This window comes from Condylostylus longicornis, unplaced genomic scaffold (genome assembly GCF_029603195.1).
Source record: "Condylostylus longicornis isolate FDR11 unplaced genomic scaffold, ASM2960319v2 ptg000016l, whole genome shotgun sequence".
Taxonomy (NCBI): Eukaryota; Metazoa; Arthropoda; class Insecta; order Diptera; family Dolichopodidae; genus Condylostylus; species Condylostylus longicornis.
In genome coordinates this window covers 2304850-2426745 of record NW_026577985.1, presented here as the reverse complement: position 1 = coordinate 2426745, position 121896 = coordinate 2304850, and the positions used below count along the sequence as shown (strand labels likewise).

The 121896-nt window shown below is 26.1% G+C and overlaps 1 protein-coding gene across 3 annotated transcripts; it reads right to left on the bottom strand.

Annotated features, from left to right (window-relative positions):
- Positions 1–361: 361 nt before the first annotated feature.
- Positions 362–96713, bottom strand: LOC129605925 (transcription factor AP-2-epsilon). 3 transcript variants are annotated; one of them, XM_055515953.1, is made up of 9 exons: positions 96682–96713; positions 18056–18286; positions 17454–17621; positions 10964–11017; positions 5944–6151; positions 3279–3468; positions 1780–2044; positions 1546–1713; positions 362–738 (listed from the first exon to the last, which is right to left on the bottom strand). In XM_055515953.1, exons 1-9 carry the CDS (start codon positions 96682–96684, stop codon positions 628–630), a joined length of 1398 nt encoding a protein of 465 aa, XP_055371928.1. In that variant the 5' UTR covers positions 96685–96713; the 3' UTR covers positions 362–627. The 3 variants fall into 3 exon arrangements, with proteins under 3 accessions (XP_055371928.1, XP_055371927.1, XP_055371926.1); XM_055515952.1 differs by lacking the exon at positions 96682–96713 and adding an exon at positions 72683–73093; XM_055515951.1 differs by lacking the exon at positions 96682–96713 and adding an exon at positions 20132–20249.
- Between the last annotated feature and the right edge of the window lie 25183 nt (positions 96714–121896).

Sequence of the window (121896 nt, the reverse complement as noted above, 5' to 3'; positions counted from 1 at the left end):
GTATTTTCATAATTTTATTACATTTTTATACATAAATATTAGTTTTACAATAAAAAATACTATCAAGATATATCACAAAGTATTCTTTAATTAAATGATGTGAAAAAATTCTATATCTTTTTTTTAATATTTTATCTTTGTTTTAATAATTATATTTTTTTTATTTTGTTTAATTTATTTTCATTTCTATTGAAATTCGACTTAATTTTGATTTGATATACATATAATTATGTACAGCAGCAATAAATTAATAAATTCTAAAAATTTGTGTAATAATTTCTAAATTTTTATTAAGGAAAATTATAAAATGCTGTGTTCTCTCTTTGAATTTTTATAAAATTTTATATTTGTTGAGTACGAGATATCTTTAATTTACACAAAACCTAAAAAATTAATTTTGAAAACTGAAAAAATAAAATTAATATAAATGTGAAGAAAAATAAAGATTAATTTTTTGTTTCATTGTAATTATGTGATTTGAAATAGTGGCTAGAGTTATTTAAAAAGAATATTTAGATTTTTTATTTAATGAGATAATATAATTGTTTTAATTTAAAAAATAGTTCTAATTATAAATTAATTTACTATGATTTATTAAAATTTTTAATTAAAATTTTTAAAAATTTATCATTTTTTGTCGTTGTCCATTTTTGATTTATCAAGTGATGATGAAACCATACCACCACCATTTGGCGGGTAGAGTTTGTCCAAATAATTCAGTGATTCATTTAAGTACGTCTAAAATGAAAAATAAAAATATATTTACTCTTACGTGTTTTGTAGCTTTTATTTAGTGAGTTTCCTAATTAGGAATAATAAACTCTGATTATTTTTACTTTTGACAAACGTAGAAGTTGATTGTTTTCTGAATTATCTTTTGATAAAAGAAGAAGTTTTGTATGTAAATTTTTGAATGGTTTCTGATTTTCAACTATATTATTTGGTTACTGTTATGGTTAATTTTCTTTCAAATCATCTGACATATTTTTAAAAAACGCTACTTAAACCGAAAATTTGGATTGGATTTCGAGAATTATTTAATTAGCATCTGATTAATTTTAAGTTTTAATTCTTTATTTAATTAAGTGTGTTTAAATAACTTGTGCCTAAAAGTTATTGACCCATATTAATCCGTTGCAAATCAGTAGGGTATTGGTATATTTTATTGCGGGTTTTTTAGTTCAAAACTTTTTTAGATTTTGTTTAATCATGAGACTTATCATGATTAAAAACGAATAAGTTAAATATTCTAGAATAATTGCTTAAACTACCGAAACACCGAAAAGAATGTGAATTGAAAATTGGAAAACTTTAACTTGCTCTAGTTATTTCTGCACTGAAATTCATGTTTCTTTCTAAATTCAAAATTTCACAAAGAAAAAAAAAATCCATTAAAGGAAATCTTTATTAAAATTTAAAAGACCGTTCAATTAAATTTGCATTAACTACTTACAATTTTTAACTTTTTTTTACAATTTATTAATTTAAATAACACTTAAATTATATATTGAATAATTAAATTATTATGAAAAGAAAGTATTTTACCTGAAACGCATGTAAAACAGCCATTATTGCTGGTGATCCAAAACCATGGGTTATTAAAGAAAAATGCGTTAAATGACGTTGTATTGACGGATCTAACAAATGTTGTTGTCTACTTGTATATTGCGCTGTCCTATCTTGACTTAAAACTTGCATTAATTCTTTTGTTACCTTTATAAAAGAAATAGTTTTGATTTAATAAAATACAAAAATAAACTTCATTTTTAAGTTCTTTACTTGTTGTGTATGCATTAATAATTCTTTACGTCTATAAGATTCTTGTGGCTCTGTTTGATGTCTAACAATATATTCGGCTAACTGTCGGGCAGGAAATTCTGTTTCACATACAAAATGAAAATCTTTAGCTAAATGTGTTGCTTCACCTTCTACTAAAGATGTTAATAATGTTACATTAGCGGCTTTTCTTCTACCAGCTGGTAAATTTAAACCAATTTTTTCCAGTTTTTCACGTAAAAGTCGGCCACCATTTTTACTTTTTGCTCTATAATATGTTACACAATATTAAACTTAAAAAGTGTTGTTGTACATATTAAATATTAAAAAATTTAAACATATTTTTAGCTTTAATTCTTTCAAAGAATAAAAATCCTTTAATTCAGATTGATTATTTTATGAGTGCCTAAATAAATATTTATATGATATTATCGTAATGTTATTGATAACATTTTGTCTTAAGATGGTCATTAGTGTATATGATAATTATTTTAAAAGAAAATAAAAAATGAGCATTTCCTATAAGCACCTTAATTCTTTTAAAAATTCCCAATTTGGTTTTTTAAACTTTTTTAGTTGTTCATTATCAGCATAATTTATGTGGTTCGGCAAAATCTGTTCGAAGTTTATTTTTTTTTTTAATTTTCTATAACAAAACGGATTACCATTTATTTTACTTTGTGAAACATATTTCATTTGGTCCACTATAATGGTGAAAATTGTAGTATTTCGATATTATAATTTCATTTATTACTTTACAAAAGTGTTTATGTACATGCACACAACTACATATTTCGATTTTTGGAAATATAAGATAGAATCAACTTAATTTTTTTTTCGTAAAAGTGCTCATTGGAAGGTGTAATGGATATTTTGATAAGCACAGCAGTTCAAAGAGTTTAAAATAACATTACTTGTGTTATTGTTAAACGAGTTCGTGATTTTAATATTTTCTGGGCAATTGATGATTTTATCAATACAATTTGATTTTTTTGTACACCTTTTTAAAAAGATTTTTGAAAAATATTAAGATATTATCAAGTATAAGTTTAAAATTTTTTTAAAGGTGGAAAGCTAGGAGGAAAAATGCTATTAAAAAAGAAATAGAAAATTACACTGTTTTTGTTTTACATATTTTTTCAAGACTTTTAATGAATTGAAAAAAAAAATTAAATACATTCATTATAATATTTGGAAGAAAGTTTTACAGAAAAATACTAGTATAATTATACATACATAGTTCAAAGTTCATAAAATTTAATTGGAGAAGAACGCATGGTTTGAAAAATTTTAAAATTTAAATATTTTTTTCCAAAAATTAATTAAATGGAAATTGAAAATTGATTTCAGAGTTTCCGAATAAAGTCTCTAATACCATTCATTAAGAAAAATGCACTTACTTTAATCGACAGCTAAACTTAGATTAAAATTTTAAACTAACACAACAGTTATTGAATCATAATTTTAATTGAATTAAATTTATGAAATTATCCCCAATATACCTTCTCAATACTCCACCCAATAAAGAAGCATTTAAACATTCTGGTGGTGATAGTCGCCTTTGTACTTCAGCTATTGTTACTTTGTATTTAGAAGTCGATGACAATAAACTAAGACGTCCAGGCACCGCACAAAATACTTCACTTGGTGCACCAGTTCCAATATTACTAACATCTTTACCACTTTTTATGCCTATAAATAAATAATAAAAATAAACAAAAACAATTAAGTGAAAGGCAAAGAAAATTTTAAAGAATTCATTAGCGTGTTAGTTTAACACTGAAAATATTATTCAATTTTTTTATTTTTTATTATTACAAGTTTTGGAAATATTCTGTTTTAGCAAACTGACAAGGGTCAGTTATTTTGGAATAATACCGTATCACACTTATTTTTTTTATTTTATACCAAAAATGGTTTTAGATTGAATTGTTAAATTCATTTTTTGTTAAATTCGATTTTCGGGAAACCAAAACTTTTATACAATAATTAACTGAATTTTTAATTTTTATACAAGTTCTGCAAATGTGATATGTTTCAAGAATTAATTATTTTCTAGTTTTTTCATTGACATTAATTGAAATTTTAAATATGAATACTATTGCCATCCAAACATTGTAAATAGAGTAAAAAACATAAAAGGATGTTAAATTAACCTCATTGATTCTGCAAATGTATCAGTTAGGTCAACAATTGTAATAAAGTAAGAAAAATAAAAATAAAATATCGAAATGAGAGAAAAAGAGAGGCTCAATCGTATTTTATTGTAGTGTGAGAATGCATCATAACTTAAAATATAGCCTTATGTACAAGTATATATAAGAATACTTTTTCTGCATTACTTCTTTTGTACCTATGCACATTTTTTGGTTTTTTTTTTATAATTTTTTTTATATTACGAAATTGGACTTATTGTAAGCAAACTTTTATACCATCAACACCACTAGGTATAATAAGCCAGCTTCAGTACGAATAAACAAGAAGGCATACAAACCAGGTGTGTTCTTTTTAACGCCTTGAAAAACTAAAAATCAACAAAGTAATAAGAAAAATTAAATAGAAAAAGAAGGATTTTGTACAAGAGATTCATCTTACAATTGTAAACTGTTGTTTGTTAAATGTTTGTATGAGATGCTACATGATTTTTTACTTTTAATTAAGTTGTGCTGTTATCGTTTTAGTTTTGTTTTTTTTTCTCCCGGTTTTAAAGAAAGAAGGTACTCAATTAAAAAAGACATCATATTACTAATGCTTATATAATGTGCACAGTAGTATTCTACAGAATTCTTTTCAGTTGATATTTGTTATGAATAAGAATTAATTTGACACCTCCTTTTTAAGAATAATAATATGTAAGGATCTTTTCAATATACTTATGAGTATACTCTCTAGTACCAAATAAGTAAAATAGTAAAATTTAACTGAGTTGAAAGCAAATATACTTTTACGATTTATCTACATAATATGTATAGTATGACTAAATATATATATAACTATAAAGAAAACTAATAATTGAAACGGAAGTTTTACTCTTATTTCCTTGGTAAAATAAAATATTTGTAAGACCGTGAAGTTGGTTATTCGCTTCCATAATCATAAAATTGTTGTTTATTTACAAATTATAATTTCCTGCAAAATTATGTTCTAAGTATTTTATTTTTGTATTAGACGATCGTTTACTAGAAGTATTTAGTGTAGCATCAATCAAATAAACGTCACTTAGCCAACAAATATGGGTTATTAGTTACTATAACTAAAATTGTCATCATTATAGATTGAAAGTAAAAGGGAAAGTAAGAGGAATTTTCATAAACACAATACTGCAAAACAATATTGTGATACATACGCAATATATTTTTAACAGTTGTATAAAAACTTTTGCTATTATGAATTTGCAGTATTGTGTTCATTAACAAAAAAAATTATTTATTTTGGGCCAAATAGAGGAAAATTCTTTTTCAGGGAAAATAAAAATTAAGAAAAACAAAAAAAGGAAACTGAAACAGAAAGAAATTTTGTTATTTTTAACTACAAAAATTAACAGGCGAATTTCTAAAAAATACTGTAAAAACTAGTAAGAAAAAGTACAGCTGATTTAACTGCGCTAGCCATATTTTAAATATTTTAAAATATCATGGCTATCACTAAATATTTAAAATATTTTACTAAATATTTTAAATATTGAGTGATAGTTTAACAATGTTTATGAACAAACTTGATTAGCAACATTTGTTTATGAACACAAATATAGCGCATTTATTGCTATATATCAAGATAAACTGCGTTTATGAAACGGCCTAATATCTTTATTAAAAATTAAACAACTCAAACCAAACATATACAACTATTGCGGGGCGAATTAATATAGTATAATGAAAAAAAGCGTAATAAACTGGTTGTATCCACCACAAGGTGATGAATAAAAACTATATCCGAAAACACCTTGCGGCAACGAAGAGACCTCAGGACCAAAAGTTGAAGCCTACTTTCATAAAGCAACCTACAATTTGCACCACGAAGCATCCAACCAATCTGCACCACGAAGAGCAGAGAATGAAGGAAATGACTTTATACAACCTCAATACGATTTACATTTGGAAATCTAATTCTAAAGATTTGGAAATCTAATTCTATTTTATTTAGGTTTATAAAGAATTTTAGTCTTACTTTTAATTAAGGGTAAATCTGACATGAAACCAACATTATCGTCCATTCCAGGATTTTGACCATCATCTACAGCATTTTGTAAAGCATGATGTAAAGCTAAAGGATCATGTTCTTGTCCTAATCGCCCACCATGTGATCCAGCACCACTTATTGCACTACTATAATCACCCCGTCTATCTGTGTAAGGAAAACCATGCGAAAGTTGTGTCTAGAAAAAGTAAAAATACAGATGAAAGCATTTTAAATTTATTAATTTGGATAAAGAAAACATTAAATAAATATTTTAATGGCAGTAGTTTACTTTGTATATATTTTAATTAGTAGTAAAATAATAAAATATAAGAGCATATTTTCAGTCAAAGGAAGACTTGAATATAGTTTACAATTATAATTAATATAACAAGAAGAGATGAAGTTGAGATCTTAATCGAATTAAAACTTTTTTACCACCAAGTTTAAATTTTATTTGAATTAACTTAAGAAAATTCGTAATCACACCTTCATATAGAGCCCCAACGTTCTTTTTTGAATGGTTACTTTTGAATATTGGAACATCCAAATTTATAGTTCTTTTTTCGAATAAACAGTCAAATATTCCAGAAATTTTGTGAAGTGAAATTCAAATTCTCTCAGAGTGCTTTTTTAAACAAGTACGATAATATGTACTCGTACGTACGTAATTTTTTTCTATTGTTTTTTTCGTGGTACAAATTCAATTTCAAAATTCTTGTATAGAAAAAAAATTGAAATTTATTAAAAAATTATTAAAAAGATAAATAAAAAAATGATAAAAATTCCAATATTTTTCAATAACCCAAAGGAATTTTTTCTCAAATTTTGTTTATTTTCTAATAAACCAATTATTCACTTGCATTGTAAAATTTGATAAGGATAATAATCTCTAGTTAAAAGGGAAAAATTTGAATAACTTTCTTTTAATATAAGATTGGGACTATCAGGAAAAAAATGTCAATACAGTCAGATATATTAAGTCAGTGTTTGTAAATATCGTTTATTTTTATTCCATACATCGTCAAAGAAACTATCGGGTTATCATTATTTTAGATATTCGTACTGCTTTATTAATGTAAATTGTTATAAGTAATTTAGTTTAATAAATTGCTGGAGTTCAAATTCTTTAATATTACGTGAAATTTGAATTTTATTAAATTATTAAATTAAGGTCATCATGGCGGGAAATTTTAAACGTTTTAAAAAAATAAGTTTTCAATAAGATTGCATTCGTATTGGTTTTCTTTATTTCATTAATTTGTGTTTAATTAGAAATTAGAAATGTGTTTATATAAAATAATTATGAAATAATTTTTAAATGTTAAAAATTTTTTACTAATACCCGAATATTATCTTTTGCGCATCAAAAATTCATTCCCGTTTCATTCATTGTTTCCGATGTATCGATGTTGACGATATGGCATTAGTCGGATGTGTTCAATTTTGCTATTGATCTTTTTTCTCAAATACATTTTTCTAGCATATTTACCAACAAATTTTTTGGAATTGTGAATTTTTAGTATTGAAATAAACAAAATATACGAATTCACTCTTGAAAGGATTTTCTTTTCAGAAATTTTTATTTTATCTTACGATTTTAAAAAATAAATGTTTTATGTTTTTAAATATTTACTTATTTTAGATTATGTTATGTAGTATTTATATGCATCACAATTTTAAATATCGAGTTTAAATCGTTGAAAATTCATCGATGTACTCGTAAATAATATATCGACATTCTAATATTATCATTCCAACCCTCTTTTCTTTTATAAACTAAAAATCTTAATAATGGTCAAATATTGGGTAAAAAGACGTTGAAAATCGAGAGAACAATAAATTTAGGGAATCATATTTGTTTAATTGTAAAATATTATAGAATTTTACATTGGTAATAAGGTTGTTACAAAATTGTTTAAGTATATAATCACAAATTGTTTAAGTATATTGTGTTTTAATTTGAAGTAAGAATCTTCTTTAAATATTTTAAATCTGTGCCTTTGTCATAATGCAGAGAAACAACTCATAGAGGTATATATATATTATATACATAAACATATTATATATTATTTTGCAATGCATCCTGCAAAATCCAGTACTTGTGAGCCCCACATAATTTAAAAATAATTGTTGTAATTGAAATTATAATTTTGAGAATATAAAGATCGTTTAATTAATATTTATTTTCTATTATTATTTTTTCTAAAAAAGACTTCAAATCTTTGATTACAAGAAACAACGGCCTAAGTCGAGTTTTGGTATTTTATTACAGGTTTTATTTTATTGCAGATTGATTCTTGGATTTTTTTTTATTTTTTTTAACATTGGAGTTTAATTGATATCCTGGCTAAGTATTTTTAAAATCATGGAAAAGTATACAGAAGAGGGGTCTGAAAAAAACTAATCCGTTCCTTCAAAATTCATTTCTCAAAACATTTTTTCGACTTAACTAGTAATTTTTTTTTAAACTATACATACTCGTGCTTATAAGCCCAATACAATAAATGTAAAATAAATGTAAAATTTGATTTTGTCAATTTATGAGCTGATTAAATTATATATCTGTGCGTTCGTCCATCCGCTTATACCCATCTCAATGACAGCTCAGGAATGTAATGAGCCACATTTACTTAATTTTCACAAAATGTTATAATAATGGCACGAAATAATTAGTTAAATGTGGATTTAGTCCAAATAGTGATTCGAGTAACTGCTATTTTACTTATGTCTTAGAACCTGAGGCTTACAATTTTAAAATTTTGAATGAACAATTCGGCAAAAAGACCAATGCGTAATAACAATAAAGTTGGGTCAAACCAATTTATATATATAATAATTGCATATATTTAGGATGAATGTTTTCAAAAGAGTAAAGAAAATTGGATTGAAAAAATTCTGTCTGGTAAAGTTTTTTTCGCATATTATTTTCTTAATTAATGGAACCATATAACAGTAATGCATTGGATTGACGTCATATTTACCGTTTCAAAAAAATAGTTGCCTAACCATGAAATTTTGAGAAATAAAAATTAAACAAAATTTTTCAAAAACCGTATCTCTAACGTGTTCGACATTTTTTGCTTTTTCGACGCGATACATTATCTTTTTTAACTTACTCATACATAATCTTCATATCACATCTGTACTGTTTGTCAGTTGCTTATATAAAAAACAACGACTATTTTAAAGAAAAATATAAGAAAGGCCTAGAACTTTGGAATGCAAATTTGAGTTTTGTAAAAGCAAGTTGAACAACAGTAAAAAAGTTTTAGAGGATGATGTAGCACATTGAAATAATTAATGAAAATATTGCAGAGCTCCAACACAAGTTGTGGACCACCATGTATAATGTTGACATACAAGAGTTATTAGTCGTTTACCGGCTTATCCATATACCAGAACATTTTTGTTTTTTGTTCGAACTTTAGGAATTCTTGTAAAAAATAAAAAAAAACTTTCAAATTATTTAACTGTGTCGATAAATAACGAAATTTTTTTAAATCTATTCATAAAAATACAATTAACATATACACACTTTTATCTACACATATACTTAATGTATTTAACATAAATCCTAAGACAAAAAATAAAAGAGCTTGGAGAAATTCCTAAGCAAAATCTTTTATAAATATTTTCATTCTTGTATAGCTCTTCCTTTTTGTTTTGTTGTCTAATTTTTATGATTTTGTACTTTCTTGATGTCTTTTAGCATAAGAAAATTATTATCCCTATAATTTCAATCTTTATTATTTTATAATACCGTCAGTATTGAATCAAAAATAATACTTTGGTTGAGTATATAAAAGAAAAAGGATTTATTAAAAAATAGTGGAGAAGTATTAAAAAACGAAAAAAAGGATAAGAGTATGTAGGTAAGTGAATTTAATGGTTTCGAAGAATTTTTGCGAGGAAAATAAGATGAAATAAAGAGCAAAAATTGTTTTGAAACTAAAAATTCTTTCTTAAATACTAAAAAAAAATTTTGATGTATTCAAGCATTCAAAAAAAAAAGTTAAACAAAATATTTAAGAAAAACAAAACAGACAGAATTTTCCTAGAATGAAAAAAAAAGAAGTAAAAAAGCTACTCATAACAAAAGGTTTTTTTCAACAAACAGAAATAGTTTCGAAAATTTTAAGTTTCTTTTAGGTTTTTCTTGCAAAAAATTAAAAAGTTATGAAAGCAATCAATAAACATGTTAAAAATATACATACAAATTTGTAACGAGTAAAAATATAAAGTACAAAAATAAATAATTAATTGTTAGCTGTACTTGTGTGATTGAATTAAAAATAATGTCAAATGAGGCAATTTGTCGAAACGAATTATTTAATTGTGTTAAAAAATTGAATCAGGACTATTCAAATGTTCATATTGTTTTATGAGCAACTTTGCAAAACTTTATTTTAATTTTAGTTATAATATGTTTTTAAGATTTATTGGAATTTGTCACATATTGTTTACTCTTCTCAAAGTTTTGTGTATTCGGATATCTGTCAGAAAGTAACACGTTATTAAGGAAATAATTTTCAAATGCAATTATTTTCTGTTATTAAAAATTTTTATTTTGTTTTCCGAAAAACTATTCTATAACTTATGTACATATACGTATACATAGCTTTCAAATATTATTATGACATGCTAGTTGAACTTGGCTAAGAAGAATTTAAATCAAGGAGCCAAAACATTAATTGAACTGAGGAATTTTACTTATCGAGTTGTAGTACCAAGAACTCCAAAAAAAATCTATTTTGGTTTAACTGTAATAAAATAATATCAAAAATCGGTTTCGAAATTGCTGAAACCTCATATAAATCATATGTTGTATAAAGCTATCAGGTATATAAAGGTAATTTTAAAAATTTTTGAATTAGCTTAATTGTTACTAAATTTTTATTAAGAAATTGTCGTTAAAAACTGAAATCTAAGGTTATTTTATTTTTTTTGTAATATTAATTAGTTAAAATTCAAAACAAAATATATTTTAAAAATATATATATATACTTACTTGGTGAAAACTTTCGGTTTGAGCTAAGGCTATGAAATTTTTACAATCCGCCAGCTACAATAAAAACAAGAAGAGATTCAATTAAATTTTGTAGACAATAGCAATATAAAAGTTTGAATTTATTTTTAAAATGTTTAAAAAGAAAGCTAGCGCTTAAGTTTTTAATTGAGATTAGTAATATATCAAGATATTTTTAATCACTTATTTGCAAATTCGATTGAAATTCATGTGTTTTACACATAAAGACATTTTTGTATATTTTGCATTTAAAATAATATAAATCTTACCCAGCTTCCTAAAGAAGATAAGTTGAAAATAGCAAGTTACGTGATCGAGTAATAATAAGTCACAGTTAATAATTCATCTTACTTAGTTGTATATTAGAAAAAATTATGTTTAATGTATTACTCTACGACTGAGTAAATTCATTACTGTCACAAGCAATTTTTATTCTCCTCTGGAGTTATTTCAGAATTTTCTTATTTTCACGATTTTTTTTTATATTTAATAGAAACTATATTAATGTTAATGCTATATGCAACTATATCAATGTTATCTTTTTTTTAATTATTACTGTTAGTTAACCTTCTAATTTATATTAAAATGCGAAATTTCAATTAAGGCGAGTAAATTTTATTCTGTTGTGGTGTAAATTCTGTGAGAAACATGTTTAAAATACTCCATTTGCTGTATTTATTCGGAGGTCATATAATTTAAAATTTTACATGGTATAACATAAAAAATATTCTTCTTTATTTTTCTTGTTACAAAACTTATTGTAGCTTTTATGCACAATACACCTTAGGAAAGGTATGTTAGCTTTGGCATTTTGCAGTATAAAGATGTACATACGTTACATATGTGCTAAGGTCGATTGAATCGTTTTTACTTGCTTTATATTTTGTTTTGAAAGTATCAAGAGAAAATATTAAAACCGGGATTTGAGGTTTTTTGAATCCATCGAAAATTCAAAAAAATATTTAGTAAGTCAAATTTTTAATTTGACTACGAAGTTCATCACAAAAGATCTGGTAGGGTAGGACGTTTAATTTAAAGTTTAGATCGCTTCTGTAAACTGATATTTATATCTTTTGCTAAAAAATAATATTAGGACCTTAAATAGGAATGAATAATTATAATGTACAATAAGTAATTTTAAACTATACGGGAATGGGTGGATGAAATGGATATTCTCGGTAATTTTATATATTATTTGGCATTCTATAAAATATCGTACTTAGTGGCAATGTTTTATATATTTTTTAATTATATACAAAGCTGCATATTTCATTAATTTTTTTGAATGTGTCGAAAATTTTGACATTCTTAAATATGTATTTCGAAATGACCAATTTATTTGTAAAGATACGTAACTATATATTAAAATAATAATTATTATTTGGAATTTAGAAAACCAGTTCTGTAAGTTCGTTAAAGTGGAAATGAAAAATGCGTATGTACCTTTAGGTGAATATTGATGTAAATGTATGTTTGTGTGTATGTATGTATATATGCACGTTAGTTAAAAAAGAAGCAATGCTAATTACAATCTAATTGCCTTAATATTATTATAATGAATCAAGTAGATTACAATAATTCAACATTGATTTTGAACAATGTAAAAATATTACTACGTAGTTGCTCCTAAGTATATGCAAATCCGGTTATTTAACATGGTAAATAGCAAAATGAGTTTGTACTACGCGCGTTAATTTTTGACTATTATTTAAAATTACATTTATTCTTTAGTGAAAGTGTGGTTATATTAATTTCTTATTTAAGATTTCGAATTTTTTTTTGTTCTGCTATATTTTTAAACTGACATTAAGTTGAATTTAATGCCACGTGCTCTATACAACTTGTTACAACAGGACAGGTACTAGTAAATTTGTGATTATCGGAATGATTAACAAAAAAAAGTATGAAAAAGAACTTACAAAGAAATGAAATTTTGGATTTTTCTTTTCTAAACAATCGTAATAAAAATCGACTTTTTTCTATTATTGATTTCAGCCTTTTCTCATTTCCATAGGTTAATATTGCCGCAATTGGATTTTGGAGTTTTTTTCTTCTCTTTCCTCAAATTTGTTTTTTTTTCTTTTTAGTGTTAATATATTGATCTGTAGACCACGAATGAATAATTACTTAACGTTTTATTGTGGCTACAATTGATAGCAGCAGCACTTAGTTTTTAAAAAGTCATTATAATTTACAAAAAAAAAGGCGAGGAGATATACAATAAAAAACTCATTAATATCTTAAAGGTTATTTTAATTCCCTACATATTTCAATTGTACATCCTAATTCTTATTTTTCACTTTACGAAAATATTGAAAATGTGTTATAAAATAAAAATTTGGATGAGAATTTTGTAAGCCTCAAAGTGTGTTATTAATATCGGTGTTATTATAGCGAAAATGGTCATTTGGTCGGTTTAAAATTTAACCTAAAAAATTATCCGTAAAAGCAGTTAGTAACAGTTTCATAACTAGAAAGGAAGGTTAAATAAAATTCATTGAAAATTAGGAACTTTCGAAAAAAAAACGTTCAGTTGGGTATGCGTAAACCATTAAAATTACGGTTCGGACTCTCAAATTTGGAGTTGAGATATAAAGAAATGTGAAACTGCATAATATAGTATCATAAAAACTAAGACTTTGCAGTTTACGAAATTGATTTGTAAGAGAGATAAAAAATAGAACGAGATTATATCATTTTTTCAATGATTTTGTTGATACAGTCTTTAGTGTTGTGTCAACCGTTAGGCAGATCTTTGACAGTAATTGCAATATATAACTACGTATAATAATAACGTGCTATAGTCAACCTGCTTAACTGATCTGCAGGGACTTTTTAATTAAACTGGTTTTTTCAATAGTTCATTGCAATACAAAAAAGGCATTAATAACCGATATAGTTGTGTAAAAAATAATAAAAAGTTAGTTCTTAAAGACATTTTAAATTTTAAAACCAACTAAACGTTTAGTAGAAGCTTAAAAAGCTGTAGTAAACTCTTAAAAAACCACAAGTCGCTTGATAACATACACACTTAGGTAGCGTAATGAGTATTTTAATAATAATTTATTTGAAGAATTAATATCCTCTGATTACGACATGCATAGTATAAGAACACGAAACCGTGTGTCATTCACCAACAATATAAGCATCAAATTTTAGAAAAAGTACATAAAAATGAATTAAATGAATACAAATGTGTGAAAACTACTAACAACAGATAAGTTACTATATCTCGTTAATCAATATATTTTCAAGCTATTTGCTGTATCTAATGTTGGCGCAACTGTGTTACATTTGAAGGACTTACTGTTGTCGCTGCTATAACCGAAATTATTTTATGTGTTAATTTATTATTAACTGCAGGTTAAAGCAGTCCGGTACATTGGATGTTGAAAAAATTTAGTTATTGTCATTAAAAAAGAATGTGAAAGAAGAAGCTGGTTAAAGCTCAAGCAATAAATTATATTTTATAAAATTCCTAAAATTTTTTTTGATCAATTTCACTTCATAATTTTATTGCATAAGTTCAAAATAAGTTTATGTTGCTATCCTAATATTAACAAGTAATTTACATGTAAATTTTTTGTTTTAAAATAATTTCTTTTCATATTGTGTTTTTGTAGAGCTTAAAAAAAAAAACAGATTATTAAGATCCGTTATCATATTGCATACCAGAAAATTTAGGAATTAGATAAATAGGCAGCACGTACCAAAAAAATAAAAAATATCATTGGATTAAGACGATATGGAGAACAAAAAGAATAAACTTAATAAAGCTAACTGAATCGGAATTCATTTTTTGAGAAGGAGGGAGAAAACTGCGCTGTGATCTAATTGTAATCGCGAATAGATAATTAAAAAATCAAATTCAAACTTTTTTCTCCATTGTTGAAATATTGTTTGGAATTTATTCTCTAAGATAATATTTTACTTTTTGTTTTTTTTTTATTAATGCTTTTTGAACAAAGTGTGTATAATGTTTAAAAATGTTAAAAAAATATTGAAACATTTTTAATCCATTGTCGAAAACCAACAAACAAAAAAATAAAATCGTACCGGTATGAACATTTCTTGAATTTTTATAAAAAGAGGTACAGTTTTGGGGAAGTACTTTGAAATTTTGAAAACATTTCTTTTATTTTAATTTTCAAAGCGATTACAGAGTGGAAGGGAGGGAAGGAATGAAAACTTTCAATACATGAATTTCGAATTAAGTTAAATAGATATCAATAATAATGGTCGTAAATAATAGTATGTAAAATGAAAAAATGTAGATTCCCAATTACTGCATTCAATTGATTAGATTTATGTTATTTTCTGCTATTTTTTTTTGATTGCCATTGTAATTTTTGATTTTTTTCTATTTTAGGTTTTCAGATCAATTTTTTTATCAAAAAAATAACACAAATGTTGTATGCCTTCTGTAGATACTGTAATTGTAAAGCAAATAAAATAATGGAGAAATGTAGCGCAATCACTGCTGCTATAAAAAAATTGACCGATAATAATGGGATTAAAGTAGTTATAACATTAAAAAAGAGATACTTTTTTTTATAAGTTGTACTTTATACTGTTATAAAGTGTAGAATTGCGTATCAGTGGGTTCCACAAAAGTTAAAAAAAGTGTTAAGGTGGAGTCTTTTTGTTCAAAGCACACGTATGTATGTTTTTGATATATCGATGTATGAAATAATAATTTTATTTAGAAAAAATTGATAAATCGAAAAAATAATAACGCTTTATGTTTGTTGTTGTGATTTTGTTTTTTGGTTCTTTTTTTTTGGATTACAAGATTCGGATAAAAATGAACATTTTTGCTGTAATCAAGCAAACAGCAAACATAAAATAAATAAAGTTGGGTCAAACCAATGGTTTGTATTGTAGCACTTTTCCCTTCAACAAGTGAAAATTCTGCTTTTAAATACAGTCTATGTGTACCTACCAAACTATTAAAATTATTTTCATTCATATATAAAACTATTTCTAGGATTGCATATATTTAGGATGACGCATATATGCAGTCTTTGAAATAAAGCAAAAATTAATATAAAAATGGGTTAACATAATGCTCAATTTTAAGGGTTAGTTGTGTGAGTTCAGAAAAATAATTATATTTTTTTAATTCATGGAATTTACCGTTAGCTTTTTGCGTTTATAAAAATTTGAAAAAACTTGCGGTTTCGGAAATATAAGGCATCAAAAATTCAAATTTTACGAATTTCAAGAGGCGATAGCTTGAGAGGGGGTGGAGATGGAAAAAAATTTTCTTCTAACGAAATAAACTATTTGTTAATGTCTAAAAGGCCCTAAAATTTCAAAGCTCTACATTATGGGGTCTAGAAGAAAAACGACATCAAAAATTTGGAAAAAAAGAACTTTAGATAACGGTAAATTTGAACGGCCATTTTGTTTTTTTAAAATTTAACTACAGTATACCGCGCTAGGGGAAGCAAGCCACTGCCTTTCTGCGTTTGAAAAATTTTAAAAATGCTTATAGTTTCATTGCAACAAATATTTAAAAAAGGCCATTTTTAGGGCTTTGGGGGGGTATAACTTCTAGAGGGGGGGAGATAGGTAAAAATTTTGTTCTACGGGAATAAGTTTTTAGTGAAGATCTATGTACGTATGAAATTTTAGCTTTCTATCTTCAAGGGTGTAGAAGTTTTGTAAACAAAAAAAGTGTCCACGGACGGACGGACGGACGGACAGAGTGAAACTAATAAGCACTTTTTTCAAAAAATTTTTTGGAAAAGTGCTAAAAACAAAACGAAAAATATATTACGAATAATAAAAGCCCTATAAAATCATAAAAAAAGAGGTCGTGTTCAAATTATTTAGAAGAGTTCCTTTCTAAGAAAATGATACGTAGATATTTACCATATGCATTTCCGCACATACTTTACAATATGCATTTGGAGCTTTAAACACTCATATGTTAAGTAAATCTGATTTCACTAAAAGTGGATTTAACTAAAATTGGTACTGCGATTTGAGAATCGATTTTAATTTTTTAAAAATGTTAGAATCGATTAATTTTTTTTCATATTTTTCAAAACATAAAAGAGCTACCATATTTGAAATATTTTAAAACAACGACCTTTGCTTTGCTTTGAGTTTGGGACAAAAAAAGGTGGTTTTTTTTGAAACAATAATATTTTACTTTTTTATTTGATATTGTTAAAATTTAAAATGGCTGTACTCGTACAAAGTTTTATTTATCAGAATAAATAAATAAATTTTTGTCAGGTCATCTAATTGAAGCAATATTTTTTAAAGAGTAAATACTTAAATCAAATAAATTTTTTGATAATTGCTCTTTTCGGGTCTAGAATACGCCTTCCACTCTTTTTTAGTTATAATGGAAAGTTGATTTAATGAGAAGTCCAAAACGAAGTTTTAATAATCGAAAGAATTACATTTTAACGTGTATGTCAACATGTCCTTAGAAAAATATGAAAATTTACGAACTTACCACATGTCCTTGAAGCTCAGCTTCTCTATGTGACCTATGAATACCCAATTGATCTTGTGTTGATCTTAATCCAGCTAATTGGTTATAATGATGTAAAGGTGCGTGATGTAATGATGATAATGGTTGACCATAAGGATCTGTACCTAAATATTCAAGGGCTCCGTGGTTCTGTAAATATCGAAGAAAATAGATATAATATATTAAATTGGTAAGAAAAAATTCTTAAAGTGCAGTAGACAATGTTAAATTTTTCACACAAATATGGGGACAAAGTGTGCAAAATTATTCTTGACAAATTTACCAAATATAATATTAACAATTATTTTGCAAATTTACAAAATATTTATACGTACTAAATAATTATGGAAAAAAATTAAAAGTTCATAGAATTTCATATTAATTCATACAACTTGTTTCGATAATCTAGATTATTTTAACAATTTATTCCAATATTAAATATGAATTTCGCTTAACTGATTATCAAAAATAAAAATTTTAAAATATGTCTAATGATTGTGTATTGAATTAAGCAAAAATTAATTCGCAAATTTCTGTAAATTATCAAAAAATTATTAACAACCATTGTTTGTAAGATAGCTAACCTGTTGTTGTGGCGGACTTTGTGTAGCATGGTGAAATGGTGGCGGAAAATATGGTGGTTGAAAATCGGATTGTAATGACTGATGGTGCATTGAAGCTGCCGAACTATGTGAACCACTATGTCCACCATGACCACCGGTTGGGCCACCACGACCACTGTGCCCACCTGAGTGTGTTGTATATGCCGGACTGCCACTTGACAGTCCTATACTACCATGACTAGTCAGGCGTTCCTGAAATCAAAAAAATAAACAAGTTAGTTGATTATAGCTCAAGTTTTGCTTTTTCAAAATTAATTTTTTAATATATTTTAATATAGGATTATTTATGTACATATGCATATAATTATAAACTATTATCATAAGTACTTATGATAACAAACTTCATAATTATATTTATTATGATTATATTTATTATTAATTATATTTCATAAGTTTGATCATAAAATATTTGTGAATTTGTATTTAAATTATAAATCATATTCATTTAAACATAATATTACAAAATCTAACCTATTAAATCAAGGGTTTTTGGTATCAGTAAAAAAAGGAAATAAAGACCATTATTTAGTTTCTCTAAGGAGATCTTTTTAGATTAAAATTTTTAAATATGATTGTATAATTATTCCATTTATAAGCGAAAATTAAGGTAAAATACAAAAATATTGGAAATATTGAAAATTTTAACGGAATTTATTTAAACGCTTCAGTTGTACGTAAAAATAAATAATCCTGTTCAACATAAGGTACTTAAAACTTAAAGTTTTGAAATATTTCCAGTTTTTTTTTGTAAAAATAAATCAGTTTAAAAAAATTCCCAAAAGAATGGCCGTCGGTTTTTCACATTTTTGAATATAGGTTTCGCAGGATGATTAAGTTTCATCATAAGCTTCAATCATAAGATCAACGGGAAAAGGAAGTGTTTGAAAAAATATGATTCTTCATTGCTTGTTATATGTTACATTATTAAATATTTGTTTGTTAATTTTCTTTTGATAGAATTATTGAAACGCTTTATAATTATTTTCATTCAAATGGTCAACCTTAAAATTAATACAAACTTGCTAAGTCATAAAAACTTTAGAGAAAATAAAATTATTTTTGAAATGCAATTTTCAATTTAATTTTAATTGTTGTAATTTGCGGAAAATAAAGCGCGAATGGGGTGCATGAGTCTATGGTTATATAGTTTAATAAATTTGAAAAGTACTATATATTTATAGTTTTAAATTGGCCAAATAGTTTGATTTTTTAAGATATAGGTACAAGTTTCTTCAGTTACAAGTTTTTAACTTCAGTTTACAAATTTTTAAATACTAATTTTTGATACTTGAACTTCTGGTTTTGAATCATGTTCATGAAATCAATTAAAATTAATTAAGTCTGAAATAACTTCTAGCAAAAACACGTTAAATTGAATATTTATACTGTGAAATCATACAATTTTTCAAAGGTAACAACTAAATAATAATGTGATCCTCTCAAATATTAGGAATTACAAGGAAGTTCCAAGTTATAAGGAATTTCAACTTAAAATATAGCTTTTTTATGATTTCTAATAAAATAATAATAAAGTAGATTGCAGATTATTTTGATTTAGGTAAATGCTTTCGCATCTTAAACATTGTCATATTTTAAAATTACAGAGAGATGTAATGAAAAAATTCAATTGCAATGGAAAAATTCCAACTTTGTGATTCCGTGACATGAAAACATAGCGATCCCTGTAATATTAAGATATTGTTCATCAATAAAGGTAGATCTTACGTCAAAATGACTTATTGAGTATAATTAAAAGTGAATTACTGGATAAGTCTAGCTGGCCGTATAAATGTCCTATTTTATTGATTTTTGCGAATATTGTTTTAAAACTATGTAAGTTTAAAGTTATACCAAGAATTTTTAATAAGACATAAATCATATATTTTAACAAAAATAAGAGAGATTATCTACCAAAAAGCAGGTTCCCCGACAAATTAATTGACTTTTTCAGCAAAAGTTTTGATTATTACTAAAGATAAATTAACCATGAATTTAGGCATTTCTCTAAAATTTTAAACATCTTTTCAACAACGTTACCTGAGTATCAATGACTGTCGGCATATCCACATAGGCCAGAGTCATAATAAATTAAATCCTAGATAATCTCTTGAGCGATTAAAGTATTCCTCAAATTTGAATAGGTGTTCAATAATTAACTTTTCTTTGTTTTGAAATTTTCACAGCATTATTGATAATTATTATATAAATAAAAAATTTTTTTTTTTTCAAAAATTATTTTAATTGTAAAATTATATATTTTAGATATTTTCAAAAATTCAAAAATACTTTTATTTATTAATTTCATATTTATTTATTCAATTCTTTTATGAAAAAAAAAACATTATTTTCCCGTCGGGAATTCACAATTAATTTTACATTATTTAATTGATCTTGCAATTTTTTCCATTTTGAATTTTAACTATCGAAAAATTCATGTTATGTTAACAATATTGTAAATATATTTAAAAAATATTGTATACATATATCCTTTCTTTTACTGTACGTTTTCCGAAAACCGTTATATGTATTTAAATATGTATAAACAATCTTGTAATTTTTCCAGTTCAACTTATAAAGATAAAAGAATAATCATTATTTTACATTACGAAAAAGCGAAACACACCACATTCAATTTTGAAATTAAATAAAAAAATCGCAAATGGTTTTCTACCAATGGTTGTTCGTTAACTACTAACTGAACCGTCGATCAAAAATATACGGTTGCCATCTTAGACTTTTAACTATTAAAAAATAAAAAAAAAAAACAATAAAAGAAGAAAGAAGAAAAAATAACAATAACATAATGTGTACACACCACGTTTTTATCTAACAGAGTACAATCATTTCATGCTGAATAGATTGGATAGGAGTGAGCAAGACAAAGATATTATTTTTTCTCAGTTTCTAAGATACTTATAATATAACTGAGTTGAGTTGGTACAAGATATACATAGGTAGGTAATAGGAGTGTGTATAAATGAAAAAAAAAGTGCGCACTTATATATGAAAGTGAGTAATATGCCTTTTTTCTAAATTATCCAGTATGTAAAAAATACTAGAGTAGTGAAAACGCGTTGTCACTAAATTCATACATACATAAGTGAAAATTTATCAGAAAAAAGAAAAAATACCAGGACCTTCACTATTTTGCTAATATTTTTTATAAAAATAACGACCAAATTTTTATAATAAAATTTCAATAAAATCTCATTTACATAAATTTCAGTAAAATGTATGTACTCGTATCTATGTAACTATACAATAAAAATTGATTCTTATAATAATTATGCAGACTATTGAAATATGTACATATATGTGAACACACATTCATACAAGCTATAGGGATCTGTGAGTAAAATGCTAACAATTATTATATATACATATATGTATTTCTTTGTGCTGTCTGTTTGGCAGTTTGTAACTTTTTTACGCGAATTCTTATCACTCACTCTCAGCAATGTCGTAATTAATTCAAGTGTTTTTTTCTTCGAAAATGGACGTTGTAATCATGTAAATTGTATAGTACATTGAACATGAATGTGCACACATATATGTACGTATGTACTTTAAAACTTCAGTTGTTTCATTCACGTTTTTTGCTTTGTTCAAAATTTACACAACAGATCCATAGGTAATACGCTGCATAAAATATATCTACGTTGTTTCTCTCTTTTAAAGGGTGAACACACACACATTGTATATGTTTTCAAAGTAAATGTTTAGAAAGATTTGTTGATAATTTTGATACATGTATGAATCAACAAAACAAAAATAAAAAAAACATAATATGTATATACATACCTAGATGGTTATTGGCAATGAATTGCGCGGATCATAAATGAATCAACAAAAAAGCTAAATACATACGCACAGATTCATTGTGTATAATTATATGTTTGTAATCTTGTTTTATATGAAAAATTAAAAAATCTGTTGTTTTGTACTAATAAAAATAGATAACTTGTTAGTACAGACATACGAAATTTTCGCTGTGTGTAAGCTTTACATTAATATTTTTTTTATAAAAACATAACTTATATATGTATCCACCTTTTAATTACATACATATACATTACATGTGCTTGTTGGGTTTCTTAGAATTTGTATGGATCAAAACTAAAAGAGAGAGTAGTAATATATAGCTATTATGAATACACATGCATATTATGTACATATGTATATAGATTTATGTTTATATTATGTATATTAAATAATAGAATTAAAATATAAATTTTTCTGGTCTGTTCAATTTCAAATTTTTATATAGAGAAATTTTGTTTAGTTAAAAGTTAACTTTTCCAAAGTGGTGTACATATTTACATTTTAAATTTAAAGATATACCTACTTTGGTATTAACAAATACGCACAAACGTAGATACAATATGTGTTTATATTCATCCATATGTACATACATATGTACGTATTTAAGTATGAACATGTATAATGAGGCAAAAAAATAATATGTACCAAATTATATGGAAGTTTTCAATATATACAGTTTTACCTTATTACTATGCATTTGCATCCATATATGTATTTATATGTACATTTTACATACTATATTATGTATGTATTGCAAATTAATAAAATATTGATGGACAGATGAATGAAAAGCTTGGTTAAAGATTTACATAACACATACTTATATGCTTGTGTGTAATGTGTTGTTAGAATAAAAAAATTATTAATAAAGGTTTTAATAAATTAATAACTTAGCCGTAAAAAAAGCTAATTCAGGTACTTTGTTACTAGACTAGTATTCGTGAACTTGTAAAATTTTATAAGTTTCTTCCTTTTTTAATCACTGCTTTGGTTAATTTTCCTTAAATTTAACCAATATTTTTACCGATCATCTTGCATGCAATAAGGGAGTTTATGTGATGGCACCAAATTTTGGATGTCGAGTTTTTGGTTGGAAGGCACTTGATAGTAGAAGTGTGTTCAAGCGTGTATGGAGTAGACTAAACTTGACGGCTAGAGCGATTTTAATAAAATTTAACTAAATTAAAATCAACTTTTGGGATATGACAGGCCTCGGGAACTGTACTTTTTCCGGGACGATGTAACATTTTTCCGAATACAAAAAAATAATGAACCAATTACTTTAAATTTTATATTTAAATTTTGATGAACTTATAAATTTTTTGAAAAAGATTCATGCTTGCAAACCGATTAATCATTATATATAAGGTTCTTGCTGAAATTCTTTGAATTTAATATTTGAGTTTTGATTGTTAACAGAACTAACTGGACCTTTTTGCGAAATTCGAATGTCACAAAGCGAAACTCTATTTAGATTTTTCGAGGAATGCTAACTGAAAGCTTACTATTGTCCTTAAATTTGGAAATAAGTTTTGAAAACGCATAGTTGCATAATCTTCTGTAACACCTTCACTAAATTAAACAATACGCTGGGTGATAGCATATAGGGAAAGCTCATTATCATAAAAACTATTTCCACGACTTACAGCGTTCTGCCTTTTTTTTTTCTAAAATTATTTAATATTTTGTCACTATTTATTTCAACAAGATTTTTAAATCTACAATTTTTAAGTTTTTTTTTTGTAGAAAATCTATTTTTCGAATTTTCATATATAAGACAAATAGAGAACAATGATAACTTCAATTTAGTACTACAACGGTGTTTTCAAAAAAACCTTAGCTAAATATTTTTGAGTACTCATATTTTTAATAGAACTACAAAACAAAAGATAACTCTATCAAGTTGTCAATCAATGCAAAACAGCTTTTTTAATTTTAAGTTGAAAATGCGTACACATATTGTGATATCAGAACCTGAACTGAAATAATATTTTGCGATCGCACACGTCCGTTTAAACTATGAAGAGATTGAAACGGTTTTGCTCTTTCCAAAAATGCCAGAATTGTCACTGAACTTTGAACGCCTTCTTCCTGATGAAACCTCTTTTTTCTCAAAAACGCTTGGAACAAATCCTCCTTTTGAAAATACATCAACTCATATATGCGTTAAGATATTAACAAGTATGCTTCAAGAAATTCAAAAATCAAATTCATAAGACGTGTTATCTCCCATTCCGCCATAACAATTTTCAAAATATCCGACTATCACAAATACTCGTATTTTTCCCAGTTATTTGGGCGCCAAATAGAAAATGATTTCGTATTCGCAATAATAAAAATTACTGCGATATGTTTAAACATCTGCCACGTAACTTTTTCGAAATAGTGGTAAATTTTAGAGCAAACTATCGGCGGTCAATATATGTTAAAATTTTGTTACATTTTAAACAAAAAAAAAAAATTGTTGAAGGAAACCAAAATTATAAGAAATGATAGCATTTGTTTTTTAAAAATGGGAAAAATTTCACATGTACAACGGATTGGGATACATCTATTGAATTTAGTAAAACTTATCTCACATGCTTTTGTTTACCCCAATTACAAATAGGCGTTCAAGTTATAATTACTTAACAATAGTTAATATGAACGAAAGTAATTTTTTTATTTGATTTGGCTTTAATTTTTGTATGAATTTTATTTAATACAAATATGTGTCAATCGCGAAATATTTTACATATTCATACAATTTTTTACCACTTTTTAATAATATATTTGTTGACAAATTGATTATTTTTTTTGTCAAACTTACTTAACAAAACCCAAAATTCTCTTTTAAATTCATTAAATTCAAAAATATAAAAAAAAACATTTCTTTTATTCTTTTTTGGAAGCCTTTAATTTTTGTCATCTTTCCAAAACAAAAAACAAAAATCTGTATCTTCAACCACTGTGATTTTAATTTAGAATTTCATTTTATAATAATTATAACCTAAATTTTGAATTATGAAATTATACAATTATATGTACGTGCATATATACACACATGTATTGTAATATAGATATATAATAATATTATGTACATTCCATTTATGAAAAGATACGAAAGAAGAACGCGGCATGAAACGCGAAATATTTAAAAGTTTTTAAGGGAAAAAATAACATAAGAATACAGAAAAACGAGTGGAATTTCAAAAGGTGCATTCCTTTCTTTTAGTAGTCCTTTTACCTTTTTTTGGTTTGCAGTAATATTTATATGTATATATTCTTGCCTTATTCATACATTATATGATTATTGCCGGCATATTTGAGTCATGAGATTTTGACATAATAAAATTTTTGTGTTGTTTTCTACTTATAAGTTCATGTACGTTTTTTTTTGTGCATTATTTTCCTGCTCCTCATGCATTTACTTTCTGTTTATATTATTTTGTTCCCCAAATATAAAGATATTTTGTTATCAATAATTATATTAAAGAAAATTTTAATCGTTTATGATAATTTTTAAAGTAAATTTTTAATAATTGGAAAATATAACACGTCAATTCAAATTCAGAAATGCAAAAAAATGTATTTATTTTTATTTAGTGTTATTCTTTTTTTCTGAGAACACGATTAATGTGACCATAATATGTATATGTAAATATTATGTTAAATACTTTTTAACTTAACATAGAGAACAGGTATTTTAGGTAATTAATTTAAAAATAACTAGAATATAAGATTAGTAATTAAATATTTTTAATATTTCAAAATAGGTTAATGTTTAGATGAATAGTTTATAATTTCAGAAATATGTGAAATAAGGTACTAAACTTGTATATTTGAAACTGGATGTTCCTGTTTTATATTTAAAATAAAAATAAAATATTTTGGTGTTATGGTTTTATTGAAAAGTGAATTAGTTATCAAAAAATAAAAAAAACATTTTGAAATTTTAATAAATCTTGCAAAAAATATTGAAAACCTTGTAAATATTTAGAGGCCTGAGAGAAAAATTATGTAGAATTTGTAAAGATAACACGGTGTAATTTAGATAACATTATGTTCAGAAATTACACCTTTTAAGATAGAAATGCGGAAAATTTACATAATCATAACATATCTTCGCGATAAAATTTTTTTTTCCGTCTAACATGATATATGTATACCTAAAAGTTTTAAAAGTGTCAAAGTGTTCTCAGTTCAACTCCGCAATTGAGTTGTGGTAACCTACAATTTAACTATTTGAAGAAGTTGACAAATGATTTATTCTACCGGAATAAAATGGCTTTCTATTTCCTTCTTGTTTTATTTTTTGATTCTGTTTTGATTAATTGTTTGATTCTTTTTTTTCTATATATATATGTATATATCGTATATATATTCTTATGTATATACATATATGTACATATATACATATAACATATATAAATTTCTATAAAAACATGAGTTAAAAAATATAATTCTTATTTAATAATTAATAAATAAATATGTCATTATTATGTAAGTATATATGACTTTTGTTGTCATTCTAACAGTATGCGATAATTATTGCAAAGTATAATTTTGTTATATTCATGGGAATAATAATTTTTTTTATATAAGGTTATGTTTTATATTTCTAATAAACAAACATATGTATGTATATTAAGATTAGTTATTGGCTCTTATTATAAAAAAAATATATCGTTTCTTATTGCAATACTATTAGAAATATCGTGTATCGTACGACATATTTTTTTCATAATAAAGGCCATTGATATTTATTTTACTTATTATAAATTTGTTGGTTTTTAGAGAAAAATTATTTCCAATTGGAATTATCCATAGTAGAATAAGAAATAAGATTTATTATGTAATTATAAAAAGGATATTTAAGGATTGTTTTAATATTGTTTTAACGTTTTTTTTTTAAACAAGATTTTTTTTCAAGGGCAATATGGTCTTGTTCAATTTGAATTTATTTATTATTAATAATACAATACTTTATATTTAATCATAATATTTTATTATTTATACATCTTAATAAATGAGTGAAAATTAAACAAGGAATAATTTTTTCAATATAGATTTTCAAATAAGTTTTTTTCATAAAATTTCTACAAACAAATTTAAAATCAATTTTATGTGTATAATAAACATGTAAAAATTATATCTGAAAAGCAAAACAATTTTTTTTCTTTAAAAGTCACTTTCATTTTTAACTTTGTTTCGGCTCATTGATTCAATTTAACATTATACGTATACATACATGCACAATAAATATTAAAATAAAATATTTTCAATATCAAAAATTAACTTTTAATTTTGGATTTTTCATTTAATTCGACTAAAATTTTATCGAGAATTGAAATGGAAAAAATCACTTCTGAAACATATTTTTAATATTTGCTTTCATAATAGTAAACAGAAATCCTTTCTATTTCAACTATACACATTTAAACATACATATACGAGTATATAGTATATTATTGTAGTAGCAAAATTGAGCACATGGTAATAGTATAATTTGAACGCAGAGAACAACCCCTAAAGGTAATTACCCCTTAAGGAACTGCTTACGGCAGTATAACACAGTTATTTTTTTTCTTTTTTTTCTTTTTTGTATGTTACTTTTTTATATGGTTACCTACATATGCAAGCCCAAGTCTCTTTATTTACATTTATATAACTTTGTTTTTTTTCTCTATTTGTGTACGAAATATATATTATATGTGTAAGTATGCCGTTGTAAAACACAAGAATATAGCAAAATATATTTAACATATTATCCTTGAAAATTTATTTAAGTTGTATAAAGATGAATGGAGAATTGAACATTCAATTTAATACAATTTAGTTTTTATTAAATTGTTGTTGTTTTTCAGCGATGATTTTTTAGTTTATATATATGTGTGCATGTAGAAATGAAAAAAATCCAGCAGAGTTATTTTTTTTGAATATAAAAAGGTGTAACATCGGAAATCCTATATTTGTGCAATAAATGTTATATTTTGATCCCTATAACATTGAGAATATTTTTTTTGCTTTGGTTGTATTTAAATTATTTGTAAGGATATTAATAATGTATCCCTTCTATAATATTCTAGTTAGTATGTCATAAAATGGTCAGCCCTTTGATATAAACAAATGATTTTTGTCTGAAAAGGTTTAAAAAATTTGAAAAAAATAAAAGGAAAAGAAATTTTGAATTATTTTTTTTGTAATCTTTTTTTTAAAGGTTCAACAAATTAACTCATAAATGACTTTCAATCGCTTCTGGGTTTTAATGTTTTTTCCTCTGTTATTAGGTAATATTGACATGTAGCATATTTTTGGGGTTCGATATTTCTTCATTTATGGATGTGCTATGATTGTATTAGATTATTACTGTACTAAGAATTTTTAGAAAAAACTGGGCTTACTAGTACGCTAAAGAATTTTCAAAATTTTTAGAAATTAATATAGAATAAAGATATGAAAAGTGTTTAGAAGGAAGATGTTAGAAATTTTAAATAGATCTTAATAATAGATCTTAATAAAACGAATACAGAGGTGAAAACTGTAATTGAAAGAAATGAGAAGCTGTATGAAATCTTGTATTAAATGAATGAGAAGTTGAAGAAGGAAATCACTCAAATTTTATCATGAAGAAATTCATTGAGAAGGTTGTCTACACAAATATTTGAAGTATTCATTCGATATCCGGCTCTATTCATATAGTTAGTTATTCTAGAAATTTATTAAAAAAAATTTGTAGACAATAATAGTAATAGGAAAATTATATGTTTTGCTGTCATAAATTTAAATATTAAGCGCTAATTTAATATGCACAGAGTTTTTCAAATTTTTTAGTGTGATAAAGTTTCAATTTTGAGAAATAAAAAATAAATTCAAATCCAAAATCACAAAAAATTTTTCTCCATCAAAAAAATCAAAAAATTTCATAAAATTTTTCGAAAGTTTAACAGACTTAAATGATTTCACGATAAATAAATATAGTATATTAAGGTACACATTTTTAACCTTATATTTTCCACGTATACTACACATATCATGTAGTTAAGTTTGTTTTACTTGAGAGTAGACTTTTTTAAACTTTAGTTCCTTCAAGTTATAACAAGAGTACGATGAATGTGTTTGTGTGCAACAACAAAATAAAAAAAAAATATTTTTACCAACAACAAAAGAGGGGAAAAAGTTGCTACACTTTAAATGTTATCTAAACTACCTTTATGCATCCTGTTGAAACGTCCTCAATGTTGTTTAGAATTTCCTTAAAATGTTTATAATGTATGCTGTTCATTTTTTGTCGTGTAAGTTTTTTTTCTTGAATAACGTTTTCTAAGTTCTTCGTTATCCTTCGCAGTGTCCCTTTGTTATCCTGTTTTTGTAGTAGAATTTTGCTTGTTTTGTTTTTGTGTTCTATAGAAAAATTTTGTTTTATAATAAGTACCTGTATTTCACTTGTAATTTATTTTTATTTTTTATTTTTGTATTGAAAGAGGGTTTCGTTTTCGCGAAATAATTTTCAATCTTAAAGGACATTAAGTTAATCTGCAATATAATGGGTTAAAAATGAATAATATTCAACCCGTTAGTATTAAGAAATGGTTTCCTTAATGTCCTCACATATGTTATAATCATGCTTTTAAAATATTATAAAAAGATATTAAAGCCTTAAAGATTCGATATCGTATCAATATGATATGTTATGATTTTAAAATAATTCCTCTTGATTATTTGAAAATGAGAGAAAAGTAAAGGAGAAAAACGCTTCTAAAAAATTTCCTGTTTTTGATGTGAGATGATTAAAGGGACATAAAATATTACAAAAGATGTCTTGCAGCTTTTTTATTGTAGTTATAAATTCAACTTGGTTGTCATCAAATGAGGTTTGTTTTTAAAGTGTTTTATTTTTAAATTTTACTGAAAATTTTATAGAAAAGCTTAAAGTTTCAAAAATTCTAAAAATTGAAAAACTATTCGATTCGGTTTTACAGGAATTTATTGACATTTCTACAGCAATTTAAATGAGGCTCACGTTGTTTTAACTTGCTATGTATTAAACGATGTATTAACTACTAACATATAACATTAACTAACAACAGTAAACTAACTTACTACTTATTAAATTAATAACAATTTTTGTTCGCTATACTTATATTATTTGAATTTTTTAGAACTCGGGCAGTTATGTAATAATTAGTTTTGCAATTGTTGCTTTATTGAAAAGTCGTTGCGCACACATCTAAGCAATAAAATTATTGCGTCAATTGAAATCGATTGGGCTAACTAAAGATTGCAATCAGTTTGTATAATCATTGCTTAATTGCATTGGATCATATTGTTGCATACGTGCGCGCTTGAGTATAAATTTATAGAATCTAAATGAGCAATCAAACAGTTGCAAAACAGCTCTTAATGTTTTAGGTATATTTTTTTTTGATTTTTAATAAAAAAAGAAAATGAACTGCTTTATGACATGACCAAAAAATTTTAAATAAAATTTAAAAAAAAATAAAATTTGCGAAACTATAGTCATTCTTATTTTATTTAAAAAATCAAGTTTGAGGAATCAAATATGCTTTCATTTTATATATCTATGTATGTATGTGAACTGAATAGGACTGAATATGCTAAACTGTTGAATTTAATCAAACATGCGTGTATATTATACGCTTTCAAATCTCCACAAATTTTACTGCGAAGTTCTGTTTTAATCGTATTCCGAAAGGGTTTTTGTATTATCAAAAATTGGTAATTATTATTAAATTGGGGTTTCATAAGATTTGCGGTAAAGTACATGAAAATATACATATGTACATATGTACTTATACATATTTGTGTAAAATATGGAATTTAAACAGGCACATCTTTTAAAATATTTAAAAATATTTATTATATTATTCGAGTAACTTTCAGAACTTGACTCCAGTTTAAAAATTCGACTTGTCTTAACTTTGCTAATGAATAAAATCAATTGACTATTGAAAAATATTATATGTGGCTAGATTGCCAGTAAAAAAAAACTGTTACAAAGGTGGAATAATTTTGATAGTTTGATGTTGCCAAACTCCTTGAATCGTTTCAATACCGCAACCTCGCCTCCAGATTTTCCACATTTGGCACCGCTAACCGAGCCATCAAGGGCCTGGTGAACAATCGTCCTCGCCACTCCAAAGCAAAACTCAGGTCCAAAAACTTGCATCGCTGCCCTTCTAAGAGTCAGCTTTCTGGGCACCCATATCTGAGCTAAAACACTGTACATAGCTAGAGATCCGAGGATATGGATGTAATCCCTAAATAGTTTGGATGTTAATACGTCCGAAAAAATGTCACCCGAGATCTTCTGAGAGTTCTTCTATTACAGTTTAAGCTCAATGGCGCGCCTCGAAAATCAATGCGAGACGTTTAAGGGACTTTAATATGGTGACAAACTTCAGCCCTAACCCATTGATGGATTTCGAGCTATCGGTATGACAAATGACAGTGCTTGCACCCAGCCATCGAAAAATGCCAATATTCGAAAATGATCCATAAGGTTTCGTAAGAAGATCCGATTCTTAAGAATTTTATAATTCACTTGCACATTCTTCTACCTAAAAAATTTTTGTATAGGTTAAATTATAACAAATAAAAATACAATTATGTTAATAGGTTTGTTTAACAAATAAAAATATTAAAAACTTTTACAATGTGTTCTATATAAAAACGAGAAAAAATAGAGATGACCTTGTCAACTCTGTGATACCCGTACGAATTTAAATCCCATGTTTTTCAAAATACTGTGTGTGCCAAACTACTATTGAAGTGGAATGGCAACTACCAGAAAGAGTTAAGAAATTTTAACGAATTTTATCAAGTACGTCGGCCCTACTAATATATTTGCTTGTGTGAAATTTCAATACCACAGCTTTTATAGTTTCTGAGATATAGCCAAATAAATTTTGAAGTTGTATGGCAGCTAGCCGAACCGGTATCCCGATCATGTCCAATTTAAATAGGTTCTGGCACTTACTACAATAAATCATTTGTGAAAATTTGGTGAACTTAGCTCAATTAGTTTTTGAGTTATCCGGGACGGACGGACAGACAAAGCTAAATCAATTCAGAATTTGACGTTGATCAAAAACATACACTTGAGTCTATATCTAACACCGTTATTTCTTAGCGTTACAAACGGTAAGGCAAATTTAGTATACCCTTCGAACATACGTTCGTACGGGTATAAACATTTTTTTTGTGTGTGAAATAAATAAGAATAATGCTAAAATTTTATTCAATTATTGTTAACGCTTGTATTTTTTCTGATTTTAAAATTAAAAAAAGAAATTGAATTGCCCATCCCTAATATGCTTTTATATGTGTTGTATTTACCACACATACATATATGTATATATTACATTTGTGGTTTTTTTTTTAATGTAATCCAATTTCAACTTCAATTATGTACATACGAGTACTCGTATATGCCCACATGCGTTTAATTTACTTCAAACTCAATTAAGAGCCTATTTTTTTTCAATATATTTTTACATATTGCTAAGCAATAAAAATTTTTAAATGTCCAATTAATAAAGATATAACCAAGATTTCAACAAGAACTGTCATTTTGACCGCCAATTTAGTTGCAATGCAATATTAAGACGACAAAATATACATAATTTAATTAAAATAGTAATAGGAGGAAAACAAAATATGATTTAACTATGGAAAAACAGAGATTTCAAAACAACAATAAAATAAATTTAATTTAAATAAAAAAATCAAGTTTGAGAAACAAGTAAATAAAGAATTGATCAATTAAGTTAATCCTTTTGATATTTTTTGTATTATAATCGCTTTATTCAAAAGTCAAAGTTGCGCTAACATAACGTCTAAGCTGCATGATTACTATGATCTAACTGGGCAAAATAAAATTATAGATTTCAAGTTTTTATTTTTTTTTTATTATAAAATACCATTTGCTTTTAGTTTAAAATCTGAGAGAAAACTTCAACGATTTGCTTGTAACTGCTTTAGTTTTTGCTTTTTCATTATTTTACTGTTAGTTTTTCTGACGTTTGAAATTTTTTGAATTATTATTTCATATAGGCTATGCCTGTTGCGGTAGAAATCTTTTGAAATTCCACATCTGCACGCGCTCTTTTACCTTAAGAGTATATCATTATTATCTTATTATTTCGTTTAGGTTTTTACTTAAAAATATTTCTGAAAAAAGTAGACAAAAATTTTATAGCTATCTCTAGCAAATAATTTTTTTTGCCTCCTTTGAATTATTTTGAACAGGTATTACATATTTGTTATTATATTTGGAATCTTTTATTTGAAATCTGCAACAACGTCCCGACCAGAAAATTTTATCTATACAGTCAATTTCGTTATTGTTTTGATGATTAATTTATTCAGACTTTATGGTAATAAAGAAAAACTATATATACATATATAAATATATATATTTGCATATAAGCATATCATACAATTCCAACAAGATGATTGATCATTGAAAAACTTGGATTTCCGTTAACCATTTAGATTTTAATTTCAATTTAAAATAGTTGTGCAGTCTTCACAATAAGATCGTATTAGTTGTTGTCCTTTTCAGGGCGTATATTATTCCCAGTTATATGCCAGGCTAAATAAAAGAGTAAAAATCCATAAATATATCTAGATGTAGAAATATTCCTGTATATATGAAAGTTAAATGCCAAATTTTTCACATTTAAATTTATAGGTTAGATTTTATTTTGGTATAACAGGGAAAACTGCGTTAACATTCTATTCTCGGGATTGACCTTGTGTACTAAATTTATTAGTCTATTATTAACGAGAAAAAATAGAGTTGACCTTTTCAACTTTCTGATACCCGTACGAATTTGTTATCCTATGTGCGAAAAAATATGCCATATTAAGATATTAAGTTGCCATATTAACATATTATTTTTTCCAAATTTCGGTATTGTGTTTTCAATATTTTCTAGGATATGGCCAAACCACTATTGAAGTTGTATGACAAATACCTGAAGGGGCCAAGTAATTTGAACGACTTTTATCAGACACATTAGCCTTACTTATACATTCGTTTGTGTGAAATTTCAATACCACATCTTCAATAGTTTCTGAGATATAGCCAAATAACTTTTGAAGTTGTATGGCAGGTACCAGAAGGAGCCAAGTAATTTCAACGACTTTTATGAGACACATTGGCCCTACTAATATATTCGTTTGTGTGAAATTTAAATTTCATAGCTCTTATAGTTTCTGAGATATAGCCAAATAAATCATGTCCAATTTAAATAAGGTTCTGGCACTTACTACAATAAATCATTTGTGAAAATTTGGTGAACTTAGCTTAATTAGTTTTTGAGTTATCCTTGGGACGGACGGATGGACGACAGACAAAGCTTAATCAGCTCAGAATTTGACGCTAATCAAAAACATACACTTGAGTCTATATCTAAGACCGTTATTTCTTAGCGTTACAAACGGTAAGGCAAATTTAGTATACCCTTCGAACATACGTTCGTACGGGTATAAAAATATGCTAATGGTTGTCATTGTTTGATTTAAAATATAGCACCTTAATTAAAAATATGACTCTCAATAACAAACATTTTTAAGCAATTCGTATGACGCTTGTGTTTTGATTTTTTTTTACTTTAATTTTTCTCATCCTTTAATTTTGTTTTTATTTTTATGTCATGATTATTTTTTTGTTGTATAGAAAATGATTGCCGCCTTCAAGTAGCATGATCTTGCCCCTTAAAATGACAAGACAATAGCATGTAAATTTATCCGAAATGTTACTATCACATTATTCGTTTGCTAAGTATGGTGTATGTACAATTCTAATATTATTATATTTCATTTTCTACCTTTGAATGAAATACAAAGAAAGGGGAAATAAGTAAAAGTGGAAAAATAAGTAATCGTATTAAAAAAAACGAACAGAACAATAAAACGCAAATTGAAAAATAAACAAGTAAAAACGTTTCAGTCGGTATGAACCGATTGAATTATACCCTGCACCTTTCATTATTGTATAGCAATTACTCAAACCTGTGAAACCATTCTATAGAAACTTCACGGATATGTCTGACCTATAACTGAACACACAACTACCAAGTTTCATGAATCTGACTTTATTATCTTTCCAAATATTTAAAATTAGCTTTTGGAGTTGTATGGCAGGTACCCGAACCTGTTAAGCAATTCCACTAAAACTTCGCAGGTATATCTGATCTATAATTGGACACACAACTGCCAAGTTTCATGAATCTAACTTTTTTATTTTTTCAAATATTTAAAGTAAGATTTTGGACTTGTATGGGAGCTACTCGAACCTGTCAAGCAATTCCACCAAAACATCAGAAATATCTTTGACCTATAATTAGACACACAACTGCCAAGTTTCATGAATCTGACTTTATTATTTTTCCAAATATTTAAAATAAGCTTTTGGACTTGTGTGGGAGCCCTTCGAACCTGTCAAGCAATTCCACCAAAACTTCAGAAATATCTTGGACCTATAATTGGACTCACGACTGCCAAGTTTCATGAATCTGACTTTATTATTTTGCCGAATATAAAAAATTTGCTTTTGGAGTTGTATGGCAGCCTCCCGAACCGGTGCAGCTATCTCATTAAAATTTTTAGAGCATATGTAGAATATAATTGGACACATGTATACAAAATTTTATATTTGTACCTTTATTAGTTTTTGAAATATTTAAAATAAACTCTTTGAGTTGTATGGCAGCTACCCAAACCCGTTGTCCGAATTGGTCCAATAACAATAGGGTTCGTCCTTGGCACAAAAGAAGCAACTTGTAAAAGTTTGGTGTCGATTGCATTATTCGTTTCCCTTCACGAAGTGCAGGGTATAAAAAGTGATTAAGATGCAGATATAGAAACAATAGTTAAGAATATGATATTATTAAGGTACATTACGTTTAAGGCTAAGCAAAGTTTATTTTAAAATTAAGTTCGAATTCGACTACGGACATTCTGATTATAATATTAAAAATGAATATTTCTTTTGCATATAAAATTGAATTAATTTTTCTTTTCAAATTGCTGGAATTAATATTAAAAAATAATATAAGCTAAATCAATTGTTTTGTCCCATTTTGAGTAAACTTGAATTTTCTTAAAAAATGGGGTTTAAAATTTTTAATAGGTTTTCTACCAACCGAAATTTTTTGTTCCCACCAAATTTTATTTGTATTACAACTGCAGGTTGTGTTAAAGAAACTTGTAAATAACTTATTTTTAACAAGATTTGGTTTATCGGAGGATTCTGCATTTTAAACTTTGGTTGACTCGCTTATAATAAAAATTTGTATCTTAATTTGGTTCGCAAATGTGACGGATTCCTCAATTTTTGCGATATTCGGAAGACGACACATTTTTAGAGGTCCATTTAACTCTTTGATTATTTTCAATAAATAGTATAGATATTCTTGAAATTAACTTTTAAGCATTGTTTAAGAATTTGACGAATCAGATTAAAGTGCACTTTATTAAATTTCAAAAATTATTAATAAAGCAAATAAATTCGAAAGCAGCACAATCAAATCCTAATTTTTTGAAGCGTTTTTTAACTAAATCTATAATAGTAACATTCCTCGATAATTTTTTCTTTTCTAGCAAATATTTTAAATCAAAGCTATGTATGTATATATACTCGTAACTTTTAATTAAGATATTTTGAAAATTAAGTTTTTTATTTCTTTTGACGTAAATTTAAAAAAAAAATCTGTTTAAAAGGTAATTTTTGTGAATTCTTTCTAATTTATATAATTTCTACAATAACTAATAATAGGGTAATAAGTCAATAACTTTATTAGGATATCGTTTTAATAGTTTAAACCGAAAGTTTTATAAATACAAGTCCTTCTTTAGCTAAATGAATTTTTACGTAGTGTTTTCTTATGTATAATTAAAACTAATTCTTTAGGTCATGGAAAAATAGATACATCATATTCCAAGAGTATGAGAATATACAGCATTTTTAGTTTTATTAAAGGTATATATTTACTGAAATACCAATATCTTTTTGCAATAAATAATTATTGAATACTTTTGAGATGAGGAAATTTTAATGCTTTTTAAGAGTAAATAAAGTTTTCGTTTTGAAAAAATAAACTGTTTATTGATTTCTTCAAACTGCTGTATAGAAAAATAATTAAAATAATCAAACCAAAAGTAAAATAACTTTCCCTTCTAAAGGGTGTAGAAGTTTTGTCAGCAGACGTACAGCCGAAAGCGTCCAGAGAAACTAACAGGAATCTTTTTCCTATTTTTTTGCAAGTGTGCTAAATATTTTCTCGGTCATTTTGAATCAAGTATAATATTACTACTTTGTATTGCAGTAATATAAATCGTATTGAGGTATCAAGGTATAACTTAATAAAATTAAAACTGAGTTGCTAAGAACACTTTTATTTGTATCCCGTGGATATAGAATAATAATTTATTTTTAGCACTTTTTTATAAAAAATTTGAAGTCTTATTAGTTTCATTCTGTCCGTCCATCCGTCTGTCCATCCATTCATCCATCTGTCCAGTCGTCCATCATATGTTCCAAAATCTTTACTAGAGACTTTTTTTCTTAGAAGAAAATTTTCACTTATCTCCCCCCTCTAAAAAATATAGCCCCTCCAAGTCCTAAAAATGCCATTTCTTAAGTAAGGATTATAGTAAAACTAGAAACATTTTTTAAATTATGAAATTATGAAATGTAGTAGTTGAGTTCTTCTACCGCGGCATACCATATTTGAACTTTAAAAAAAATTAAAATTTACTGTTACCGTTTCAATCCGTTTTTTTCAAATTTTTGATATCGTTTTTCTAGACCTCAGGTTATCTAAAATTTTAGCAGCTCTTAGGTACTAATAAATAGTTCATTTCGTTAAAAGAAAGTATCTTTCCACGTTCACCCTCTCTCAAGTTATTTTCTCTCGAAATTTGTAAAATTCGAATTTCTGAAACTCAAAACTTTTCCAAATTTCTATAGATAGAGAACATAATTAACCCTTGTATTCGAGCATTTTATTAACGCCTCCTTGAATTTTTTTGTTTTATTTTAAGGAATGCATACAATGCTCATCCTAAATTTATGAAATTTTCGAAATATATTCGTATATGAATGAAAGTAATTTTAATAGAATACATATAGGTAGATTGTTTTTAAAAGGATTGAAGATTGTTTTTTTATTTCCGCTTGTTGAAGAGAACCATTGACCCAACTTTATTATTTATTGTCACAAATAAGAACAGTGAAAACGAAAAAAAATTCTATTGATCTATATATTACAAAAAATCAAATGTGGTCAGCACATAACCAACCGCAATGTATATTGTCTAGATTAGTGAAAATGCGTTTTAAACACTGCATAACACTTGTAGTCTTCTGCATAATTTAATATACCTAGAGAAATGTGAATTTGGCTCTTAGTAGAATTTCATTTGATACTGTCCGAATTATACGAAAAGTTCTTCAGTAACTTCCGTTGAAAACCAGAACTCAAATACTAAATTTCAAGAAATTTCATCAATTCGTTCGGCAGATATGGAAAAAAATTTAAAACCGGGCCCTAATCTTTCCAAAAAATTTATATATTCATTATTTTAACATCTCGAATTTAAATATTAAATTTCAATGAAATCGGTTAATTATTTCTCTTTATATACGTCAAAATGTATTTTTGGCCCGTAGCAAACGTCAAGTTGCTGACACATGATTTTTTCTAAAAGTTAGGAGGTTTCGCGTACGGTCGAATGAAGCTTATATATGAAATTTCAAGTAAATCGGTTAAACATTTTCTTCAAAATGACCAAAAGTGTAGAACAGACCCGTGAAAATTTGATCAATCCGTGCCATAGTCGAAATAAACTTACATATAAATTTCCATCAAAATCGATTCAGCTGAACTTGAGATACACGAGTGCACACACAAACCGATAGACCGACGGGTTACTAAAAATAGTTTATTTATACTTCCTATGTACCTTCTTACAATGGAGAAGTGTGTTCCCACCAAAAACTTGACATCCAAAATTTGGTGTCATCATATAACCCACCCTATTATATACACAATTCGGTCGGTAATTATAAGACAATAATTTGAGTGATAATGTTTGAATTATAAGAATTTGGACCTAAACATATAAATAGTACCTATGAGAGGAAATAAAGTTGCGTCAAACCAATTTATATACATATATAATAATTACATATATTTAGGATGAACGATTTATGCAGTCTTTGAAATAAAGCAAAAATTAATAATGCTCGATTTTAAGGGTTAATTGTGTGAGATAAGAAAAATAATTATATTTTTTAATGGGATGGAGTTTACGGTTAGCTTTCTGCATTTATTGAAATTTAAAAAAGCTTCCGGTTTTCGCAAATATAAGGAGAGGCGATAACTTGAGAGAAATAGGGGGTGGAAAAAAGTTTTCTTTTAATGAAATGCTGTATAAAAGTGCATAAAAGCTGTTAAAATTTTAGACTTTCACAACCTGGGGTGTAGAAGAAAAACGACATCAAAAATTTGGGAAATAACGGTAAATATTAACGACCATTTTGTTTTCTTAAAGATATGGTATACCACGGCGGAAGAAGCCACTATAATTCTGCGTTTGCAAAATTTGAAAAGTGCTTATGGTTTCACTGCAATGAATAGTTAAAAAATGCCATTTTTAGGTTTTAAGGGGGGTATAATTTTTAAAGGGTAGTAAATTTTTAGTAAAGATCTATATATACATATAAAATTTCAGCTTTCTATCTTCAAAAGTGTAGACGTTTTGTAAACATGTCTACGGACGGACAAAGGAACAGAGAGTAAAACCAATAAGCAATTTTTTTCCAAATTTGTTTTGGAAAAGTAAAAACAAACAACTTGTTTTAATCAAAGATATTTTCGCGAAACTTCAATTTAACTTCCCGTTAAAAGCTCTTTGGGGTTTATTAAATACAGAATTCGATATTAATTTCCTAATGATGACAATTTATTCCGTATATCTAAAAAAGTTTATGTTGTGAAATTAAAATCCTTATCCAAAAAAACTTCTAATACAATCTTTGAAACTTCATGTGATTTTAGTTTTTTTAATGTTAAATTCTTTTACAAATAGATCAAATGAAATATTGAGTTTTAATTATGGTACAGCGACTTGTACAGAAATGTAATAACAACGTTTTGGTAGTTATTCCTTCACAATTTGTGTTTTTTTTTGTTCGATTATATTATCCCTATATAAGACGAAGCTATAACAGAGATAGCCCCCCAGTATTACTTTATAAAATACTCGAAAGAGCAATAAATTTACAATTTTAAAAAAAGAATAAAAAAAAATTAACAGACTCAATTTGAAAAAACATATTTTAATCTAAAGATTGTAGATAATCTGTTAACGACTTTAATTATAGTAAATTTAGATCAAGGTATGAAAAGAGATAGATAATATACTTTTGCTTTTTTTTTGTATTTTGTTGTTTTGATTTTTTCAAATCAAAAGCAATCTATATAGTTTTTGTATTAAAAGGAAATTTTCTATATTATTTTATAAATTTTGATCATGAAGATATTGAGTTTTAAATGAGAGATGATTCTCGAGAAATAATAATAATATTAATAACAATAATAATAATGTGAGAATAATAAAACATTAATTATATTTTGCTATTTAAATCTAAAGGTACATACATATGTGTCAAGAATTTTAATCAATTTCAAATATGAATGTAGTGTAATGTATACTATGTATACACCACATATGTATAGGTTTTAATTCGTTTTGTGCAATTTTGAAGAAATTTTATACGAGTATACATACTTATTAAAGTATTCGTAATACTCGTAATCGTTTACAAAATTTATTTCAAATTTATTGCTTATATTCTTATAAAAAAAGAATAAAAAAAATTTAACAGACTCTTATAGATATTTTGTGCATACGTTCCTATAGATTATTGCTATAAAAGATGAATTTTTAATATTTTAGTATTTTCTTTTCCGTATATGGAACGTAATACACAAATTATTTGAAAAGAGGAGTAATTCCATATTTGGTCATCCTAAAAATGCTTCATCATTGTTTAAAAATGAAATAAACAAATAGAAAATCTAATCTGATGATTTCCGAAGACCACCATCATATAAATTCGTTATAGCTAAATAATAAATTTTTCTATAATCGATTGGAAAAATAAAATTTAATATTTAAGTATTGAAATTGAAAAAAAGTTCCAAGTTCCGATATTTTTATAATTATTAAAATGTTTCTAATTTGGAAAATCTTTACTTATAGAGATTGTTTTTTATAAACATTGAAAACAGAACTGAAGATCAAAGTTTGGATTTAATATTTTTTTTAATTTATATGATTAAATGTTGTTGAAACAAAGTTAATTTCATAAAATTTTTGACAACTTTGAAATTAGCCTTTTAACGAAATCAGTAAAAATTGATTAAAAGTCGATGATAAAAAACTAATGTCCAAATAGACAAAAAAAATTATTTTAAAATGTCAAAATATTTCGTAATTTATTTTTGAAAATAATTAATTAACGTCAATCTCATCCGAATATTGTCTGAAAGTTTTCATTGAAATCATTTTTTAAAATATGTGTACATACATACATGTATTATAATTCCAAAGTCGTTCAATATTAGGTCTTTCTTAAGTACTTTTCTATTCCACAATAATTTAATTATTTTTTAGAAAAAGGTGTTAAAAAAAAAATAAAAAAAATTTGCAGAATAGTAATTTTTGTCCATTAATTAGAATTTTGATTGTCTTTTACGTCTCCATCGGACAATATACAATTTCCATGTTAACAACATGTTCACTTATTAAATTTTTAAATTTGTAGATAATTTAAAAATTTAATGTACAACAAATAAATTTGATGTTTAAGAAAAAATATTACAAACTTATGCTAATAATTTGTATTCATGATTTCTGATTATGAACATTGATAATATATCATCCGTATATATTTTTAACTTTCGAATATTTCTTTGGAAAAAAAATTATTTACGTATAAGACACATGATCTATTAAAAAATATTGGCGGTATATATATTTCGAATATGATTTTAAAATCATTTGTTAGTAAAAATTAAAAAGTTTGTATGTGTCCGCAAATATAATATAACTTCAAACAATTTTCAACTGAAAAGAATTTTTGAAAAATAATTAAAACTAATTTTTTTTTATAAAATACATTTGTAAATTAGAAATTGGTTAACTAAAGATTATTATCGAATTGGGATCAGGAGATGTAAAATCATTTTTTTTTGTTGTTATTATATAATTAATTACAAATTATGGAATTTTTAGTGAAGTATGAAATTTAACAAACGATATTCATACAACAGCATGTGTTATGTGTTATATTGCTTTTTCGTTTTTATACTGCAATAAATCAGTGATGAATTTTAAATTTTTAAAACATTAATCAGAAAATATTCTAATAAATGTCAAGAAGTAGAAGCATAATAGATAACACTAACGTGATGACCGAAATAACATATGAAACAAAATAGTTGTCCACATTTTCGTCACCACACAAAAAAGTGCATATTTTAAGTAATGAAAGTAAATTTTATTTGGTAGAGCCGCTTAATGTTATTCCGCGTATTAGATAGAATATCATAATTTATGTGAAGAAAAGAAGTAATGAGAATAAAAAGAACCTCGATAATCTCATAAAACACTTACTGATGCAATATTCACTTAACGCATTAAATATCAAAGATCATGTCAGTAAATTTTTTATTTATTTGCCTTTAATATTTATAAGAGTAATCCATTAAATTTTCACTTATATGAAATTGATGAAAAGGAACAAAATTAAATATTCTCGATAACAACAACAAATATACCAAAATTTTAAAAGGAAAAATATTATTAAGAGTATTTTTAATGCGCCTTATAATACGGAGGTTGAGATTTTGCTAAACTTATGTCCAGTTTATTGTTATTTTTCATTCTTTTTTATTTTACATGCTGTGAAAACAAAAATCATTGAAATAACAGCAGAGTAATATTTTTTAGCTACTGGAAAATTTTTTTAATGAAGTATTGCACTATTTTAACTACACGCAAACGCAAAACCATAATCTTTTGTAATATCCAAATACATAGTCTTCATTTCATGTATAATCTGTTAGGTCTGGTGATGTTACCGGCTTTTTGGCATTTGTTCCTTTAAATTTGTGTTTGTTTGTTTTTTTTTGTATATTTTTTTCCTTATTTTTATTAAATTTTTTTCTAATTTGGGTTCGAAAATTTTTAAAAAGAGAAAAAAAAATTATTTTGATGCTCCTTGTCTTTTAAAAAATGAACATTAAGTAAGTTGTATTAGGTTTACATTCAAAATATATAATGCTGCATCACATAAGTAAAATTATAGAATATCATCGAATACGTCGGCAGTGATACACATTTTCTATTACAATTTTTTTGAAATATTATAATTAAAAATTCAAATACGGTTGCATAAAAGTCACTGTATTACCAAAACATTGTAATGTATGTGTTTAAAATATTTTATCACTTAATTTTAAGAATCACTTACTTTTCACCTTCGTAATGTTACAGTATTATGGCAAAGCTTGCAAATGTTCCAAAATGATAATTTTATTAATTTAGAATATTAATCCTAGCTTGAATGTGAAATAGAAGTAGAATTTTTTTTTAAGAAGAAAAATAATACCAAAAATTTACCAAAAAATTACGTAAGATAACGGTAATTCAAGGTATTATCAATATTTAACGATACAAGAGACAAGTCGTTATTTACATACATGTCTTTCTTGCAATTTTTAGAATTTTAAAAATGAAAGAATTAACTTAAAATTTTTCAATTGCTTCTAATTTTTTCTCTGTTTTAAAGTTGTATATTCCATTTTGCGCATTAACACTGAAAACGTTAATTCGCAAACTTTAAGAGTTTGTTATTATAATTTTCTTTGACATTTTTTTTTGAAAATCTATAACCACTCTTATACTTATTAAAAACTGCTATTACAAGCCAATTTAGGCTGATACAACAATGCACTAGCTAGAAATTGCGGTTACTTAATTAACTTACTTCAAAATATCGCAAGGTGAAGATATTAATAAACAAAGTTGGGTCAAACCAATGGTTTGTATTGTAGCACTTTTCCCTTAAGCAAGTGAAAATACTGCTTTTAAATACAGTCTATGTTTTTTTTACACAATTAAAATTATTTTCAATCATATACGAAACTATTTCTAGGATTGCATATATTCAAGATGAACAATTTTTTATATTAATTTTTGCTTTATTTCTTTGAAATATAGCAAAAATTAATATAAAAAGAGGTTAACTTAATGCTGGTTTTTAAGAGTTAATTGCGTGAGTTAAGAAAAAAAATTATATTTTTTAATGTCATGGAATTTATTGTTAGCTTTTTGCGTTTATAGAAATTTGATAAACCTTGCGGTTTCGAAAATATAAGGCGTTAAAAATTCAAATTTTTCAAATTTCAAGGGGCGATAACTTGAGAGGGGGTGGAATTGGAAAAAAATTTTCTTCCAACTAGGTAAAGTATTTATTAGTGTCTAAAAGCTGCTGATTCACTCCTATACAACCTGGGATCTAGAAGAAAAACGACATCAAAAATTTGGAAAAAACGGATTTTAGATGACGGTAAATTTAAACGACCATTTTGTTTTTCTAAAGTTTGACTTTAGTATGCCGCGATAGAAGAAGCAAGCCACTGACTTTCTGGCGTTACAAAATTTCAAAAATGCTTATGGTTTCACTGCAATAAATAGTTAAAAAATGGCATTTTTTGGGTTTTAGGGGGTTATAACTTCTAGAGAAAAATTTTCTTCTACAGAAATGAGTTTCTAGTAAAGTTCTATGTACATGTAAAATTTCAGCTTTCTATCTTCAAGGGTGTAGAAATTTTGTAAACAAACACACGGACAGACGGACGGACGGACAGAGTGAAACTAATAAGCACTTTTTTTCAAAATTTCTTTGGATAAGTGCTAAAAAGGGAATAATATTAGTTCAACGGTACTCTAAACTCTAATAACGCATATCCTTAATAATAATAATAATAATAATAATAATAATAATAATAATAATAATAATAATAATAATAATAATAATAATAATAATAATAATAATAATAATTATTATTATTATTGTTAATATTATTATTATTATGGAATAATTTCTAAGGAGCACTGTTGAAAATTAGTGTAGAAATATTGGAAGCAAATTGCTACATTTGATTTTATATTGAAAAAACGTTTGTAGTATTTCTAATGATATACTCGTAAATTTTTTCTTATTAATTTATTTGCCTTTCTACTGTATTGCATATTATACTCCATGTAAGTGCATAATGGTAAAATAGTTTTGGGAAAATTCAAAAAGGGAAAAACTTAAATTTCGTTACTTTTTTTATTTTACACTATACATTAGAAATTTTTAATTTATTTTTGAAACAATAAATATTTTAACCTCGGCAAAACCAAGAGGAAAGTAAATTTTAACACAAATAAACATTATTTTAATGTTCAATGCGGTTCATAAAATTGTTTTACCTTTAATCTCTTGTTGCAACGCACTTATGTTACCTTTTTTATGCTTTATTTTAATAACTAACATTGATACCAATTATCGGTTGTAGCTAAAGAAGAAGAAAATAATAACAAAAAAAAAATAACAACAAAATTATTTCCTTTTTTTAAGTAAAAAATGTTTCGTGCGGAATTTCAAACCGTAATTGCTAAACGTTAATGCATATACATACATAATGCTACATTCACGATCTGGATGCAGTTTAGAATTTTAGCTCAATGTTTTTGATGATTATTCGCGCTACTGAAAAAATCAGATTTACTTTGTGTTTAATTTCTAATTGGTAAGGTACAAATATTCAGGTAATTGAAAATTGAAGGTGAGTTAATAATATCTTGATAAATTTGTTTAAAAGAGGAGGTTGGAATTTTTTAACGTATACTTATTTCCTTTTTATAATTTTAAAAGATCTTTCTTTATACGGTAGTTCTCACTGCAAAAAAATAAAAACTACTGTGGGCGCGTGCATCAAATCCATTAGTAAGTTTATACCCAGATAAGAATCCGCTAATAATAACAGAGAAAAATATTGAACTAAATTTGTTTTGTTCTTAACTTACAACTAATATTTTTTTTATCATTTACGTAATACTTATGTACAAGTACTAATTTAAGGAATTTTTACATTATAGAAAAATGCATGTATTATGTAGGTATGAGATTTTATTGACTTTAAATTGAACTTTAAAAAGAATAGAGAAAATGAAATGGGCTTGAATGAACTTAGAGACATATTGAAAGGTTTTGGAAAAAGATAAATATTTTCCTTGATAATTGAAGGTCATTAATAAATAATGGATTTTCTAAATGAGTTTCCAGTGAGAAAAGTTAAGTCATCGAATGTGTGCTACATTTTCCTTAAAGTATTAATGGTAATAGTAACAAAAATTATAAAATTTGATGTTAAATAATGTATGTATACTCAAGTACTTTACTTCATAGAACGTCATTGACAAATTTCATTGTATTAGCAAAAATTTGTTCTATAGAATCTTAATTTTTAATTAAAAATGTTTTCAAATTCTTAAACGTTTTAGAATTTCTTAACATTTTAGAATGTTAATATCTTTGACGTAACATTTTCAATTTCTCTGAAAATTTAAACTATTTGCTTATAATCAGAATTTTTGGAGATGTGTAGACCAGAGATGAGTAGCGGCTTGATTTTCAAAAAAAAAAAATCATTACCTAAAGGGAAATGAAAGAAAGTGCAATATGAAATTATTTTAAGTACAAACTACTTTATTGCGTCATCGGAGAAGTTGCACAATTCTCCAACTTTCAAATGAACGTTTTTACATTCAGAGCTTATGTGAACTGATAAATCATGAGTGATCAGATTTATTTCAACAAAAAATGCATTAATAAATTATGCAAAGAAGTCCTTTTCTTAAACAAATATTTCTTTAATTTTTTTTTCTTAAATTTTGTAACCTATACAATTTATAAAGCTAGCGCATTCTTATTAACTTTTTTACATATTTAAACCTGAAACTCATTCTTAAAGCTAATATTAAATTAAAATATCGGCTATATTCCATTCTCTAGGTAGTCTATAATAGAGAGCTTACAAGTTAACAAAAAAAAAACTAGATAAAATATTTAATAAAAACAACAATATAATTATCAGAGGTAATACCTGTGGTTGTGGTTTACAATATTATTCTTATTTTTTGTTCATGCTTTTCGAAAAGAAAAGTTTAGTTGGTAAAATATGAGTAATTAAGCCGATACGCTCTTCAAAATTTAAAAAAAAAACTTACAAAATATAGCCCAAAAAAAATTTCTAAAAAAAATTTGGGCAAAAAAAAAATCATCTTGACAGGTTCAATTATGAACAGGTTCTAAAATTATATTTTTATTGTGATGCGAGCATGCTTTATATTTTTGAGGTTGTAACATTTTGTGGCACAATTTTTTTTTATTTTTCCTTTTGTTTTTACAAATTATGTAAAAGTTTAAAGTAGAAAATAAGACTTTTTTTCCCTTTCTGGAAATTTGGAAAATACACTAAGCTATTAGTTCCGATCGGGCTTAATGGAATCTTTGTTACAGTTTTTAAAAGATTATTAATGGATATTAAATTTTTGATGGATATCTTTGTATCTATTGTACATGCACACACGTTGTAAAGCTGAACTATTTTCGTTTACTCATACAGATTTTGGTTTTTTTATTATTTAAGGTGAATTTTTAGTTTTGAAAAAAACTTGTAACAATAGTATTATTTTTTTATAAATTAAGAAATTAAAAGTTTAATCACATACTTGTGTTTAGAGTGAGGATGTTGGAGCGAACTTTAATGATATTGACTATTTGTAACATTAATTAAAGATAGTTAATATCTACCGTTAGTAATAGTAATAGTACGTTTATGTGTAGGGAAGAGTTTAAAAGCAATTATTTATTGCTTTTATTAAAAGCATTACATGGGTGTAATTTCATCATTTTACCTAGTTGGTTCCCCTCCTTTATTTTCTTTATAAAGCTTCTTTAAAGAGTTCTGATTCATAGATGGAACCCAAAGATAAAAAATGAGCAAGCACGAGTTCGGTTCTATATTAGTAGCCCGTCTGTCTGACGAAATCGATAAATCTTGAACTTGATACTTCCTTTCCTGATTAAGGCACACGTATATAACAATGACATGCGCATCAGCCGAAAAGAGGATCGGATATTTTCCCTCTGGCCCGATTTAAACGATTTCTTACAAAACAAAATAACCATAGTAATTATCAGCACCGCAGCAAGAGTAACTCGTAGTAAGATCAAAATTTCTTAAGTTTTAAATAAAGTTAATATATAAAACAAAATCTTTTTAAATAATTTGAATATAACTTTATACTCGTATAACATTGTAATAATACTGCATATAAATATGGAGCATGGTGGAGAATCAGTAGTATTCGCAAATTGAAATGATGGAGTGGATAAAAAATGTTAAGGGACTTTTCGTTGTTTAGGGTTCTCGAATATTCGGGCCTTACTGTAAATTTAAATTTTTCCTTATATTTTACGAAGCATGATTGACAAAGAGGAAAACGCTGAAGCTTTCTGATTTGATTTATTATTGTAATTTTTTTTACAATAATTTCACCTTGAATTTCCCCTTCATAAATACTTATGTTGCTACTGAAACTATGTATTTGCTTTTGTAAATTTTGTAAATCTAAAGACCAAACTAAAGTTTTTAATGGCAGACGTGTGTGTGTTACTTTTTTACTTGTCGTGTGACAAGAAAATGAGTATGTTATATTTATGTAACAAAAGAGCAAGATACAAGATTTAAGTTTGCTTATTTCGAGAAAAAAGTCTAGTATCGTTCTCACGCTAAAGGACACAATTAAAAAGTAGTGATTGAAAAAAAACTCTAAGCCCATAAATAGAAACATAGGTTTTATATAAATTAATTGAAAACCTTATCACTGTAAATGTTTGCAATAATAAAAAAACTTCATAAAATAATTTAAGCATTAAGGTTATTAAAAATACATAAATTTCCAATTATAATTATTTTCATAATCGTTCATTATTATTTAAACGAGTTTTCATATGCTTCAATTTGTGAATTTAAGAAACGAAACACATCTTAATATTAAAAAACTTAAATTTAGGTCAAACCTAACAAACAACAAATTATTATAAGTAATTAGACAACCTAAACTAATTAGAAAAAAAAAAAAAGAAAAAAAAAAAAATTAAAATGCATAGACGTTAAGTGTATTTTATAAAACAATCTTTTAATATTTGTATAATATCCGAAATAAAGAAATCTGAAAAACAGTTTCTTTTTCTTAACAATAACAAATACTAATGTAACAGGGCTGCAAACCTGTCAAGCCCTCTGGCGATTATAAAACATTTAAGTCAAGTCAATAACTAATTAGATTTTTTTTATATTTTCATTATTTTATTTGAATTTTTTTCTATTGATAACATAATAGGGAGGGACAAGTATACTTGCTACTATCAAATATCAGTCATCTTTTAAAGGCAAACAAAAACACAGTGGTTATTGGTAAAAAAATTTTGTATAGCAAAAATTCTTTTTTAATTATTAACGAATTTCTAATAGGACAATCAGTATAGAATTACGGGAGCAGAGCTGTCATTGAGTATGTACATAACATTACAAAAAATATATGTACACATTTAATACTATACACAAATCAGTTAGAAAAGTTTGAATATCAAAAATGTTGCGAAAGAAAATTTATTTTTGGTGGTTTTTTAATTGAAATTGCAATTTATCTTACTCATTTACAAAATTGTTTTAATTGACATTGCTTTTAATTTTAAAAATTAGATGTTTAAAAAGCGATCAATTTTAAAATATTATAGAAGAATATTATAGCATAATCCATGTTTTTGCAAATTAACTAGTTTTGAGTAAAATATAAAATGATTCAGCCCTCATTTCATAAATTATATTTAAAGAAGTAATTTAAAATTGCGAATGGGGGTTTTGTTGCAACTAGATGTAAGTAAGAGGTTTTGCCGCAACCAAAATTGAAAGTAATAAGTTTTACTGCAAAATTGAAAGTAATAGAATTCCGAATAATGGATTTTATTGTTATGATTTAGATCAGACAGAATAATACAAAATCGTTCTTAAACTCAATTTTATTCTATTTCATTAAAATTGAACAATAATATAAATTACATTTTGGTTTTGTTATATAAAAAAATACAAAATAGGTAACATCTAATCTTGTAAAAGATTACAAATTTGCCCTTAGCTCGTTTTAAAATACTGAAATGTCGATTTTTTTAAGATAAGTATAAATAAACTATTTTATTGTTGGTATAACTACATTTGGTTAAGTTGTATTATATATAAAATTTGATCAAACCAGTGGTTTGTAATGTACCACTTTTCCATAGAACAAGTGAAAATACTGGTTTTAAAAACAATCTAGTCACGTACTACATTAATAAATTATTTTTCATTGATATATGAATATATTTCTAATATTGCGTGCATTTAGGATTAGCAAAGTATGCAATCTTTGCAATGAAATAATGAACAAATTTAAAGGGGTGGGTTAGGGTTATTTAAAGGGTTTAACATAATGATCGAATTCAGGGGTTAATTGCCTTAGCTAAGATAAATAATTATAAAAATTATAATAATTATAAAGATTACAAATTTCACAAACTGCCGAAAAATCATATTTTGCGAATTTTAAACGGAAATAAGGTAAGTGTCGGTAATACTGACATATACGAGGTTTTTTTTAATTATTAAGAGATTTTCTCTATACAACATATATATATTTTTTTATTTCTAGATTAATTCAAATTATCGCAATACTTCCTTTATTTAGTTTTGAAATAACTCCAAAATATTGAACATAAATCAGTTTTGTTTCCATAGACATAGCAAAAGTGGGCTGCAGTGAAGAATTTCTTATACTTTTTGCTTAATTTTTCCGATTTTGTTTTTATTGTTTTTTGACTTATTTGAGGGTTAAAAATATATGTATTTATATTAAATTAAATATTTTGATTATTTATAAGTAATTCGCAGTAAAAACGTTAAATAAATAAGAATTTTAACAAATAATTTCTGTCAGTAATAGAAACATCTAAAATTCGACCCTGCTTCTATTACTGAAATATGTGTCAGTAATACGTCAAAAATCCATATTTTTATATATTACGTCATTTTTAAAATATTTAAATTTTTATTTTCGTATTTATTTAATTAAAAGCGAATTTGAATTTCCTTTCTAATGTCCGAATTCTGACACTAAGAATTTACTACAGGTTCGGAGTATTTTACTTTTAAAAACTACTGTCAGTAATACGATCTAAAGAGGGTCAATATTATGTACAAAATTATGTCAGTATAAAGTTTTAATTTTGATATTCATTTTAATTAATTAAAATAATTTCTTTATACTTTAAAATTGTTTAAACTATTTCAGTCGAATGAAAATTGATTACATTTGTGAAAACCTATATCTGACTACGACCTTTTTACCTTTTTAATAGTGATAATCGTCTAATAAATTGGTAGTCAATATTGTATACAATACTGTCAATAAAACAGTACAATTCGCTTTCTAAAAAAATGCTTTAAAATTACTGTAAACGTTAACGTCATAACAAATATCACAACGTAAATGGTTCTCTTTAAGTAAGAAAAGTAGTCCTTTTTAATAACCCAAAATGTTGTTCTAAAAATTAAGAATGGGTTGCTCTCGTTACGTACTAAATACATAAATAGTCTTTGTTAAAGCAAAAAGTAGCTTTAGAATAGGCTTATTAGCAGCTTTTGAATATATTGATATGATTTCTTATAATTTCGTGTGGTATGGTACATCATATTTTAGGTATTATTTATAAGAATACATTTGTAGCAAATATTACTTATAATACTTTATAAAACATTATGTAATTTCGAATTAGATTTTCATAAATTTCTTTTAAAAATTTTTATTTATTCATTGTTGCATATTAAAACTACTAGTAAAAGTACATTCTACAGTAATAATAAATTCAAATCAGCTGAATTCCACATATTTTTACCTTTAATTCAATAAAAAATATGTTTTTTATTTTTGTTTGAATTATATTTTGATTCATTTTTAATTTTTTTTGAAATAAGATGAAATGTCCGTAGAAATCTAAATTATTATTCCATTTTTATTGAATATTATCATTTTAACCATTTTAACCATTATTCATATATAGAATATAGATTACAGCATATGAAATTACATTGTCAGTATTAGGAACACAAACTGTCAGTAATAGACACAAACATTTACGGATATGTCAATATTAGGAACATTTTTTCTTTTCATCTTTAATCGAAAAATTATGAATTAAAAAATATTTTGATTAAATAATTTTATAAAAAACATTATTCTCAATTATCCAAATTATTCAAAAAATCGGAAACACGATCATTTATTGTGTCCCACATATAAAATATCTCACGCCAAAGTTGAATTTGTTGCGAAATATGTCAGTAATAGGGACACTTACCTTAATTTGAGGGGGAACGGTGGTGGAAAAAATTTTCTCTCTAACAAAATAAAATATTTATAAGTGTTTAAAGATTGTTAAAATTTCACATTCCTACATATTACTGTCTAAAAGAGAAACAATATTAAAAATTTAAAAGTAACGGGTAAATTTCAACGGCTATTTATATTCTCACCTATGCTATAGTACGGCGGAAAAAAGCTAGTTACTACTTATCTGCGCTTACAGAATTTAAAAAGTGTTTGTGATTTTATCGTAATAAATATATAGTCAAAAAAATGGCGTTTTTTGGGACTTGGAGGGGCTATAACTTTTAGAGGAGGAGAAATAGGTGAAAATTTTCTTCTACGGATAAAAGTTTCTAGTAAAGGTCTATTTATATTAAGTTTATATTTTGAAATAAATGTTTAGTTTTATAAACAGATACACGGACCGATGAACGGACGAAAAAAGTGAAAATATAAGGACTTTTTCTAAATTTTGTTTTGGAAAAATGCTAAAAAGTAAATTTTTTGTAAAACAGAATCTCATTCCTTGCTGGTGTTTTGAAACCAATATAAAAATAAGTTTTAAATATGCTTTGAAAATGCTACAATGTTACCTGTAAAATATTATAATTCTGTATAAGTATTTGTGTTGTCTACAGAGTAATTCAGTAATAAGTTCTTTATGGAATTAACAAGCTACATATATTGTAAGAAGGTTACTTTATTACGTGTTTATAATTTTTGTAAGTCATATTATATAAAATATAAGAATTAAGAAATATATAAGTTTCGTGTGACAGTACGAGAGGCCATCTAACTTTTCGTGAAAATCGGATGTCAGGAATTGAGAACTGGACTTTTACTACGAATCAAATTTAAAATTTGGTAATGAATGAGTATTTTTATTATATATTTATAATTTTGTGCACTAAAAACCAGTATTGTGTTGTATACCAAACTATTTACATTTTTAGTTTAGGTAATTTAATATCCTGCAAAACGTTTAATACATTCTTATAGACCAGAGGTTAGGAACTTTTTTACCTTTAGATGCCATATTTAAAACATCAGTAACGAAAGACGTTGCAAAATTTCTATTACCCATAAATGTTACTTTTGCAAAATTATTGGTATTGAAATTCAATTTTCTTTTTTTTAATTTCTAAATTCAGTTTTTCTTCATTTCAAAAGTATTGACAATAAAGAACAAAACAATTATGATTTCACAAATAACCGGTAAAAAACCAAAACCAAGAAAAAAAAATCAAATCAAAAATATAACAAACAAAAAAATCTAATGTGGTCAGCACATAACCGAAAGCGATGTGCATTGTCTAGTTAAGTGAAAGTGTTACAAAATATTATAAAAATGCCTGTTGCCTTTCCAATTTTTAGGGCATTAGTGAGCTCATAGTTAACATATCTAGGAAACCGTAAATTTGGCTTTTCCAATACCCTGAAATGCTCGCTAGTTTGTTTCGGTAATAACCGGAACTCAAATATCAAATTTCAAGAAATTCCATCAATTCGTTCCGTAGATATGGTAAAAAATGTAAAATCGGCCCTCAGATCAATTTCCGAGTCCTGATCTTTCCAAAAAATTTATGTGTTTTAATACCTTGAAATTAAATATTAAATTTTAATGAAATCGGTTACCTCTCTTTATAAACACAAAAATGTATATTTGGCCCGCAGTAAACGTCCAGTTGCAGCTTTCTTCCAAAAATTAGGAGGTTTCGCGGACGGTAGAATGAAGCTTGTATATGAAATTTCAAGTAAATCTTTTGAATATTTTGTTCAAAATGATCGAAAAAGTAAAACGGGCAATCCGTGCCACGGTCGAAATAAACTTGCATATAAAGTTTCCTCAAAATCGGTTTAGCCGAACTTGAGATACACGCGTGCACACATAGACCGACAGGTTGCCAAAAATAGTTTATTTACACTTCCCTACCATGGAGAAGTGCGTTCCCACCGAAAACTCGATATGAAAAATTTGTTGCCATCACATAGCCTACGTATTGTATACCCAATACGGTCGGTAAAATGAACGAAAAAATATGATATTTAAAGGCGGAGCCACACAAAAAAGCCCAAGAGAACGCAAGTTCCTAACCACGGATATGGATATATTGTACAGATACCTTTGTACTGCATGCATATAACATGCATATAACATTTATTTTCATGTGCTTATAATGTTGGTAAAATTGTATCAGGACCAACATAGTAATATGTAGATTTTACCATTATTTTACAAGTATAGTAGTTGTTTTACTAGAAGTTTGTAAATCCCTTGGTAACACATTGGTAGTTAGCTGGAAAAATTAAATCTAAAACAAATAAAAACGTTTCAGTCGGTATAAACCGACCGAATTATACCCTACACGTTTTCAATCTGAGTTAAAAATTTGATTTTGAAATATCTAGAATTAGCTCTCATTGTTATATACCAAGTATTTGAACCTGACAAACCACTCTGCACCCACTTTTATTTTCCTAAATCATTAATGATTTTGGAGTTGTATGTCAGCTACCCGAATCTGTCAACTTATATCACCATGAATCTCATTTTATTATATTTTCATATATTTAAAAATAGCTTTTGAAGATGTATGGAAGCCACCCCAATCTGTCAAATCTTATCACCAAACTTTGGGGATGTATGTAACTATATTGGACACACTACTGCCAAGTCTCATGAATCTAACTTTATTATTTTTCGAAATACTTATTTAAAATTAGCTTTTGGAGTTGTATGACAGCTACCTGAACCCGTTGTCCGAATTGGCCCAATTACAATAGCAGCCGTCATTTGCGTAAAAGAAGCAGCTTGTGAAAGTTTGGTGTTGATTGCATCATGACTTTTTGAGTTATCGTGCGATCGGACGGACATATCTAAAACAACGCAGAATTTTACGCGGAGTAAGAATATATATATGTCCATACCGGAGACGACTCTTTCAAGTGGTTACAAACTCCATACCTAAGTGAATATACTACTTCTGTCAAAATTTATCTTTTATTGTGAAATCTCTTTTAGGCACAAACATAGGAGGATTATAAAAAATTTAGATACAATTTAGATTTGTAATTCATTAACTAAGGCACTTTAAAAAGCTTTTTTTTGAAAATACCTTTATGGAAATAAGGAAAATGAAAATATATATTGAAAAATTTTAAGGTATTAATAAATCTTTTATAAACCTTCGGGGACTTTAATGTATTTTCTTTCTGAAAATGATGTGATTAAAACACGTTCACCACCATCGTTTAAAGTCGCTATTTTTGATTAGCAGTTTTGGAGCTTGGTTTTATAGCATATGAATGATTTTTCAAAAATTCTTACAAATCAGGAAGTTACATATGTTTATGAGAATATTGTAGTACATTTCTGAGACTTTAATGAATTTCCTTAACTAGCGTTTTCTTTATTCTACCGAATTTGTTTTATGCAAATATAATATTCCTGGTAAGCAGCATAATTAAACATTTTTGTTGAATTCTCGTGCTTTTTAGATTTGTTTAATAAACATGTTTATTAAACAAATCTAAGGTTCATTATGTAGATAACCTACATTTTAATAACATTTCAAGTTAACATTGAAAATTTGTTAACAGCAACGTGAAAAAGTATTATATCTCCGCCACTTTTGTCAACGCAAAGTAATTTTTCAAAGTACATTTCTTTTTCAAAAGTTTTTTATTCTAGACCCCAAGTTGTGAAAGTCTAAAATTAGCTTTTAGACACTAATAAATACTGCATTTCATTAGAAGAAAACTTTTTCCCACCTCCAACTCCCCTCAAGCTATCGTCTCACGAAATTTGGAAAATTCGAATTTTAGGTATACTATATTTTCGAAACTGCAAACTTTTCCAAATTTCTGTAAATGCAGAAAGCTAACGATAAATTCCATTAAAAAATATAATTATTTTTCTTAATTCACGGAATTAACCCTTAAAATCGAGCACTATTTTAAAGCCTCCTTAAATTTTTTTTTTACCTGATCTCAAAAACCGCATAAATCGTTCATCCAAAATGTGTGCAATCCTTGACATAATTTCGTATGTAAATTAGTGTAATTTCAATAGTGTAGTAGGTATTCATAGTTTTTAAAAGCAGTATATTCATTTGTTGAAGGGAAAAGTGCTATGATACAAACCATTGGTTTGACTCAACTCTGTTTTAAATATATGTATGTAGGTTACAAATTTAAGATTTTCTAACAGAAATCAAAAAGAAATCAAATGCATCAAATCAAAAAGAACCATGATTACATAGTTCGTCATCATAAATTGTGCAGAAAATTAATTCAGTTTAATTTACACATGTTTTACAACATTCCCGGGAACACGCACTTCATAACATTTTTTAAACGATGTATTTTAATACAATTTGAAGTTAAATATTTTATAAAATGTAGGTTGAAGAATTTTATATGAATTATTCAGAAATAATGAAAGAAGAAAGGATGCCAAATTTGTTGAACTTTAATCCTTTCAAATTGGCTTTTAAGTGTTCAGTAGTTCGGTATTTTTCCATTTCATGTATTACACATAACCTATAACATTAGCATAAAATTAGCATAAAAAACATAAGATAATAAAGAGTACAGATTATAATCCTTTTGCTTTTTTTAAGAATGTAGTTTTAAAATTGAATAGAACATTAGAAGAAACAATTTTCAAATCAAATAGATGCGGCTGATTTTGCAAAAGAAAATTTAAGCTCTGCATATTTGCCTACAAATTTATAATAAGACAATTTTGATTTTATAAGTTTTTCGAACAGAAACAGAATTTGTAGAAATCAATTTCATGATTTTCGCAAATTCTGAATCAAAAATTTTTTTCAGATTTTTTTACTTCTTTCGAAAACTTCTAAAAGTGATTCGAAAAGACAGACGAGATTTAAAGTATTTATTAAATTAAAATTGAAATTTATGTAGTTCCATGGTAACATCAGTAGCTATAGCTGACTGAATTCAGTTCATTTGAAGGACATTTTGTGAGTACCGAAAGCCGTATTATAATGGCAAAAATATTTCATTTTTTTATCATCTCTATTTTACTTTTCGAAAAGTGGTACGGAGCCGGGCAAAAAATGTTGTAACTCCAAATTTAACCTGGGCTCTTTCTTCCGTGTAAATATAAATTTCAACTTCTATGTCAATTAAAAAACGTCTCGTAAATAAAATTAAGCTGGTTGCAGAATTCTTTGCATTTCGTTTTTTAATAACATAACATCAAGATTTTTAAATTATTTTACACTGATTTCTTAATTGCAAATAATCATCGCAGTTTAAATTACCAACAAGTATTCTTTATTGTTTATTTTTTTATGCATGTAATGAGGTAATGGGGACTTATTATCTTTTTTCAAATGAGAAGCAAAATTTTTATTACGCTTTAACTTAAGTTTCCCAAGATAGACAGAGTTAAACCACACTGAACACAGAACTTAGCATGCAATGTTTTTTATAAAAATTTATTTATCATTAGGCTTAGTATTTCATGATAAATATACTTAAATCTTTTGCTTCATGTATTTTAAAAATTATATTATAGTTGATATTTATTGATGATGTTTTGTTGATGTTGATGATGCATTTATAAACACCTATTTGCAACTTGTTAGTCTTATGTCTATTACTTCGCATATATACATATATACTGACAATAATAATGAAAACATAATTAAATCAATATGATAGTTTTAAGCTATAGTAAAAATCGCGTGTCTAAAATGTTATTTTGTCTTTTCTTTTCAATTTTACTTAATATTCTTGCATACATAATAGCTGATTGATGATCGATTTGTTTAAACAACAAAGAGACAACAAAGATAGTCTTTTTACTCTACATTATTACATTTTACTCTACATTAAATGAACATTTTTAAGGATTGATTGAAAATTTTAAATGAAGAATTAACAAGTAAAAACGTTTCAGTCGGTATGAACCGATTGAATTATACCCTGCACCTTTCATTGTTGTATAGCAATTACTTAAACCTGTGAAACCATTCTATAGAAACTTCACGGATATGTCTGACCTATAACTGAACACACAACTACCAAGTTTCATGAATCTGACTTTATTATTTTTCCAAATATTTAAAATTAGCTTTTGGAGTTGTATGGCAGGTACCCGAACCTGCCAAGCAATTCCACTAAAACTTCGCTAATATATTTGATCTATAATTGGACACACAACTGCCAAATTTCAAGAATCTAACTTTATTACTTTTCCAAATATTTAAAATAAGCTTTTGGACTTGTATGGGAGCCACTCGAACCTGTCAAGCAATTCCACCAAAACCTCAAAAATATCTTTGACCTATAATTGGACACATAACTGCCAAGTTTCATGAATCTGACTTTATTATTTTTCCAAATATTTAAAATAAGCTTTTGGACTTGTATGGGAGCTGCGCGAACCTGTCAAGCAATTCCACCAAAACTTTAAAAATATCTTTGACATATAATTGGACACACGACTGCCAAGTTTCATGAATCTGACTTTATTATTTTGCCGAATATAAAAAATTTGCTTTTGGAGTTGTATGGCAGTTGTATGTATTTGGTAATTGGACACATGTATACAAAATTCTATATTTGTACCTTTATTAGTTTTTGAAATAATTAAAATAAACTCTTTGAGTTGTATGGCAGCTCCCCGAACCCGTTGTCCGAATTGGTCCAATAACAATAGGGTTCGTCCTTGGCACAAAAGAAACAACTTGTGAAAGTTTGGTGTCGATTGCATTATTCGTTTTTGAGTTATCGTGCGATCGGACGGACGGACGGACGAACATGTCTAAATCAACGCAGAATTTTACGCTGAGCAAGAATATACATATATATATTTCCATATCGCAGATGACTCCTTCAAGTAGTTACAAACTCCATACCAAAGTTAATATACCCTTCACGAAGTGCAGGGTATAAAAATGTATCGATACTAACTTTGTATAAAAGTCTGTAAGACGAAATGTATAAGAAAATATTTTACAATTAATCAAAATTTTTTTATATTGCATACATAAATATACGCATATCTGTAATTAATGCAAATTGTATTGTAGCTCGTTGTGTGAAGAGTCTCTTTTTTTTAAAACAGAAGTTACATCGTTTTGTGGTCAATAACTGATATAATCTTGTTTATTTATAGGAAATGTTATGGTATCTCTAGAATAAAAAGATATCAATACAAATGGATCTCTTTAATATCTTAGAAACTATGTTAATTATTATGTATGGAAACTGCTTTTCAATATTTTTATACTGGATAATGCGGTCGTTATGATTATATAGTCTATTAAAAGATTTTTAGTGCCGTTAAATAAGTTTTAACTACACATTTGCTTTTTTTATAAAAAGAAATCATATGATATAGATAAAATAAAAACAAGTAAAAACGTTTCTGTATTAAAAACGTTTCCCTTCACGAAGTGCAGGGTATAAAAAACAGTATTTGATGAAAGGTCTGTAATGTAAATTGTTTATTATTTTCAAGTAAAGCAAAAAAATGTTATTATAGCTTTATCAATTTGTCTTTAGGTCATTCACAAATACTTTTTCTATGCTTTGTTTATTTGATTGCCAAATAAATTAATGTTAATTTAATAAGCGCAACGAGGTATGTATATATATATAATATGAAAGGCATTCAAATTATTTTGACCAAACTTTATAGCCCATATCACCGCAGCCAAACAAACATTACGATAGCCACATATATAATACATTAATGGTGTTCTTTTAAGAGCAAATAAATTAAAATAACAAATTTCGCTAAACGATGACAATTATTGATACTTTTAGAAAAACAAATATTAATTGACAAAAATGTTGTAAAGGTTGCAACAACCAAGTGTTGCATGGAACTAACAACGTCTTATTAGTTTCTTTCAGTCCGTCGGTCGGTCTACACTTCGTTTAGTCGTTCACAAGGTAACATAGGTGTTAAAAAGCTAAAATCTTTGAAACGAATGAACTTTGAAAAATTATTTCTTCGCAACAAGTTTCAGCACTTACTAGTTTTTGTTAAAATAATCACATAAACTTTTGAATTATGTTTTAATTACATATAGAAAAAATCTGATATGATCAGCCTATAACCGACCACAATTTATATCGTCTAGATTAGTAAAAGTATTCCAAATGATTATGAAAATGCGTTTTAAACGCTTCTTTACAATTTTAAGCTTTACGAAAAATGTGAATTTAGCTCTTCGTAGAGTTTTGTTTTGTGCCGTCTGAGTTATACTCGTACGAAATGTATATTTGGCTCGTGGTAAACGTCCCGTTGCTGACGCCTGATTTCTTCCTAAAGCTGTTTTGGGAAATTTCATAGGAGTATTCGCGACTGGACGAATGAATCTTATCTATTTGTTGAGTAGTTTTTTCAAAATGATTAAGGATACATCACCTTCCCGAGGTGTGATATATCCCAAAAGTTGATCAATCCGTGACATAGTCGAAATAAACTTATATATAAAATTTCATCAAAATGGGTAACTTGAGAACACGCGTGTACACACAGACAGACAGATAGACAAACCGACAGACCGACACCTCTCAAAAATAGTTAATTTACGCCTCGATTTGCAAAATTTGTTGCCATCACTTCACCTCCCTTATTGTACGCAATGTGGTCGCTAGAAATAACAAACATTTTCTTGATTTAAAAATTTATTAAAAAAAAGTTTTTCGACGTGTTTAAGAGAACTGTACTATTTATCACATCATGGGTTTGTTTGACTATATTTTTCTAATAGTTACATGATCAAATTTTTCAAAAAATAATTAAAAAATATAAATTATTTTAATTGTAATTTAGTGTACCCCCAACGGGTTTTCATTTTCTTTAATGATAGCTAGTTTTTTTTATTAATAATATGGTGTCAATTCAATGAGTCAAAACTTTAAATTTGATCAAGTTAATTTATTTTACAAAATTGATAGAGCGGTTTTTCTTTTTGAATAAAAATCTCGTTACTATATGCACACAATTACAAAAACAGATTAATTATAAAATTTTGAATAAAATTACTAAAACATATTTGTGAAGTGGTTGTATAAATTTAAACCAAATTTATTAATTTTTTACAATCTTGGAAAAAAAAATAAAAATTTTAATTAAATTTGTCGTTGATATTTAGGTGTTTTATGTTTTAGGATTAATAAAAAATAAAATGTTTGATAGAGAATTTAGTTTAGACGTAAATTGACCGTTTTTAGAGAACAAATCAAAATTGATTTAGTACAGTTGTGTATGTGCAGTTATAGACCTTTTGAATTTGATTAAATTTTAAGAAATGAAATAGTATATTATAATCTATAATATAAGAATACATGAATAATGGAAGTTTGGAAAATTAAAAAAAGTTTGAGAATTATTGTATAATAATTTTACAAGAATAATTGCACGGTTTATATAAATTATTTTTTAGGTTTTGTAGCTTCCTGTAAGTTTCAGTTTTCAATAAGTTGTTTACAAGCGCCCGTCTTGTGTCATCAGTTTTCTATTAAGTGACATTGCTACATTAACAAAACTGAAATTCTTTAAAAATTCGGAAATCGTTTGAAAAATTACTGGTTTTTTATGAAAATTGGTAATGATTGCTATCTTATTCGAGCATATTCAAGTCGCGTTTTTATTTAAACTATTTTTTACAAAGAAAACAGACATTTTGAAAAAATATTTAAAATTTTTATAAATATCGCACTTATTATGATAATTATGATAGAAAATTATGATAAAAAAAAATGTGGTAAAAAATTCACAAATCAAATTTGTGTAACAAAGTTAACTAATACAATCTGCGAATAATTTTATATCTTGGGTTTGTAAGAATTATTAATTTTGTGGAATAAAAACTGTCCACCCCGAAAAAAAAAATATTTTTAAAAAGATTTTTTCTGCGAATTTGGTCAAGGTACTCAGTGTTACTGTAATAAATGAACTTATCAACAACTATCTAAGTAATAATAGTAATTGGCACTCTTAAAAGTATTCGAATATAACCATATTGATTAACAATTAATTATATCAATTTCGAAAAAAAATTGAAAGATAGTATCAATAATAATCGATCCAAAAATCAATCAACAACTACAACAAAATACAACTACGAGTACTACAACAAAATATTTCCTATGCAAGGTATTTGTGTATATAAATATATAGTTAGTTTATACTACCTTTTTATTTATATATTGAAAATCAACGAACTTCTAGTAGTGGAGTCTAATCTTAGTTTATACAGCATTTCCAATGTGTTACTCGTTATCTATCAAGAGATGAAAGTAATAATAACGACAACAAAATTGAGTAGGTGGAAATAATTTTTTTTTATAATTGCTATAAGTAATAACGATATAGTAGAGCAATGAAACTTACGCGTTTCTTATGTTATATTATAAATATTTTTGACTCGGTTTAATTATAGGTTCATGTACTAAAAGAATTTAGGGGAATTAAAAAACAACAAAATAAAAATCGCGTTATCGCTTTTCTCAAAATTTTTAAAAATTTTTGTAATACATAAATATGTCTAACCAAATTCACACATTGAAGAATGTATATACGTAATATATTATTGGAATGTGTCCATATTTGACGAAGATTGTAATAAAATATTTGAATTAAATCAATTCAAAAAATACAGTTTTATATTGCTGTTTATTGTTTTCGATTTGGTTTGATTTATGAAATGTAGGTAAAAAGTTTACGTTAAATAAACAATACTGTTTTTGAAAACAATCTATTGTTCTAAACAATAATTATTTAACAATCTTCTAACAATCTACTACACTATTAGAATTGATTTCATTTATATACGAAACTATTTCAAGGATTGCATATATTTAGGACGAATGAATTATGCAGTCTTTAAAATAAAGCAAAAATAAATTTAAAGATGTGGTAATATAATGCTCGATTTTAAGAGCTAATTGCGCAAGTCAAGATAATAATTATATTTTTTAATAGCATGGAATTTACCGTTACCTTTCTCCGTTCATAGAAATTCGAGAAAGTTCATGGTTTTTGAAATATAAATTAATGAAGGTGCCAAAAATTTAAATTTCGGAAGCCGATAACTTGAGAGGGGGTAGATGTGGAGAAAAATTTTCTTCCAACGAAATGAACTATTTATTAGTTTCTAAAAATTCAGACTTTCACAGCTAGTCTAGAAGAAAAACGGCATTAAAAATTTAGGGAAAACGGATTTTAGATAACGGTAAATTATAACCAGCCACTATATTTCTGCGTGTGCATAATTTGAAAACTGCTTATGGTTTCACAGCAAAAATTAGTTAAATATGGCATTTTTAAGGTTGAAAAATGTTTATGGTTTCACTGCAATAAATGGTTTAAAATGGAATTTTTAAGGTTTTAGAGGAGTATAACTTTTGAAGGGGGGGGGGGGTATAGCTAAAAATTTTCTTATATAGCGAAATAAGTTTCTAGTAAAGATTTACGCTTTCTATCTTGAAGGGTGTACAAGTTTCTAAACATGTCCATGAACGGACGGAAATAATCAAAAATAATATCAAACCATAATTTGGTTTTCAAAAATATCAACAATATTGTTAAGCCTGTCACACGCTGTTACAAAAATTGTGATTTTTGGCATTAAAATGTTTTCTAGGACTTTTTAAATAAACTCATTTGAGTAAATAAATATAATAATATGAGTTTATTTGTTTATTTTTACTTATATTACTAACATGCATAAATATTTTTTACGTATCTACATCTACATACGTATACAAATAAGAATAGATGAAAAATTTATGGTGTGTGTCACATAAGCCTATAATTTTTGATTCGTATACCATTACGTGAACTTCAAAAAAAAAATTCTCAACGCAATTTGACTTTTCAACCATATTTTTTTAATTCTTTTTTACTTGTTCAATTTCTTTCTTTAAAAAAAAAAACATTCAGACAGCATTCGTACATGTTTGTTAGTTTTTATCAAATTCCGAAAAAAAATCAAAAGTCATCAATCATTACACTTCTTATGTGTAGAACGTTTTTTTTATCGAAATCTTTGGGCTTTTTTCTTTTGCTCTTTAAAAAGAAGTGTCCATCAATGAATTTCGAAACCTTTTACAAAGATTGTTTTGGTTTTTTGCTTGGATTTTCATAAATAAAAACTTATGTATAAATTATACTAGAAACGTTTAGAATGTGATTGAAATTCACAATCTAAGGTTTCTAGTATAAAACACGTCAAGTCACATCAAATTTTTGGACTCCTCAAATTCACGATTTACAACAAAAAATGGAAACGTGCACACTTAATTATTATGGTTAGCAATTTTACCAAACTAAACTAATTCAGTTCTCATTTTTAGAAAAATCCACTACAACATGTTTAATATCTGAAGTCGCAACACCCATGGTAAGGAAATTTTAAACTCCAATTATATCACCCATTTGTTTCTATTTCTATATGAAATATTCCAAAACATTTGACTTTGAAAACAAAATTTTGATGTGAATATTTTCATAAAATTACTTTTTTACTGTTCATTTATTTTTTTTCTATTGAGTTTGAGGTTATACCTTTTGGGACTTGAAGAGATCATAAAGGTTCATGATTTTTAATAATGCTAATATTATTTTTAAAAATATAAAAGAAATTTGATGTGGTCAGCACATAACCGACCGCAATGCGTAAATGGCGTTAGTTAACTTGTAGTTAACAAACCTAGAAAAATGTAAATTTGTCTCTTAGAAGAGTTTCGCTTTCTGCTACCCGAATTCCCCTGAAATGCTTGCCACTTAGTTTCAAGATACTCCATCAATTGGTCCCATAGATATAGTAAAAAATGTAAAATCGGCTCCCCAGATCAGTTTCCGAACCCTGATCTTTCCAAAAAATTCATTGTTTTAATACGTCGAATTCAAATATTAAATTTCAGTGAAATCGGTTCATTATTTCTCTTTATACACACAAAAATGTTTATTTGGAAAGTAGTAAATCTCCAGTTGCTGACAACTGACTTCTTCCGAAAGTTTGGAGTTTTCTCGTAGGGTCAAACGAAGCTTATATATGAAATTTCAAGTAAATCGGTTGAATATTTTCTTTAAAATGATCAATCCGTGCCGCAGTAGAAATGAACTTACATATAAAATTCCATTAAATTTGGTTCAGCCGAACTTGAATACATGCGTCCACACACAAACTGACAGATCGACAGGTTGCTAAAAATAGTTTAGTTACATCTTCCTACCTTGGAGAAGTGCCTTCCCACCGAAAGTTCGATATGAAAAATTTGTTGCCATCACGTAACCTACCTTAACAACGCGGTATCCTGTATACACAACGCGGTCGGTACAAATTGAACACTTCTTCTAAAACCTATCTGTGCATATGAGTAAACAGATTTAAGAACAAAAAGAAACTAAATTGCTCGAAGTATTGATATATTGTGAAATAAAGAAATTCAAAATATTTCATATGTTCTAAAATTTTTTAAACTCTAGTAAATTTTTTTATATACAAACTGTTTTGTATAATAGTTGTTCAATACGCGATAATGCAAAAAAGTCACTAGGTATTATAACCAAATAAAGTTGGCTCAAACCAATGGTTTGTATTGTAGCACTTTCCCTTCAACAAGTGAATACTGCTTTTAAATACAGTCTATGTATACCTACCACACTATTTCTAGAATTTCATGTATTTAGGATGAACGATTTATGCAGTCTTTGAAATAAAGCAAAAATTAATATAAAAAGGGGTTAACATAATGCTCAATTTTAAGGGTTAGTTGCGTGAGTTAAGAAAAATAATTATATTTTTTAATATTATAAGATTTACCGTTAGCTTTTTGCGTTCAAAGCAATTTGAAAAAGCTTGCGGTTTTGAAAATATAAGGCGTCAAAAAATCAAATTTTACAAATTTCAAGAGGCGATAACTGAAAAAATTTTCTTCTAACGAAATAAAGTATTTATTAATGTCTAAAAGCTGCTAAAATTTCAGGCTCCTACAACCTGGGGTCTAGAAGAAAAACGACATCAAAAATCGGATTTTAGATAAACGGTAAATTTGAACGGCCATTTTCTTTTTCTTCTACGGAAATAGGTTTCTAGTAAAGATCTATGTACATATTAAATTGCAGCTTCCTATCTTCAACGGTGTAAACGTTTTGTAAACATGTCCACGTACGGACGGACGGACAAAGTGAAACTAATAAGCAATTTTTCAAAAATTTTTTGGAAAAGTGCTAAAAAGCAATAATTGATTGAGAACTCTTCAAATGTTTGAATATAAAAGAGTAAAGCGAAAAAAGATCAACAACCTGTTAAGATCAATTTTATATTTTGGCATATTATACCTATCACACAATTATGTGTGCGTATAAAGGGAGTTAAATAGGAAAATTTTTGTTAAGGTATGTGGTTTTAAAGTGGTGTTAGGACAGAGTAGGGTGTCAAAAGTTGGAATGAAATCTGATGTAAAGTTTTTGGTTAAATTAAATTTTTAGTTTTCACTGATTGTTGCTTTGATTTTTTTTAAATTCTTGAGATTAAAATAGAAAAAGAGGTTATAGGTCAATGCGTTCAGTAATTTTGTAATGAATAAAAATAAAGTAAAATGTTCAAATTATTAAAAATAAAAAATGGGATGTAAAGTGTTGATTTTTTTATTATTAAATTAATGGAACCTTTTGTTTCAAATAATATTTTGTTAGTCTAATGTTTAACGTGTTATATATTAGCTTGTCTTTTCAATTTCTTGATTTTTAAATTAAACTCCGATTGGTTATAAATATATAGGTGTGTCTTTTTCAACAATTTTATAAATTGGTTTACAATACTTAAGGACTCTAAGTATTACATCAGTACTTAGTTATTTTAAATAAAGGGCTCTATTTTGCTAAGAAACTTTTTGGTGTTCGTATTTGTTGAGTAAACTTAAACATTCCACCCTAACACTAAAACTGTTAAAGGGAAACGACCCACTTTACAAACCATAGCGTTATCTTTTCGCAGTCAATATTAAAAAATAAATTTTAATTACGAATTTTCCATTTATGTATACAATATAGAAAAAGACAAGAAGTTATAAAGAATTTCATTTCATAATAATACAAATATTGACTGTATAAAAATTCGGAAGTTACATACAAATTTTGAAGAAACCATATATTTAAATATTATAACCTAATTTTCGTTCATATCCTGAAAAACATTATTTAAATAAAATTGGATTACACAAATGGTCGAATATTGTTTTATAACCGAGGGCTCCAAATAGAACTATTCTATGTAGACTTACAATAAAAGTTTTCCCTGCTACCCTGCTTCCCTGCTTCTGAATGTTCTATAACCACGCGGATATGCCTACAAATTTTTGTACCCCTAGCTTTAATAGAAATTTCACAAATATAAAAAAACGTTTGTTTCAAGATGTTCACGAGGCTTGCAAATATTGAATTTGTATTGCAGAAGCTAAGTTTCTGGAACATTATTTTAAAGTAAATTACCTTAACAAGATATCATAGAACTTTTAGTATTTGTTACCTTACATTTATAATGCGTGACAAAATATAAATTTTAACTAATGTTGTAGTAATAATTTCAAAACATTGAGTGTTTGTAAAAAGAATTACAATATTTTCATAAAAAATGTATTTGTTCTAACTCTTCTTAAATTTGAAAACATTGCTTTACATCATAATGGTCTTTATACATACAATATAAAGCGTACTGTAATATTTTACAAAAAATTTTGCAGATCGACATAAATTAATATCGGACACACTTTATGGAATGTTTTATATTGTAATTTTAAATGCATTCAAAATGTTATTTACTTTGCCGTTGTAGGTCGACTTATAGTGTAAATTCCCATTTTATTGGTTATAAAAAAGAGAAAAATTTAATTTTAAATAGTTTAATTAAAATAAAAAAAATAAATATTTACCAGGAACTATTAAGAAAATTATTTCCAATCTTTTATCTACTATTTCATTGCGATATCTTTATTTATAACAAAATGAAAAGTTTCGGACGGACGGTCAGAGTGAAACTCATAAGAGTTTTCTTTCAAAAGTTTTTTTGAAAAGGGCTAAAAAATGTTGTATTTCGTTTAAATTAAAACAGTATTTTTATTTCTTCAAGGAAAAGATGTTACTTTACAAACTATTGGATTGATCCAACTTTATTGATTTCATATTCAATATAAAAAAAACAACGTTATATTACACAGTCGTTTGTCAAAATCGAAGTAGTTTTTCAGAATCGAAAAAAGCATATCGAAATCAAAGTACAATATGCAAATATTTATACATGTATGTAAAGCCAGTTCTTTCTAACATTTAGTTCTTTATATTTGGTTTGAAGTATAGATATAACAAATAACAAAAAAAATTTACGTATATCTTTTCATAATTCGCATAGATTTTTGCAAAATTTAATCGATTTACCAGAAGTCAATTATTTAAAATTGATATATAAATTGTATAATTAATTAAATTAAAAAATTTAAACACCTCATATCCATTACATTCACGCTGATAATATCTTTGTTTTGTTATATTTGATTATTATATGTATAAAAATGAATAACTATAAAAATTTAACAGAAATAGGTCATATATATCTTTTTAATTAATCATTAACAGAATTATTCCATCAGATATTGTCGTACTTAATGAAATTAATAAAATAACATATATTCAAATATAAAGCTGACAGATATTGTTTGTAGATCGATCAAGCATTTGATACAAGTATACTTTAATATATTTCAAAATCTTAAAGAATCATCTTTCTTTGTTGTTCAAATCATAATGTAAAATATTCTCCTCTACACATTCATTCTACAAACATTCTATAGTAAATTAATTTTTTGTGTGAAGTTGTAAATTGTTGTAGAATGAAATTGACATAATAAATGTCATAATGAATTAAAGTTAAATCAAAAAGGCACTACAAGAATATGAGTAAAATTTTGTTGTTTAAAACTAGGTGCAATAATAAATCAATATTAAAATAAAAAAATTACAATATTACGTTACAATAAATGTCCCTAACAACCGAAATAATTTCCACGTTTTTATTGAGATTTCTTATAAAATTATATAATTTTGACAGGCACACCTACAATTCTTAAGTATATAAAAATTTAAAAAGAGATATCAAAGAAGAACAACAAGATTTTTTTGTTACAAAATTTTTAATGAATTTGATATTCAATTAGACCCGCTCGCTTTGTAATTGAATTTATATATGTATGTATATATACATATAGGTACAATTATGTTTTGTATTATGCATTTTACATTTTTATCTAAGTAAATTCACATAGATATGCGGCAGAACTTTTGTTCATCTCGCTTCCTTAAATAAACTTAAGGTGTTTGGTAAATCTATAAAAGAGTAGTTTTCAGAATGAAAATAATACCAGTTAAAAAAGGAAACGCGTATCAATTGAACTTGTAGGCATCATTTAAAAAGGGGTGTATTTGAAAAATGATTACTAGAGTACTTACTATTAACATTTCTTACTATATAAAAATTAGTTTTAAAAGGTTTATGGAATCAGAATTATTTGGTGAAGTTTCTTTTTTGTTGAAGAATTTGAAATTTTTTCCAATGCTCAACTTCTAAAAACCTTTGCAGATATGTATTTAAAAACTCAATATTTTCAGTTTTAAGAGTAGTTTTAGATATTTAAAATGAAAATTGGGTCATTTACAGTGAAGTCGTAAAATATGTATAAACATATGTACATAAATCCTAAAAATTTAGTTTGATACAACCTCTAACATTCTTGGTGTTAATAATTTGGTTTAATTATCTAAATAACACTAAAAACATTTTGATGTTACAGAAATATTATGTAAATCTTTTCAAACACTCCGTATAAAAAAATCAGAACCCCTTAGTTTATCTTATAAAAATCCAAATATATTTTGGAAAAGTATCAATTGTAAATGAAACTTTTTAAATGCTTATTTCAATCTTTTGAGAGTGCTGCAGTTATTTCATTAACAATTATTTGATTTGCAGTGTAGAAGAATATGTTATGTACTTTATTTACTTGAATTTCATTCAAATAAAATTTGATGTCATCCAAATTTACTCCACCAATTTTTGGATCACCTTGTCCAGTTAATGTCTTCATAATGGTGCTTTATAAAATTTTTATACGTGTAAATTTGTGTTATTGACTCCAATAAGAAAATCAAATTTTTTTCTCTAAATGTAAACAATTAGTGATTCAAGTCCACTTAATGAATTCTCTTATAGTTAGAGTATATTATGGCATATTGAAACAGAAAATACCATAATTTTAAGAAAAATATTTTGTTTTAAACAAAAAGAAGAAAGTCTTACAGTTCAATACAGAATTACTTGTAATTGAATTTATAAAAACAATATGTAGTACGCAAAGCTTGGAAAGATAGAGACAATTTGAAATAGGAAAATCGGTTATGAAATTGTGCTTTTTTTTTAAATAAGAAAATTTTTTTAAGAAATGCGTACGTCATTGTAAATGATTATTATTTTTGTAATTCAAAAGGTAATTTATTATTTTAATGAATATTTATGAGACCCGTTTGTTTACTTTATTTGATTTTTTTTATATAGGAAAACTTTCATTTGCCATGGAAACGAAAAAGTGAAATCTGTTTAAAACTAAAATTCTTTATAGAGTCAAAAATCAACAAATGAAATTCATAATATATGAAAAATAGTAAAATCCGTCAAAGCTGCTTCGTTCCGTTTAAATCCGTTTTATTTATTAAGAAAAAGACGGGAAAAGTGTCAATTGTGAAAGACGTAAAAATTTTGTAGAAAATTTAAAACAATATAAACATTTCTGAACATTTTGAACCTAGCAATGCCGAAAATGATTATTGTTTTTTTATCAAGGTACTCAGTTTAAAGGTACTCCTTGTTTAAAGTGTCGTTTAGGAACTTATTATACTGACGAATATGCTTTTTAATTTTCGCGTGTTATCAATTTGAGCAATTTATCGATTTGAGTATTAAATAATAAAATTAAACAGGCATTCTTTGTAAAACTACTTCAAAAAATCAAATTAGAGGAATCGTCATTTTAATAACGTAAATAATTTATTTAGTAGATATACATATTCAATTTACATATTCAATTACTTCTAAAACAGAAGTAATTGAATATGTATCGTTTTCAACAAAAAAAATATCTTTGAAACATGTCCTTGAGAGATATATTGGTTACGATCCCCGCTAATATTACCTATGCAATTTTCTCGATTATTATCTAAGTATAATAGCAAGTTTGTTACCATGGTAAATTGTTACGTAGATTGACAACTTTAACAAATTTCGAAGTTGCACATCTTTTTGAAATTTGCTTTGAAATCAAAAGACTCAAATGAGAAACCTTGTTTGTAAATAAAAAGCGTTTAGCACAGATTCCACTTTTATGATAAGTTGGAAATCAATGTATGAAAACATTTGGTGTTGCTAAAAAATTTTATATTTATAATCAAATATTTTTGTCAACGAAAAAGACGACCGCCATCGAACAAAATTTAAAAAATGAAAAACTATAATAATATGCGCAGGCATATAAACATTTTAATCACTAAATTTAATTAATTTCTCAATTTTTTACGTTATTTAGTTAATCAAATTCAATTGACTTTTTGCAATTGTTAATTCTGAAATTGTATTCAAAATCCATAGCAAAGAATTGTTTTAAATAAAGTTAGAAAGCTCTCGAACATATAGGTTAATTATAATTTATATACATGTATATTATATTTTATATATTTTTTTAATTATTTAATGCCAGTTTTAGTTAAATCGTATAAGAATTTTTTCAACCAACACACGTGTAAACAAAACAATTTACTCTTTAAATAATTTAGCAACCTCTAGCCTGAACTTTGAATATTTTATTAGGCCTTCAATAAAAAACGCCTTTAACCATAACCATATAAACATCGAATGTTTTATATCCTATATGTTTTAAAAACTTATATGACTATAATAACACATATTTTTTTAATACTTTTATTACATTTTAACGTTTCTTTAAGTCAAACATAATTGAATTATTTGAATTCCTGTTAATCACTTTAAATGAATAATAACGAGAGCCAGAACGAAAAACAAAAACAAGAGAAAAGAGCAGAACAAAATTAAATGAACTCACATTATCAATTAAATTATTACCACTGCTGGACTCCATACCACTACAAATATCATTTTCATTATGTTGTTGCGGTTGTTGTTGTTGCTGTTGATCATGGAGATGACGTTGATTATTATGATCATTCTGGTGTTGATTATCGTTTTGATTAAGATTATTATGATGATAATATTTATTTGAATTACTTGTATTTAATAAATGTGATAATTGAATATTTTGATCATTACAACAGATGTCTGGTGAAATGTTGATACCGGTAACAGAAGTTGTTATTGAAGTTGTTGGTGATAATGTTGCCTCTGATAAAGATATCAATGTACTAGATGAAGTTTTAAGATCATCATTTTGTATTATCCGTCTGATTTTATTATCATTTTGTATATGACTCAACTCAGTTATTGTTGATGATGAAATATTTTTATTACAGTTGCCGTCGGATATGCTTCTATTAATATTATTACTTTCATTATTGTTTCTATTTTCAAAATTCGTTAAATTTCTGTTTAACTTATTTATTATATTGTTGTTATTATTATCATAATTGCATACTTTAATATCACATTGCTTACTACATTTATCATTATTAATAGGTTTTTGATTATTGTTATTTATGTTGTTATCATTAATTAAATTTCGATTACTATTTACTGTGCAACTTAATAAATTGTTAATAGCCCCGTTTTCATTATTGTTGTTAATATTGTTATATAATTTATTACTGTCGGAATTATTATTAATTATAATACTACTACTACTATTATTAATATCATCATTGTTATTATTATTATTATTATTACTATTATTATTGTTATTATTATTGTTATTATCATTATTATTATTATTATTTTTGCTATGCGGTTTGATCATATTTTCGATCTTATCACTTAAAATAGAATTAAAATTTGAATTTTTATAAATGTAATCTGAATTAATTTCAGTAGTTTCCACATTTAATTTAACTTTATTTGTTGCTGTTGCACTTTCAAAGCTATTAACCTCACCATTTTCAATAACATTGAATTCATTATAATAGTTATTATTATTATTGTCATAATTGGAATTTTGATTAAAATTAAAATTTGATTTTATGTGAATATTTTTAACATCAATGATATTATCATTATTACTTTCGGTTGTTGCTGTTGTTTTTAGTAAGTTATGTTTACTATCGCTATGACTATTATTAATAGTTGTATTAAAGCAGTTTATATTGTCACAAGCACTCGAATTGCTGTTGTTATTGTTATTTTCTTTATTATTGTTATATGTTATAGAAATTATTGACAATAAATCATTTTTTTCAATTTTAACTTGAACATTTTCTGTTGAATTATTTTTAATGTACGATGTATCTGTTGCTGCATTTGTAATTATTCCACTTGGAGGTGTTGAAGGTGGTGTAATATGATGTGATTTTAAAATTTTAAATGGATTTAGGTCAACTATTTTCTTAATTGATGCTGGTGATGATGTTAAATTATTTTCGAAATCATTTGCATTTAATTGTCGTTTGCAAGGAATATTCATTGCAATTTGTTTATTAAATATATTGGAAATTACATAAGACGAATTTTGATTTTATTTATGAATTTATGGTTTAAGCGTGTTAAGTATATAGAATATGTTTGAATAAATATTTTAAAGTAAATGATAAACTTAATCGTTCTTTTAATGTAGAGAAATTATTTGGTATTTCATTTAAAAAACCATTTAATTTCTTGAATATTTTAATAAATTTTTTGAATAAGTTTTTTTTGTTTTATTTTTTGTCCATAAAGGTTTATTTGAACACTTAATTTCTAGGATTTGTTTTCCAACTTGAAAATTCTGTGGCAAATTTTATGTACGTGGATAACAGTATGTTTAGAAATAATAAATCAAATTTTCAGAATGTTAGAGCTGTAACTACTTGATTATTATGAAATAAATTTATTTCCATAGACTATAATCTGGCTTTAAAAATCTTATTGCGACAGGATATTTTAAAGAAAACTGTGTGTTTATTGCTTTAAGTATAAATATTAATATCAAAAATTTATTTTCCAACATTCTAACTGTATTCACTAAATATATTCACACAAACTGTATTGAAAATAAAATCTAAACAACGTGATTAATTTTGTATAACTGAACTTGTAATGTAATAAAATTGAATGAATATTTTAATTGAGTTTATTATATTGACTTTTTATGTTAATATTGTAGATATAATTGTGAATGCACTTTTAAATGCAAAACTGATCATTGCACCATTTTTTTTATTATATAAATAGACAAAATTATAAGATAATTTAGGTTGCAGGAACTGAAATATTTTTTCCTTTCTACTTTACAGTTACATTAATATAGCGATTAATTCTTTACCTTATCTTTGTCAGTAAAAGTTCATTAACTTTTAAAAAATGGAAAGAAATTTTGCTATTTCAAAGCAATTAAATCAAATATAAAACAATTATAATCACTTTATTGTTCACTTAAAATATAATATCTATTGAAATTTACTACACACTTTTTTAAAAACCATTTTTTAAGAAAACATCAAAAACTTTTCACTTTAATTTCAATCAAATTTATTCTGTATGAATTCACAAATAAGATTTATTATATAAGCACGACATAAATAAAAATAAATTTTAATTAAAAAAAAAATGCAATTTCGAATCAAATCACATTTAATAAATTATAACGAAAAGTAAATGTTATTTAATATAAATTTCAAATAAAAGTTCAACAAGCCAAACGATATCAACAATTGAAACGCTATACAAAATACTACAATTTTCCTTTTTAAAAAAAAAAAAAATAAACTTAAATGTTCTTTAATTGAAAACGTCGTTTATTCGTCGCGTTCGTCTTACTTGAATATCACATGTTAACTGGAGAGCTCCAAAGCGATACAAATGGCCTTAAGCCATGTTTCATGAATATGTAAAGAAAACAAAATAAAATGTAAAGAAAAACAAAAGAAAAAAGACGGTATAAACATAAGAAAAATGAAAATTAAAAGTTAGAAATAAACGTTAAAAACTCCACTTTTATTATTGAAAAAGAATTTAATAAAGCAAAATCAAGAAGAAAAAACAAAAACAAAAATAAAATCACAATTGTGTAGTGTTTCTTATTCTAGACAGAGCAGCGCAGCGCGTTTGTTGCAGCTACACTAAATCTGAAGCATGAGCTAAAACTCATTATAATAGAAACAAAAAAATAAGATTATTAGAATAATTTAAATTGTTCATTTAAATTCACACAAAAATAGCTTTTGCATACGCTTATAAATCGATATAGGATTTCGCTAATCGCATAAGTGTATGCGAACATTATTATTTTACGATCTATTGTATTAAAATAATTATTAAAAGCCTGGCCGGGTATAAAGTTTGAAATAGGACTTTTAGCTTTTTAAAACTAAATTTTTGTTATCCAAGAATTCACAGAGTATTAAGAGTATTATATTATAATTAAATTTTTGCTTTATATACTTTATAATTGTTTGCTTATCTTACAACAGGTTGTCATAATGATGTAACAAAAAATAGAGGTAAATACAATAGGGGAAATAAGTGAATTGTAATTTTTATGAAAACAAATCGCTTCCTTTTTGATGAGGAAAACACTGTTGGAGTGTAAAAAACTTAATTGACATCTTCGGTGAAAAAGAATTTAAAAAAATTATATAGTAGTTTGATCATGTATCCGCAAATAATTAAATTAATAACAACTTTAGATATATGCTTTTTGTGTACAGCTAAGTCTTATTGCTCTAACCAATACAATTTAATTTTAAATGTATTTATTAAGAAATATGCACGTACATTATTAAAAAAACTATATAGAAGTATCATACTATTTAATTTTTGTATGTTTAGTTGTTATATGAGGTTTGTTTAAACTTAATATAGCACAATAGTGCAGAGTGCAATTACTTTTTATATATTCAACTATTACATTTTAAAAGAATATAAATTAAATAGGTTATTTTGTACATATTAAAACAAAAAAAACTTTTTTTGTTATACAGTTAAAATTTGATAACTGCTGGAGTAAAAATTGGAAGAGTTTGTTAACATTGATTTGTTAACAAGAGTTGACAGCATTTCGAAAATATTTGTCCTGTATTTTTTAATTCTGCGATTGATGGCTAAAATTAATCCTTAGTGTATGTCAAGTTAATTTTTATGTCAATTTTAATTGTAAAATATTAGATTTTACATTATATGTATACACATAAACAAAACTTGGAAACACAACTTATGTATGTTAGCTATTGTAAAACCATGTGTATAATATATAGTTTATATATTTATAAAAATGTTAAAAATTCCTATTGATAAAGTTGATTAAAAAGCCAGATTCTAATTTCAACATAAACATAGTGACAAAAAACAATACGTTTATACAAGTTATTAGAAAACAAATTGTTTTTTTTGTTACTTTTTCGAAAATTAATTGGAATAAGAGTTCTTATTAGTTTCACTCTGTTCGTCCGCCTGTTAGTTTTTCCGTATATCTGCAGCCTTTAAAATAGGAATCTGAAATTTTATACACAAAAAACTCTTTACGAGAAAAAACCTTTTTGTCCTCATCCCCTACCAATTTATCACCTCTCGAAAATTGTAAAGTGTGAATTCTCTTCGCCACTAACGCTTAACGCCTATATCAATTCAAATATAACGTGTTTTAAATAAAAACAAATTTTGCATATCGAGTTTTTGGTGCGAATTAACATTTGAGCTCTGGTTATTACCGAAACTAACAGGCAAGCTTTTCAGGGAATTTGGATGGCACAAAGTGAAACTCTACTAAGAGCCAAATTTACATTTTTTGGGTACATTAATTAGGTATTAACGAACTAAAAATTGGAAAAAAGTTGTTTAAAAGACATTTTTATAATCTTCTGTAACACTTTCATTTAACTAGCCAATATACATCGCGATCGGTTATATGCTGATCACATCAGATTTTTTTCCATATTTTGGTATATGAACGAGAGTAATTTAAAAGTTGTATAGTAAAATGTTTTTAAGAAAAGTATGTTCAATTGTCCATGGAAAAAGTGGTCCTTTACAAACCATTGATTTAGTCTAAATTTATTTAAATAGCAAGAACTTCAATTATTTGGGGAGTTTATTTATCATTGTATTAATTTTTTTTAAGCATTGTCGAATTTGTATAAATTAGCTCAAAATTTTATGGTTTCTAAACCAAATATTGTGGTAAGTGAAAGCTATTTAAAATTACAAACTACTTCTTTTTAATGAAAACTATTAAAAAAATTTTTGATAAAAAGTGCTTATTAGTTTCACTCTGTCCGTCCGTCTATCAGTGGATATGTTTACAAAACTTCTGTGTTTTCCAAATTTCATTTTTTTCTAGACCTTCTAGATTGTAGGAGCCTGAAATTTTAGCAGCTTCTTGATACTAATAGTTCATTCCATTAAAAAATTTCTTTCCACCTCCATCCCTCGCAAGTGATCGCCTCTCGAAATTTGTAAAATTTGTATTTTTGATCCTTTACATTTTTTGTTTGCGTACAGTGTTTGCATACGTAAATGTATGCAATTTGTGAAATATATTCGTATATGAATGAAAGTAATTATAATAATGTAGTAGCTGCATAATTGTTTTTAAAAACAATATTTTCACTTGTTGAATGAAAAAGTGCTACTTTGATAACTATTGGTTTTACCCAACTTTATAAATACATCAAGATGCATACGAGTTGAAATTATTTTATGACACAATTTTTTGTTAAAGCACCCAAACTTGTTGACAATATTTTGTAATTTATGAGTTGTTGATATGTATGAGCGTTATATGAAGGATTTGAAATAATTTTAAATAATTTGCATAATTAAATTCGCTCTTAAATTTTTTTTGTATTTTTTTTTTTGCAAAAGCGGATGCACAATCGACAGCAGTTTTATTTTTCTATACAAACTTTTATTTAATAACCTGTATCATATTTAAATACTAGATTCAGAATTTTATTAGGAGTGGCCAGTTAAAATTGTGGAATAACGACAAGAGTTTTTAAACATGTAATTTTCTTTATATTATGTACTAAAACAGTATTATTATAATTATTTTAAAATTTTATAGAAATTTGAAATATATGGAGACTAATGATTGGCTTTCTGTGAATAGTAAATAAATTTAAAGTACTTTAATATTATTTTAACATGAATTTTATGCATCTTTAAAGATGCCTTATTGACAGCTAGTGTACTTGAAAACACAGTTTTGTTTATGTCCGCTAACAAATTATCGGTTGGAATGGTAAGAGTGGTGTTGAACCACAAAAATTGTTATCTTAATTATCTCAGCTTTTTTGAAAAGCCTGTGGATAAGCAGGCTTGCTTTCAGTGCAATCTATAAATACACAACACATGTATATGAAGAGATGAAGAGATATGCTGAAACTCTTTTTCTTTATTTTCTATATATTTAGTCTTAAAATAATTAATTTGAGTTTTCAAAAAAACATATCAAAATTTTGCTTTCTTATACCCATTATTCATAAGGCTGTAACTCGGTTAGAATCCTAACTCTTAGATTACAGTAATTGTAGTACTACTATCACAAACAACTCATAGTTTTAAAGACATATAGTCAATATTAAGGTATGTAGTGTCTTTCAATTACTTATAAAAGAAAAAGTTATTAATAATAGCAATCATTCTATTTGGTTACGAAACTGATTAAAAGATTATCTTAATTTTTGTTTCAATCTATAGTTGATAATTGATACAATAACATTTTCATTTTTAACTATAACAGTTCATTTAATATTATTAATTTGTTCTATTCATACAGGCATTTCTACAATTTCTTTTTGAATAAGATAATCATAAACTCACACAAAAATCAAGCTATTGATCCCTTTATACAATCGCGATATCCCATATTTTTCTTGGGTTATTTTTAAAATTCGTTTAACAACTATTTTCTTAACATTTTTATTATGTACTTAACTATAAATGTACCAATAGATTCCTTCTGCTATAATATTCAACGTACATATATGATGGTGTCCATATGGTGCTGCACATTTTGTATACTTATGTATAAAAATCATATTTTTCGTTTTAAAATACAATATAAACACAAAATTATGGCATAAAAATTCCGTTTTCGTGTATTCCAAAGAAAATATAGTAGCACACTTTATCAAAGTAGAATTGACCTAATAATTGAAAAGATTGCACCTGAAAAGAAATCCAAAAGAACACCTCAAAAATAAAATGAAATGACTTTTTCAAAACGACTTTATTTTCAAAGGAACCAACAAAATAGTTCCATTGTATTAAAAGAAAAATGTTAAACAATATACGGTTTTTAGTTCAATGATATAACTTGTATAGGACATTCAAGCATAATATAATGTATTTGGTACACATATTTAAATGTACATTATGTATATATAGTCTTTGTTATTCGTACATATAGAACAAACTAAGTATTGCTGTAAGATATATAGGTATAATGATTGTATGTATTTTATTAACTTGTTAGGTCAGTTATTTATTTTTCTGAATAATTTTTGGAGCAATCATTCGAATTAACTAAACAGGTTACTAAAATGTATAAAGAAAATTCGATTTTCAGTATTTTTAGAAAAACTTATGAATTACAATATTACAATATTATGAATTACAATAGGCCCTTGACCCGTATTGCACAGTGTTCTAAGGCGAAATACATGCAATAAAGATCTGTCTGAAAGTCAATTTAGAAAGGGGGTATAAAAACCGTACCATCCATCGCGCTTCATTCGGCTCAGGTTCCATCCAAGCTGGTCTGAGCCTGCCTTGCTACACTTGTGGAATTGGCATCGGATAACAGAGTCACGCTCATTTGGGTGCCGGGCCAAAATGGGCATGCGGGCAACGAGGTTGTCGAAGGAAATGCGGCCTTCACTGGCGGGGCACGAAAGGGTGTCGTCATGCGAAGGTGTTTCTTTCGGTGTGCTCCAGCGGATTCACCGCAGAGTTGGTGTACTTCACGGGGAGCTGCCCAGTGAAATACCACCTGCAAAGGCTGGGGAAGCCGGGTTCCCCCCTGTGCAGAATTTGTAGGGGCGGTGACGAGATCGCCGTACATATCCTTCGCGACTGTCCGGCGCTGGCATTGTCTTGGACATGGGTTCCTAAGTGTTCGGGAACCTCTATTTAAGTCAGTAATAAATCAGTAATGGCTGCGGTGGCTCGAGGGGTTGCTGCTGCCCCACTCGGTTCCCTTCAAAATCTAATCTAATCTAATCTACAATATTACAATATTTAGAATGCGCCATATTATCATTATTTTAAAGACTTTCGTAGTTCAAGAAAAAAGTTCTATTTAGTTCCATTTTTGATACAAAATGCTAAGTTAACTGTACTTGTTACAAGTTCTTCCCTGAATGTTGTTATAAGCTTATGAAATGAAATATTGTATTTTTTAGCTGCCACTTGTTATCATTCTTGTGTAGAACAAAATACTGTAATTCTTTACGATATTATAATTATTTTATATTTGAAATCGGTATACGAATTCTACAATTTCAATCCTATAATTCACAAATTTCAAAAAATCAAACAAGTTGATTATTATGAAAAATTCAAAAGTATATATGCATATGTATAGGTACCCACATGAAACATAACATTATTATTGCTGGCATTATTGTGATATAAAAAGAACTAGAAGGGTGCCGAACAATGTTAAAGTTGTGCCTGCTGCACAATTGTCATTATTGTTTATCTGGCATTTCCTTTTTTTCCTTTTGTTGCTACTGTATTGCTAAAATTCTGTTCTACTTTACGAGTAGAGACAGTTACAAATATAATAAAAATGAAAAAATAAAAGGAACGGAAAAACTGCAGAAAATTCATTATAAATGGTCAGTACCACCAAAAGAATTACCAATTTTACCAATATATGTATGCATGTGTATACCTATATTCTTATACAAAACAATGATATCATTTATGAATTTATATCGAAATAATATTAAAAGAGAATCGAAGTAAATGATATTACTTGACACATTGTTGCTCTAAGAATAAACTAAAGTCACTATATATGTAGGTAACTTGGTAGCATTATTTTTTTACTTTAATAATAATATAAAAGGCTTATGGTTTGGATTAAGAGCTTCTGTTTGAAAATTTATCGAGTTCAAAATATTGTAAATGTATTGTAACAGTTATATATGTACATATATACAGGGTTACAAAAATAAAAATTTTCAGATAGTTTTTGTTAGAAAAAATATAGAGAAAGATAATTTTCAGGTCAAATTTTTTTCTTATAGTATAATATTTTCAGGTATATAATATATTAATATACATGTTTATTTATACGTAATACTTAAAATCCGGTGCATATTTTGCATAAAATTATAAATTGCATAATTGCTATGGGTGGCTTTAAAATTTTTTAAATTAACAAAATACTAAACACCAAATTAACAGAAAATATTTATATTTTGTGCTATCCACTGATGTTAGAACATATATTTAAATATGTATTTATATAAGTATATATATATATATCTAGATATATGTATATACACTACATATTTATGCATTTTTGAACATAAAAATAATTAATATAGTAAATACTTAGTAATAAAAATTTTATTTAAAATAAGTACATATATGTGAAAAATAAACTGTTTAAATTAATGAAATAAAGAAGTAATAAAAGAAGTCAAGTGATTTCAAGAAACTAAAACTACATATTTTCCCCTTAATAGGGGACGAGAGACCATGTACAATTTTCATTTTCTTATAAAATGTTAAAAATGCTAGAACACGATTTTGTTGCATTTCGTAGTTTTTCCAAACAATATATTAATACATGGAAAATTATTTTGTGAGTTAACTCCACAAGAACCCGCACTATACGAGACAAATTCGCTAGAAAAGGCGGTTACGGATTTTTATGGAACATTGACATTTGCATTATAAATATATGAACTTAGCATTATGAATTGTATTTTTCTATTTGAAGCTTCATTTTAAGCTTGCTTTGTAAACTATAATTAAGTCCGACAGGAGCAAGTATAATATGTATATTTTTTACCGACCGTATTGTGTATACAATAGGTAGGTTATGTGATGGAAACAAATTTTGCATATCGGGTTTTCGGTGGGAATGCACTTCTATCGGTCTGTCGGTCTGTGTGTGCTAAGCTCGACCGTCCGCGAAACCTCTCAACTTTTGGAAGAAATCAGGTGCCAACAACTAGTCGTTTACTACGGGCCAAATATACATTTTTGCGTATATAAAGAGAAATAATCAACCGATTTCATTGAAATTTAATATTTAAATTCTTTGTATTAAAACAATGAACATATAAATTTTTTGGAAAGATCAGGGCTCGAAAACTGATCTGCGGGCCGATTTTACTTTTTTACCATATCTACGGAACGAATTGATGGAATTTTTTGAAATTTGATATTTGAGTTCTGGTTGTTACCGAAACTAACTGCCGAGAATTTCAGGTAATTCGGGTAGCCCAAAACGAAACTGTACTAAGAGCTAAATTTACATTTTTGTAGGTATGTTAACTAAAGCTTATTAATGTCTTAAAAATTGGAAAGAAGTATTTAACAGACATTTTTATAATATTCTGTAACACTTTTACTTAAATAGACAATACACATTGCGGTCGGTTATGTGCTGACCACATCAGATTTTTTTATTAAATAGGCTAATTTTATAATTATGCTATTCAAATGTTGTATACAGACAATTAAAGATTCTTCTAGAATTTATTAATAAAATTGTTGGAAAAAACTTTTTATGTTTATGCTTTATTTATAAATTTACCAGAATTATTTATTTATGTATTTGAAAGTTCAAATGTCTACAACATTAAATATTTCAGCTAAAGCTAAGATGTTTCTAATATTGTTAATGAATATTTTTTTTCAAATCTTTAGTAACTATTCTTTTTCTTCATCACATGATTTAACGCTTATTTTTAAAACGGTTCGTCCAATTGAACTTTGCAATACATATAACATATCTATAGCTGCACCATTGTTATATAAATATATAAGAATAAATTCAATAAGAATTTATCCAAACATTTTTGTTGTAAATCAATCAAAACATCACCTTTATAATAGTTTTACAACCCGCCAAGCTAACAAAAAAATTACAAAAGAAGAAAGATAAATAAATAAAAACAAATATTTTGTCTGTAACAAATACTAATCTGCAACATTAATCTTTATAATCCATAAATAGCGCATGTTAAATGCGAATCATCACAGAAATTTTAATTTTCAATGAATGAAAAGTTCAGCTTTTTATTTTCCGGTTTTTTGTTTTTTTTTTTTGCTAATTCTACCGTAATACTCAAGCGAATAGTTTGATTCCTTAAAACACAAAAAAAGCATCTCAAGAGAATCACTTCATCCAATGATCAATTTATTGAAAGGAGAAACAAAAAATTTTCGAATTCTTTTTCTAAAAAAAGAATGATCTTCTACACTTCATCATTCAGAAATATATTTATTTTTTTTTTTGCTTCAATATAATTTAACTTTGAAGTCTAAAGCAATATATAGTCAATATATGCATATAAATGAGTTTCGTATATCCATGTGTAAAGTTAATATGTAAAATTGTTTGTTGTATAATTTCCATGTATAAGTAGTCTACCAACTTTGATTTAAGTATCAAAATGAATATCTTAAGTGTCTGATTCTGTTCAACATCAACATTATTAATATTATAATCATGGTTATCATGTGGACAACATCATCATCATTTTAAAATCATTGATACGATCATTTGATCTTAATGCATATAAGTGGCCTCTTAATGTTTGTGATAGAGGTATCATCATTTAGTTGTGACATGCTTTAAGTGCAGTTTATAAAAAGGCAACAAATTTTTATATGTTGGTATGCATATATACATATATATGCGTACGTTAATATAACAAATCCAACTTAGAACTATAGGATAAAAAAATTATTTTATTTTTAAAGGTTTTTCTTGGATCGTGTTTTAAGAATATATAAGTATTGGGTCGAATGTTAATTAAATTTATCTAAATTTCTCCTAATGTTATTAGGGATTCTTTATATATCAAACTGTTTTAATTCTTAAAAATGCAAGTTTTAATTGAGTAATTCGTACGAATTTTCATCGTGTGTTTAGTTTAAAAATATCCAAAGGAATTAGCCTCGGAATTTTCCTCATCAAATTTTCTTAAGTTTAAATTTTTTGATTTATTTTATCAAATTTCATAAATTTTTTATCTATTGTATTTTCCGATACATATTTATTATGATAGCAGTATCGGATAATTGTTTAGCTACAAAAAAAATTTTAAGCATCCTACACTGACTTTCAAGATATACCTCTACAAAGTTTCGAAAATTGAAGTTTTTAATAAGATTGTCCTTAGTTTAGATTCATCCTAAATTAATGCAAAATTTTGTTTACTTATTGTAAGAGATTAATTTGGGAACGTTTTCATTATATGGGCCCCCAAAGTACGTATATAAAAGGTACAAATTAAAAATTTAAATCTTTAAAGGTTAATAGGCATTTTTATCCAGCATAGGTTTGATTGATTTAAAATCTTGCACGTGTTAGATTTTTTTTTAGTTTTACAAATCAAAACTTTAGTTAAATACTTACGTCAAAATAGAAATAGATTAACAATTAAAACTATAATTTTAAAATCACTCATTTTACTTGCATGCAATGCACAATTAGTTTAAGCATATACGAGTAAAACACTGGCGTTATTATATGCTTAAGTTAGTTCGCTTGGAATCATAAGGAAATACATTTGCCTAAAATCACAATCAAGCAAAGTATTAAATTACAAATGTTATTTTTATTTTCGAACAACAACTATAAAATACAATCCATAAAGTTGCTGTTTATCAAAATCTTTGAAAAGTTGTACGATGAAAGCGCAATTTACATAAATTTTATATTAATATTGTAAGTTTCTTGCAGGTATAAACCCCGATTGCTTTTCTATTTCTACTTTCCAACATACTGATAAATACTGTACGATTTGATTGACATTGTCTGGATGTTGACTAGCTACTACTATAAAAATTGAAGACGAATTACAAAATGTGTTTGATATCAAATATAATAATGTATAAAATATAATTTGCAACTTTAAAACACTAAAATATAAAAAAAACATAACTACCATAATCATTGATAATTCGTGCCGGATTTTTCTATACTCATCATATACATACTCTCATATATATCAACATACATAAAAATATATTATAGTTATTTAGTTATGAGCCATACAATTTTATTTAACCGGTCTTCAATTTCGAATAGAGACAAAATTCAAGCATAAATTGATGTAAAAAAATTTTCTTCTGCTTTTTTCTACATGTGTTAGCCTTTTAATATTGTGAAAATCAATATCTAGAACAAATAAGTCCGAAACTGTAATAAAGACTGGTTTTAAAAGTAATTTTTGTAATTTTCGAATTTTATATGAATTAAAAAAAAAATATTTCATACGGAAAAACTAATCATATAGACATATCAAATAATAAGAGTGATCAATTTCAATTGAAATATTGAATCAAATTAAAAGGATGATGTTATTTAATATCCTGGATCAAATTATACCAAAATCATATAAATTTTTTGAACTATTTCAATGATTGCTGAATGTATAAATGTAAATAATGAAACAAATAAATAAATGATCCTTCTACAGGGAGAGTAAAGAATTTTATCTTAGCCGGTCATCAAATTCATTTCCTTGTTGTGATTCTGTTCTTTTAGTTTTGCTTTTAAAACAGGAATGACAAAAAAAATCAGAAATTTAAACAGAAATGCAAGAAAATGTCACATATTTGTTATTTTCCAAGGTGTGTACAACATTTATTAACAAAATTAAAAAATAAATTTAAAAAAGGAACGCAACAATTTTCTTTTTTATTAAAATAGAAAACAAAAAAAAAAATTCTAAAAACTGAGATTAAGATAAGTTGCGAATTCAAAGTGAATGAAGAAAAAAAAATGTTAGGGAAAAGCGTTTTTCTTTATTATTACCACCTCACCGTGCATCGGTTTTACCATTCATATGCATTATATTGAAAAGCCAGTACCACATAAAGAAGACATTTGAAGCAATAAAAATTGTATTAAATTTTTCAGTTTTTTTCCTTTTTTTCGAATTTACCTAGTTTAAATGAATAAAAACAGAGAAGTGAAAGAAACGGTCTATTATATTATTTGTTGTGAAAAATATTTTACTGTGGCATAGATTTATATCATATTGAAATATGTTGATGAGATGCGTAAAAATGTTGTCCAACATTTTTATAGGAACTTTAAGTGAACCTATCATTTAATTTACCTTGTTTTTATACTTTTATTATACTTTTGATGATGATGACGATGATAATAATGGTTATAATGATAATGATTTGATGATGAAAAATTTATCAAAAATTCCAGTTTAATGCATAGAGTCTGGACTTGACATTATAATTTCGTATTTTATTACTTTGCAAATATGTCCATTTATTTTGTAAGTTTATTCACATTCACATAATATTATAGTTTAAGAGTATGTATATTATTATATTATCAATATATTTGTAAACATTCATATACATAATATAGTTCACATAATAATGCTTAAAAATTTTGATAAAATTGCATGTACTATTTTTTTTTTAGTTACAAACAATTTTATGGGTTTTTGACTTTTATGTCTACAAAAATGAATTGAGGAAATTCACCATTTGCACATATATAAAATTCTGTTTTTGTTTTGTGCATACATATATTTATATTATTAAGTTAGTACAAATAATATATGAATTGAGGTTTCAAATTTCAAATAAGTTTTTTACTGCAAAATGTGTAAAACAAATTGTTTAGTAATTCTGTAAAAAATGAAAATTTCATTAAGAATACAAAAAAAAATTATTCAGTAATGTTGTATGAAATGAAAGAGCTCTGTTTGTGATTTTCGTGATATATATAGAAAATTGAAAAAGAAATCTAATTATACCAAAACATATTTAAAGTGTTTTTCTGCTTTTTACAAAAATTCATATTTGATCCAGCAAATGTTCTTATTAACCTGTTGCAATGTCGCAAATAAAATCAATTTTTGAATTCTTCTGGTACATATAAATCTATTCCTCCTTTTTTTTAAGTCAAAGTTAAAGTACTACATGCCCTGTGTTTTTCTTGTAAAGGACAAGCTAAAAAAACCATTTTAACCACTTGTCAACAAAAGGACACAAATTTTATATTTCTTTTTATCCTTTTCACAAATATGCGGATAAGTTCAACAGTCCTATAACTTTTGCCTACTAAAGAGTTCAATAAAATTATGTTATTTTTTAAGTCTGTACTTGACTAGGTTTATTGTAATATTAAAAACTATGCAAATTAATTTTAGTTTACTTTGATACAAAACTATGCAAATACATATAGCGTTTAATTTATATAGTTATTTCAATAACGTATCTTTAAGATTAAAATGAACTCGTCAAATAAGGTATAATACTTAATAATTGAGACGTTATGAAAATACTTCGAAAATATTCCAATGCAAGCAAATGCAATAAGAAAAAATTACTATGTATATAAGAACTTAAAAATTGATAAAATATTTCACAAAATTGTACTCAAAATCAGTAATTTTACTATCAGCAATTAACATTTCTTAATTTTTGTGGAATACCCCGATATTGTAATGCGAATTTCTTTATAGTTCTTTCAATTGTGTAAATTCTCCACATTGTAATTCTTATTCTACTCTAAAGTAAGAGATTGAACAAAAATAAAATTTCTTTGGGATCTGGTTTAAAGTTGCGATACATTTTGCATTTTTTTACTATTTAAAAGCGTTTTAATCTTGTCACATCTTTTTTTATTAAATTCTTTTTTAATTTTATATTTTGTTTGTTTTTTGAATTTTACTTTTTTCTTCTTTTTTTTTGTACAACAGGCTAACTATATGAAACATTTTCAATCGCTCAGTGACTTCACTAGCCATGCAAGCAATTCATTTAAGATGCATTTTCATTTTTTCATTTTTTCTTTTTTGTTTCATTATTATTTTACCGTCATAGTCAAGTATATATGATATATTGTGCAAAAGTGTATATGAGAGATGAAGAAAATAATTTTTTTCCATATTTATGTGATAAATGTTGTTAAAATTGTGGTTTTATAAATGAGAATTTGCCGCACATATGTGAACTTATGAAAAATATTTTACATATAAAATTTGTTGTTTTGTTTTTTCCTTTATTCATTGACATAGAAAATGTTTCCGGTTCGCCACTTGAATCTTTTATTTCCACAATTCAACTTCTATTTTGTTCTTACTATTTAGCGAATTTCTGAATGAAAAAAAGTAAAGAACGGTAATTGTAGTAAAAAATAGATGGTTTAAAGAATGATAACAGAAAAAAAGGACTAAAATTTAATATTTTAAGTAAATAACAAGGAAATTAAAAATTATGTAATTATGAAAATTTGAATAAATTTTTTAACTTTAACTTTAATTACTAGCTTTTTTAGTATGAGTCAACATTCATTTCGTGTATCGTATTCCTTTTGCTACATTGATGAGAACGAAACATTTGTTATTATGGTAAAACGCATAATTTATGTTTTTATGCTACTCTTTTTTATCCTATGGAAAATCAATGAATTTATAAAATGAAAATGGAATAGAAATTTTTTTGTAATTTGGGCTCTATATCGAAAACATATTACTGATAATGAATATCTTTGCTAAATATAATTGAGAAGAGTAGAAATTACGAATCTATGTCAAAAATTTAAAAACTATTAATAATTTCTCTATTTAATTAACCAGAAGTTTATATTTAAATAAGGATTTCAAATAATTCAATAACAAGCAAAACTGTAATAATTATTATCAAAAAGATTTCATCACAAAAATTCCGATGAACAAGTTTCCAATTTTTTCGCTTAAACCCTAATCGTTTAAACATACTTATAGAAACAAGAATACAATGCGACATGTTAAGAATACAATTGTGGTGAATGATGGAACCATCATCCCGCACAATTTGATACACAAATAAAAACATGGAGAGGCCCTGACGTCGGCTCTGAACATATGCTTCTCATAGCATATATCCGCCTGAAACATACGACCATAAGAAGTAGTAACGGGAATACAAAAGCAGAATTTGTGTCAAAAATTGACGAAATGATTAGAAATTGGACAATTATGAGTGGAGAGGATATGCAAAACATATTCAGACAAGTAGAAGGAGGGGTCATTATCGCTACTAGAAGAGGAAGAAAAGCGTGGATCTCAGAGACGAAATGGAGAAAAATAGAAGAAACAAAAGTTTTAAGAACTAAACTCTTGGTATCTTATGGAGCTTATGACCCAAAGAAAAAGGTAAAGAAATGACGAAAGCAGCAAGAAAATATAGGGGAAGCTATTACAACATGGAAGCACAAAAATGAGTGGAAATAAACAATATGCGCGCACTCTACGACGACATACGAACACTCAAGAAAAAAGAGGGCTAATAATTGTTGTCTACACAAGAACAGTTACGGAGATGCAAGAACACTTCGAAGAAATAAACAATGACCTCGAACAGCAAACAGAGCGACAATATTATGAAACCACGTCAAATAGAAAAGATATACCAAATGTCGTAAGCAGACTTAAAACTAATAAAGCGGAAAGTAGTGCTGATGACATCTTGGTAGAGCTACTAAAAATTAGACACCAGAAATAATGCAGCCTATATTAAACAAGATTTGGCATACAGAAGAAATAGTATGCAGCTGGAAGAAGGCATTATAGTAAAAATACCAATTGTATTGACCGGTCTAGCACGCTGCGAATCGTGCTAGACCGAATCGATTTCGAAAGGCCTTCGATACAATCAGCTGAGAAGCAATTTGGCACTCCTTAGAAAATAAAGGCATATCAAACAAAATAATGAAAATGATAAAATCAGTGTCCATCATAGGTAGGATTTTAAGTCTACTCATGATGGACACGTATGGGTAGACTTAAAATCTTAGAATATGCGGATGACATAACCCTACTTGCTCATACGCACCAAGATTTGCAGAAAAATGTAAATAGTAATGTAAAATGTAAATAGGTAGTAAAATTATCAGTACCCGTAGATATCCAAGTCAAGAGAAGAGAATTAAGATGGATTGGTCACACACTGAGGATCCACAAAATAATATTCAACGGAGGTCCTCAGAGTGGAATCCTCAGGGCAAGCGATTAGGAGGGCAAACTAAAACAAACGTTGGGAAGTCAGTAACGAAAGAAATTGAAAAGGGTCACAAATCGTGGCCTGAAATAAAGCTACTAGCGCACAACAGGGTCAGATGGAAAAACTTTGTAGATGCTTTATGCTCCCAAAGGAAGTAGAAAAAGGAGAAAAAAAATGTGCATGTTCCTGTGCACTGTTCAGTTTTTGTATAATCAGTGAGAGTGCAAGAGCACAGAATGTTCTTTCTGTTATATAATTTTAATTGCTACGTTTATAGTTAGTAGCGACGCCTTAATGGTTGTGAAATAATAACTTCAATTTGCATATAAGTTATTACCTAAAGACTGCTTTAACGGTATAGGTCCACATCTTAGTTTCAATATTACTTTTACTTTAGGAAATTAAAAATTTTAAACAAGGAAAGTAATAAAAGGAGTAAATTTTCAAGAATTATGGATCTCAAATTTCATGACCGAAATAAAATAATTTAATAAATTTACTTAAAAAAAAATATGAAATGAAACTGAGAAATTATGTCAATCGATTTATAAAAAAGCACAAATTCTTAAAACAAAAATTCAATCAAAAATTCAGCCTTATGTAGTTCAATTTTCAATAAATGATTTTCAGGAAAAAAAACGATTTAAATTTTTTTGAAATCAGCTTTTTTCAATTTTTTTTCCAAATTATCAGGTTATACGGTAAGCTATCTTACAATATTCGCATCGATGTATGTGTACACGAATATATATAAAGGCAACGAAAATTTTCAAATTCAGTTTTTACATTTTCATCTAATCTGATATGATTAATTAAAACTCCCTGATCATTTGCCGCATAGTAAACTTCGAACTCTTTTAATCTCGCCTAGAAAAATAACAAAAAAAAGTCAGACATGAAGTTTAACCCCCATAAAGAGAAGAAATAATTCAAAACGAAAAAATCAATAAATTCATTTACTAAAATTCAAACTAAACCCCAATTGATCTTATTAAAAGTATTAAAGAATGAAAAAATTACTAATGAAAAAAAATGTTTTATTAAATTCAACAAGATCAAAAAGCTGATAGATGACAAAGTAATTTCTGAATGCTCTGATTAATAAGTTTATGAAATTGATAAAAAGAAAAGAAAATAGAAAATCAAATTTAAAATCAATTTACAAAAGTATCAAACAAAAATCAAAACGACAAGATTAAATTCAACAAAAACTTTAAATTTGAATCAGAGCAACAGGTTATTAATTGCGACATAGTCTTTGTCATATAAAAAAGAAGTAAAAATTAAAATTGAAATAAGAGGGAAAAAAAATCAAAACATGGTACGTCATACGCTTTTTAATATAAAACTTAACAAGCTTTAGTTCTATAAAAAAATTTGCTACCAGACCACCTTTGGAATCTGAATTGCAATAATACTGTCGAAATATACATTTCAGCTTAAGTGCTACTTGCAGAATCAGGATTTGTTTGTACATCTAACCAGCTACATTTGTTTGAAAATAATACAATAACTTTTTCCTCTTTTTAGCACTTTTCCAAAAAAATTTTTGAAAAAAGTGCTTATTAGTTTCACTCCGATAGTCCGTGAACATGTTTACAAAACTTCTACACCCGTGAAGATAGAAAGCTCAAATTTTATTTGCAAATAGATGTTTATTAGAAACTTATTTCCGTAGAGGGAATTTAACTACCTCCCCGCCTCCCTCTAAAAGTTTTAGCCCTCCAACACCTTAAAATGGCATTTTCTTTACTGTAGACGGTAAGCTATGTAGTGTTAAAAATTTTAATAACTTTTTTAATAAAATTTTAATAAAATTTTTATAACGTTCACTCCCTCTTAAGTTATCACCTATCTTAATCTGTGCAACATTTTGGTAATGAATGAATGTAATTTTAATAACGTAGTAGATTGTTTTCAAAAGCACTTGTTAAAGGGAGAAGTGCAACTTTACAAACCATTGGTGTTTCAGGGTTTTGAAACGGACAACACAACCTAATATGAAATTACAAATAATAAAGTTGAAAGTTGAATTAATTGTGATTAGACTTATTTATAGTAAAAATAAGGATTTTATCAATTTTGAAAATTTTAAAATCAAATTTGGCCATTTTTTTTTAATTTTCCGCCTATAAACATTTTTATGAGTGGCAATTTCTGTGTAGTGATGGACGATGAGATCTACAAGTTAACCCGTATAACATTTTCCCCTATCGTTCATTGTTTTACCAGTAAAACGTGTTTAATGTGTTCAAAAAACATGCGAAAAATGTAATTTTTAACGTCTTTGATTTAAGTATTAAATAAAGTTGGGTCAAACCAATGGTTTATAATTAAGCACTTTTCCTTCAACAAATGGAAATGCTACTTTTAAGAACAGTCAGCTATGTACTGTATTATTAAAATTACTTTCACTCATACGAATATATTTAAAAAATTGTATACTTTTAGGATGAGCAATGTGTTCAATCTTTGAAATAAATCAAAAAAAAATTGAAAGACGGGATAATGCTCGATTTTTAGGGTTATTTGCGTGGTTTAATATAAATAATTATATTTTTAGTGGCGTGGAATTTATCATTAGCTTTCTGCGTTTATAGAAATTTGGAAAAGCTTACGGTTTCGGAAATACAAGTAGCCAAATATTCAAATTTTACAAATTTCTAGAGACGATAGTTTAAGTGGGGGTGGAGGTAGAAAGAAAATTTAAAATTTCTAAAATTTCCGATTCCTAAACTTTTCGGTCTAGAAAAAAACGATTTAAATAAATTGGTAATAATAGGTTTAGGATAACGGTAAATTTTATCATCCATTTTTTTTTTTTAAAGTTCAAGTATGGTATGGAACGGAAAAAAAAGTCAGCCACAATTTTTCTGTGTTTGCAAAAATGCTTCTGGCTTCGCTGAAATAAATAGCTGAAAATGGTCCTTTTTGGGTTTTGAGGGGCTATAATTTTTAGAGGCGGGGGGAGATAAGTAAAAATTTTCTTCTACGGAAATAAGTTTCAAGTAAATATCTATGTACGTATGAAATTTCAGTTTTCTTTCTTTAAGGATGTAAAAGTTTTGTAAACCTGTCCATAGACGAATGAACTGACAGAGTGTAACTAATAAGAATTTTTTTTCAAAAATTTTTTTGGAAAAGTTCTAAAGATACAAGAGGAAAGGATAAAAAATAAATAATGAAAAACATACATGCAATGCCATCTTTGAAATAATATCCGAAAGTTATTGATTGACTTTAAGAAAAAATATTTTAACATGAATTTTAAAGCAAATACTCAAACCGATTAGTACAAATATCTATCACCCCAATAAAACGTGGCGTATAAATCGTACTTTACGTACAGTTGAGATGATTGCCTTTATGTCAAAAAAAAATTAAAAAGTATAAATTACATATTTTTTCCCTTGGAAGCATTATTGATTACTCGATTACTCGATTTTATTGGTTGGCTAAAAAAGTTAAAAAATCGCTTTTCAGTTTTGTTTCTCTTTTCAATACTTTTTCTTTCGATAAAAAACGATATTTTATTAAATAAGTAGTTGAAATGTGTATATCTATTGAAATGTGAATAGCTATTTTCTGGAAGACAGTTTTGTTCACTTTTTTGCGTAAGAGATTTAGTTTTCGTTCGTGCTACATAACATACATTCATATGTATGCTTACTGTGTAAGTAATTTTTAAAGCTTATTTCGCTGGCTTTTTTATTGCTAGATTTCTTTAAAATGCATGTGTACGTATACATATGTGCATATGTTCATACGTATGTACATATGAGTCGTACATACGAGTATGTATATTTAAAGAATACAAAACAACAAAGAGATAATTTCAATCTTGAAAACGCTCTAAACTAAACAATAAGCATAGTTTTTCGTCACATTATGCAATTCATTTTAAATCCTTTAATTTAAAATACAACAATTTTTCGATTTACGCCGTTTTAGGTTCTTGCTTAACCACGACGCATTTCACATTTATTAAAATTTCCTATTTACATAAAGGTAAAAAAACATAACAATATAAGTAATAAGAATTTTAATTTACCAAATTTTTTATTTTGGTGAAAATGCAACTAAATCATTAAATTATACAAAAATCATCAAAATTTAAAAAAAAGCTAAAAAAATATACAACGCATGTCAGGTCTTTACGACGTCTATAATGCATATCGAAGGAACGTAGGACCAAAGTACCTAAATCAAATAGTCAATTGGTCCTATTAAAAAGAATTGGAAGCTCCTAAACTTGTTTTTAACTTTATTTATTAAACTTTAAAATTTTAATTGTGTATTTACTTAAAAACTCGAAGAACTCCTATTTGCATTCATATTTTGAGTTGAAAAAGTTTTTTTAAAACACTTTTTCTGATTCGCTTTTCTGTCTCGTTATCGTCTATTTATTAATTAATTAATATGCGATTTTAATTTTTACTTGTTCGACGCGTGAAAGTGAAATTGTCTTAAAACTTATTGGACATCTTATAAGACCTTGGTAATTTTTATAAAATTTGTTAAATAAATTTCATGAAACAAATTTTTCAAACTCAGATAGGTCAAGAACCTTTTTTTTTCTGGAATATTAGCATAAAAAAATACAATGCTAATATACAACATAACAAAGTTCAATGTTTTTGCTGATATTTTTGAATATTTCGCTGTAGTTTTTTGCTATTTTCCACGTAAGTGGCCAGTTATGGTATGATCCCAAATACCGCACGCTCAGTGATGTCTTCCAATATTCAGATTTTTTTTTATTGTATTAAGATGCATGTATAATTAACGCGGATCAATTTATGCAAGTTCTTGCTTGTAACTATATTTGATATTTGTTTTCTGTGAAAATCATAGAACATATCTCGCCTAAGAAAATGTCACTTTTATCTAAATTAGATATTTTTTATAAATAGAACAGACACAAACTGTAACAAAACCACGACAACCACATTTTATAACTAATTTTCACATATGTAAATGTTTTCCTGCCCCTTTATTTCTATTTCTAATATAATTTAAAAGAGTTTTATAACAATATAATGTTTACAAATTATTGTACTTTTGAGCCATTTATGAAATAAATTATCTAAGTAGTTGGAATAAAAACTGTTGTAAGAATAAAAATTTCTGAAAGGGCTTCAATAATATTGTATGTATATACTTTGTTGTAAAATTAAAAATATTTTTCGAGGAATTAAGAAATATTTATAGCTCTGTTGCAAATAAATTATTTCTCATTTGGTGATGTTTTTACTTGAATACCGATAAATTTGTGTCAGTTTTTTTTTTTATTCAGCTATATATTTTATTTGAAAAAGAAAAAAGGACTATTGCTTAAAGAACTATTTGTATACTTTCATTACAACATTCATATATCATAATTGAATTATCAACGAAATTGTTATATGTATATATACAATTCTCTTAGTTTTATTTTTTCCACATAATTGAAATAATTTGAGCGCGTTTAACTATAAAAAGTATTAAAATATGTTTATATCATATAAAGATAAAAATTATTTCTACTTTGATTAAAAATATTACGAGTTATCAAATATTTTATTTTCAAAGCAGAAATATGATCTTCGAAATGTTTTGACCATTTTAGATATACTTAGGTTTTTTTTCAGTATGTTTATGTATGCATATAAAATGTAACCATGGTATAAAGATATGTGTGTTTTTGATTTTAAAAGTTTTTTTCTTCTTAAAAATAATTAAAAATTATGCACATATAAAATGACTCACCATTTTTATCTCGTTGTGGTCAATAAAGGCAGGTTTGCAATCACTTACCTATAAATAAAAAAAACATAAAAGTTTATACGAAAAAGTTGCTAGTAAATAAATGGTCAAAAATTGGTGCTGGAATTTGATATAAATAAAATTGGGTTAAGCCAATGGTTTGTAACGAAGCACTTTTCCGTTCAATAAGTGAAAATACTGCTTTTAAAAACAATCTGTGTACTATACTATTAAAATTAGTTTCATTCAAATACGAATATATTTCAAAGATTGCATACATTAAGAATCAGCAATGCATGCAGTCTTTAAAATAAAAAAAAATTTAGTTGGGTCAAACCAATAGTTTTTATTGTAGCATTTTTCTCTTCAACAAATTATAATATTGTTTTTAAAAACAATCTACGAATGCTCACTACGCTATTAAAATTACATTCAAGAATTGCATACATTTAGAATGAACAATTTGTGCAGTCTTTTAAATAAAGCAAAGAAAATTAAAGAGGCGTGAATATAATGCTCGATTTTAGCCGTTAATTGAGTGAGGTAAGAAAAATAATTATATTTTTTAATGGCATAGAATGTATCGTTAGCTTTCTGCGTTAGTCGAAATTTGAAAGAGCTTGCGGTTTCGGAAATATAAGATGTCAAAAATTCAAATTTTACAAATTTGGAGAGGCGATAACTTGAGGAAGGATGGAGTTGGAGAAAGACTTTCTTCTAACGAAATGAACTATTTATTAAAGCCTAAAGGCTGTTAAAATGTCAGACTTTTATAGACAACATGCGATATAGAAGAAAAACGAGATTAAAAATTGGGCAAAAACGGATTTCAGGTAACGTTAAATTTTGACGTCCATTTTGTTTTCCTATAGTTTAAATATGGTACCTCGCGGTAGAAGTATCCACTGCTTTGCTACGTTTGCAAATTTTTAAAAATGCTTATGGTTTCATTGCAATAAATAGATAAAAAAAGGGAATTTTTTACGTTTTGGGTTGCGGAAGGGTATAACTTTTACAGGGGGGGGAGATAGGTAAAAATTTTCTTCTACTGAAATAATCTTTCTATCTTCAAGAGTATAGAGGTTTTTTTGCAAAATTTTTTTGCAAAATTTTTTTGGAAAAAAGCGCTATAAAGTATTAATTATAAAGTATAAAAGTACGGTTGGCAGTAATTACTACAAAACATATAACAGAATATGAGACGAAAACGAATGCCAGAACAAAATATTATTGAACTACCTGACTTTGTAAACTCTTCTACGTTATCTTCTCCTTGAGAAATTTAAAGAAAAATTTTTGGAATAGCAAATAAAATTCCTCAACGTTAATTATACATATCTTACCAATATTAAATTCTCTATTTAAAAGCCGTTTTGGTTTGGCTCTTGTTCTACATCTCCACATGCCCACAAATTACGATAGTTTTATTTAACTTTTTATTTTATTCCATTACATTGATTTTTAGCGTTCCTTAGGTAAAAATTTTCTCTTGTATAAAATTTTACAAAATAAAATAAAAAGTACAAAGTAAAATAAGTTGAGTTTAACACATCCACGTGGTGGGATAGAGAAGATGAAACAATTTTTTATATGAATGAATGTGTGCATAAAGATGCTTTTAAGTTGCGTTTGGTACTGACACAACTCATATATGTATATTATATACAAACAAAACATAAAATATACTTTTGCATTATTTTTGATATAAAATTGTTTTCTGGAAGTACGTGATTCAAATTTACCTTGAAGTTCATTAGAAAATTAAATTTTTTTAAAATTTCTTTTAGTAGGTATACTTTAAAATTTTTGTAAACGGTGGCTATCAATACCTAACAAATTATACAATTCTGGTGTTAAATCAGCATTTTGAGTAGTAGTAGGATATAAAATTTTGTTCAAACATAATAAAGGCGGGTTTTTTGCCATGTGCTTTGTACGTGCGCCTTCATATTAATATTATTTTTATTTCCCTTTTCCTTTTGCTTATTTTTGAATTAAATCATCTTTGGAAAATTTCATGCTCATAAAGTTTAATGTATAAAATGCATAAGTCAGGAATTCCAATAAAAATTTAATTGCGAGAATATTTGTTTTTAGCTAAATTGGTACTAATTTTATTGATCAGTAATGAAGTAATATGTGCAATATACTTTTTAAATTTGTAATTTTATTCCATTAGTTCTTAGGATTAGCTATATACTTAATTCTAGAACATCTACGACATGTATGTATATAATTCATTGATGCATCCAATACAGCTTATTAAGTTGATAAAGTTGAAAAATTAAACCTCATGTATATTGGATTTGATTTAAATTTATGAGTTTTTAATTCTAATTATAATTTTGAATAAAATTCAAGAATTAAAGTATTAATAGTTTATTTTTTATTATTGTATTAATAATTTTTGTATTAATAGTTTATTTAAAATTATTTAAAGTTTCCTGTTTACAGTATTCTGAAGTGTCTGATTTTAAATATCTAATTATCTACATTTGTTACATTGATTAACTTGAAAAGTAGAATATGTAAATTGAAATTATATACTTATATGTACTAAGAATGGTAATAGAAATTGTTTTCACTTCTCCTTGAATATTTTGAATATTTTAAATAAACACTAACCATTATATGTACTAAAACATTTACTTTTCGCTGTGTTCTTTTCAATATTGGATGATGAACTTTCGAAAGATTAAAAACTTGGCGAGAATAAAAAAAGTGTGATGAGCTCGTTGTTAACCCATCATCAAGGTCTGATGGTTGTTTTTATATATACGCATAAAATCTTTATAAATTTGAAGAGCTTATAATTTTTTTAATTTTCAGGTTGACCAATGTGGGTTAATATTTTGACCTGGCTATTTTCAACTGCTGAACTCTTTTCACATTTCATTAAAATTTGTTAGTCCTTATAAAAATTTATTTTTCATATATTTATATACATAAATAAATATACTTTTATATATATATACATAGATATATATACTTTTATTTATATATATATATGTATGTATACATTTGTAAATATATATTATGTTTATATACGCAAACTATGTAGGTTCATAAGTTTGAGGCTATAATGATTAATTGGAAAAAGATGTAAATTAAATTTTTCGCCTTTTCCTCTTTATCTTTTACGATTTTATAGGTATTATGTACAAAAAGAAAACAAATTGGTTGGATATTTTTAAATACATATTTAAATTTGAATGGCATTTTTTAAAATCGCAATTTCAGAAATGTTTTAAGTTTTTCGATTTACGATCAACTTTTATTAATATTGTATGAGGATTATAATATATGTATATTATACTTAAAATCTAGATTGTGCAATTTTCATTTCTTTTGCATTAATTCAATCTTTTGAGCTTAAATACAACACATACAGTATTTATGATAAAAGATGTTAAACAGTTTATGAATGAGTTTTACTACTTCATTAAAATATTATGAAAGAATTTTTATTTTTGCTCTTTTATGCTCTATTCGATTTATTTTTAGCACTTTTCCAAAAATTTTTTGAAAAAAAGTGCTTATTAGTTTCACTCTGTCCGTCCGTCCGTCCGTCCGTCCGTCCGTCCGTCCGTCCGTCCGTCCGTCCGTCCGTCCGTCCGTCCGTCTGTCCGTGTGTCTGTTTACAAAACTTCTACATTCTTAAAGATAGAAAGCTGAAATTTAATACGTACATAGATCTTTACTAGAAACTTATTTTCGTAGAACAAAATTTTTACCTATCTCCCCCCCTCTAGAAGTTATACCCCCCCCAAAGCACTAAAAATGGCCTATTTTAACTATTTGTTACAATGAAACCATAAGCATTTTTGAAATTTTGCAAACGCAGAAGGGCAGTGACTTGCTTCCCCTACCGCGGTATACTATAGTTAAACTTTAGAAAAACAAAATGGCCGTTCAAATTTACCGTTATCTAAAGTCCTTTTTTTCCAAATTTTTCATGTCGTTTTTCTTCTAGACCCCAGCCTGTAGAAGCTTGAAATTTTAGGAGCTTTTAGACATTAACAAGTAGTTCATTTCGTTAGAAGAAAATTTTTTTCCATCTCCACCCCCTCTCAAGTTATGGCCTCTTGAAATTTGTGAAATATGCATTTTTGACACCTTATATTTCTGAAACCGCAAGTTTTTTCAAATTTCTATAAACGCAAAAAGTTAACAGTAAATTCCATGAAATTAAAAAATATAATTATTTTTCTTAACTCACACAATTAACCCTTAAAATCGAGCATTATGTTAACCCCTGTTTATATTAAATTTTGCTTTATTTCAAAGACTGCATAAATGGTTCATCCTAAATATATGCAATCCTAGAAATAGTTTCGTTTATAAATGAAAATAATTTTAATAGTGTGGTGGATATACATAGACTGTTTTTAAAAGCAGTATTTTCACTTGTTTAAGGGAAAAGTGCTACAATACAAACCATTGGTTTGACCCAACTTTATTGAATTATTCCTGTAAGGTTAAGTTGGTTGGTATTGACAATTGTATGTATAACAGATATAAATTGAAAAGCATGTAAACATTTAAAGAAAATCGATTATCATTTCCTCTTTCAACTGGCTTATTGCAATTATTTGATTTATATTATTACTATATATTATAAGTATATTCAATTTTAATGTGGCTATGTATATGACCCAGAACATAAAAGAGTAGAAAATTGTTTTTACAAAAAAAGTAATTCTATAATGTGGATACTAGTTTTCTGCACTTAAATAAGGAAAGCACATACGAATGTGTTTGTGGATATATAACTATATGTATTGTGTATGATTGTTTGTCAGGTCCCAAAGAAAAAAAAATGAAAGAAAGAGAATACTTTTTTTAATGTTTTGATTACTTTATATGTAAAATATTGTAAAATATTGGTAAATAAAAAGGAACCGGTTATTGTTAATACTTTTAGATGGTAAATTGTTAATGTAAAATTAAATGAATGAGAATTTGTGAGACACCAAGCTGCTTTTCCGGTTTTAATTTTATTTTGATTTATAATTAAGTGAAACAACGATTCAGTAATATTTTTAAATTGATTCAACATGGTTTCATTTTGAATAGCACTTCTGTTTTGAAAATTTTAAACAAAATAAATATTTAATAATGTATTAAATAATTAGAATGGAAATTTACTTTGAATGTACTTTTTTTTACAAATTATTTGTTGAATGTATGAAATTTGTATTTTTTCAATTAGTTAGTATACATTTTTATTTAAATTTTCGAAATTTAATAATTGAATTAATTCAGCGAAATGGTAATGTAAAATGTGCAAAATAAAACTTTAGTCTTATTGTAGATAGTTCAGTTGCTTATAACCCAAAGCTGTTGTGCTCATATAAATTATAGGACCTGTTCCAATTACTGCGAGACGTAGCGACAGTAATCAAAAAATTTCTGACAAAAATAAACTTCGAAATTCTTTTGGCACAAAATCCGACCTGATAACAAATTGGCATGTCAGTCTTTATAGAAAATCAAAAAAAAAATGGCGCTGGAATAAGACTTTTCTGCTTTTAAGATATTTCAGATAAAACATTGCTTTTAAATTTTTAAATCGTACGATATTGGCAACTACAAAAAATTGGCGCGCTACTGGAATCATTTTATAAATTTTCTCTTTGACCACTGTTCACAACAATGTGCCAGGTCTTTTTGAGTGAGAGTATAATATTGTAAAGTATAAAGCAATCCAAAAATTGCAAATGTCATTTTTAATTTTAAATTCAAATTTGAAAAAGTAACAGAATAACAGATAAAAATACGAAAACTAAGTAGAATGCAAATAGAAAAAAAATCTGATGTAACCAGCACATAACCAACCGAAATGTGTATTGTCTAGTTAAGCGAAACTGTTACAGAAGATTATGAAAAATTTCAAACAATTCTTACACAGTTTGAGGAAATTAATAAGCTTTTAGTTACCATACATAACCAAAATAAAGTCGTATATAAAATTTCATCAAAATCGTTTCAGTCGCGAACCTGTAAATACACGTGTACAGGAGCCTTTAAATTATGTACACGGAGCGACAAACAGGCAGACCGATATCTCTCTACAAATAGTATATTTTATTTTTTTGCAAGAAAATTGTTTTCCGATTCCCTTTCCTTCACATTTTTCGTGCCTAAAAATCTGTAAAATGCAATTTGAGAGATTAAGAACTAAAGGTTGCTGAGAAAAGTAAAAAACTAAAGGTGTGTATATTCGCCATAAAGTTTGCAACAGATTTAGTTTCAAACTATAGCTAATGATTGTTTTTGAAAATAAGTAATTTCATTTATTTAAGTGAAATATCTTGGAAAACATTAGTTTACTCCAAATTTATTTTAATTTTTTGTCGAATATTTTTTTAAGTGATTGCTATCAGGTCACCACTGATCAAAAATTTCAAAAGCTAAGTTTCTCTGAAAACGCAAACTAGATAGTTATAGATGAATAAATACCGAAATTATTTTAAAGTGCTATTCGAATCATGTTTCTCTCCAAATCTCTTAACAAATGGAAAATACGAAAATCCTTGCAAATATAAATTAAATGAGTTCATACTTTTAGCGAATATTTATTACTCGTTTATGAGTATTACGAGTATTTATTGGTTTGTTAAATTTTGTAAAAATGTTTGTTTATAAAATAGACGGGGATTCGAAAACAATTACGCCAACAGGCATTTCATATTTTTAGAAAATTATTTTAACCTTTAAGGAAAAAAATATTTTAAATAAATTTTACGCAATTAATTTAATTTTCATATATTTAGTTTTATATAAAAATGATATATTTATTTATTACAAGGTTCTTAATGGCCTTTATAACCCTATTTTATTAGGTTTTGCTGATCATTTTATACAAATAAATTTTAATTCAAGATAAAAGCCGAATTTGACAAATTTTTGCGCCAGATATTGTTTTAATTTTTTAAGATTTGTATATTTTGTATATTAGTATTCTTTCTCATATACGAAATTTTCTGACATTCATGGAAAATGTTTTGAGTAGTTAATATTTACTATATTCATAAACTTTTTGAGAAGGTTTTTCAAGAATATATTTATGTATGTGTGAAACTGGCATGTTCAATATGAACTTTGTTAATTTTATAGGTTTTTACCTTAACAGGAAATTTGTGTTTTCCACTTTTATGTTGAACCGCTCTTCTGAATATTTTTACATATTACGTGTTCGCAATCTGTATAAGCAATAGTGTTTGTTTTAAAATCTATTTAATATGATATAAAGAAAAATTTATGTTTTGACTTTCCATATATCTTATTATATCTTAATTAAATTATTACTGAGTGCCTTGTATAAGTTTTTGTTATACCTTTACATGCAACTTGAAAAGTTATTCGGATTAAAAACTGCTCAACCGGCAGTACTGAAGTTTTGCAAAAACACATAATATGCCATTGTACCATATTATGGTAAAATGGCAGCCATATTCGTTCAAAGTGGTTGAGATCTCATGAGCACTTATGGTAGCTTATGGAACCTCAACAACGTAAAGTTATTTGCCCACATCTCTGGAATTATTCAAAGCGGAATATTGTTACGGTCAACTATGGTCGTTAACTTTTAAATTTCCAGCAAAATTATGTATTATATATTTTCCGTATTTGAATATGGAGAATTTTTGGGAAAAAGCTCGACAATATTTTCGCATAGATCGTTGTTTTAACAAGAATTTTATCAAAAACTACGATTTCTTTGCTGAAAAAGTGAACTGTCCTCTAGTTATTAACTCTACAATATTGCATTTTTTCAAGTTTTGTAATATCCTCTGCAATATCAAAGTAATATTTTTTTTGTTGAGTTTTCATTTTCATCAATAATTTCATTGAAATCATCCCTCTAAGAAAAATCAAAAACAAAATAAAATAAAATTTCTCCGTTTACAATAATTTTTATTTTTTGCTTTCGTAGTTTATAATTTACTTTGAATTCGTTAAGTTTTGTGGGAAGATTTTACGTAATTTCGCAAAAATTTCGAAGAATTTAACTGCACGCGAATAACTTTTGATTTTTTTCCTATGAATTTTGATTTGAAACGCATCACGAAACCTTACAGATTTTTTTTTAATTTTAGAATTGTTGCAAATTTTTTCCTTTTTGAATATTTTAATAAATTAATTTCTTTTTGAAATTCCTTTAGAAATGTGTGATCGGTTGATTGGATTAACTTTGAGAGAATATTTTCAAAATACGTTATATCCTTTAGCTATATAATTATGAAAACGGTTGTTATAAACAAAGTAAAGTATTAATACAAGAAATAAGGGTCACTTATGGATATTTGAAATTAATTTATGGCAAAAAAAATAAGGTAAATAAACCATAATATAAGCATTATAAGAAACTCAAATTATTTGTAAATAGTTTTTTTTTAAAGAATTTGGTGTTTCGTTAATTTTGCTAGAGAAAGTTGAAATGGAAGGAAAATTTTTTAAAAAATATTAGCTTTGAAGTACCGGTGTTAAGCTGCTGTTTATAGGCAACTACAAGTATGAATAAAACATAATTAACTAACTAAGTACATAAAAACTACATCGTTAAAAATCCTCCCCTCTTATTCATTTTTAGCATTTGCCAAAATCGGGCAAAAGGTGCTAATTAGTTTCATTTAGTTCGTCTATTCACTCAGACATTTTTCTTTCTATGTTAAACAAACGAAATATGAGAAAGAAATCGTAGACACTTTTTAAATTTACCAAAAGCACAAAAACAGCTTTTTATATTGCAAAACAATATAAAGAAACATGGTGCCAAGAATATCCTTAAAATTAACTTTTATATTAAACCCATACTTTTCAAATATTTTAGGCCATTTTTTGGTTGTAGAACTTTAAAGCTTAATCAATTTATGTGGTCATTATAAATATCATCAAAAATATATATTTAAGCTTTGTTAGGTGGGTTAGATTCAATCATTGTTTTAAACCTTCCTTTAATTGTTGTGTTAATCTTAACATTATTGCAATAGTTAGTTTTTGTATAATGATAATAAAAATTTAAGAAGGTTGTTTTCCAACAAAAAATTGTTTTCACATGTTCAAAGGAAAGGTGCTACTTTAAAAATCATTTATTTCATCCGAATTTATGTTTAAAAGGTGCATAAAATTAATATCTTTGCTATTTTTAAAATGTATATAAACTTATTGTAATTGCTTTGAGATGATCACTATAAGTGTCTATATGCAATAGATATAAAAGTAAATTTGGATAATAGCCTAAGTGTAGATATTTTTTGTTTATTTTATATTTTAAAATGAAATAGTTACGTACTTTAAATTTTATTCGCTTTTAAATTGATTGTAAAGAAACATCACAAATTTAAAGTACAAATTTGAAGTTGTGCTTCAACTTGGAATTTCGAAAATATTATGGTAATTTTAATGTTTTTGTTTTCGAGATGAAGAAATAAAATATGAGGCAATTTATTATATCCTGACTAAGGTATACGTGATATCTTACATTTTTTGAAAGCCTTTTATTAAAGTTTTCGAAACTGTAAATAATATCAATTGTTAAAATTCATAATAAATTTAATTGCTCTGAAAAACAGCAGCCAAAATATTTTGAGTACGTGTTGTAGCTACTGAAATTTTGGAATTTTACTTATTGAACTAAATCACAAGAAGATAATCACAAAATAACAAATTCTTGCTTTTTTATGAATTTTAAATTTCTTTTTTAATATAAAATATTGCAGTCTTTCTGTTTTTAGTTTTTAATATTCTTAAATTATAATTTTTGAAATGAATTCCGACAACTTCGACATTTCGAAAACTACAATTAACATATTGAAACTCATTTTATTGTCTTGTTTTTATTTTTATTATAAAGGTCCACTAGCTATGAATTCATTTTTAGTTTTGCACTCGTACATTTCCATTGGAATTGTAATTCTGAAAAAAGAGAAAATACAAGAACAGAAAAAAATAATATGCAACCAATTTGTTTTCATTTTGATTGTATACCATAAAATTAAAATTAAATTATAGTTAGCTGGCTTAAAATGGGTGTTTCTTAAATTGAAACTAAAATTTATAATAAAATCAAAAGTTTGGAATTTTACAATGTCTTTTTCGATTCTAATCGTTTTATGCTTTTTTTTTTTAAATTTTATGTATGGTACACATTATTCACTTTTCAAATAATTTTGCCTCCACAATGTGTTTTTTAAATTGTAAAATGAAATACGACTACATTTATTTTTGAGGTTCTTTTAAACGCAGTCCTGAAATTGTCCGATAATTATAATTTTTTGGTAGTCTTGATGCAATAAAATTCCATTAAGTGATATGAATTTTCTTTTTGATAGCAGTAATTTGCATGGTAAACATGTCGTAGTCGACGTGTATAGTAATAATATAAAAATTATTTTTATTTTATAGACTAATGAGCCAAGTTAATGCAAGTAACCTGAGGTATGCTTTCTTGTTTTGCCTTTTGTATGCAGTAGCCAATTTTGTTAATGTTTCAAATTATAATATTCTTGAAGAGAACCTGGTTTGCAAATTAATTTGATAAAAAAATTGTTTTTGTTTTCATTTTAATAAAGGGTGTATTAATTTGTGTGTACTACATGTCCGAGTGCATTACAGTCTAAATTTTGCTACATAAAAGGATAATTTTGATTTGTTTTAGTTATAAGTTTCATGTATTTAGGCTCAAATTTACTGTACCATTTACAGTTTAATCAAATTAGTTTTTTTGTCGTACAAGAGAGAGAACTAAAAATTATGAAATTTTTCCAAATTCTTGAAAATAGGATTGAAATACTATTTTTCATTCTATTTTGTGGTATAAAAGATGCAATATAAAGTGATTAATAATAATTGCCACTTGCACACAACAAACTTATTTGATGAAAAAATATTGTAATGTAATGTTATAATATTATAGACTTTTAACTGAAAATTCAATAAAAATAGTGGGAAATTTTTACATGATTGGTTGAACAAGGAGTAAAACTCAATAGAAAGTAATATTTGTTTTATTTAATATCAATAACATTTTAAACTTACTGGCTTAAATTCATGAAACTTATTAAAATTATCTTATCAAAACTGAAACAAATCAAAATTATCTTTTATGTTGCAAAATTAAGTTTGTAAAGCACTCGAAAATGAAATAATGCTTCAAAGTGAAAAGATGTTATAGCCTGAAAAAAGCTTCCAAATTTAAATCAATGTCTTTTCCTTTTCTTTATATAAGTTCATCGAAATATTGTTTTTAATTGTAATTTTTGTACTTTCATTTTTAAATGCGCACCTTTACACATACATACCGAATTTTTATCAGGTATAGGTTTATTTTGCGGTATTTTTATTACAGCCACCACTGTAAAAATTTTTTTTACTCAACATAAACTATACAATTGTATTTCTGTCTTATTCTTCGTTTTACGTACATATGGATGTTCGTATTTGAAATAAAAAAATTTTTTATTATATTTTTGTATAGCAATTGCATATTTTCCAGTAATGTTAATAAAGGATATTTATCTTCATTTTTGTTAGTGTGTTCCAAGGTAAAATATGTTCTGTCATTTGACAGAGTTGTAATGTAAGTTTTTATATTTTTTTATTATTGTTCGTGATGAGTTGAACATTAAATAATAAAACTGTCTATTTTATACATAATTGAATACATAATGCACATAATGAAAAATTATTTATGAATATATTTTGAGCTATTAATAAAAATTTTAAAGATTCAGTTAGCCATTCACTTTCTGATATTTATTTAAATAGTTACGTACTGTAAATACGTCAAAATGTGTATTATAAACAAATTATAACTACAACAGCAATGTCACAATTTTCTTTAGCAAAATAAAATGGCTGTTCAAATTTACCGTTCCAAATTTTTGATTTCGTTTTTCTTTTAGACCCCAGCTTGTAGAAGCTTGCAATTTTAGGAGCTTTTAGACATTAACAAAGAGTTCATTTCGTTAGAAGAAATTTTTTTTCCATCTCCACCCCCTCTCAACTTATCGTCTCTTGAAATTTGTAAAATTTGAATTTTTGACATCTTATATTTCCAAAACCGCAAGCTTTTTCAATTTTCTATAAACGCAAAAAGCTGACGGTAAACTCGACAGCATTAAAAAATATAATTATTTTTCTTAATTCACACAATTAAACCTTAAAATCGAGCATTATGTTAACCCCACTTTATATTAATTTTTGCTTTATTTCAAAGCCTGCATATATGCATCATCCTAAATATATGCAATCCTAGAAATAGTTTCGTATATGAATGAAAATAATTTTAATAGTATGATTTGTATACATAGACTGTATTTAAAAGCAGTATTTTCACTTGTTGAAGGGGAAACGGCCACAATACAAACCATTGTTTTGACCCAACTTTGTTTGATTAACTTCTGAGAACAAAGAATGTGATCCAACTCTGTATCCAATTAACTCTGTTAATTAAGGATTAAAATTATAACAATATTTTTGTCTAAGAATGACTGCTTCGTTTTTTCATGATTTACATAAAAACGAAGATAGTATTAAAGTACAATTTTACTGATTTCCTTTTTCACGCATATTTTCCATTTTCTTTCAAATCGATTTTGCTGTTCAGTTGATTACGAATTTTCTCTTGATTGATTGACATGTTATGCTAATGAACGATGAAATCGATATTCTACACGCTAACTATTATTACCTGAAAATGACCTACAGTTAAGGATTCTATATTATAGTTTCATACTTTATTTACAAGTAGAATTGCTAAAGATTTTACATAAGTTAGAGAAATAACAAGTTTAGATTTCATTTGATTTATTAAAGAATTTTTGCAAGAATATAACTGATGTCTAGATACGTAAAGCCTAGAAATAGCTTGAATGCACTTTCGAAGTTTGCAGCAAAGTTCTTGCTTCAAATGCAATTGGGGTATTTAAGACAATTATAGTGCTTTTGATATATAATAAATATTTTAGACGGTTTCGCTGCAATAAATAGTTGAAAGATGGAATTTTCAGGGATTTAGGGAGGTGTAACTTTCAAATAAGTAAAAAAAAAGTTTTTAGAAAAGTTTTAGCAAAGACCTATGCGCGTATGAAATTTCATCATTCTGCCTATAAGAGTGTAGAAGTTTTGTAAACAGACAATCAAACGGACGACGGACGGATGAACGGAAGGACAGAATGAAACTAATTAGTACTTTTTTTCAATATTTATTTAGAAAAGTGCTAAAAAGAAACATTTTTCAAGAGGTTTTCAGCAAGTTTTGTAAAAGTGCTTTTAGTTTTGTAACCTAGAAAACTAAGCATTGATCCTTTGATCCTTTATTGATTAGACTACAAAGTTAAAAGATTTTAAAAATTTTAATCGCGAACACGACACAACTCTTTAATTTAATTGTTTTTGCTTTTTCAGATCATCTCAGTGTTTTCCACCTCCGTTTCTAGTTTACAATAATGATTTAATGTTGTTCATATAGTTTCATTATAATTAAAAAAAAACTAAAGAAAAATTTATTGCACTTTTGTTGTTAAATGAAGGCAAAAGCAGCAAAACAACATAAAAGATCACTTAAAAAATACTTTTCTTGTGTTAAACGCAATCATAAATCATTAAATGTTCATCAAAATTTTAGCTTTCAATTTTAATGTCTTTCGAAAAATCTGAACATCTTATGTCAGATTTACCATATTTTTATAATACATCTTATACTATAAGAATATAGTAAACTATAGAAAAAAAAATAAGAAAAAATAGAGTTGACCGTGTCAACTCTGTGATACCAGTACGAATTTGTTATCCTATGTGCGATTAAATATGCCACAGTTGGCTATGTGACTGACTATGTACTTTAAGTTGCCATATTATCATATTAATTTATGCAAAATTTCAATATTTTCTAAGATATGGCCAAACTACTATTGAAGTTCTATGGCTGCTACCGGCTGCTAAAAGTCAAAAAATTTCAATGATTTTTATAACACATAACATCCCTAATTGTTATAAACATTACACTTGTTTTCACGAGATTCTTATATTATAATCCCAATAATTTCTGAGATAATGCCAAATAACTTTTGAAGTTGTATAGCAGCAACCAGATGGAGCCAAGCAATTTCAACGATTTTTATCAAACACATTGGTCCTACTGATATATTTACTTGTAAGAATATAGCTGAATATATTTACTTACTAGCTGAACTTCGTAATTTGAATTTCACAACTTTTATAGTTTCTAAGATATAGTTAAATAAATTTTAAAGTTGTATGGCAGCTCCCCGAACCAGTACCCCGATCATGGCCAATTTAAATAGTGTTCTAACACTTACTATAAAAAACCATTTGTGAAAATTTGGTGAACTTAGCTCAATTAGTTTTTGGAGTTATCGCTGGGACGGACGGACGGACGCGCGGATGGACAGACGGACAAACAAAACTAAATCCATTCAGAATTCGACAATTATTTTTTAATGTTACAAACGGTAAGGCAAATTCGCACATACGTTGGTAGGAGTATAAAGAGAAACTTAAGTCATTTTTCTCTTAATACTTGATGCTCAAACACTAAGTCTTAACCGATTTAATATATTTAAATAAAACGAGTTGGAGTTGAAATTCTTAGTATTTTACTGAATGAATATTTTTTTGATGAAACAAGGAGTCAAAACGTCTGCATATATCTTCCAAAAAGATCAAGGTTTTAATTTTTTTGAAGAAAAAATAAAGGATTTTTGAAAAATCTGTTCTCAATGAGTTATTAATTTCAAAATAATTGGTAGGGGAGGAGTTTGTATATTTTACACAAATTTGGAATTTTTTTTTCTATAATTATTATTTAATTAAGGCTTTGTAAATTTTTTCCGTATTATATAACATGGACGCGACTTCTGATAATAATGCTTTAACGAAAATAGTAAACCCGGTGATCATGTCAATGTTTCTTAAGAAATAAAATGCATCTATTATTGTATAACATGATACTTTGAAAAAAAAATAGGTGCGTGCGAAGAAATGTAATAAATTTTCTATAGAAATGCTTTTGTAATATTAAAATTCCTTCACTCTAGAAATCTTTTATTTAATACAACCGATTATGAAAATCCTAAGATTTGGTGAAAATTTATTAGGTAAATTACGGATAAAATTAATCAATTATTGTCTACTAGGGCCTGAAAAATTGTTTAGATGGGATGTTTTTTGTGGGTCAGAATAAATTATGAAGCCAAGTTGTTCTGGGTTATGGTGTTGTTGAATTGAACTTAAATGATAATGTAAGTACTAAAATATCCATCGCATATTGTTTATTGTATATAAACATAATGTAATTTACGATAAATTTACTGGCTTTGTTATTTATTTCATAAAATTCTGAAATTTGCATTTTATAATCCTATACAATAGTTTAATTTGCTGTGATTATTTTATTTTAATTTTTTAGAAGAAATAACAGTTCATGACAAGAAATGTGACGCCAAATCTAAGTGTCACCACTTAGGTCAACACTTTTGCATTTAGAAATGTATACAAGATGGTTGAAAGATTCTTTGACATGAATACAGATGATTTTTTCTTAGTTTTTTTTTGGTAGTGCAGCTAATTAAAATTTAAATAGGGTGTAAAATTTTACATTTGAATACATATTTTAATAAAATTTTAACATATAAAATATCGCAAATTAATTTTAATTTTAAATCGCAAGACCGTTTTCTAAATCGGCGTTTTGTTTTAAGAACATTCTTAGCAGATTTGCTTCTTGCATTGTATCTTATTTATTTTATCATGTAATGGCACAGCCTTTGAATTTAACAATTATCTTAAACCCTTTTTACTTTTATCCCGACTACTTGAATTTGCAATTCGGCAACTTATTTAGATATAATTTTTATCAAATACTTAAAATCCTAAAGAGTAAAGATATATTTCTTATTAGAAAATACAATAACATATTTAAAATAATTGAATTAATCGCATAGTTGTTATGTTAATGATTTTTTTAATTTTAATACTTTTACTAAAAGTATGCAATTAGATATCACTTTAAAGTGTTGAAGTTCAACTTTTTTTACAACTCTGTAAAAAAAGAAGGTTTAATTTTTCAAAAAAAAAAGCATACTTAAATCTTAATTTTTTATTGGTTTAATAATGGAGTTTTAAAACCATTTTGGGTTCAAAAATAAACTAAAAAAATTTAACTACAACAATTTTAAACGCTAAAAGTTAAAAGTTCAATTTTCTTAGAGTTTAAACATTTTATAGTAATTAATTTACTTAAAATTTTATTCTAAATTAAAACCATTAATCTTCAAAGTTTTAAAGTTAAAGATTTTCAGTCAAAAATTCTCATAATGTAATTAAAAATATAGTTTGTCCGCAAATAATTACTGTTATAATAATTCGAGAAGATTTTCAAGCTATTCCTTTCAAAATACGAGTGCCACGCCTAATTAATGTATTGATTTTCCATGACGACGTTTCATACCCCATTGTACTTATTTTATTTGCTGGACAAATAATGTTACCTCATGTACCCGGCGAAATAAATATTGAACAATTTGAGCTTTTTGTATAACTTTCTTTGAAAATGCGTGAAATGTTTCATTAATATTGACCATCTGTCATCGATTTTATATTTGGACTGTGTAATTAATGATATTACAAACAGAATATGGTAATGTTTGTGTTGTTTACAATATCTAAATAAATGTAAGTGTAAAGAATTTATGGATATTCACACTGCTATATTAGAAAAAAATTTAAAAAACATCTGCAACAAAAATTCAAAATAGAATTTTAGTAAAGAATTACTTGTACTATAATAAATTCTCTAATTAAAGCAATTGTATAGCATACTGTTAATCAACATTGTTGCAAAATACACATTATACTAATTTCAACAAACAAAAAATTAGTTTTAATAAACGGCAATGATCTAAAGCTGTCAAAACAATTATTAAGTACGCTCAAATTACCAGCATTAAATTTTTTATTTTGTTTCTACGAATTACAACCATCTTTATAATATGAACCGTATATAGATTAGCTATTTTATCTTTTTGCATTGCTGATAAATTTATTTCTAAATAAAATTATGTATTTTATGTGTCCTCTTCAACGAGATCAATCATAGTATCATAACATGTAAATAAAATTATTCTATCATAATTTCAAAATGTTCCATTACGTATTTATTTCATTCAAATAAACTCATATGTATATACTTATACTTTTATTTTATCATATATTTGTATATTTCTTATAGAAAGTCAAAGACTAGTCGAAGGCGGCGACAATAGTCGCCCATTTTCGAATTAAACAATATTCATCTTTCTTTTTTATATTAAAGGAAAAAAGGGGAAAAAACTCGAGAAATTCTTGAAAAAATTCTTAAAATATTTTGTATTTTTTCATGTTTTAGTCTAAAATGTTTTCTTAAGAATCATATGCGTTACACAAGCACAAAACGAATCCAAAATAAAAAAATATGTTGCTTAACATATACGTGTAATGTGTATTCCATAGTGTTATTAATGTAAATTTATTGATTTGTAAAAATAATATATACTTCAAAAAAAATGCGCCTCGATCCTTGCCATTGTTGGCCTGATGCCTAAATTGAAATAAAGTAAGAATTATTTTCATTTTTCTTTTTGTCGAAAAATTTAGATAGACAGCAAGTGAAAAGAAAATGTATAAAAAAAGAGCGGCGTATATAATCTTGTTAGCTTCAATGGAATTAATTGAATGTTAAGCGTATGGATTAAGCTATATAATAAAAAATAAAATAATAAAAAATAAAAACTGCACGATAATAATAAAAAATTTGTATAATCACTAAAAATTACCTCGTTACATCATCCCCATGTCCAGCTTTACACAAATATGCGCGTGCGATTAATAAAGAAAATTTTTTGTTTTTCGTCTTTCAAAGAAGAAGAAAAAAACTTAATTTCAAATTTCCTTTAATTTTCATTTGAGTACATCACAAGTTAACTATCGTGTAAATTCAAATCGAAATGCCGTATGTCGCTTTTTTGTTCTTTGATTTTGTATAATAACTCATATTGCATCAGATTTTGAGACGATATTGATCAGCATGCTTGTACATATATACACAAAAATACATTTATATTAACATCCATGTACTATATTTTGCTTTTAAAGCATGATGAATAATACAAATGTGTAAATCCAATAATTTAAAGAACATAAATGCCAAAATATGATCATCGTAGTGATCGGTTTTGTAACATAAAAAAATTGAGCTTTGTGAACAAATGATTTAAGGATTAAAACGAATCCTTAAATCGCGAGGTAAAAGCACGAATGAAATATAAGTAAAAATTACTGCCCATATTATTTCGAATGTAATGAAAATTTTTTATAATATTATTTACGCTGTTTATGCACATACTCTTCATTTTACTCTTTTTGTGCATACTCTTCATTTTCCTTCTGTAATGCTACAAATGTCGAGATTTTTAAATCATTAAAAATCATTAAAAACCTAAAAATTACTTTAACCTATTTCTTTTCAACAAAATTCATACTCGTACATGTTACATACACATGTATTACAAACTTATGTTTAAATTTAGTATTCATAATTTTCAGGTTATTGTAACCTCATATGAATGTAGAATATGTAGAAATATTTTTAGTATAATAAATAAATTGAAGGTTTAAAATCACGGAAAGACAACGTTAAGGTCAATTATATGAGGGTATATCTACATATGTATATAGAAAAAAAGATTTGTTTTAGTTTTTATGTTTAATTTTGTTTATTTTTATTACAGTTTTCCTTTAGTTTAAAGTTTTAACTTCTTGGAATTTTTTGGATTTTCAAAAATGTACATGATTTAGTCAAATTGACGGCCTCCTACAAAATTGTGTAAAGATTTGAACAGAAATGAAAACTGGATTTTCAAAATGTAAATAAGAATGAAGAAAATTCTAAAATAAGATAATTATCTCAATCACGATATCTATATATAATAAAACCATAAAATTTGAAAAAGTTAAATTTTTATATTATTCGAATAAGATGGTTTTATGATATGAAGTTCTAGGTTTTCGTAAGAGTCTGTTCGTTTATGAGATTTACAAAATAAAATGTTTTATGCTACAAAAACGTTACTCTAAAGTGAATTTGCTTCCATTAAAACGTTGTTTTTTATAATTGTTTAAGTATTTTCAAAATTAAATCAAATAAATGTAGAATATACAATATATCGTTGAAATAATAAAAGTTATCGCTGAAATAAAGCTTAAAAATTTCTAAAGCGTAATGTTGTTAACATAATTTGTAAGTTAAAAGAAGTGTGTCAACGTTTTAGTTCGAAACATAAACACTTCAAGCAGATCCCAAAACTCCTATTATCACAGGAAACATCTGTTAATATGAATTTTGAGCCAGTTCGAAAAATTAAACATTGAAACGTATGGCACAGCTCGATGTTTTATTGGCAACAATTGGTTTTTTCCCGGTATTTTGCACGAAATGTAGTGAAATATTTAAAAGTGGAGAGCGAAAATGACTATTGAATTGTTAATGAGACATCGGCACTTTACTTCTTTTTTTGTTTCCTTTAAACCAAATCACTGTAAAAAATTTTTAAAGCAATTAACTTTAAATCCAAAAGGATCCTATGGACATCTTCATCGTGCTTTTATAAGAGTTTTAATATATTATTTGTGCATAATTTTGATTGAGATTAAATGTTTCTTCTTTCAACTTCAAACAATAATTCTATTTTTGATATAATATTAATTTTTGATTGTTAGATTATACTAAAAAAAAAGATAATAATTTAATAAGTTGATTTCCAGTTTTATTATTTTGATAAATTATGACATCAGCTGATTAACATGATACCATGGCAATTAAATTAATTATCTGTTATCAATCTTAATTTAGAAACTTTCACCTAAAATATCTTGGGGTTTTAATTGACTTAAATAGTTCAGTAAATAAAATAAAATCGTAAATAAATGTTAAAGAAAAACCATCAGAATTATAAAAATACAGTTTTCTTTTACGAATAAAATTGTATTGATGATACCTAAAAACGATGAATAATTGAAAATGCGAAATAGTTTTCGTTTCTTCGCTTGAATAAATTGCAAAAGTAGTAAAAAATTCAATTACTTACTTGTTCAAGACCATTTAAAAGAAAACTAAAGTATTTGAAATAAATATATAATTAGTTCATTATGTTACTGAGGAGGAGTTTCCGATAGTCTTTTAAAATCATTATCCACTAGGTCTATTTTTTACAATATTATTAATATTTTTATAGTGAATATGAAATAATATATATTATTGTCTGACTGGGGCCGTTAGGGAAAACGTTTTAAGAAGCGACTGAGGTTTGAGACGGAGGTAATTATTAAAGTATTGATCGATAATATAGATCCGGTTTTTACAAAACAAAAATGCGTTTGAGTGATAACGTATAATATTAATTAACTTTTATAACGTTATTATTTTTGTCGATTGGTTTCGGTTTAAAATTTTTTTTTTCCTAGAAGCACCATTTTGTAAAAGTAAAAAATTTCTGAAGCGCAAAAAAGTTTATATTGCAAAAAATAAATTATTAATTTAATAATTTATTATATTATGTTATAAATTAACAAATAACACTCAAATATTTAAATAAAGTTCTATAAACATGTTAAAAGTTCTAATTGTGTATACTAAGAATATCATCCATTATATAGCATTTTTTATTTAAATGAAATCGTTTCGAATATAATGAATTTTTTTTAAGTTTCAATTGAAGCGAAATCTATTTTAAATTAAAACTTTTTATTTTCAGCTAAATAATATTTACTAATATTTTTACCTTAAGTATTACATTACCGAAAAAAAAGAAACATAGAAAGTGTTAAACTAACGATTAAAATTACGTAAACATAATTTTTTGGAATAACTTGTGTAAGTAACACAACACTTATAAAAACAAATAGATTATCATTTTTGACGTATGTAATAGCGATCTGATCATGTTTGATCGGCCAGTGTCGCAACATACAAAACTTAAAATTTTTAACAAAATTCTAATTCCAAGAACAAACACTTTTTTTAGAAAATATGTTGATAATTGTTGCACATTCAAACTTTACCTGTCTTATAAATGCAGGGTATGTTATAGATACACGGACTACTAGTATAAATCAACGAAGCTCTTATCAAATTCGAACTAACTAAGGTCCCTAAAAAAGATTCTAATAAACTTAAAAAATTATACAATTAAAAACCAAAGTATCATTTTATTTCAATAAATTTATAAAACTGAACATAAAACAACAAAATTTAACTAAACCGTGCTAAGACAAAAGTCAATAAGTAAATTAACGAAAGATACAATATAACAAAATTTAACTCAAAAATAACAAACAAAAGCTAAAATTCATACTGACAAAAACCCAAAAGTATCACGAATGATAAATATAAATTAAAATTAAAAAAAAAATTGTGCAACTAAAATAAAACTTCAGTTGTGATTGTACAATTTGGTTAAATATCAATTTGTATTTTGTAACATTGTTTAAAATTACAGTTTAAAATAAAAGGATTACGCAAATTTTCAAACGTAAAATGTTGTCGGTTAGAAATCAAAATATTTTTATACATTGAAAATGATCTTTCAACCCCAGTTGAAGTCCCTGGCGCAAATTTATATGCCATGATTTCAAATTTGTGTATAAATTTTGAGTAGATGCTGTATTCCCTGTAAAAATATTTGCAACATTTTTTAAAATATTTAAATCACTACCTTTTTTAATTATATTTGCGATTTTAACTTTAACTGAACTGCGTATGTATAACTGAAACTGCATATATACGTCAACAGCATCTTCAATAACTTCTATCTGAGCATAAGGAGATAACCCAGAAGATTCCATACGAATGATTGAGGTGCTAAGAAAACTGAAATTTCTGTATAGAAATACAAAATCATTTTTTAATTTATTTTTAAAATCAAAATTTGAAAATATGTTCTTTGCTGTTGCAACGGTAGCAAAATCTTCTTCTGGTAAGTGGCACAACACATTTTTAAATTTTCAAAATAGTGGGCACATTGTATTTAATCATGTTTAAGTTTCTTTCAGAATTTGTACTATTGCTGGTACCTTTGAAAACATTTTTTTAAATTAAGAAATAACACGATCAACATCTAGATAAAGGCTTCTAATTCTTTTACCTACTATATGTAGTCCATGGGCTAAGCACGTTACATGTAAAATTTTTAGGTGAAATACTTTGATGGTAGTACCTGATTTTACTATATATGTTGCGGAATCCGATACAAAAAGCAAAATTAAATCGCCACTAAAATTGCTGCACAATAATTTTATTGAATCATCAATTGTGATATTCAGTGAGGTAAAAAAAAATCACAGAGAAGTTAAAGAATTGGACATTATTTCGGATCAATTTTGAATTGTATTTAACAAAGTAGTTGGAAAAAGATTAAAAAAGGTTTTTCCAAATCGATGCCAAATAAAAGAAAATTTTATGAAACGCATTTGTATATTGGTAAATATGTCCTTATAAGCACAAATAGGTAAAAACCTAAAAATCTGTTCCCTATTTTGAACATATAATTTTTTTTTTTTTTTTTTTCCTTTGTTCACTCCTAGAAGGAGCATAGGGCTAGTGCATGATTTCTCATGCACTAGTTTCATAGCGTCATAGGGTTTAACTAGGTAGGTGACTAGCCTGCCGTAGTTTTTATTTATATATTAATTATTTGAGGTTATTAATATTTACTATTTATTTTTCTTAGTTTTTTTTTAATATCGAATATTAAGAATATTTGAACATTACTTGTATAATATTTTTTATTAGTATTGTATATTAAGTTATATTAATATTGAATATAATTTTTATAGTGACCTGACCGGGGTTTGAACCCGAGACCCTTCGGTTAAAGGACCGGTGCCATAACCACTGCACCAATGGTCAGATTGAACATATAATTAATCGTTGCTAAGTGCATAATAGTTACACTCTTACATTCTAATGGTTTATAAACAGATTTAGACATCAGGTGTCACATTAAATTATATATGTACATAATAAAAAAGCGTCAAATTTTTTAAAAGGAGTTTAAAATGACAACTTAAAATTGTCAATTAAATTCCTTTTAAGATTAATTAAAAATTGTCAGCGTTAATTTAAAGTATCTAATATGCATGATAGATTTTCATTTTAATTTAAAAATTGGGAAAAATTTTATACTGAAAAAAAAACTCATACCTAAAGTGGTCATAAATCATGTCATAGGTCACATTTCTGCTTTGAAAATAAAATATTTGACAACTCGTAATATTTTTAGTCAAAGTAGAAATATTTTTTATCTTTTTATGATATAAACATATTTGAATACCTCTTACAGTAAAGTGAGCTAAAATTATTTCATTTATATGGATAAAATAAAACTAAATAGGATGTAATGTACAGCAATTTCATAAATAATCCAATTTTGATATATGAATGTTGAAAAAAAAAATATATAAATAGCTTTTTTGGCAATAGTGCTTTTTTTTTCAAAATAAAATGTAACCGAATAAAAACTGGTGTGATGGACACAAGTTTATCAGTATTCAAATAAAAACATTAGCAAATGAGAAAGAATTCGTTTGTAATATGCCAAAAAAATGTTGCTCTACAAATTGTATTGCTAGTATACCAATACGTACAAATATGTAAATATTGGCAATAAAATAGTCGTTATTTAGATTTAATAATCTTCGATTTTGACATATTTTATATTATCATAACATAGCATAAAAATGTAAATGATACACTTTTACCAAGGAAATATTAATTATCTCAAAACGATAATTATAAATATTGCAAAGAGCTACTTTAATTTTATTTTCTATACTAAAATATATATCACTAAAAAATATATCTAATTTAGATAAAATTTTTCTCAGTTTATTGGGTTTCGCAACAGTAATATGTCAACTTTTTTTTTAAAATACCGCGTTCTTTACATTTTTTCTTCATACAGAACGTTATCAAGTTATGCTCATATTGATGATGATATGATGTTTCAATATCGATAATATAACTCTATCGTTGGAGAGTTATATGATGGTTGAAGAGATAATGGTTTAGAGCTGCTTTTAAAAATTAAAATATACTCATTTATAAAAAAAAAGTTATGATTTATATAATTACCTGCGTTTTTTTATTACCCATTTTATATGTTCACTTCCGAGTGATCATATCAGTTATAACAACATGAAATTCAATCGGGGATGGTACTAAATTTATCATATCGAGTTTCAACAGAAATATACTTTCCGTAATAGTGAACCGTAAATAAACCATTTTTTAGCGAGATGTCGATCAGTCTGTGTGCACGCGTGTATCTCAACTTATATCTATTTATTTTATATTTATTTCTCTATAGTTATTTAAGAAAATCAGGCGTCTGCAACTAACCAAAAAAATGAGTAATCAATTTCAATATAAAGAAAAATAAGTAACCAACTTCCGGGAATTTAATATTTGAACTCAGGGTGCGAAAACAAACTAACAAATTTTTTGCGAATATCAGAGCTCGCAAATTGTTGTGAAATTTCCATTTTTATTTTATCAATAAACATAGTTAAGAAGTTATAAAATATTTTCCCGACGGCCTGTTAAATTTACGTTGAAACCCACAAAATTTTGTGACAAACTAATACATAAATAAAATTTGATTTTATTGCAATTATAACATACCATCATAAACTTCTGATCCTCAAATTGATGATCATTGGTCCTGTGTAGGATATGCATTTGTAAATCGAACAAATTTTTGAAATCAATTATATCTTCTTATTTAATACACGGCAGCCTTTAAAATTTCACTATTTTTTATTTTAATATTAAAATTTAATTTTAAAAGATTTTTGTATATAATTTTTCTCTATCTTTTTATTTTTTACAATTTTTCATAATTATTATTTCCTTTTTTTTTGAATTTTCATATCACTTTTAATTTATATACTTAAATATAAATATTTGTGTTTCAATTAGGTACAAGAAAAATTGAGGAAAAAAAGAAAAATAATAAATTTTTTTTAATTAAAAGAAAGTAAAATTATTCTTTTCAGTTATAAAAATGTAAAATAATTCAGGAAAGCTTCTGTATTAAAATATTTTTACATAAGAATTGACTGATAATCGTTTTACAAAATATATTTTTTTTGTTTAAA

Coding starts and splice junctions, on each gene's coding strand:
- LOC129605925 (XM_055515951.1), bottom strand. CDS start 20,176: ATGACTCTGGCCTATGTGGATATGCCGACAGTCATTGATACTCAG. Junction 6,152..10,963: donor AAACCGAAAGTTTTCACCAA/GTAAGTATATAT, acceptor TACTTTTTCTAG/ACACAACTTTCGCATGGTTT. Junction 2,045..3,278: donor TTGGGTGGAGTATTGAGAAG/GTATATTGGGGA, acceptor AACATATTATAG/AGCAAAAAGTAAAAATGGTG.